This window comes from Zootoca vivipara, chromosome 13 (genome assembly GCF_963506605.1).
Source record: "Zootoca vivipara chromosome 13, rZooViv1.1, whole genome shotgun sequence".
Lineage (NCBI taxonomy): Eukaryota > Metazoa > Chordata > Lepidosauria > Squamata > Lacertidae > Zootoca > Zootoca vivipara.
This window is the reverse complement of record NC_083288.1, coordinates 18,171,186-18,284,209: the sequence shown is the minus strand read 5'-3', so window position 1 is coordinate 18,284,209 and position 113,024 is coordinate 18,171,186. Positions and strand designations below refer to the sequence as shown.

General features: G+C 46.9%; 3 protein-coding genes and 1 long non-coding RNA gene across 7 annotated transcripts; 3 read left to right on the top strand and 1 right to left on the bottom strand.

Annotated features, from left to right (window-relative positions):
- Positions 1 to 28,630: 28,630 nt before the first annotated feature.
- SGCA (sarcoglycan alpha) lies at positions 28,631 to 53,322 on the top strand. Its single transcript, XM_035136280.2, has 10 exons — positions 28,631 to 28,733; positions 30,618 to 30,752; positions 32,984 to 33,135; positions 35,474 to 35,546; positions 38,350 to 38,548; positions 39,925 to 40,087; positions 40,181 to 40,389; positions 42,568 to 42,594; positions 50,635 to 50,838; positions 52,898 to 53,322. Exons 1-9 carry the CDS (start codon positions 28,694 to 28,696, stop codon positions 50,825 to 50,827), a joined length of 1,191 nt encoding a protein of 396 aa, XP_034992171.2. The 5' UTR covers positions 28,631 to 28,693; the 3' UTR covers positions 50,828 to 50,838; positions 52,898 to 53,322.
- Positions 43,762 to 45,113, top strand: LOC118095215 (spermatid-specific linker histone H1-like protein). Its single transcript, XM_035136281.2, has one exon. The coding sequence runs from the start codon at positions 43,946 to 43,948 to the stop codon at positions 44,618 to 44,620; it is 675 nt and encodes a 224-aa protein (XP_034992172.1). The 5' UTR covers positions 43,762 to 43,945; the 3' UTR covers positions 44,621 to 45,113.
- Positions 53,323 to 58,945: 5,623 nt separating the features above from the next.
- COL1A1 (collagen type I alpha 1 chain) lies at positions 58,946 to 105,907 on the bottom strand. 4 transcript variants are annotated; one of them, XM_035136277.2, is made up of 51 exons: positions 105,702 to 105,887; positions 103,153 to 103,338; positions 102,152 to 102,189; positions 102,014 to 102,049; positions 101,306 to 101,398; positions 101,117 to 101,188; positions 99,887 to 99,931; positions 98,767 to 98,820; positions 98,457 to 98,510; positions 97,874 to 97,927; positions 96,885 to 96,938; positions 96,216 to 96,269; positions 96,066 to 96,110; positions 94,577 to 94,630; positions 94,382 to 94,426; positions 94,022 to 94,075; positions 92,571 to 92,669; positions 92,420 to 92,464; positions 92,236 to 92,334; positions 91,096 to 91,149; positions 89,958 to 90,065; positions 88,801 to 88,854; positions 87,127 to 87,225; positions 85,460 to 85,513; positions 85,249 to 85,347; positions 84,376 to 84,429; positions 83,284 to 83,337; positions 83,119 to 83,172; positions 82,583 to 82,636; positions 81,106 to 81,150; positions 80,898 to 80,996; positions 79,562 to 79,669; positions 78,171 to 78,278; positions 76,863 to 76,916; positions 76,636 to 76,689; positions 74,800 to 74,907; positions 74,650 to 74,703; positions 73,782 to 73,835; positions 72,678 to 72,839; positions 71,755 to 71,862; positions 69,563 to 69,670; positions 68,886 to 68,939; positions 68,617 to 68,724; positions 67,607 to 67,660; positions 67,078 to 67,185; positions 65,309 to 65,362; positions 65,045 to 65,152; positions 64,666 to 64,948; positions 63,483 to 63,673; positions 62,063 to 62,305; positions 58,946 to 60,946 (listed from the first exon to the last, which is right to left on the bottom strand). In XM_035136277.2, the coding sequence occupies exons 1-51, from the start codon at positions 105,781 to 105,783 to the stop codon at positions 60,800 to 60,802; spliced, it is 4,359 nt and encodes a 1,452-aa protein (XP_034992168.1). In that variant the 5' UTR covers positions 105,784 to 105,887; the 3' UTR covers positions 58,946 to 60,799. The 4 variants fall into 4 exon arrangements, 2 of the variants coding, with proteins under 2 accessions (XP_034992168.1, XP_034992170.1); XM_035136279.2 differs by having other exon boundaries at positions 67,078 to 67,175; positions 67,624 to 67,660; XR_009558445.1 differs by lacking the exons at positions 58,946 to 60,946; positions 62,063 to 62,305; positions 63,483 to 63,673; positions 64,666 to 64,948 and having other exon boundaries at positions 65,077 to 65,152; positions 76,864 to 76,916; positions 105,702 to 105,907.
- LOC118095216 (uncharacterized) lies at positions 71,858 to 92,329 on the top strand. The gene is made up of 3 exons (XR_004693813.2): positions 71,858 to 72,217; positions 87,011 to 87,269; positions 88,770 to 92,329. It is a non-coding gene; the product is annotated as an uncharacterized LOC118095216 (long non-coding RNA).
- Positions 105,908 to 113,024: the final 7,117 nt, after the last annotated feature.

The following is a 113,024-nucleotide window of genomic DNA, read 5'->3' as shown; positions in this document are numbered from 1 at the left end:
TTTAGGTGGAATCTTCTTTCTTGTAGTTTGAATCCATTGCTCCGTGTCCGCTTCTCTGGAGCAGCAGAAAACAACCTTTCTCCCTCCTCTATATGACATCCTTTTATATATTTGAACATGGCTATGACCCTTCCCTACAGAGCCGTAGCTGGGTGATATTGCACCCCTGGCAGAACCGTCCAGATTGTGCCCCCTAGCCACGGACAAATTAGCTCTTCTTTCCGCCTCTCCTCCACCCATTCAATTCACCCTCTATTTCAAACATTTTCATATGAGGCAATAATCAATATTTTTATTTATAGACATATTTATGGACATATTTTAAGCCCATTTTGCATGCCCCCCCACCTGCACCCCTGGCGGGGCCCCAGTTCGCCACCTCTTAGCTACGGCCCTGCTTCCCTATATGTGATGCTAAAAAGCCTCTGTTTTAATCTGAACTGTGTCCTTTATTAATCACAACGCAGGAGAGAATGGGGAGGGCAGCACTTTTAAATCGAGCACTTGCTCTGTTTATTGTTATTATTATTATTCCGTTTATTAGTCACTTGCCACTTACGGTGCTTCCGAGCGACTTGCACAAATTTAAGAGCATGAAGCAGGCATAGGCAAACTCGGCCCTCCAGATGTTTTGGGACTACAAGTCCCATCACCCCTGACCACCGGCCCTGTTAGCTAGGGATGATGGGAGTTGTAGTCCAAAAACATCTGGAGGGCTGGGTTTGCCTATGCCTGGCATAAAGCATAACAAATCCAAAGGAGCAAGACATCACAATTAAATAATAATAATCCAATGACCCAGTAAAACATGCAATTCATTGACAGCAAAATTATCTGTCAAATGTCTGGGAGGATATGCTAGAGCAGGCATCCCCAAACTGCGGCCCTCCAGATGTTTTGGCCTACAACTCCCATGATCCCTAGCTAACAGGACCAGTGGTCAGGGAAGATGGGAATTGTGGTCCAAAACATCTGGAAGCCAACGTTTGGGGATGCCTGTGCTAGAGGATCCTCACCAGCAGGCCGGATCTATGTTCTGCTTAGAGAAGACCTATTTAAATTAATGGACCTACGTTTGTTAGGTCCATTCATTTCAATGGGTCTCCTCTGAGTATTATTGGATACAACCAATCGGGCATCCTTTCAATTTCATGGCCTTTTCACATATGAAGGAGCAGCAGAGCCAAGTTTCCCACTGAGGGTGGATACATTCCTTAGGCTGCAGTTCACCAACAAGTAAATTTGTAAATGTATGTTGCAACCAGTTCCCCTTTTAGGAACTTCCAAGGGCAGCTGTTCTGCAACCTCTCTTGGCAGCTTCCCCTATGACTCTGCTGATTTTAGTGACCCCCAGCTCCCGACTGTTGAACCTCAGTCAACTTTTCTGTAGTTTATACCCATCAAACAGCCTTTTCCCAACCTGGGTGCCCTCCAAATGCTTTGGGACTACAACTCCCATCAGCCCCTGGGATCAGCACGTACTGGCTGGGGCTGATGGAGGTTGTAGTCCAGGCATCCCCAAACTGCGGCCCTCCAGATGTTTTGGCCTACAACTCCCATGATCCCTAGCTAACAGGACCAATGTCCAGGGATGGTGGGAACTGTAGTCCAAAACATCTGGAGGGCCGAAGTTTGGGGGTGCCTGTTGTAGTCCCAAACAACTGGAAATTTGGGGAAAGCTGTGATCCTTAAGTGAAAGCCAGCCATCTGTGGAAGCAGGCTGCTGTCACAAGCAGAGCAAGTATACTCCATATATTTAAATCAACCTACAGCCCCTGCGAAGACTCCTGGGAACTTTAGTTTAACCCCACAAAACTACAATTCCCAGCACCATTAAGCTATAGTTCCCATGCTTCTTTGGAGGGGTACTTTAAATGCATGGTGTGTAAGCAAACCCCAGTGTACAAGAGCCTGTTTATGAAGAGAGGGGAAGGGTTATTCATGGTTTGCTCCTAAGGATCACAGTGCACCCCAAGCTTGCACCGTTTCCCCACAAGCTGAAGAAAACCGATGCATTTAGCAGCTTCCCTTCAGCTCGTCCAGCAAGCTCTGGGGATCTGGGTCGTGGCTTCTTGTTGGGAAAATATCGATCCCAACAGCACGGGGATTGTTTGGCGTGGCCAAAACAAACAAGCGAGCCCCCAGTCAGCCACAGAAGCGCCCATCACCCCCGAGGCTACGCAGAGATGCGGAGGGCGCAAGGACCCTGCGGGACATGCCTGAGCAAAGCTTCCCTCCCAGGCTACGCGGTTTCCTGCATCTTTTCCCCTTTTTTTGGCATGTGCGCAAAGCAGCCCTCTTTCCCGTTTCCTCTTTTGCAGTCTTATCAGCTGCTGCAGATTCTCCAACGAGAGTGGAGGAGGACGCATCAATTTTCTCCATACACACGAGCTGGAGCCAGTTATTTTGGCTGCCTGCACCTTTAAAGCACAAAGCACATTCATCCAACCCCCCCCCCAAAAGAATTCTGGGCGCTGTAGTTTGCTAAGGGTCGCTGGGAATAGTAACCCCGTGAAGGGTAAACCACAGTTCCCAGAATTCTTTGAGGGAAAGGCTCTGCTTGCTTGGAGATGGGGTTAGGGGTCCTCCTTCTATAGCTCTCCAAGCTCAGAGGGGCCTGAATTCCTCCGTTTCTAGGATGCTTTTGGGAGCGGGGTTTCTCTGCGGCGAAGTGGAAGGCACTCTGCGCGTGCTCAGAGGCGCTTGCTTCTCAATTACTGTTTCATAAGTACCAGGTGCCTTGAGTTTGGGGACGAGAGTGATGTGGAAATTGGAAAGGCGCAGAACCTGTAGGTTTGGTCACTTGCGTAATTTCTCCCTCTCTGCCACATGGCCTCTGGTTACAGCAGTACCTCGGTTTATGAACTTAATCCATTCCAGAAGTCCGTTCTTAAACCGAAACCGTTCTTAAACCGAGGCGTGCTTTCCTTCCCTAATGAGGCCTCCAGCTGCCGGTGTCCTTCCGTTCTTAGACCGAGGTAAAGTTCGCAAACTGGGGCACTCCTGGTTTTGCGGAGTTCGTAAACCGAATTGTTCGTAAAAAGGGCTGTTCTTAAACCGAGGTACCACTGTATATTCCCCTGGTGTGCCTTGCATCCCTTTCCACTGGTTGGCCCCTCTCACCTTCCTACCATTTCCCACTACTGTATGTTTCTCTTCTGACATAAAGGTCTGCTCAAAATTCTGCAAAAAAACAAATGTGAGTGACAATGTGATTGCCATGCAAAATCCCCAGGTGGGCGGAACTCATGTATCGCAAGCCCCTGCTGGACACATTGCACAGGAAATGCGAAAGAGGAAATGGAAACCGCAGATGCTTTCACTGGCACGTCCTCTCTCTGCCGCCACTTCTTGAACACCCAAAGCCACAGCAAACACACATGATGGGGAAATAATCTATGTGACAGAGGGAGAAGCTGCCATTTCTCAAAGCTACAACTGGTGCCTTCCCAATTTCCCACCTCACTCAGGACTAGGAGCATAAGTAGAGCCTAGTGCAGGCATCCCCAAACTTCGGCCCTCCAGATGTTTTGGACTACAATTCCCATCATCCCTGATCACTGGTCCTGTTAGCTAGGGATCATGGGAGTTGTAGGCCAAAAGATCTGGAGGGCCGCAGTTTGGGGGGTGCCTGGCCTAGTGGCTCAGATGTGACCAAGGCAGGCGTGAAATCTGAGGTATATATATATGCAAATTTAGAAACCATCACAACCATTTTAATAGATACGCAAACAAAACATCATGCATACCCTGCCCCAGCAAACACTTCTCCAATGAAAACAGGGACGTCTCACCCCATAATGATAATTGTACTAAAAATACCCCACACATTTTACTGGGTTGCCCCAGCCACTCTGGGCAGCTTCCAACATACAGTGGTACCTCGGGTTACGAACTTAATTCGTTCCGGAGGTCCGTTCTTAACCCGAAACTGTTCTTAACCTGAGGTGCGCTTTTGCTAATGGGGCCTCCCGCTGCCGCCGGCACGCGACGTCTGTTCTCGTCCAGGGGCAAAGTTTGTAACCCGTGGTACTACTTCCGGGTTAGCGGAGTTTGTAACCCGAAGTGTTTGTAACCCGAGGTACCACTGTCTATATAAAAACACAATAAGACATTAAACAACCTTCCCCATACGGGATTGCCTTCAGGTGGCTCGGGAGTCGGATAACTCCATACCTTCCAACATTTCTCCAATGAAAATAGGGATATCCTAAGGCAGTGATGGGCAACCTTTTGAGCTTGGTGTGTCAAAATTCGCCAAAAAACCAAGCATAACTCGGGTGGTGTGTCACTTCGAGGAAAAAACCCATAATTTCATGACATTTATAGTTTAAATAACAAAAATGTATAATTGTAATATATAACTGTATTTAATAAACCAAAAACTAATTATTTAACCAAACCAAAAACCCCTTATTTACCACAAAGTGCCCAGAGTTGTCGAGCTTTTGGGGGGGAGCTGCTGACCAAAGTTTTGGAGGTTTTTTTGGGGGGTGCAAAAGTTGCTTTGCTTTTTTGGGGGGATGCCCTAAAGCTGCTGTGCTTTTTGGGGGGGGGGAAGAGAACAGAAATAAATGACGAATAATACCTTCACTGGAACTAACACGCAGCACCGACATAGTCTGCCAAAGCGCCAAAAAACCCCAGCACAGAACGGGTTAAAAAACGAACGCTGTTACACCCAATCATCGTCTGCTGAAGCGCCAGAAAGAAACAGCACACAAAGGGTTAAAAAATCCAATCTCTAGCTACCAGCAGCAACAACAACAACAAAAAAGGATCCGGGCTTTAACAGCGGAGTTTTAACAGCGGAGACAAGCTGTAGCGCGAGGAGGAGCGGGAGAACGAATGGGGGAGAAAAACAACAACAGCAGCAGTGAGGGCTCTGCATGTCACGTCTGACACGCGTGTCATAGGTTCGCCATCACTGTCCTAAGGAAAAGTGGGACATTCTGGGATCAAATCAGAAACCGGGATGGCTTCTCTAAATCATGGACGTTCCCTGGAAAATAGGGACATTTGGAGGGTCTGTACATCTCTCCCTAGACCATGTGACCTGTCTGCTATCTTCTGGATTCTCCTCTGCAAAGTAGGCCACCCAAACTGTATACGAATGCAAAGGCTTGCTGGATAGAGACCACCCCTTAAAGTTCCGCATCCGTCACCCTGCCTGGAATCCCGTTGCATCCTGCGCACTCACACGCAACGACGTCTCTGGCAGTGCAGCGGTGTGCAGACAGCATCCTGCTGCTGAACGTGGGCGATTCCGTGGCAGCCGTCTGTGTGTTCAACCTCCGCATGGGCTTGTAGGTCATGAGGGGAAATACCTGGGCACAAGGCTCTTAGAATAGCCTTATGTTAGGATTTAGGTGTGCTAATCCAGGCCTGGAATAGAACAGTGCTACATGGAAGGGGACCCGCCCACCTGGTGCTGTTACCTGTAATACACCTGACTCTGCCGCAGAGCTAGCTGGCTCTTTGTAGCCGGGCCTTACGGAAGAAATATTGTCCCATATTGACTTTCCAGGAAGGCACCTGGAAATACAGGTGCTGGAGGTTTAAAATCAAAAATACCTAATTGAGGCTTATGATTACAGGTAGGTAGCCGTGTTGGTCTGGATCGAAGTAAAATAAAAAAATTCCTTCAGTAGCACCTTAAAGACCAACTAAGTTTTTATTTTGGTATGAGCTTTCGTGTGCATGCACACTTCTTCAGATACCTAGGCTTATGATGCGAGGCTTATGATGCGAGACATACTATTTTTGGTCTGAAGTGGTTGTGTATTGTCGGAATCCTTGATATTTACAGGAGTCCGGGTACAATATAATAATAATAATAATAATAATAATAATAATAATAATAATAATAATTTATTTATACCCCGCCCATCTGGCTGGGTTTCCCCAGCCACTCTGGGTGGCTCCCAACAGAATACTAAAAACACGATTAAACATCACACATTTAAAAAAAACTTCCCTAAACAGGATGCTGCAGAAATCCAAAGGGTTGCATCCAGTGCTAATTCTGCTCCAAGCAGTCCCATTGAAGTTAATGGACATGCCTAACTTGCACCCATTAAATTCAGTGGGTCTACTTTGGGTGGGATGAGAAGGGACTGTGAAGCCATCTAGCCCAGGGGTCCCCAAACTAAGGCCCGGGGGCCGGATGCGGCCCAATCGCCTTCTAAATCCTGCCCGCGGACGGTCTGGGAATCAGCATGTTTTTACATGAGTAGAATGTGTCCTTTTATTTAAAATGGATTTCTGGGTTATTTGTAGGGCATAGGAATTCATTCACTTCCCCCCCCAAAAAAAAGATAGTCCGGCCCCCCACAAGGTCTGAGGGACAGTGGACCGGCCCCCTGCTGAAAAAGTTTGCTGACCCCTGATCTAGCCCATTTCTCAGAAAGTGCATCCTGCATGACAGTCAGGGATGGGAGAGGAATTCACTGCCTTGGTTTCCGCCCTTCTCCCACATTTTTTTTATTTTTTATAATACAGTAATAATAATAATATAATAATAATTTATTATTTATACCCTGCCCATCTGGCTGGGCTTCCCCAGTCACTCTGGGCAGCTTTCAACCAAATATTAAAAACACAATACAGCATTAAACATTTTAAAAAAACTTCCCTAAACAGGGCTGCCTTCAGATGTCTTTTAAAAGTTAGATAGTTGTTTATTTCATTGACATTTGATGGGAGGGCATTCCACAGGGCGGGCGCCACTACCGAGAAGACCCCCTGCCTGGTTCCCTGTAACCTTACTTTCCCCAGTGAGGGAACCGCCAAAAGGCCCTCGGTGCTGGACTTCAGTGCCTGGGCTGAACAATGGGGGTGGAGACGCTCCTTCAGGTATACTATATCCCTCTCCTATGAGAACTAATGGCAGGACAACAAAGGTGGATTGTGCTGCCAAGAAGTGTGGTAGAGTCTCCTTCTTTGGAGGTCTTTAAGCAGAGGATTGACTTTGATGGTGTTTCCTGCTTGGCAGGGGGTTGGACTGGATGGCCCTTGTGGTCTCTTCCAACTCTATGATTCTATGATCTCCTACCATCCCCTTGAGCCTGGAAGAATGAACATCTAAATGCAGTAGTCTGAAGACTTCACTGCCCTTTCTACATCTGAACGTTTGCCCTGTCAATGGCAATCTTCTGTGGACACCTAGTCAGATATCTTGTACTGATTTATACATTTAAAATGGGTGCATTTACAATTATTATTTTTTCCCAATTTCCAATGACGTTCTGCCATCTGCAGTTCTCGAGGGCCGATTCCAAAAGATCTGTGGAGATGGTAGTATAGAATCAGTGGCGCATGTCCTCCTGTCCTTTTCCCTTTATAAAGACTTGAGGAACGAGGTCATTACGCCACTACTTCTAATCATCCCAGGGCGCTCAGCCATGGCCATAAGGCATTTCCTTCTATCAGACCTAAATGACCAGACAACAGCTAAGGCTGCTAGCTTCATTGCTGGGGCAATTAGAATAAGGGCCACCAACTGATTGATAATTCAGGATTTTAATTTGTGCTTTTAGCAAATATTTTATTGTACACAGTGTACCGTTTTATTGTTGCTATGGCCTTTGGCTAATGCAAATAAAGTTTGTTGTTGTTGTTGTTGTTGTTGTTGTTGTTGTCCCTTCCTCCTTCCCCTCCTTCTTCACATTTGTCTCCCATTTGTCTTCCTCCAAGGAGCTCAAGGTGGCTTACCTAATTCTCTTGCCTTCCCATTTCATCCTCACAGCCGGTGCTTTTTTTTCTTTAAAAATGTTGCGGGGTGCTCTCATTTTGACTCAAGAAAAATCACAATTTTATAGTTCAAATTGGAAAAATAAATACAGTAAATGGACAAAAGTACAAAGATTCACAAAATGTTTAGGGGTATGTGTATCGCTGCAACCCCCCAGGAAAAAAAGCACTGTTTACAACAGACATCCCCAAACTTCGGCCCTCCAGATGTTTTGGACTACAATTCCCATCATCCCTTGATCACTGGTCCTCTTAGCTAGGGATCATGGGAGTTGTAGGCCAAAACATCTGGAGGACCGCAGTTTGGGGATGCCTGGCTTACAACAACCCGGTAGGGTAGCCTTGTCTGAGGGGCTGGCCCAAGGTGAGTTTGATGGTTGAGCGGGGGATTCGAACCCTGGTCTCCCAGGTCCTAGACTGACACTCTAACCCCCACAGCAGTGTTGCTTTCTATATTGCTTCCCCCTTACTCCAACCCTCTCTTGTCTTTCTTTCTCTTTGTTAGATTCTCTATTAAAAAAGCAACATTATTATTATTATTATTATTATTATTATTATTATTATTATTATTATTATTAAAAAGGAGGAAATACCCTTCAGAGCAGGGCAAGAAGAAAAGCTGGAATCAAAACACTGAGTCAGCAGCTCTGATTCATCTCTCCACCCACCAATGATATGTTGCTGTGAAAAAGAGGAGGGGGGGTGAGGTTTAATGCCAATCTTTTGGCTATTACTGTCTTGTAATAATCGGTTTCCATGCAATTTGATAAAGAGCAGGGGTATTCATCCTGCGTTGTCATAGGCAGTCCCCCCTAAAGTCTCTCCTTGACGTTTTAGCAATTCTTCTTTATATTTTTAAATAGAGTTCAGATGAAATTTGGGGAAATACACACACACACAGAGAGAGAGAGAGAGAGAGAGAGAGAGAGAGAGAGAGAGAGAGAGAGAGAGAGAGAACATCAAAAACTAATATTTGGATTTCAAAATTAAATGCTATAATGTTTTCTTTTATATGTTCGATTTGCATTCATAAGCTGCTTTTCCACACAGAGGCCTTTAAAGTGACTTACAGAAGCTAAAGCCCAATCTGCAGCAAGTGCGGTCTTAAAATATCAAAAATGCAAACTGAGAAACAAAGAGAACTGTAGCAAAATTGTCGCTGAGACGCCAGAACGCTGCAAGAGAATCACTTGAGGCCTAAGGCAAACTAGCAAACTAAGGGCAGGTCTGTTGGTTTTAATGCATTCGAAATGCCACATACACTTGGATAGAAACAAATGTAGTGCAAGCAAATTATCAAGTTTAATAAGATGCCCGAATATAGACTGTGCTTAAAGGCGGGAACATTTCTGAAGATGAGCATCTAAAATGTCCCAAGGCCATGACTACAACTCAGGTGTTTTATTTTGATTGCAGCGGTGAGAAAATGCTTCTGATAATAGTTTACTTTTACATTTTGAAGAGTTTTCTCGTTTCTGCAAGGCATCTGTTTTTGAAAAGAGAAGTTAGCAATTTTGGGAGTGTGTACAAGTAGTTATAGACCCTCCAAGTGGCCTCCTTTTCCAGGGACAGTCCTGGATTCACAGAAGCCATCCCGGTTTCTGATTTGATCCCAGAATGTCCCGCTTTTCCTCAGGACGTCTCTCTTCTCATCGGAGAAATGTTGGAGGGTATGGAATAGGATGCCCCTTTTTCATCAGAGAAATGTTGGAGGGTTTGTAGTTAGCCTTGCCGAGGCTGCAAAATAGCCTTGCCTAGGCTGCAAAATAGCTTGGCAGCAGCACTGGGCGCAAGTTGTAGCCCAACAACATCTGAAATTACAGCTCAACAGGCTTCAGACCCCTGTGCACTAAAGGTACAGAAGCCCTGGCAATTATAGACAACAACAACAACAACAACAACAACAACAACAACAAATTATTATTATTATTATTATTATTATTATTATTATTATTATTAATACCCTGCCCATCTGGCTGAGTTTCCCCAGCCACTCTGGGTGGCTTCCAACAAAATATTAAAATACAATAGTCCATCAAACATTAAAGGTTTCCCTAAACAGGGCTGCCTTCAGATGTCTTCTAAAAGTTGTTTTTCTCTTTGACATCTGGTGGGTGGGCGTTCCACAGGGCGGGTGCCCCACTACCGAGAAGGCCCTCTGCCTGGTAGATATGAGAGAGAGAGAGAGAGAGAGAGAGAGAGAGAGAGAGAGAGAGAGAGAGAGATGGTAGATAGATGATTGATAGATAATAGATGTCTTGGGGTTCCATGGAGGTATGTAAACAAGACTGAGCCCCAAAATCCATTTTCATTGTCTGGGGCGAGTCCTGGAATGTTTCATTGTGGTGTACATGAGCATGTGCAGAGTGCCTGCAGCCCACACACCGCTGGACTTGGAGGTGTGTGGTTTTCAAGTTCTAATAGAATGAGTTCTAAGCAGGCTTGAGCACTGTTTGAGGGGGTGTGAAGGAGGACACACGGTCTCGAAACATATGCAAGCTTTAATGTACCACCGCGGCCCTTGTCGGAAGTCACGCCTTTTAGGTTTGGACAGTTTTAAAAAAATCGGAGTGTGCACATTTCCTCCTAAGACGGCTGTTTTCCCATTAAAAACTTTGCAGGCTGAAATATACTCGGAGTCGAGAGTGAATTTCATGCTCTTTATTCAGCTCATAGTCATCAAGGAGGAGAAGAGAAGACGAATGGCTCTTTTCCCAAAACCATCTGCTTATATACATTATTTACACAATGGGCCTTGCGTGATTGGCTACTTCAGGGCTACACCTGTGGGCCAATTATATTGTGGATTGACTTCTGCCTGCAGCCTGATTGGCTGCTCCTACAGGCCAATCAGGTAGCAGATTCACTTCTGCCAGCCGCCTGATTGGCTGCTCCAGCAGGCCAATCAGGTTGCGGATTCACTTCCACCTGGAGTTGGATTGGGTAGCTCCCGCTGATTCTGAATCCTATTGTTCTAGGATTCAGCTCAGTACATAACACAGGCGGAAATTCCCCTCGTCCGCGCCAAAGGGATAAGCGACACAGCACTATAACGTCGGCCCTCTAGCTCTGCTAGACTAGAGCTCCCATCACTTGTGACACTTGGCCATGCTGGTCGGGGTTGATGAGAGCTGGAGCCCAGCAACACCCAGAGGGCAACAGATCTCCCACCGCTGCTACGTAAAACCGACACCCCGGGCTTCAAAGGGAGCTTCCACAATCCTCATGGTTGGCATTGGCAGCCAATGATAAAGGAGGAACATGCCCTCCCAGCCTCACCCACCATCCAGGTTCTCCGAGGAAGAGTAGAGTACACAGTGTTCCCAATCCGTCGCCCGAACCATCTGCGCCGAGGACAGGCATGGGAAAAAAAAAGAGAAAATCTCCATGGAGTTTTCTGCACATGCTGTGCCAGGCAAAGTAAAGTACAGTAGTGTAATTATTTTAAGAAGCGGAAGAGGCACGGGGTTTCTTCTGGGTTCGTTGTGGCAACAGCCCATAGCTACAATGGGGTCCAAGCACCAGGTCTTTGGCCTGCCCCTTCTGCCCTTCTCCCTTTCTTTTAAAATGTTCTCCCTTTGTATCTCTCTATCTAGTGGCGGCCCACCCAAGAGGCAAGATGAGGCAACCGAATCAGACAACAGGATCCCCAAAGGCAGCAGACCCCGATGTAAATTTTTATCCCCTCGCCCTTGTTCCTGAGGTAGATCTTCACTCACCCCTTCTCCCCTGGCGGGGAGGGAAGAACCCTTTTGCGGCTCGCTTCAGGTGCCAAAATATCTTGGCCCTGCCCTGCCTATATCTATACCGATACCTAGAGAGAAAGATGTGGAAATTTGCAAAGAGGGTCCATTGAAATGTGTCCTGAATTTGTATCTGTACATAAACATTAATCAGCATCCGCGTACGCTAAGCAAATCGTAAGGATCTAGCAATGTGTGTGGGGAGGGAAAGAAAAAATTCTGAAAACTGAAACAATGCCCCCCCCCCCAGGGAAAACGTTGTGGAGAAGTACAGAAGAAGCAGAATATCCCACATTTTAAATTTTGTTGGAGGTAACTTACATAAGAGGATGGATCCCTGCTGCTGCACCAAACTGATGACCTATTCAGTTCCACATCCTGTTTCCCACGGGTGGCTCTGTGGTCTAAACCACTGAGCTTCTTGGGCTTGCCGATTGGAAGGTCGGCGGTTCGAATCCCTGTGGCGGACTGAACTCCTGCTGCTCTTTCCCAGCTCCTGCCAACCTAGCACTTCGAAAGCACGCTAGTGCAAGTAGATAAATAGGTACCAGTGCAGTGGGAAGGTAAACGGCGTTTCCGCGCGCTCTGGTTTCTGTCACTGTTTTCCGTTGCGCCAGAAGCGGTTTGGTGGTGCTGGCCACACGACCCGGAAAGCTGTCTGTGGACAAATGCCGGCTCCCTCGGCCTGAAAGCGAGATGAGCACCGCAACCCCATAGTCGCCTTTGACTGGACTTAACCGTCCAGGGGTCCTTTACCTTTTTTGCCTCTGGGAATCCTACAAGCAGGACAGGAGTGAGGGCAGTTGTTCCTCAACAGCAGGGCATGGTGCCTTTAAGTTTGGAGGCAGAGCACAGCCATCATCTCCAGCAGCCATTTGTTCTCCATCAACGTTGTCTCCCATCCCCTTTCAAAGTCATCTAACCCCACATCTTCAAACAAGCAGGCAGAGGATAGGAGGCTTATTTAAATCTCCAAATTATGATTGAGTTATACGTAATGTGAAAAACATCTTTCGTTTAAGCAACTATAAGGGACCATCAATGAGGGGCGGAATTTAAGAACGACGTGTTTGAGGACGGCAAAGCTTGCCCCCATCCACCCTGGCACCATCTTTAAAAGGAACGTAAGGTAGGGTTGCCATATTTCAAAAAGCAAAAACCAGGAGACCTCGAAATTGTTGAGCTTTCCCCATGATTTTTCTATCGACTTGCCTAAGATCCCAGAACAAAGCGTCGGCTTTCAGAACTTTGCCTATGTCGCATCTGGTGTCTTGAGTTCAACACTGTTCAACGCTGTTAGCTAAAAAGGTTGGCTTTAAATGTTCAAAGGTGCTAAGATGCTAGGAAATCATTCATAGTGTTAAAGGACATCATCAGAGCCCCACTAACAAGTTCAACATCAGAACTAGACATGCACCAATGGAGCAATACTTGCTCCCTCTTAACTCTCAACTGGAAATTCCAAAAGCATGCAAAAGAGAGAAACAAACATTGAAACGGTGTATGTCCCCGCTGTTTCAAACAGTGGGCAAAGCAGAGATGCTCTGATGTCATTGTGCAGATGAAACTTTCAGTTCAGGAGTCTCTGAAGGCTACTGTCTCCAGCTGAGTACTGTACATTAGGAACAGAACGCACATTATTCTGTGGCAATCTCACAGGGTAATAGACCAGACCGGTCTATACTTGTTGCTACCGGTAAAAGCAATAGTGTGTACCAAGCAAAACCCAATTTGGCACCCATTCCCAAATTCGGCATCCAAATGCTACATTCATTTAATGGACTATCTTGTGCAAGTAAAAATATATTTGCTGTGTGGTCTGACGGCAAATGAAGTAACGGTCGGGGCCCCTCAATATTCCTCGATCTGCCAGGCCCCGCCGGGCCTTCCCGCAGCTAGCAGAAGGCTGCAATGACCTGCGGACTTCAGAGACTGTGAAAGCTGATGAGCTTCATGGCTGATTGGGGATCTGAACACTAGCTTCCCATGTCCTAGTCCAGTACATACTCTAACCACCACAGCACCTGTGGCCCCTCTGCAGGAAGGTAAAGGTAAAGGACCCCTGGACGGTTAAGTCCAGTCAAAGGTGACTATGGGGTCGCTTTCAGGCTGAGGGAGCCAGCGTTTGTCCGCAGACAACTTTCCTGATCATGTGGCCAGCCACTTCTGGCACAATGGAACACCGTGACGGCAACCAGAGCACACAGAAACGCCGTTTACCTTCCCACCGCAGCGGTACCTATTTATCTACTTGTGCTGGTATGCTTCCGAAGTGCTAGCTTAGCAGGACTTGGGACTGAAGAATGGGAGCTTACCCCACCGCGCGGATTCGAACCGCCAACCTTCAGATTGGCAAGCCCAAGGGGCTCAGTGGTTTAGACCACAGCACCACCCGCATCCCTCATGGAATCATGGAGTACACATGGGTAAGGCTAAGGCAGGGGTGTTTTCTCCAGATAGACAAAACCCCTTTGTGCGGATTTTCTTGTGAAAAACCCGCCAACTTATTTTCACGTGCCAATGCAAGCCAAAACAAAACAAAGCAAAAAACAAAACAAAGCAAAACTCATGGCAAACCAGGACAGCCTACCCCAAACAAATTTCTGGTTAATCTGTCGCCTCACTTCCCCACTTCCCAGGCTGCTTTCTCTTCCTCTGTAAACCAAGACTAGCCAGGAAGACTCCTGCAAGATTTGGGGGAAGCCATGCATCAGTGAAAAGCAAACAAGAAAGCGAGACTGAACATCCATCAGATGCAAAAAAAATAAAAAATAAAAAGGCAGTGTACTGAGACAGTGAGGGGGGGGGATGTAGAGATGAAAGGGCCAAGATAAACGGCGGCAGCCCACAATTAATTATTCATCAAGTTATTAATAGCCGCGATAGTTCCTTTGCCACGGCGATCCCACCCCCAGGGAGACAGAGAAGCTTCTGTTCAAATAACCGAACCCATCCCCAAATTAAACTCATTCTGCTCCTAACCCAGCAGGGCTGTGGAAGAAGGAGCTCTCTGATAGTGATACAAGTTGTGAGCGTTCTGAGGCGAGAAAAAACGCATGTAGATTATTTGAGCTTTGTTAATTGTAACCCAGGAACAATTGCATCCGCAGCGCCAAGATTAGAACATCCCGAGCTGTGAATTGATTTGGCTCTGAGAGACCCGAACCAAGGCTTGTTTCAGCAACCTCCAGCAAATGCATAAGAAATCAGGTTCCTACTTTGTAGGTCTCCTGTATGGGCTGCTTGGTTAGAGGCTGCTGGACCAGTGAGGTGTGATGGGATGCTGGGAGGGGGAACTACATCTCCTACTGTAAAGGTAAAGGTAAAGGGGACCCCTGACCATTAGGTCCAGTCGTGACCGACTCTGGAGCTGGGCGCTCATCTCGCATTATTGGCCGAGGGAGCCGGCGTATAGCTTCCAGGTCATGTGGCCAGCATGACAAAGCCGCTTCTGGCAAACCAGAGCAGCACATGGAAATGCCGTTTACCTTTCCGCTGTAGCGGTTCCTATTTATCTACTTGCATTTTGACGTGCTTTCGAACTGCTAGGTTGGCAGGAGCTGGGACAGAGCAACGGGAGCTCACCCCGTCGCAGTAATTTGAACCGCTGACCTTCTGATCAGCAAGCCCTAGGCTCAGTGGTTTAACCCACAGCACCACTTGCAATCAAGCCATTATCAGAAACCCTGGTTTGAAATGGTTTCTGCTAACTGTGGTTTGGTGAGATGTTTGAATGGACAAGCCATAGCTACAACTTTCAGAGGTCTCAAGTATGAAGTAAAAAAGTTTGGAGAGCTGGACTGATAGGATTTGAAGGCAGATAGGTACAGGCAACAACCAATTGATGAATGTCCAATTGACACATGACCATGCACGCACACATCAGGGCGACCTGGAAGTGGCCTGAAAAGGGGGCATAACGGGGCATAACCATCACACATGATGACATGGAATGTAACCCCAATTTGGGGGGCGGGGTGCCTGTAGCTTGAAACAACAGTATGCCCTGTATGTTCTGAAGTTCAAATTATCGTGTGGTTTGTAAAGTATAGTTAGTGCAAACCATGGTTTTGGGTGGTGTTGGAACTGAACCAACACCTCTGGTTTTTAGGTGCTATTTTGGTACAGGGACAAAAAACAACAATGTGACCTTTCATTGCCTACAGACAGCCACCCAATCTTAAACAACTCCTCACCCACAATAATACAACCACCAGACTTAACATGGACACTGGTACCAGAGCCTGCAATAAACCCAGATGCCAACTTTGCTGCCACATACACCCAGACAACACCATTACTGGCCCCAACAACATCCAACATACCATCTCAGGACTATTTAATTGCTCATCCTCTAACATTGTGTATGCCATCAAATGCCAACAGTGCCCTTCAGCTCTCTATATTGGACAAACAGGCCAAACCCTACGCCAAAGGATAAATGGACATAAATCTGACATCAGGAACCAGAAGACAGAAAAACCAGTAGGAGAACACTTCAATCTCCCAGGACATTCTATACAAGATCTCAAAGTAGCTGTCTTACTACAAAAGAATTTCAGAAATAGACTGGAAAGAGAAGTTGCTGAATTGCAACTTATCACCAAGCTCAAAACCATGGAGGGACCTGGTTTGAACAGAGATATCGGGTTCTTATCTCATTATACATGATAAGCGATCTTCAGCCATCTCAACCCTTGCTTTTTCATGCAAAACCATTTGCAGTCGTTTGCGGTCATCAACAGCTATCAGTCAGTCAATCACCCATTTCCACCACCCTTCTGAGTGATCCCCCCTCCCCATCCCCACCCCTCCCCACCCCTTCTCTACATAAGTGCCTGGAAACTTCCATTTCACTGTATCTGAAGAAGTGTGCATGCACACGAAAGCTCATACCAAAATAAAAACTTAGTTGGTCTTTAAGGTGCTACTGAAGGAATTTTTTTATCAAATTTTGAGTGATGCAGCCAAGATTGGGCATGGCTTCTGATGGTGGGAGGTGAAGGTTCTTTCCATGCTTGCTCCTATCTGAAATCCTATCGAGCTTTTGATGGAAACTGTCTTGACTTACAAAATGTATCCAGCTTGCAGGATCTGGTGTTCCGCTGGCACAGAATTCTCATTGTCTCAGAGATCACGCAGAGCTGCTTGCAACAATTCAAAGGGCAAAAGAAAGCGTGATTTAGAAACTCTTGCAAAATCTGAGAACAAACACATACTGAGAGCATGCAATCATTCAGGGGGCTTGAATTTAGTCGCATTCATCAAACTTTGGGGTGGGTGCGCAGAGATACTGTAATGGCTACCACGGGGTGGAAGAATGTTAGGAGACAGCCCCCCCCCAAAGAAGGCGGTCAAGCTCCCTTTTAGTCTTCCTCTGCCTGGGAGCTTGTAATGGTGTCTCACAGTTGCAGAATACAGGAGACAGTCCCCCCCCCTCCTCGTTCTTTGCCTTTTTCGCTTGCGGCTGCCAACATTTCATGCCCACTCATCAATGAAAATCTCTGCTTCGCTGCGCACACAGAGTCACCCCCCCCCATACACTGCTGTAATTCTAATACCCATTTTTGAAGCGTGCTACCTAAGCGGTTTCCCCTTTAGGCAATACAGCAAGTGTGCTAAGCAGAGAGAGAGGGGGGGGGAGAGAGATTGGTGTGTTGCCTCTGAAGGCTTCTGCACACACAACCCTTTCCAGACATGGGTGTAGTAAAATTCCTGCTACGCAGATGCGCAAGGGTACTCATATGCATATAAAAACACACAGAGTGTCCATTTAAGTATATGTTTTGCAATTTAAAATACTCCTTTTACATCCTTAAAATATCAATGACTTCCATTCTTCTCTTTCCATGGTTCACTTTACATATCATTAACAACAGCAACAACAACAGCAACAACAACAACAACAACAACTTATTATTTATACACCGCCCATCTGACTGGGCAGCTCCCAACAGAATATTAAAACAGAATAAAACATCAAACATTAAAAACTTCCCTAAACAGGGCTGCCTTCAGATGTCTTCTAAAAGTCAGACAGTTGTTTATTCCCTTGACATCTGATGGGAGGGCGTTCCACAGGATGGGCGCCACCACCAAGAAGGCCTTCTGCCTGGTTCCCTGCAATCTCACTTCTTGCAGTGAGGTTATCCCCCAGAAGGCCCTCGGAGCTGGACCTCAGTCTCTGGGCTGAACGATGGGCGTGGAGACACTCCTTCAGGTATACTGGGCCGAGGCTGTTTAGGGATTTAGAGGTCAGTACCAACAATTTGAGTTGTGCTCGGAAACATACTGGGAGCCAATGTAGGTCTTTCAGGACTGGTGTTATATGGTCTCGGCGGCCACTCCCAGTCACCAGCCTAGCTGCCGCATTCTGGATTAGTTGTAGTTTCCAAGTCACCTTCAAAGGTAGCCCTACGTAGAGCGCATTGCAGTAGTCCAAGCGGGAGATAACCAGAGCATGCACCACTCTGGCGAGACAGTCCACGGGCAGGTAGGGTCTCAGCCTGCGTACCAGATGGAGCTGATAGACAGTTGCCCTGGACACAGAATTGACCTGCGCCTCCATGGACAGCTGTGAGTCCAAAATGACTCCCAGGCTGCACACCTGTTCCTTCAGGGGCACAGTTGCCTGATTCAGGACCAGAGAGTCCTCCACCCCTGCCTGCCCTCTGTCCCCCAAAACAGTACTTCTGTCTTGACAAGATGCTACCTCAATCTGTTAGCCATCCTCCATCCTCCAAACGCCTCCAGGCACTCACACAGGACCTTCATAAATCCCCAACTAAACCATTCAGTATTCCATTATTGCATCCATCAAAACTTATTCACACTGTTGAATATATCTTCATGCTGCCAGCGTTTTCAGCTGTACACAATTATTTCCCATATAGTCAATAAATGTTTTCCAATCTTCTTTAAACTATGTTCTTCTTGTTCTCTTATTCTATATGTGTAGTCTGCAGGTTGTGCATATTCCATCAACTTAAGTTGCCATTCTTCTTTGGTTGGGACCTCGCTCGTTTTCCATGTTGGGGCTAACGAAACATGGGCCTCAGTTGTTGCACACATAAATGCAACTCTTATTTATGTAGAGTGACTATTTTGCTGCATCTTCAAACACATGTCCTGAGATATCTGCCTCCGTTTTCTTTGATGAAAGTAGGGATACCCTATTCAATAATAATAATAATAATAATAATAATAATAATATTTATACCCCACCCATCCGACTTGCAGTTCAAAGTGGCATGGTCCAGGAAGAAGAAGTTCACACCAAAGAAGAATGGATAAGATGGACTATGTGGAATTCACAAAGTTAACAACTAAAATAAGAGAAACTAATGATTGTTTTGTGGAGGAATGGAAGCCCTTCTCAGACTATCAAAAGAAATATTAAAGTATGGTGAATTTGCGAGCAGGATTCCAACCAGGAGCAACAGAAGGAATTAGGGATTCTTGTATTATTGTTATGGTATATGAGAGAGATGTGCAGCAAGGGGAAGAAATAATTCAAAAAACACCATGGAAAATGGGGTCAGAGGTCAACAAAACAAATGAAAAAATTATTATGTGTTGGAATGTACATGTGATTTTATTTTATTTTTTGAAAATTTGATAAAACACAATGGAAAAAACAAAACAAAATGGTACAGCCCAGATATAGCTTCAATTGTGGTTTGCAAGGGCTAAGAGATCAAGTCTGTAGTTTCTTGAATTCCTCCAGGAGAAGCAATTGCCTCTGGAATTCTTCATTTCCTGATTTCTGTTTCTCTAGCTGAAATAGAGAATGGGCATGGGGAGAAGAGGGATGGCAAAAAAAAGCCCTCAAGCACATTCACTTCATAAGATGTAACCTTAAATTAAAAACAAAGATCAATAACAAGCCTTGTCCATGTGCAAACCAGGACAAGCCTCCTCTTTCTCTGGACAATGCTATGCAACCTTCTGCAACTTCATAAACATGAATTTATTATTCTACCCCAAAATCTGGGTTGGGGGGGGATGATGTTCTGTTATATCAGGGGCAGGTGTTTGAGAACACTATGACAGAGGGAAGTGGAGGTGAAAGATCTGGAGACATCCCATGATAAGCAAGAGAGATACAGTTGCATTTTTCAGCTGAATTGGGGGGGGGGAACCACTCAAAGCATCTGTTGTGTTGAGCTATTTCAATCGCATTTGTTTGATTTGCTCATTCCAAACAGCTGAAAGGCTGCACATTTTGATTAATAAACCTTTGATTGCAACTATAGCAGACCAGAGCACTCGAGGTGGGTGCAAAGCAAATTAGGTGAGGGGGGTGGACTAGGGAGAGAGGGTGGCGGGGAAAGGATTTGCAGCATGGGGAAAGTCCCAAGGGCCAGCTGAAGAGATCTGGAGGGCCGCATTCAGGCCAGAGTTTCCACGCCCCTGGTTTAGTAGAACATTAGTAGAAACGATGCCCTAGGAGGAACGGCTTAGGGAGCTGGGTATGTTTCGCCTGGAGAAGAGAAGGTTAAGGGGTGATATGATAGCCATGTTCAAATATATAAAAGGATGTCATATAGAGGAGGGAGAAAGGTTATTTTCTGTTGCTCCAGAGAAGCAGACACGGAGCAATGGATTCAAACTACAAGAAAGAAGATTCCACCTAAACATTAGGAAGAACTTCCTGACAGTAAGAGCTGTTCGGCAGTGGAACTTGCTGCCAAGGAGTGTGGTGGAGTCTCCTTCTTTGGAGGTCTTTAAGCAGAGGCTTGACAGGCATATGTCAAGAATGCTTTGATGGTGTTTCCTGCTTGGCAGGGGGTTGGACTGGATGGCCCTTGTGGTCTCTTCCAACTCTATGATTCTATGATCGTTTGCTCAAAGCCAGCAATTTCAACCGATTTCTGAAACAAATAGGTAACCCAGGCAAATGGCACAGTATTCAATCCGAAAATTTGGCCCAAAAGAACATCATGGCAGCAGCATTTTGTACCAATGGAAGTACCCAGCCTGGTTTTAAAGGCAGGCAGGCACATGTTGTTGTTGCTGTTTTTTAACAATGCTTGGTTCCCACCCATCCCCCATCACGTGAACCAGATGGTCCGTTGAAAAATAGCTTTCCAAATGGAATGGTTCTGGAATAGTTTGTCTTGTGTCAAACTAAGGCTAGCATATAGCACCGACCTGCTCAGTGCACTGTTTTGAGGAGAGATGGCAACCTCCAGAGCTGAACGGTTAGCTATTAATCTGAAGGTGGGGTTTTTTGTGTGGGAGTGGGGAGATCATTCATTCAACTTTTCCCACATTGTCTAAGCAGCATTAAAAGGTAAAGGGACCCCTGACCATTAGGTCCAGTCGTGACCGACTCTGGGGTTGCGCACTCATCTCTCATTATTGGCCGAGGGAGCCAGCATACAGCTTCCAGGTCATGTGGCCAGCATGACAAAGCCGCTTCTGGCGAGCCAGAGCAGCACACGGAAACGCCGTTTACCTTCCCGCTGTTTATCTACTTGCACTTTGACGTGCTTTTGAACTGCTAGGTTGGCAGGAGCTGGGACCGAGCAATGGGAGCTCACCCCGTCATGGGGTTTCGAACCGCCGACCTTCTGATCAGCAAGCCCTAGGCCCTGTGGTTTAACCCACAGCGCCACCTGCGTCCCTTGGTCTAAGCAGCATTACTAGCAACCAAATGGCTTGCCTGTATTTCCCACCCTGTCCCATTTAATCTGGATTTACCCTTTCCACAGCAAACCCAGTAGATTCGACCCAAAAAACCCATTGCCAATTTCCTGCCTGTGATATCTGAGTGACCCGGTTACCATATTAATCCCCTATCAGGAAACACCCTTAGTTAGCCTTGCTTAATACAATGCAAATTTTTAATTTGCAGAGTGCTTTGGCTTGTGTTTTGCACAACGGTAATCTCACTATCTTCCTCCCTGCGTTTAATACAGGCATCACCAAACTTTTTCAGCAGGGGGCCGGCCCACTGTCCCTCAGACCTTGTGGGGGGCCAGATTATATATATATATTTTGGGGGGAATGAACAAATTCCTATGCCCCACAAATAACCCAGAAATGCATTTTAAATAAAAGGACACATTCTACTCATGTAAAAACACACTGATTCCCAGACTGTTGGCGGGCCAGATTTAGAAGGCGATTGGGCCTGATCCGGCCCCTGGGCCTTAGTTTGCCTACAATATTTTCATGCCTCTGCTCTGAGCACTTAATTGGAGGCAGTTTTCAACGTCAGTGCGATTCAAACAATAAAATCACACCACAGTGGTAAACTCAATAGATTATAAAGCAGTTTAAATCATAATGGCTGAGAGGTGGCAGCTACAGATCAGAACATCCCCATCAGTGCCCTTTATTCATTTCAGGTGTGGGGAACCTTTAAACCAGATGTTGCTGGACTCCTTCCATCATCCCTGGCCATTGGGCACTGCTGCCTCAAACGCTTATGCCTAACTGGATTTTTTTTCTCTTCTTGTTCCATTTCTCAAGCTGCAGAAGAGAGAGCAGATGCCTTTAGAACTGCACACAGCCTCACGGGTGAGATCAGCCAGCGGTGATCACTGTCATTCGCCTTAAAGACAAAAAAAAAACAAAAACCCAGCAGATCTGTTCTCTTGCTCACACACAGCAGGACGAAACCAGTACTGCTCTCTTCCTGTAAAGGTCTGCCGGCATCTCTGAACGCAGCCTGCCTGCACTGGGACATGTTGACATTCCTCCTTAAGAGAGGAGAGGAAACTTGCTGACCTAAATATCGACAGCTTGCGGGTAATGGAAGGTGCTTTGGGGACTGGGGGTCAGAGCTGTGGTTTTTGGAGGGAGAGGTGTGAAGCAGTAGGGCAACAAGATGAGTTTTACATGCGCTGTGTGCTCTAATTGGTTCCAGTGCAACCTCTCTCTCTGTGCATACATGGAAATCCATCTCCTCCTCAAGCTCTTTAAAAAAAAACACCACCTGATTCTTAGTCTTTTCCTGCTTTCAGATACTAGGCTAAAAAGAAACCCGGAGCAGCAAGCGCCTGCTCAGATCCCACCAGCGAGATCGGTTCCGTCAAGGCCTGCACTTAAGACTGAATTTCTTTTTTAAAAAACGAAAGAAAGGGCAACAGAGCTGAAGTTGTTCCTGGAGCAAGCCACTTCTCCCATTCTGGAGACTCCGTCCCCTTCCTTCTCAGATGCTGGAGGGCAAATATTGTGGCTACTCCCAGGGCCGTCTTAAGCACCCCTGGCGCCGTGGAGCGGTGGATCCCTCCGGCGCTCCCCCGCCCCATTTCCCAGTGCAGTGGGCGGGCGCAGCTGCGCGTCAAACCGGCAGACCAGCTGGCCAGCAGGCGGGCGCCGTGGTGCCCTGCGCCACCGGGGGTCTACCTAGAGCCGGCCCTGGCTACTCCACAGTGAAGGAAATGCGGTCTGTGCATGCTCAGATGTAGGTGAGTGCAGCGGTGGACCTACATTTTGGAAGATCTGAAGCTTGAACTGTTTTGGGGACCTCTTCACAACCAGCAACGATGTCTGGGATGTGGGTGGCGCTATGGTCTAAACCACTGAGTCTCTTGGGCTTGCTGGTTAGAAGGTCGGCGGTTCGAATCCTCGTGATGGGTTGAGCTCCCATTGCTCTGTCCCAGCTCCTGCCAACCTAGCAGTTTGAAAGCACGCCAGTGCAAGTAGATAAATAGGTACCACTGTGGCGGGAAGGTAAACGCCATTTCCGTGCACCAGGGCAGTCTTGAGCAGGTCGCACACCCTGGCGCTGAGGGGCGGAGATCGCTCCGGCGCCCCCACCCTCGCAGGGTGCAGCATGGCTTCCGTGCGGCTTCGCTGCGCAGCGACCTGCCTACTGCATATTCCTGCATTGCATGGGGCTGGACTAGATGACCCCCAGGGTCCCTTCCAACTCTACAATTCTGCGATTCTAAGGAAGACCCTTGACGATGGGATAGAGCGGCTGGCTCCTTATCACTAAAGAAAGCCGACAAAAGCAGACACAGATTTGCGCAAGAGGATTGCAAAGCCTAATTTACATGCACAGATCCAAATTTAGACGTTATTACTATGATTTAAATAGAAGTTCAGTACATCACACCACAGTGGGGGGGAAGGACTATTGATTGGGTTTCCTGTGCGCCTGTCCATTCCGGTGGGCAACTTCAAGGTCCCCTCCTGGTTCTGCATCTTTAAACCCTACTTGGACGGACAGCCCTTCAAATAGCAGACCCCTTCAAACAGAGCAGTGCCATCGGACAGCCCTTGAAATAAGAGGACTGCAATCTGTTAAGTCGGACATGGGGACACCCCCCCCCCCCGTGTGATGAGGCTCGGTTTGAGCACAGTAGCCGCTGGACCCGACTCACAAAGCCATCAGTTTGCTGCCATGGTGACCCCGCTCGGAAACATGTGAAATGATCAGAAAAGAACAGCATGCACAGGGTGCTTCTGAGGATGCGCACTGAGCTGGCAGCTGCCCCAATCCCCACCCGGCCAGAGGGGTGACCTCTAGAAAGATCCTGGGTCTCAAAACCATCTTTTTTAAAAAAGAAATTGGCCAGGGTGCTTCGGCATCTGAACACCAGGAAGTGTAACTCTCTGCAGCCTCCACCAAGCCGTCACACGGAGACTCAAGACATCAGGAGACAGTTACACGAAATTCATTTTTAGCTGGTTGTCCCTCAGTGTCAGGTGTCCTTGATTGTCGGGGATGGCCTAGATTTGGAACAGATCTTTCCAGCCCCTCCCTCTCGTCGTCATTCCTCTTGCTATGTCCTCAACTTTCCAATGCTTTCCTTTTTCGGCTGAATTTGCTGGCCTGTATGTTCTCTCTCTCTCTCTCTCTCTCTCTCTCTCTCTCTCTCTCTCTCTCTCTCTCTCTCTCTCTCTCTCTCTTACAAATATGAATTTATAACTTTCCAAATGGATATCCATATACAGTGGTGCCTCGCAAGACGAATTTAATTCATTCCGCGAGTTAATTTGTTTTGCAAAAATTTCATCTTGCGAATCGCAGTTTCCCATAGGAATGCATTGAAATTTCTTTTTTTTTTTTTGCCCATAGGTATGCATTAATTAAATTTCAATGCATTCCTATGGGAAACCACGATTTGCAAGACTAATTTTCCGCAAAACGAATTCTTCTTGTGAGTCACCATCCGATCGCAAGACGCATTCGTCTTGCGAAAAATTCATCTTGCAGGGCATTCGTCTTGCGAGGTATGACTGGATAGAGATTACTCTGAATCTCGAGACTCCCCCCCCATCCCCTCTACGGATCCTATTGTCAACATTTACAACTGCATATTATTCCATATTCTATATTTTACGTCAATCCATATTGTCCATAGTATTTGTTACATTACAAGTGGGGTTCAAATCCTGCTAATGTTTTCATCTGCTTACAGTGGTCTCTTAGATAAGTTTTTTAAATTCCCATTCTTTTTAAACATTTTTGTCTTCTTGGTTCCTGAGGTTCCTGGTCAGTTTTGCCATTTTGGAGTAGTCCATCAGTTTGGTTTGCCATTCCTCTCTGGTTGGGACTTTATCTTCTTTCCATCTCTGAGCTAGTAGCATCCGAGCGGCTGTTGTCCTATACATAAAAAGTATTTTCTGCTCCTTTGGGATGTCGGTATGTATAAATCCTAATAAGGAAAGCTTCTGGATTTTTAACAAAGGCTATTGTAAACATTTTTTCATTTAATTATATATCATCTCCCAGAAAGCTTTTATTACCTTACATGACCACCACATATGATAAAAGGTACCTTCTTTTTCTTTACATTTCCAGCAGGTATTTGTACTTGTTCTACCCATTTTTGCTAACTAACTAGGAGTCAAATACCACCGGTACATCATTTCCATATGATTTTCTTTCAGTACATAACACGCTGTGAATTTCAAATCTGTTTTCCATAACCTTTCCCAATCTGCCATCTGCTGGTTTGCTCTCTCAAACAGCTGTGGTACCTCCCCAAATCCTGGACACTTCAAGGTTTGCTAGCCATTTTATCAGGTCTGAGCGTTACCAGGAAAACGGATTTCATTTCAAAGTGTTACGTTAGAGCAAATTTCTCCTAATAAACACATTTTAAATATAGTTTTGGGTGGGTAATGTACATGGTTTGGCAAGCAGTTCTCCTTCAGACAATGAATTTTTAACATTGTTTTCACTCATGCATGGATTTTTGTAACCCTTGTTTGGTTGGCGAACTGCATTGCAAAATTCAGATGAGTGTGAATTTTGAAGGGTGGCTGTGTTTTGGTTCCATAATAATAATAATAATAATAATAATAATATAATAATAATAATAAATTTATACCCCACCCATCTGGCTGGGTTTCCCCAGCCACTCTGGGCGGCTTCCAACAAAATATTAAAATACAATGGTCTGTTAAACATTAAAAGCTTCCCTAAACAGGGCTGCCTTCAGATGTCTTGTAAAAGTCTGGTAGTTGTTTTTCTCTTTGACATCAGATGGGAGGGTGTTCCACAGGGCGGGTGCCACTACCGAAAAGGCCCTCTGTCTGGTTCCCTATAACTTGACTTCTCGCAGTGAGGGAACCGGCAGAAGGACTTTGGCGTTGGACCTCAGTGTCCGGGCAGAACGATGGGGTGGAGACTCTCTTTCAGGTATACTGGACCGAGGCTGTTTAGGGCTTTAAAGGTCAGCACCAACACTTTGAATTGTGCTCGGAAACATACTGGGAGCCAATGTAGATCTTTCAAGACCGGAGTTATGTGGTCTCGGCGGCTGCTCCCAGTCACCGGTCTAGCTGCCGCATTCTGGATTAGTTGTCGTTTCTGGGTCACCTTCAAAGGTAGCCCCACGTAGGGCGCATTGCATAGTCCAAGCAGGAGATAACTAGAGCATGCACCACTCTGGCGAGACAGTCCGCAGGCAGGTAGGGTCTCAGCCTGCATACCAGATGGAGGTGATAGACAGCCGCCCTGGACACAGAATTAACCTGCGCCTCCATGGACAGCTGTGAGTCCAAAATGACTCCCAGGCTGCGCACCTGGTCCTTCAGGGGCACAGTTACCCCATTCAGGGCCAGGGAGTCCCCCACACCTGCCTGCCTCCTGTCCACCAAGAACAGTACTTCTGTCTTATCAGGATTCAACCTCAATCTGTTAGCTGCCATCCGTCAATCTGTTAGCCTCCAACCAAACATTGTTTCATAAAGTGCAAATTTGATCGATTTGGCTTTAAATGAGGACTGAATTGAATTTCTCTTTCATCCATAGTGACAGAAGAGGTCTGTACTCTTAATTCTCACACGGTGAAAAAAATGCTTCTCCTACAAGGATGTCTGTTGCAACCCTATACATTTCTGCTCAGAAGTAAGTCCTGGAGAGTTCAATAGGAATTACTTCTGGATTAAAGTGTACAGGTTAGTACAGGCATCCCCAAACTGCGGCCCTCCAGATGTTTTGGCCTACAACTCCCCTGATCCCTAGCTAACAGGACCAGTGGTCAGGGAAGATGGGAATTGTGGTCCAAAACATCTGGAGGGCCGAAGTTTGGGGGTGTCTGGGTTAGTAGCTTTATACATGCAACAGCAATGGGGAACCTGCGGTCCTGGGGTGTTAAGCTCCAACTCTCATCTGTCCTGCCAACTGGCCAGTGATCAGGGACGTTGGGCATTGAACAACATCTTAAGGCCACAGGTTCCACATACATGATATAAAAGAGGTATACTTTTTAAAAAGCATGTATTATCCATATGCAAGTGTATAGGGATTTAATTGGACATAGATGAAGCACCTAAGATTTCTTGCTTCAGGTGACACCCCTAATCTCTTTCCAAATGTTGTGTGCTGTTTTGGGTTCGGTGTTGACAGGAAGTTTCGCGAACGAATATTTGGGGGAAGCATTACGAAGGTTTGGGGATTAATTTCTAGTTTAAACATCTGGCTTGTTAAATTGTGGATTAATATGATGAGCTTTGTCTTGTATATACGTACATGTGGATTATGCCCCCTACATCTTTTGTTTTGGTTTCTTTCCAGTATTCAAAATAATAGTACATTGTGAAAAATTGTGTGCTTTATTTTTGCGTTTCCACCTTGCCTTTCTACTCTCGAGCTGGGCCTTTGATTGCATGGGGATTCCTTGCCGCCCCTAATAATTTTGCATGTGCTGCCGAGGTTGCATGTGCAATTAGACCTGCCCTTTCCCCACAATAAAGAGTTGTGTGCTCTTAACGACTCAGATAACTGGTCCATTGGTATTGTCAACACGGACCAACAGCAGCTGTCAGGTGTTTCAGGTAGGAGATATTTCCAGCCCTAACTGGAGATGTCGAGAATCAAACCTGGGAATGGCTGCAGAAGGCAGGTGCTCTACCCCTGACATACAGCCCTTCCTTCTAGCCAAGCCCTTCCTTCTACCTATGGGACCGCCTCTCCTGGTATGCCCCGCGGAGGACCTTAAGGTCCACAAACAACAATACTCTGGAGATCCCGAGCCATAAGGTGGCTAGATAGGCCTCTACTAGAGCCAGGGCCTTTTCAGTACTGGCCCCAACTTGGTGGAACGCTCTTTCACAGGAGACCAGGGCCCTGCGGGATTTGTCATCTTTCCACAGGGCCTGCAAGACAGAGCTGTTCCGCCTGGCCTTTGGGTTGGACTTAGTCTGACCCGTGTTTTCCTCCCTCATGGCTTGGATTTATGGACTACTTGAAATGAGGCTGCATTTTAAATTTTAATACTGTATTTTATTCTGTATTTTAATTAATTGTTTTTATGTTTTATTGTGGTTTTGTTGGTGTGAGCCGCCCTGAGCCCGGTTTTTGACTGGGGAGGGCGGGGTATAAATAAAATTTTATTATTATTATTATTATTATTATTATTATTATTATTATGGTGCACCCCTGTCTTGTCTGGATTAACCCTCCATTTGCCAGGCTTCACACAGCCTGTATGATTTGTTCTACCTGGCTGTGTTACATCGTCGTGATATTAACCATGCAGTGACTTCTACAGGGGTGGCTGGTGCAGTCTGTATCCTGCAGTTTTGCTCAGCAATGGGACCATCTCCTCGCCTGCTGTTTTGGCAGTCGTGCAGTGCCCCCTTGAGGCAGTGATAGGGCCTGGTGCTTGCGACTCTGCTGACCCCCATTCTCCTAACCCCCTCTGCCTGACACAAGGCGTGCACACCCTCCCACCGGCTGTGATCTCGCAACCTGCCTCTGTCAATCAAAACTTTCCTCTCGAAAGATGGCAGGACAGCGCCTGATTGGGAGCTGCTTCCTTGCAGGCAAGTTTCTGGATTTTCTATGGGAGCATACAGGAATCTGTTGTGCAGCGGAGGGCGTCTGTGTGTTTATGTGTTATCTTTAGCATCCACTTATAGGAACTGGAATGGGAACGCCATAGGACCTGTTTTAAGACAGGATGAGTAGCCACGGGAAGAGACTATATCAAGGGCTATTTCAAACTTCTTCCTTTTTTTGAAAAAAAAGAGCTCCACTCTGGTCAAGAAAGAAGTAGCCATATGTATGTGTTCCACCCTGGTGTGTGTCTTTTGGTGCAATTTTTAGCAGGACCTGTGTGCCTAAAATTCTTGGGGACCAGGAAGTTTGCCTGCTTTTTCTTGCTCCCTCTCTTTGCAACACCTTCTAATTTTAGTCTCAGGCTGCAGTCCCTTTCGCTCGCCGCTTGGCGCAGAGACAGCCGTTGCCATATTTGTCAGGGAGTCAAATGAAAAGATTCCAAGAGCTCTGGCCAGGTAAAGGAATAATTTTCAGAAAGTTTTAAGTTGATAATAATAAAACAAATTCCAGTAGCAATCCGGTTTTTAGAAATCCAGGACAAGGCCCTGTTTCGGTTTATTCTTCATCAGCTGGAATGACAAAGAGCCTTACATTAAAAATGTGTCTTAGAGTATTATATTACATTCTGTCTTCTTTATATATACAATTATATACGGAAAATTCCAACAGACAGACATTTTGTCATCTTTACATAGGAGATATATAGAAAATTATATATAGGCGTATAACGAACAAAAAATGCTTACCTCTAGTTTCATAGTTTCAAGGTCAAAGCGTACCATTCATGTTTTCCTACTAACTCAATCTGTTTGCAGTATTTAAATAGAAAACTAGATGTAGTCTACTATCTACTTAAAGGAACAGTAATACATTTGCAGATGCTGACTATGGCTGCAACAATTTAAAGTTGCAGTGGCATGATTTAAATATAGGCTGTATAAGAACACAATATTGATGATAAGAATGCTGTAAAGTCAAGACTGTTATTCAACCCCCGCGGATGTAACGTGTTGAAAAGATGTATGAACTTGCATTCTTGTTGAAGGAGAAGTCTGTTGTTGTTCTTCCGGTGAAAGCGGGCTGGAGGTAGTTTCCATGTTACGAAGAATAAAAAATCATCCTCTGTGTGTTTGTGTTAGCTGTAATGTTCAACCAATGGTGCCTCCATGATCTGATTACGAATCCTGGAGTGGTGTTTGCTAGTTTTATGGGTCTGGAACATTTGCCAATGTACATTTTTTGGCATGGACAAATCCATGCATATATGCAATTTTTAGTGTTACAGTTAATGAAGTGTCTTAAAATAAGCTTGAACACAGCAGTGGCAATATCTTTTAAAAATGCTTTCGGTTGCATTTGAAAACAATGCCCTTTGCAGCAGCAGCAGCTGGCGCACCAACGTTAAGTAAGGAGCCAGGAAGGCAAACAAAACAAAACGGAGGAGTAATGCGGCTTCACAATCATGCTAAAGAATGCACGTTAATTGCACATGTGGCGTTTCTCATAACCAAGTTGGTAACTTTAGCAGTATCTACTGGTACGTGTGGGATCTTTCCGTAGTGTAGTGTGTGTCACAGGGTAGTTACATACTTGAGAAAGGACTGAGAAACCATTTGCCTGAGGAAGACGCATTCTGGGCATTATGAGCTCAACCAAGTCACGTTCCAAAGCGGATAATTACAAACTTTGACGACTCTTTCAATAGAGTGTGCAGGCTTCCCAGCGACGCTAAGCTCCGTCTTGGGCTGTGCAAAAATCCTCAGTTTGCTGAAAAGCAAAACACAGTGGAGAACATGGAGAGTTTGTCTTTTGTGTCACATGAATCCGGATTCTGGACCTAATCCTGTGTCTTCTTTGCTCTGTCTTAGGGCTCCTCTTCAGCCGGGGCCTGGCTGTTAGCCTCCCTGTCCTCAATCTCTATGCTGTGGTTGGGGAGATCTTTGTCCACGAGTTTGAAATAGACGGCTTTATGGATGCCTTTCCCTCCTCCATGGACGAAAATGGTAAGGGACCAGGAGCGGTTTCCTTGTTCTTTCTGTTTCAATCCATCCCAGGCACAGTTAAATAGCTAGTGGCCTTTCTACAGATACGGTTTGGTCTACATAATGGCATGTGTCCATGGACCTAGATCTATATATGTTGCTGTGATTAACAAAAAAAAGTATTTTGTTGTTGTTGTTGTTGTTGTTGTTGTTGTTGTTGTTGTTGTTGTTGCAAAATGTTTCAGTTTCTGCCTTCACCAGCTGCTCTGCTTTGTCAATCACAGTAGTATATTATTTCGGCTGAATCCTAAGAGGGATCTGCAGCAAGCTTGTGTGAAGTGCTATTTGATGCCAAGACTAGGTGCATCTCCACCCCCATTGTTCAGCCTGGACACTGAAGTCCAGCTCTGAGAGCCTTCTGGCAGTTCTCTCACTGCAAGAAACAAGATTACAGGGAACCAGGCAGAGGGCCTTCTTGGCATAGCTGCCAAGTCTCTCGTATTCCCCAGGAAATCCCCATTTTTCCAGCTGTTCCTAGCTGAAAAAATGGATTTTTTTGTTTTTCCCCGGTTTATTCTGGCGCGGCGGCCATTTTGGAACTGGGCAGAGCATGCTCAGAAGCGACTTTTGATGCTGCTCTGCCCAGTTCCAAAATGGCTGCAGTGCGACTTCTGGCGCGGCGGCCATTTTGGAACTGGGAAAAGCAGCATCAAAAGTCACTTCTGAGCATGCCCCGCCCAGTTCCAAAATGGCGGCAGCGCTACTTCCGGTCTGCTACTTCCGGCCCGGTCCCTTATTTCTCCGACAGCAACTTGGCAGGTATGCTTCTCGGTAGTGGCACCCGCCCTATGGAATGCCCTCCCCTGTGGACCTTTAGAAGACACCTCAAGGTAGCCCTGTATAAGGAAGCTTTTTAATGTGTAATGTTTTATTATGCTTTTAGTTATGTCAGAAGTTGCCCAGAGTGGCTGAGGCAACCCATTCAGGCGGGCGGGGGTACATTACAGTGGTAACTCGGTTTCTGAGCGTCTCGGAAGCCAAACGTTTCGGCTTCTGAACGCTGAAAACCCGGAAGTAAATGCATCTGTTTTCGAACACGCCTCGGAAGTCGAACGGCTTCCGTTGCGTGTTTTTCAATTTTCTCAATTGAACTTGCAGCCAGCCCTTTGCGCCACGGTTTTCGAACGTTTTGGAAGTCGAACGGTCTTCCAGAACAGATTATGTTTGAGAACCGAGGTACCACAGTACTATTGTTATTATTGCGCAGTCAGGCGGAGTCCCCCCAAAACCCCGGGCAGCCCCAGAGTGGAATAATGACACAAGACCACGTTTGATGGGATTAAAATTGGCCACAACTTTATTAAGAGTTTAGACGTAGGGAGACCTTGGCTCAGGCATTGGGCGTATATCCCTCCCAGCCCCCAGCCGGGGGTGGGGTAATTTTCAGGGTTGTCCAGCATGTATGGGGGTCGGGCTAACTTTGGAGAACATATGTTCAAGCTGATAGCCCGGCCCCTAGATCGCAGCCGCTGGAGGGGGAGGGCAATGACGGCCTATGCGTATGGTCAATGCCCCCCCTGCCCCATTTACAGGAACCCTGTTATCGCCGCCGCAATGGGGGCGGGGGGTCACCGCCCCCACGCCCCGCCCATTTATGTAAATGACTAAAGGATTCCGCCCAAGGCCTGCATCCGCCAAGTTGTGACGAATTGCTACGGGAAAGGCGAAACCTGCCAATGCAGGGAAATTCCTTTCCGGCCCTTCAACAGCAGCCTTGTCGTAGCAGCGCCTGCGTGCGTGTACACCTGTGGAAGGAAATAACCTGTAATACAAGCATTAATTTAGGGAGTGAAGGGTGGGAAAGCTCTGAATCCGTCGGTTGCTTCCCAAGAATGGCTCAACTTCCACTGTGTGCAAGGTAAGGTTACCTGTTCCTACCTGGCCAATCCCCCCGACACGCCTCCCTGAGCTGGATTGGACGGCTAACTGAGTGGGCGGAGAACACCAGTATCCAGCCCCAGGTAGGCAGTGCAGGCTTCCAAACTTCCAGGGCTGCGCGCAACTGCGCAAAATGCGCCTCCCCTTTATGTGGGGAACGGTCATTGTTATTATTATTCCTGCCTCCATAGAGATCAACCCTATACACTGTAGCCTAGGTGTTTCAAGGACCAAGCTTCAGGATAGCATCTCCCTCTCCCAGGGAGGGCAGAAGAAGCACAGCATTAGCTCAATCTGGGTCTGAAATTTTACAGAGCCACCTGAGCCTCCTGTCACTTTCCACACCAATCTTCTGGGTCACCCAGACTTGCCCAGCTGGCTGCGCTACATTCAACGCACCCCCTACCAGACAGGATATCTCTACGGGTCCCCCACAAGCAAAGAACTCGGCAAGCAAACAATTGAGGTGTGTGCATGTTTTATAATTCAGGGGGGTGGTCCCTGACGGACGGACGGACGGGGGGTCCTGGGCAGAAGCCCAGGTCCAGGTTAAGTGTGAAGTCATGCCTACATCCTATATCTAAAGCATATTTATACATAGCTGCCAAGTTTTCCATTTTCTCGCGAGGAAGCCTATTCAGCATAAGGGAAAATCCCTGTAAAAAAGGGATAACTTGGCAGCTATGTATTTATAACACATGGCTCCCCCCCAAAAAAACACCACAACGGGAATGGTAGTTTACCCATCACAGAACTAAAATCCCCAGCACCCTTAACAAGCTACAGTTCCCAAGATTTTTTTTGGGGGGGGAATCCTGACATCAAACACATGCACCACACGCCCTCCCCCGAAACCTGGGGGCAACCTGGGGCCATGGATTCAGCCGCTGCAACTGCATCTCTGCCCCTAGCAGCAGGACACTGATGTTTAAAAAGGTAAAGGGGCCCCTGACCATCAGGTCCAGTCGTGTCCGACTCTGGGGTTGCGATGCTCATCTCGCTCTATAAGCCGAGGGAGCCAGCGTCTGTCCGCAGACAGCTTCTGGGTCATGTGGCCAGCATGACAAAGCTGCTTCTGGCGAACCAGAGCAGCACATGGAAACGCCGTTTACCTTCCCGCCGGAGCGGTCCCTATTTATCTACTTACACTTTTGATGTGCTTTCGAACTGCCAGGTGGACAGGAGCTGGGACCGAGCAACGGGAGCTCACCCCATTGCAGGGATTCAAACCGCCGACCTTCTGATCAGCAAGCCCTATACTCTGTGGTTTAACCCACAGCACCACCTAGCTCATCCCTATTTTCATCTGAGGGTTATTGGAGGATATGGCTAAAACCCATGACTAGAAATCACTGGCAAATGTAAGTGTGGACGAGCCCTTAATTAAATTGATCTGCACTGAAATTCAAACCAAATTAACCCCTGTTCATCCCCCCCCCCCGAGGACACAGACACATTTTGAAGCCACCGTCGAGCCCCTTGTCAGCTTAGGATCCAGGGAGTGGCACTGCTAGGGCCAGATTTAGGTTTGATGAGGCCCTAAGCTACTGAAGGCAATGGCCCTTTATAAGCCCAGCTGTCCTTTGTCAACAGCAAATGGTCACTCTTTTTGTGTGTGTTGAATATATGCTATATGGTAATTTATGGAACTAATAGGTATCTAAAGCCATTTGCACATGTTGTCATGCAACCAGTCCATGCAGAATGGAGGCACCCTATATATAGAAATGAGCAAACCAGTGATATTTTAGGGAGCAGGCGAGGGACATTATTTACATCCTAGGAGCCTACACAACACAAAACACTGTTGCTGTATGTAGGTTTTATTTGATTTGTTTTTTATCTTATATTTTGGAAATGTACATCCAGGTTTTTCCCCCCTTTAATTATTTTGGGGCCCCCAAGAGAGTGGGCCCCTAAGCTAGAGCTTGTTTAGCTTATACGTAAATCTGGCACTGGACACCGCCTGTCTCCCCCCCCTCCTTAGTCTCAACCTTGTCTTGTTGAATTCAGCAGAGAACAGGGACAAAGCAAGTATTCACTGGCTCAGCTTGTCATGGCGTCCATGCCTTCTGCCCTAGCAATCCCAGAGGGCACCAGTCAGGCCCATGCAGGTGGTAAGGGGTAGCTGGCTACATTTGCCCTGGGCCTCGGAGGACTAAGCTGACCAGGGACCTGCTGGACTTACTCTGTCATGCCAAGAATGCCCCGTGCCTCTCAGCCAATGGGGGACTCCCGGCACCAGCCATCGCTACTACCTGTAACCAGGTATCTCCAGTACCAGCTCTGAAAAGCCAGCTCCTCTCAGACACAGGACTGGGGTATGATTGCCTCTGCTTCCAGCTTTTGTGGTATCCATTGGCCCAGAAACTATTTATTTTCTGTTTGTTATCCTTATGGAAACATGCTTTTCCCCCCTTTGAATGCTGAGATACAACAGTGTGTGTGTGTGTGTGTGTGTGTGTGTCATGTTGTTGTTGTTGTTTAGTCATTTAGTTGTGTCCGACTCTTCGTGACCCCATGGACCAGAGCACGCCAGGCACTCCTGTCTTCCACTGCCTCCCGCAGTTTGGTGAAACTCATGTTGGTAGCTTCGATACCCTCCAACATTTCTCCAATGAAAATAGAGACATCCTAAGGAAAAGCGGGACATTCTGGGATCAAATCAGAAGCTGGGATGGTTTCTGTATATCTGGGGACTCTCCCTGGAAAATAGGAACACTGGGAAAGTCCGGTGTGTTTGGGCATGTGTTTTAAAGAACAATCCAATTAACCCCCAATTCTCTTTCTCTTATTTGTGACAGGTGAAGGCATATAACAGGTACACTTATGAGACTGCAAGGCAAACCATGATCATCACCATTGCCCCATCTTCAGGTAATTCCCCCTCTTCCATGAAGCATATGGGGCAAATTCAGCTGTATTTCCTTACAATTGACTTTGGTGGGGATAGTGGATCTTGGCTGTTCTTAAATTTGGTGCAGATCCTCACTGCCTGGACTCCCATGAAAGGCCTTTGTTGGGCTATTGGGGGGAGGTGGGTGAGCAGGTGTTGACCTGAGCCAGCAAAGTTGGAGAAGACTTCCAAAGCCCTCTAGGCCCAATGTATATATATGCATTATTTGGGCTTATTCATCCCATGGCCCTCTCCTGGGCCAATGATGAGGAATCAAATCTAGCTGTGTGTTTATATACAGTCGTACCTCGGTTTACGACCCGCTCGGGTTGCGAACACTTCGGGTTACGAACTCCGTAAACCCGGAAGTGTTTTCGGTGCGTGACGCGCGCATGCGCAGAAGCAGCACGCACGCTTTGCGCATGCGCAGAAGCGGCGCTCGGTTTGCGACCTTTTCGGGTTATGAACCGCGATCCGGAACGGATCGTGTTCGTAACCCGAGGTACTACTGTATATATGTTTTACACTTTAGAATACCCATTTAAACAACCTTAAAATATCAATGACTTTCTTTCTTCTCTTTCCACTGTTCCATTTTGCATATCATAAATCCCTGCATATTTTACATAAACTGTTGAATTTATCTTACAGCTGCCAATGTTTTCAAGTGTACACAATTCCCCCCCCCCATATATTCAATACGCATTTTCCAATCTTCCTTAAATGTATGTTCTTCTTGTTCTTTTATTCTATAAGTTAGATCTGCAAGACGTGCATATTCCATCAGTTTGAGTTGCCATTCTTCTTCAGTTGGGACCTCGTTCGGTTTCCATTTTTGGTCTTAAAAAAAATATGAATATGGGCTGCAGCTGTCGCATACATAAATAACCTTTTTTGACACCTGGGAATTTCTGTCTAAATTATCCCCAACAAAAAGGACTCTGGGTTGTTTTTGTTTGTTTGTTTGTTTGTTTGGGGAAAGTACTTCTAAACACTTTTTTCAATTCATTGTGGATTATTTCCTAATACTCCTTTACCTTTTTACAGGTCCAAGAATCTAGCTGTGTTTTTACCTGCCCACAGCTCAAATGTGAAACACTCATAAGGCAAATGTGGGTGGGGGGTCCCCTCCACCATAGACCTTTTGCCTTAAACATGTATCTGGGCAGATCAACATCATATATTTGAAGCACCTCCATTTAAAGTGCTCTTCCACCGAGCTATGTCCCTTCCCCACTGCATAATCCTAGAATTGTAAAGTTGGAAGTTACCATCATGAGTCCAATGCAGGAATCATTTGCCCTGAGATTTAAAGTCTCATGATCTACCGACTGAGCTATCCAATCTCCCACCTGTGCTGGTTTACTCAGGAATAATAAAGCCTCACCGTTCCGTAGCAGTTTCTCTCTCTAGTAAACGGGTATGTGCCAAATGACGCGTCAGCCTTTGGAGCGATTATGAAAGGACCTCGAAGGGAAACGGCAGGCATCGTAATGCCTTTCTATCAGGCGGCTGCAGTGTGGCTTCAAATAGAATATCATCTCCCTGTCTTGAAAGGATGTAATAGCACTAGGGGGACATGATCAAAGAGCTGGAGCGCTTTTGCCTGCAAGCAAAGGCTAAATTGAAGCTTTTAAGCTTAGTATAAAGGACAGCAAAAGAGCATGATAGAGGTTTATCAGTTTTTGAGCAGTATGGGGAAAGTGGCTTGAGAGAGCCCTCCCTTCATCATTTTATCTGTATGCCGCCTTTCAATAGTTAAAACAATGCTCAAGGCGGCTTACAACATGACAAGATTTACATAATTACCGACATAACAAAAGTCCTAAACAATAAATAAAACACATCAAAAAGTGCACAACCAAAGGGAAAACAATTTCCACATGAATCATACAATCTAAGACTGAAAATTGGGACGCGTCTGGCGCTGTGGGTTAAACCACAGAGCCTAGGGCTTGTCGATCAGAAGGTCGGCGGTTCGAATCCCATTGCTTGGTCCCAGCTCCTGCCACCTAGCAGTTCGAAAGCACCTCAAAGTGCAAGTAGATAAATAAGTACCGCCAGGGCCGGCTCCAGGTAGAGCCCCGGTGGCGTGGTGTGCTAGGGCGCCGGGCCGGTAGGCGGGGTGCTGCACGGTGAAGCCGCACGGAAACCATGCTGCACCCTGCGAAGGCGGGGGCGCCTGAGCGATCTCCGCCCCTCAGCGCCAGGGCGCCCGACCTGCTCGACGTTTTCGTGTGCTGCACTGGTTCGCCAGAAGCAGCTTTGTCATGCTGGCCACATGACCCGGAAGTTGTACGCCGGCTCCCTCGGCCAATAATGCAAGATGAGCGCCGCAACCCCAGAGTCGGTCACGACTGGACCTAATGGTCAGGGGTCCCTTTACCTTTTAAGACTGAAAATACAGCATTAATATCAATCACAATTTAAAATGACATAGATTTAAAAAATAAAAGCAATTAAAAACAAAAACAAAAACGGAGCCCTCTCTGCCCAGCAGTAGCAGCAGCAGCAGTCTTTTATGGAGCTTGTCAGGCCCTGCCCCAAGACAGTTGGAGAGAGGCAGGGCAAGGCCCTTCCACTCCCAGCAGGTCAGTCCTGCAGCACAGTGCTAATCAAGGTTGCAGGTTCGATCTCCGTATGGGGCAGCTAGATGAGGTCAGACAGAGATGGGCTGGGCAGATGGACCAGGACTTTTTTGTGGTGGGAAGTAATGCATACAGTATATCCCCTAACCCCAACCCCAACCCTAACCCTAACCCTAACTCTCAACTCTTTTTGTAGATGGAGAAATGCCATACCAGGCTGACTTCCTTGTGAAGAACTGGGACGTGGAGGAAGTACTGCCGGCAGATATCCAGGATCTTTTCCAGCAAGCTGTGGACAGCATGTGGGAACAAGATGGCCTGACCGTCGTCAATATTACCTCAGCGTTGGACCGTGGAGGCCGCGTACCTTTGCCCATTGAAAACCGGAAGGAAGGGTAAGAGGAGGGGAGTCTCTCGCAGGCTGTAGAAATGGTCCCCAATATTGGAAAGGCTGCCTCCTTTCCTACAGAACCCCCTCAGATGCTGTCAGGGAATGGTCTGAAGCAGTGGGGTGGGGGTGCATTCCCAAGCAGAGCAGCTTCTCTCAGAAGAGGAGCTGAAGGGGGAAGATTCACCCTCCCCCCTTGCCTACAGTTGTCTCAGAAGCTGAGACAGACGCAGACACAGAGAGGTTTAGGCAGGAGTTACCTAGCTGCGAGATAATGGCAAAGGGAACAAAAGGGAGGGGACAGATAGCAGAGACGTCATTAGAAAGCGAGAGGAACCCTCCCTCCCCACGAACTCAGAGATCCGAACGTATTAGAGAACAAAGGTTGCAGAGAGAAGGAAGAACCTCCTGTTGATGCCTATTATGTTGCAGAAGGGGGAAGGGGGAAGAATTAGAGAAGCCAACTGCTCTCCTTGGGGAGGGATGCGGACTTTTGCTTGCAACCTGATGCCTATATAAAATATAAAATAACTATAAAATATAAACTGCTTGTTCATTCTTATCTGTGAAGTTACTGAAGGGGAGGCGAACTCTTCACTCAAGATAGATGTGAAGATCACAGACGGGCCTCACTTGGTTGTTCCACCACCCTCAGAAACTGTAAATTGGGAGGCCAAATAACAGGAAAATGAGTATTTATCTGTTGCAAGGCTCAAGTGTACACGTTTTTCTGGCTTGCTAGCACTGCAGATCGGAAAGCTGCTCATTGAAAGCCTCTTCTGTATTGCCCAATATCAAAGGTGTCAGTCTGGGTCTCAAATCCCACGTGAGATAAGGACTTCACCCTGCATGTGAAGACAGGATCCAGTAGATTGAGTGGACAGGACCAAGAGTGGGTTCAATGGTCAAGAAGGCAGTTTCTCCATGAGTTGTAGAGGGAAGTGAGGGGCAGATGGGGCTCGTCCACCAGGGAAGGTAGCCCATCTAGGAGAAGGAAAACTCTGATCCTAAACTTCTGCTGCCTTGCGGGATATTTCGGGAGAAGAAGAGACTTAGGGAGTAAACCCTACACAAATCCAGAGTGGAGTCCCTAAGACAGTTGGATGGTATCTTTTATACCTCCTTCCGGCAACTCCTGCAGCCCAGCTTTCGCCAAACATATTGCTCTGCTTTACTTTGGCCTCGGCCCAGTATACCTGAAGGAGTGTCTCCACCCCCACTGAGGTCCAGCTCCGAGGGCCTTCTGGATTGGGTCGAGGCCATTTAGGGCTTTAAAAGTCAGCACCAACACTTTGAATTGTGCTCGGAAACGTACTGGGAGCCAACGTAGATCTTTCAGGGCCGGTTTTACATGGTCTCGGCGGCCTTCTCTCCTTCTCGCAGGGTGTTCATCAAGGTGGGCTCCAAGGAGCCGTTCAACGAGTGCTTAACCAAGGTCAAGTCCCCTGCCAACCGCAACCGGTGCAAGCTGCAGCAACAGCCGGCCCTAACCTGTTACGACACCTTCAGCTCTCGGTTCCAGATCGACTGGTGCAACCTCACCTTGGTGAGAGGGGACGCTGGAGAAAGTGGGTGGCGGCATGCGCTAGGCCATCCCAGAGATGCTCACTCCCCCTCCGTCCTTTTTCCCGCTCCTCAGATAGACCTCACCAATATAAACACCACGGAAGCGGTGACCATCTATGGAGACGGAGTGCTAGAGGAAGGCAGCGAATTCAATCCTCCGGATGACTCCCCAGACAGGGAGTTCTTCAGCGACTTCCTGCTCACTTTCCTCCTCCCTTTCCTCCTGGCGCTCCTCCTCGCTCTTCTCCTGGCCTACATCATGTGCTGCCGACGGGAAGGCGTGTAAGTCTGAATCTGTGGGAGGTCACAGCCTCCCGTGGGCATTTCATAATACAGTGGTATCTCCGGTTGCGAACAGGATCCGTCCCGGAGGTCTGAGGTTTCGCAAGCTGGGGATCATTGTTATACGCATGTACGCAGCAGTAGACCTCTTCTGCGCATGCACGCGCGACGGAACACTTCTGGGTTTGCCGCTTTCGCATCCCAAAGTTTACGTTACCGAGCCCGAGGTGCTACTGTAGTTCATTAGTTTTACAAAAAAAAAAAAATCATACACCATAAACACAACATTTTCACACATTTAAAAAAAGAAAAGGGTTCCTTTTAACCTTGAGACCTCCTTCCTTCCCTCCATGGGTTCCAATTCTATATTTTATTCCTGCATACTTTACTGTAATCTATCAATTATATCATCATAGTATCCAAAATCCATGTTACATTATGAGTGTCACTGTATTCCTGCCAATGATTTGAACTGTTTTCAGTGATCTCTCAAATACGGTATGTTAGAAAGTCATTCCAGTCTTTTGAAAATACTTGGTCTTCCTGATTATTAGATTGTCTAATTGTCTAATTGGCAATTATCAATAACACAGCTTTGTGAGACAGAAGGATAGCAGAGAAATCTATCTGCCTATGAACAACTTTAGCTGTGTTGCAGACACTTGCAAAAAATACTCGTCCAGTACGCTCCGTCACAAATGTCCAGCCTCGTTTCTAAAACGTCCAGAAATTTTTCCTTCTGAGTTTAGATAACAGTCCGTAGCAGCGGAAACTTTATCCGGCTCTCCATGCTTTTCCGTGCCTGTGAAATAACTCAGGTCCACTCCCTTGTTCATTAAAACAAAGAGATTTATTGCTTAGGGCAGTTCAGCCCCGGAGAGTTCAACTCCATCCTCGGCTGGAACTGCGACACGAACAGACAGTATAAAAACATATAGTGTCATATATAACAGATACAACAGCAACAGGTACTACTTCCTGTTTACATGGACACGTCACAGAGGACGATTGCTGAGCTATTAACCCTCTCAGCTCACACTGATCTTTCCCGTCAGTCTTGCCATCTCTGCATATTCCATCAGCTTGGTCTGCCACTCTTCTCTGGCCGGTGCTTCTTCTTTCCATCTCTGGGCAAGAAGCATCCTTGCTGCTGTCATGGCATACATAAACAGTCTTTTATTTTATTTTGGCACCTATAAGGCATTTCACGATAGTTCAAAGGGGTGTGGGAGGGGAGGAATTGGGGTTTTATGTACCTTCCCCCGATGGGCTGCATGCACACAGCTGGAGACTATGCCTGCGTGGAAACTTCCCTTTTCAATCCCCTCCTGGTTCTGGGGGATAGTGCTGCAAGAGAGGGTGGGGAAGCACTCAGGCCTTCACTTGCCTGACCTGCCTCTTCCTCCTCTTCTTCTGACCCATCCTGTGGCTCCACCCTCCAGCTCTGAAGCTTCCCCTGCCTCCAAATCTTGCCTCCTGGCCGGTACAGTTCCCCACAAATCACTGACCGCCTCTCCTGAGTCAGATTCCAGCCCCGCTTCTCTCCCACCCCAGGGTACACTGGTCAGTGACTTGCCAGTCCTTGACACTTCTTCTCCCGAGCTCCCAGCAAAGGCCATTTTGCAGCTGAACTTCCTGCTATTAAAGAGGCCAGACGGTGATCCCATGGGAATTCCCTGTGCGTTCTAGAACCCTGCAAAATCATAAAGGGGCGGCAATGGCAAGGCAGTTTAAGGCAGCAGGGATACCATAGGGTAACTTTGGGTCCCCTGATGTCATTGAATGAGAACTGCCATCATGGAATCATAGAATCATAGATTCCTGACTATTTCTGGCCATCGGCCACGCTGGGTTATATATCGGGTTGAGGTCCCCAGTGCAGATTGCAGCCCATGTCAAAAACAGCCCAAGGGCCAAATTAAATTACCCCGAGGGCCAGATGTTCACCAGCCCTACACCATACTTCCATGTGACCGGCAAACATGGTCACAGTCTCCAACAAGGCAAACATGGGTTCAAAATCCGGCAGTGATTTACCAAGGACAGGTCCAGAAAATGTTCAGCTAGAGTATATAGGACTGTTGTTATCTTGGTACAGCCCTGAGTATACTAAATGAAAGGTTATGTGTTGCCAAATTGGACCTAACCCCAGTTTTCTCCCTTTTTTAAAAATTGTAGGCAGAAAAGGGACCAGAAGACCTCAGAGTAAGTAGTTGTGCCTCCATTTGCATGGGAGTGGTTTATGAAAATGTGAAATCATTACTTCCACATCCCCCACACCCAGTGTCTACATTTCAGAAGTTGCTTTCCCCCTTTTCAGCCACACCCTTTTTTGTATTTTCCTTTGTCGTCTTTTAAAAGTGAGGCGATCCGAAGTACACAGCTTATTTGAAAATGTGAATGAAACAAAACCCACACGTCAGCGTTATATATCAGTCATGGGTATTGAATGTACGAGTTTTTTCTTCTTCCGTTGACCAAATCCTTGCAATCATTTTGAAATTTCTACCTTCCGTGCCATGACTACAGGGCTAGGCCCCACCATTAGACAGGCTGCGGTCACTTCCAGACCGTTGATATTTCTGGGTGAGATTCAACCACAGGCTGGCAAATTTTAGCATTTATCTGGAGCTCTTTTGCGACAAACCCACTTCCCCCAAAGTTTGGACTTCATGCGGTTAGGAAAGTGACGGTGAAAACGTGGCGGCAAGTGTGTGATAACATCTGCTTGAAGCAATGTTGCCTAACCCCCCACAAACAAATGAAAATGGATGCTCGGTAAATAGTGGAAGTCACCTGACCTCATTGCAAACTAGTTAGGGTGGATACTCTGTGAATGGGCTACCTGGAAGCGACATGAGGTATGAGTGGGGAGTGGTGTTGGGGGTGGTAGAGCTGTGTGTTCGATGCAGTGGTGTAGCATGGGGTGCAGGGGGTCCGTGGCCCCAGGAGCAAATTTCTGAGGGGACTTCCAAGTTCCAAAGTAAAGTATATCACTCCTTCTGGACTTTAGGTCTCTTATAAAAAAGAGAGAAAATGGATTTTAAGTCTTTTTGTAGGTCAGAGTCAGCTCAAGTTCCCTGCTACTATGATAGCAATCTTGGTAAAGTTTGTTGTTGTTGTTTAGTCGTTTAGTCGTTTAGTCGTGTCCGGCTCTTCTTGCACAGCCTAAATGGCCCTACTGCCCTCAGTCACAGTGGGGGGACATCACAGGTGTCTGAATAAAATAAATATTCTGGTCTGGAACAGGATAGGGATGTCGCTGGGCCATTGGGCATGTCTTGGGGCTTACCATGCATGACTAGAGATATGCCCTTGTTGTTGACGCCGTCACATGGGAGCAGCATCACAGGGGGCTTGTGATCCCACAATGCACCGAGCTGTTTCCATGGCGACCATTTAGTCCAAGTCCCTCCCCTGTAACCTCATAACCTCTGGCAAAGCAGGATGGCTTTGTCATATCTGCCTTGCACAGGATATCACCACCCAACATCTTCCTCAGCTGCGAGGCAGGTAGCGTAGGAATGTACCAACACAAGCCAGGCTTAAGGAGAAAATGAGTGCCTTAGGCGAAACGCAGATTGATTTCTTGGTTAATAATGAGGAGCGCTCAGAGCAGAAGATACCGGCGGACATCTTTGACCCTCCGGCACACCAGGAAGACCAGGACTTAAGGGAGCCTCAGCCGTCATGTTCCGGCGAACACCTGAAGGCTATCTCCAAGTCCAAGACGAAAGGCAGACAGGTCCACAAACCTTCCTTCCCCTGGAAATTCCTCTTTCCGAAGCGGGGCGTCTCCAAGCTCATTTTCCAGGTGGTGGCCTCGGGAGAGAAGCGCCATGGCGTCTCCCTGCAAGCCCTCAAGAAGAGCGTGGCAGCCACTGGATACGACCTCGAGAAGAAGAAGGGCTACTTCAAGAGGGTCTTGAGGGCCTTGGTGGCCAAAGGGGTTTTGCGGAAGCTGACTGGCCGAGGGCTCACGGGCTGCTACGCCATCAGCCGGATGATGACGAAGTTGCTGAGGAGGAGGAGCCAGAAGAGTAGGAGAAGGGGGAAGGGGAAAGGGAAGGGGAAGGGGAAGGCCTTGCCAGATCTCAAGCCAAAGCAAGTACCCAAGAAGAAAAAGAGGAAGAGCAGAAAGAGGAGGAGGAAGAAGAAGAAGACCAAGAGGATGACATCTAAGCCGACTGACTTGCAGAGTCCTATGCTGATGACAGGTTCCCATAGCTGACGCTGTGTGTAAGGAGGAAAAAGAATAAAGTGTCGTATTTGAAGTGCCTTTGTTTTTGTGCCTCTTAATTGAGATGGTTAGCATCTGAGCCAAAGACATGAGAAAGGGCAGCTTCTTCTCAGTCTTTTGAGATGGAGGTCTGATGCAAAGGGGGTGTGTGTTTGTGTGTGTATATATTTCTTCTCCCTAAGGCAGGGAAGCAGACTGTCTCTACAGGTGGTCGGGACTTCCTAACCCAGCAGAAAAAAAAAATTGGGGTAGAAAGTGGCCCAGTTCCTGCAATCTCATACAGCACGAAAAGACGCATGTTCATATGGCATGATGTCATGGGTCAGAAGTGAACATTGCTTGTTCAACCGACCACTAGGGATGGACTGGCAAATCTGTCACTTTCAGTTTCTTGTTGCTTCAGTCATAAATTCAGTTCTCCACATTTCCACATCTGTTTGCTTAATAATAAAATAATAAAATAAAAATAAAATAAAAATAAAATCCTCGTAAAAAAATAATCAGCACAATGGTGCAGATTTCTTTCAATATATGCATTTATATGCATTTTTTGTCTAATATACACATTTTAAAAAGTTATTTTTATTAGTTTTCCAAATTATAACAAATCAAACCAAATTACTTTAATACAAATTCTTTTTTTTTTAAAAAAAAAAATCAGGTTTCCCACCACTTTTGCGAACCTATGTCCATTTCCTCCGGTAGGCACATTTCCCCCCCAAAGCTGCAAGCCCTAATATAATGGCCGCTTACTGTCTTTCACGTGAGTGGGGGTTGCGGCCTGACACAATGCCTCCTCTCTCACCCAGATGCACAGTGCTATTTTAGAACATTACCCCGTCCCCTCCGGCTGCCGTGGAGGCTCACAGGAATCGGTTACGGAAGTCCGTTCAACTTCCAAAACGTCCGGGAACCAAGGTGCGGCTTCCGATTGGCTGTAAGAAGCTCTGCAGCCAGTCTGAAGCTGCAGAAGCCGCATCGGGCGTTCGGATTCCAAAGAGCATTCGCAGACCAGAACACTCACTTCCTGGTTTGCGGCGTTCGGGAGCCGAAACGTTCAAGTCACAAGGCGTTTGACTTCCGAGGTACGGCTGTACACTGGTGACTCCCAGCTCCTCGGATGAGGTAGGTGGCTCTGCCCAGGGGGGTACTAAGGATCAAAACTGGGGGGGGGCAAGCCATGGTTGTTCAGGGGTGGGGCCAAGGCACGGGAGGGGAGGGGCCACAAAGTGGGAACATGGGCGGGGCTACGGAGCCCAGGTGAAACTGACTCCGGAAGAAGTTTCATCCTGGGCGCTGCCCCGGGGGAGAGTGCGCATGTGCGACCAGGGGCGTCGCAATAGGGGGTGGGGGCCCCGGGAACCACTTTGTGGGGGGCGGGGTGGCACCCCCTTGCCACTTCCACCAACGGCTGCCCCGCCTAAGGAGGAGGAGGGAGGGAGGGAGGGCTGGCCGAGCAGCCGAGCAGCCGAGCAGCTGCACGCTCGAGTTGCCTCCGCTTCCCACAGACCCAGCGGGGGCGCGAGCTGAGGTCCACCCTCCTTTCCCCTCCATCCCTCCCCGGGGGCAAGGCCTGGCTCTGCGGCTTAGAGGCCCTCCGCCTTCTCCACCTCCTGCTGCGAAGCCCCCTCCTCTTTCCACGGCTCCTGTTGCCGCTGCAGCCCAAGCAGAAGCGGTGGTGGCGTCTGCTGCGCGCTCCCAGGGCGCGCCAACCCGGGAGCTGCTGAGGCGCTGCGTCGCCGTGGGCTATTGTTGCAGCCGCCAGGAATGGCCCATGCGCAGCCCTTGGAGTCGGGGCCAGCGGGGTTGGGCACACCATCGGGCGCGGCCGCCGGGGCTGGGCTGGTTAGGGACGTGGCTCCCGCGCTGCCCTCACGCTGGAGCTCGAGGAGGGGAGAAAAAAATGGAGAGGAGGAGGAAGCCGCTTCCCTGTCTCCATTGCTCCTCCTTTCCCTTCGCGCGGGTCCCTTCCTCCCAGCGGCGTCGCTAGCCTTAATGCACGCGACGGACGCCCCACCCCCCGGCAGGGTGCCTTCTGATTTGCCACCCCGGGCAGACAGAAGGCTAGCAATGCCGCTGCGCCTTGCTGAGCCGCTTCAGGCTCTTCTTGCGGGACCCCGACGTGCCTCCAGCTCAGCTGCAGCCACCGTGAAGCAGGACGATTTAAAAAAAAAATTTTTTTTGCTTCTGGGGGGGCAGCTGCCCCCCCTGCCCCATGCTGGGTACGCCCATGGCACTGCCCTTAGGGATGCTTGAGGAATCCAAACTCTGCAAATTCCTACACGAAATGGTCTGATCCCACACCTTTCGGATTGATGCACAGATAAGTACTTTGCTAACCGCCAGATGCAGTGCGGTTACTGGCAATTAAAAATGTTGCCAACGTACCCAACTCATTTCAAGAGCAAAAGCACATTTAAATTATGCATTACTATAATCTATTAAAGTACATCTTAAATACACATTTTGATTTTTTGAGGAATGGGAAAAATCATAGACACCGGTGAATTTTAAATACAGGGGTTGCTTTATTCGTCATAAGGATGCGGAAGTCACTCTGGAGGACACAGCAAGCACCCTTCACACTTTGACCTGATTCTGGGCAGCTGGGAGGGAGAGAGCCCTGCTTCTCTTTGCGCCTCTGGCGGACTCTGCCTTCCCTTGCTTCTTGCCGTTGTTCCTGCCACTCCTGGACATGGCTTGGCTGCCTCTTTTCTTGGCAGCATCCTTTGCCTTCCGGCCTCTCATCTTTGGCTGGCACTTCTTCACGATGTTGGGGTTGACCTTGAAGAAGCCTGTGGCTCCTTTCCCTTTCACTTGCCAGAGTTGCCCTTTGGACACCATGTTGTTGATGGACCTCATGAAGTAGTGCTTCTTCTCCTCCATGTCATAGCCCATGTCGGTCACGGTCTTCTGGAGAGATTGCAGGGAAAGCCCAGTCTTTCTTCGGCAGGTGGCCACGGCTGTAAATATCAGCAAGGAGAGGTGGGTGGTCGGCGGCTTGGGCACAGCGGCTCTCGTTGAATTGCGGTCAGAAGCAGTCTTTGGCCCAGGATTTCTTCTGCCTCTCTGCAAGGAAGGATCCAGGAGAGAAGGCTCCTCAGAGGAACCCGAGGATTGCAAGTTTGGCGAAACCTCAGATTCTTCAGTGTCTTCTGGAGTTGAGTCTCCGTTGGTTGAGCCTGTTTCAGATGCATCAACCGAAGGAACGTCCGCAAATTCATTTGACTCCATCATATTGCTCAGAAAGTGCCTTCTGTTTCACCCCCTTCTCCTTGTTCTTTCTGGGTGGATAGTTCTGGCGGTTCGTTTCTATCTGGGAGGGATATGTGTCCCTCTCCCTTCTCAGATTTAAAGAAAGTCAACGGGGGTGTTGCTTTTGTCTTTATCTCTTGGTCTATATTGTCCACACGCGTCTACCACGTCTGTCATTTAACGTAAACGGGTTTGGAGATTTTGTGGCTCCGAATATCTTGTCACATTCACAACTCGACTCGCCCGCGCGCTCACCCAATCCTTGCTGCGATACTTGGGGGGTTCCTGAATAAACAGTTATCTCTTTTCAACCTCTCTCAACAGTACTTTTGAGTTTGCTTGCCTTGGGAGGGTAGAGGATTTCAAGTTGATGGTGCTCAGCTGCAAGGCAAATCAATCCTGTCCATCTCCCAGGCACATTTTGAGTATTTAGGTCCAGCTAGTTGCCATGGGAACAAAGCTGAGTGCTCTGTGATGTCAGCTTAGTGCTCTGTGATGCCACAAAGAAACTGCCTGAAGTTTTGCATCACATGCCTGCCTCTCCCTCTTAATGGTTTGCTGTTTTCTTTTTAAAAATACACATGAACACATTGAAGTATTTGTTAACTCAACAAATTAGACTACTACTAGTAGTAGTAGTGGGACGCGGGTGGTGCTGTGGGTTAAACCACAGAGCCTAGGGCTTGCCGATCAGAAGGTCAGCGGTTCGAATCCCTGAGATGGGGTGAGCTCCCGTTGCTCGGTCTCAGCTCCTGCCAACCTAGCAGTTTGAAAGCACATCAAAGTGCAAGTAGATAAATAGGTACCGCTACAGCGGGAAGGTAAACAGCGTTTCCGTGCGCTGCTCTGGTTCACGCTGGCTCCCTCGGCCAATAATGCGAGATGAGCGCCACAACCCCAGAGTCGGTCACGACTGGACCTAATGGTCAGGGGCCCCTTTACCTTTACTTACTGCTGCTACTACTACTACTACTACTACTACTAATAATAATAATAATAATAATAATTGTACCCCAGCCACTTTGAGCAGCTTCCAACATATACAAAAACACAATAAAACATCAAACATTAACAACTTCCCAATACAGGGCTGCCTTCAGATGCCTTCTAAAGGTTGTATCTTATCTCCTTGACATCTGATGGGAGGGCATTCCGCAGGGCGGGCGCCACTACTGCCCTCTGCCTGGTTCCCTATAATCTCACTTCTTGCAATGAGGGAGCCGCCAGAAGGCCCTCAGAGCTGGACCTCAGTGTCCACATGTCAGCTGAGTGATGGAGAGAATATGTAGCATAGAAAAGGGCCCAGGTTCAGTCTCCAGGTAAGCAAGGGCCACGATAACACTCCCACCTTGGCTGTTGGAGGGGTGCTGCTAGTTAAAGTTGGATACATTTCATGCATCATGGTAAAGCCAGGTCAACTGGTCCTTGTGCCCCGTGATGATGATGATGATTACCACATTTATATCCACGGCCGGCCCAAGACATTTTGTCGCCTGAGGCGGACCACAAAATGGCGCCTCCCTCCCTGCCAGGGAAGAAGGGTTGAGGGAAGATCTATATCAGGAAAAAGAGGGGACTAAATATCTACATTGGGATTTGCAGACCCTATGGATCCAGCCACCTGAGGCGGTCACCTCACCTTGCCTCATGGGTGCGTTGGCCCTGTTTATATCTCACTTCTCCTTCTCAGTCATGTACAGTGGTATCTTGGTTCTCAAACGCCTTGGTACTCAAGCAACTTGGAACCCAAACACTGCAAACCTGGAAGTAAGTGTTCTGGTTTGCGAACTTTTTTCGGAAGCTGAACGTGCTTCCGTTTTGAAGGTTACGCTTCCGATTTGAGTGCCACACTTCCGTTTTGAGTGTTACGCTGAGGTCTGTCTGTTTTTGCTATTTATTGTGCATTTTTCTTGTTTTTGCAGCTCTGTTTTGTTTTGTTTTTGTGACTGTGTGGAACCCTGTTCAGCTACTGATTGATTGATTGTGTGACTGCAGTACATTGTTTATTGCTTTCGTTTTATGGATCGATGGTGTCAGAGGGTCGGCGTGGCTACTCTAGAGTAACTCCGCTTGAGTCCAGTTTGTCTTTAAAGATTTTTATTGTGCAAAGTATTTACAGTGCAGAGACAACTGAAAACATGACATCTCAGTCCGAACCAGAATCTGGCAATGGCGTATGTCTGTTCCTACGCCAGCAAAGTAGTCGGGGCACCCCAAAACGCCTCCCCCTTGACCTGTGTCGCGGTGCTCTCCTTAACTCTTGCGCCAGAAGGAGCGATGCCCTCTCAGCCTCCTCCTGTTCAAGGCAGTGGAAGGGCTCTCTCCTCCCCTGAGCTTTCCTATCGTTCCACACGCTGGCTGCTCTCTCCCTCCGAGTCTCTCCCCTTCTCCCTGGCTGCTTCAGACCCACTGCTGCTCCCTGTGCTTGGCGAGGTGGATGTTAGGATGATGGGGGCTGGCTCCCTACAGGGAGTCACCCTTACATCTGGTCTTGTTAGATAGTAAAAATTCATGTTGAATTGCTGTTTTAGGGGTTGTTTTAAAAATCGTCTGGAATAGATTAATCCATTTTGCATCATTTTCTACGGGAAAGTGTGCCTTGGTTTTGGAATGCTTTGGTTTTGGATTGGACTTCTGGAATGGATTAAGTTTGAGAACCAAGGCACCATTGTACATGGTTCCCTCCACCCCTCCCCATTTTATCCCCACATCAACCCTGTGGGGATAATACCATTTCTTTTCTTCCTCAGCATTCAAATGGTGCATCACCACACAATCCATGACAACACCGAGGAGCTGAGGGAGATGGCCGGCTCCCGAGATGTTCCCCGGCCCCTCTCCACCATGCCCATGTTCAACGTCCGCACGGGCGAGAGGACCAATCCCATGAGAAGCGCCCACTTTGACAGTGCCCAGGTGCCTCTCATCCTGGCTCAGCAGTGATCGTTTGTCAGGTGAGTTCCTCCACACCCACTGCAGAGCCATAGAGCTGAATGGGGCCTTGAATGCCTGGGAACAGGCATGTCCGGTAGGGTTATAACTTTGTTTTACAACCTCATGCTCCCATAGCTTAGTTAGACAAACTATGGATGAAAAACAAAGGAATGAACTGAAAAACAAAGGAATCATTTGAAAAAAGATTTCACTCCAGAATCAATAAATTGATTTTTGCATATGTAACTATATGGTGTGGGAAGGTGGCGCTGTGGGTTAAACCACAGAGCCTAGAGCTTGCCGATCAGAAGGTCGGCGGTTCGAATCCCTGCGACGGGTGAGCTCCCGTTGCTTGGTCCCAGCTCCTGCCAACCTAGCAGTTTGAAAGCACGTCAAAGTGTAAGTAGATAAATAGGTACCGCTACAGCGGGAAGGTAAACGGCGTATCTGTGTGCTGCTCTGGTTCGCCAGAAGCGGCTTTGTCATGCTGGCCACATGCCCTGGAAGCTGTACGCCGGCTCCCTCAGCCAATAATGTGAGATGAGCGCCGCAACCCCAGAGTCAGTCACAACTGGACCTAATGGTCAGGGGTCCCTTTACCCTTTAACTATATGGTACAGTGGTACCTTGGTTGTCGAACGGCTTGGCTCCCGAACAAATCAGCTCCCGAACGCCGCAAACTCAGAAGTGAGTGTTTTGGTTTGTGAACATTTATCGGGAGCCGGATGTCCGACGCTGCGCCTTGGTTTTCAAACAGTTCTGGGAATCGAACGGATTCCCGGAATGGATTAAGTTAGACAACCAAGCTACCACTGAAGTGTATTCTGTAATTTGCACAGCATGTCATGTATTATAATACAGGAAAAACAGAGATTGCAAAGTTTATAATTTATAAAAGTTTATAAATTATAATACTTGTGTAATGTTTTGTACATTGAACATCATTGCAAAGTTTATCATACTTTGTACATTGTACATCATTTCTTACTCCTTAGAAAAAAACTGAGCTTGCAGTTTGCCTTTGTTTCTGCCTCAAGCACCATAAAATTCCTGCATCACTTTTGATTGCGCGTTCTCAACACTGATGACTTCTTGGTATCTGGAGTACGGATGGCTTCCAGTGATTCTCCAATACAGTTTTAGGAAGTTCCAGACAGCTGTAAAAGTTCTAAACAGTCCCATAAAGCTTTAAAAATTCCTAATGCTTAATGAGTAGCAATGTTACATATATGGTGATACCAGTGTTTCATTTCGGGGTGACCTTTTCCCCCACAACTGAGAAGAATTAGTCCCTTTTCAGTGTTTCTAAGCAAAAGTTCATCCCTTTATGATACAGTGGAACCTCGGTTTATGGACACCTCTGTTTACAAATTTTTGGTTTACGAACGCCGCGGACCCATCTGGAACGGATTAATTCACTTTCCAGTATTTTCAATGGGAAAGTTCACTTCAGTTTATGAACGCTTCAGTTTATGAACAGACTTCCGGAACCAATTACACCCATGCTTCGGGTTAAGTACGCTTCAGGTTGAGTACTCCGCGGACCCGTCTGGAACGGATTAATCCACTTTCCATTACTTTCAATGGGAAAGTTCGCTTCAGTTTATGAACGCTTCAGTTTAAGTACTCCGTGGACCCGTCTGGAATGGATTAATCCACTTTCCATTACTTTCAATGGGAAAGTTCGCTTCAGTTTATGAACGCTTCAGTTTAAGTACCCCACGGACCGTCTGGAACAGATTAATCCACTTTCCATTACTTTCAATGGGAAAGTTCGCTTCAGTTTATGAACGCTTCAGTTCATGAACAGACTTCCAGAACCAATTGTGTTCATAAACCGAGGTACCACTGTACAGGAAAGTCAAAAAGTTATAAGCCTAGTGCTCAGCCAAGACAGGATTTAACCCTGTTCTTTTTGCAGGGGAGGGGAACCTTTGTCTTTCTTTCTTTTTTGCAAGTACAAAGATACAGAAACCTTCTGGTGGATGAGTGACTCCTCTTGTAGTCTCCGTTCCCCCTTCTCAATAATGGAAGCCAAAGAAATGCATGTGCTATTAACCCCCCCTTTCCCTCCAACAGGTCAAATCCGGCAAGGCTGTGGAGAATGTCCCCACCAAAGACTTCTCTCAATATTGAGGCAACTTCTCTCGAAACTCGGGATAATGGATTTTGCTTTCCTGCTTGTTTCCTCTTTGATCATGGTGGGAATTGGGATAATGGTGGGAATTCGGTAACTCTATGGATATGTTTGTAGGGTTAAGCTTACATTTTGACTCCCGGGGCAATGTTGTTTTTGTCTTTTTGCTACATATCCAAGTGCTGGGTGGGTAGTTCAGAGCTGTTGATGCATCGGAGGTACATAACCTTGGTCACAGAACTACATTGCCCAGAGTTCTGTGGGTAACGTCACGACAGTACCTCTTTGAACCCACCAAGTGACTGAGATCAAAGAGTCCTTTGGTTGCCATTTTGCACCTTGTAGTGATAAAAGGTTGAACACCCTTCTTTGTATTGTTTTTATTTTATTTTATTTTATTTTATTTACCTTCTCCCCAATTAAGAGCCTTCAAAAGGTTGTATTCCTTGGTTCACTGTTCTCTGGATTTTGCCATGCAGTTCTCCAGCCAGAAAATGCACATACACAGAAATGTATGATTATTGAAGCGGACACCTCAAACTGCATTACATTAGGGGAAATTGCTTGCAAAAAAAGTGCATAAAATTGCATTGGCGTGTGTGTATGCACTAAGATGATGATTAATTTTCACGATGACTTTTTTTAAAAAAACACACACACACACAAACGAATAAAAACTAATGTGGCAGGGTGGAGAATTGAGTTTAGGACTGGAAAAATGGAAAACAGAGAGAATCTGAAATGGACATATTCACCCAATCCTACTGCCTGCTCTGTAGAAAGAAAACCTCAATACCTTTGACTGCCACATGCTCACAGACACTCCGACCTATAGATTCAAACGTTCTGCATCCCTGGTTGACACAGTTATGTCGCAGCTGGACACCAGAAACTGTCAAACAGAACACCATGGAAGCAGTACAGGTCGTCCAACCCCCCTGGTTTTTAAATCCTAAAACAACAACTCAGGAAAAAATTACCCTCTCTGTATTGGAAGAGGTGAGATCTGTATATGTCAGCTTTCACAATTCACAGAACGCTTCATGAGGCTGCACCCAATATTTTTTTTTACAGCTTTGTACTTTAAATATGACACTCTCGGTAAAAGACAAATACTTCTCCCCCCCCTCTCTCTCTCTCTCTCTCTCTCTCACACACACACACACACACACACACACTATACCTACCTTTGCACTACCACCAAACTAAATAATAACCTTTCATTGTTAACATGCAGTGTGATGCCACAACAAGTGAACTCTGAACAGTGATTAAGGCAATATTTTTAAAAAGTCTAATTGGTGCTTTTAAGTCCTTAGTTCTGGGAGGAGTCGAGAGTCATCTGGAGAACAACAAATTTAATGCCATGGCAGTTGATTGGAGCAGAATGTCCCAGGATTATTCTCCTCCTTCTCCTCCATCATCTCCCATAAGAATTGACTCTCTTTTTAGCCTGCATCCAGGAAAAAAAACAAACTTTCTTCTTTCCTTTTCTGGTTCACTGGCTAACCAAGAACCATATCATGAAAGCACACAATCCACAAAAAGCAACATGCTCCTATCCTCGTCTCCATTCCATTCAGTTGCAGTCCACAATATGGTATACAGCTTTTCTGTCTAGCTGTCGTCTGCTCAGAGCAAATGGGTTTTTTGCAGATCTTCAGCATGCTTCAAGCTCTACCTGGGGAAAGAAACAGATTCTAAGCTTGATCTCCCAGATATATGTGTGGTTGTGGTAGCTGCTGATTGGCCACTTTCTGTGACATCACCAGAGGAGCATTCCCTGCCTCTAAATCTGTGGAGCAGCCATGTGAAAAGTATGATTTAATAAGGCAAATATGAATTCACATACTGTGCATCTCATATACCTTGAACCTTGATTCTGAAGCTAGGAGCAGAAATGGATAAATGCATGAGCAAGGCGGTCCTTTTTGCAGCAATGCCTCGCCATTTCACGATTGTTTTTCAGTTTGTAAAATCCATTTTCTGTTGAACGGAGCACAGATTTTTCTCCTCTAGTTGCTGCACAGCAAACATTGCCTGAGTTCTGAAGGAGCAAATAAAGTTCAGAGTGTGCTACAAATATATCTCACCTCCTGGTCCAAGTTGAATCCAGGAAATACGGCACAGAAACTTCATTGTAGATGAATAGTTGAGCATTATGCGGATTCTGTTGTAGTTCTTGCTGTCCTGAGAGTGCATCATTGCTAAGCAGGCATTTCAGATCAGCCTTAATATTGATGATGGGTGCATTTCTGGGCAGTTGGTGTTACGGGGCTAGTCTACATGTAGTTAGGGTCATCTTGAACAGACCTTCCGAGTGTCCCTATTTTCCAGGGATGTCCCTGATTTAGAGAAGCCACCCCGGTTTCTAGTTTGATCCTGGAATGTCCCACTTTTCCTTAGGATGCCCCTATTTTCATTGGAGAAATGTTGGAGGGTATGGTGTTATCCGACCCCCGAGCCATCTGAAGGCAATCCTGTATAGGGCTTTTTAAAAAAAACCAAAACCAGTTTAGTGTTTTATCTTGTTTCTATATATGTTGGAAGCTGCCCAGAGTGGCTGGGGCAACCCAGTAAGACATGTTGGGTATAAATACAGTAGTAAAATTATCATTATGGAATGGGACGTCCCTATTTTCACCAGAGAAATGTTGGGGGGTATGCTTGAATTTTGGGCAGAAGTCAGGATTCGTTTTTAGCCAGAAGGGAGACAAATGTGTGTTGGAAATAGGGTGGAGAATGATGGAAAAGTGTGTGTGTGTGTGTGTGTGTGTGTGTGTGTGTGTGTGTGCTTGATGATCATCTTCCAAAGCAACTACTCTATTCCGAACTTAAAAATGGAAAGCGTAATGCTGGTGGTCAACAAAAGAGGTTTAAAGATTGTCTCAAGGCAAATCTTTAAAAATGTAGTATAAACACTGACAACTGGGAAACACTGGCCTGCGAGCATATATATATGCGGGTGGCGCTGTGGGTTAAACCACAGAGCCTAGGGCTTGCCAATCAAAAGGTCGGCGGTTCGAATCCCCGCAACGAGGTGAGCTCCCATTGTTCGATCCCAGCTCCTGCCAACCTAGCAGTTCGAAAGCACATCAAAGTGCAAGTAGATAAATAGGGAAGGTAAACGGCGTTTATGTGCGCTGCTCTGGTTCGCCAGAAGCGGCTTTGTCATGCTGGCCACATGACCTGGAAGCTGTACGCCGGCTCCCTCGGCCAATAACGCGAGATGAGCGCCGCAACCCCAGAGTCGGTCACGACTGGACCTAATGGTTAGGGGTCCCTTTACCTTTACATTCTGTATGGATTGGTTGCCTGGCAACATGTGCAAACAGCTTTAGATACCTATTAGGTCCATAAATTACCATATAGCATATATTCAACACAAAAAACAGCGACAATTTGTTGTTGACAAAGGACAGCTGGACATATTAAAGGGCCCCATTACCTTCAGTAGCTCAGGGCCTTATCAAACCTACTGCCCCGCGATGGGCAAATGGTCTGACCCTGTATAAGACTCAGCAACATCAAGGCAGAAACTGCCGAGACTGGTTTTCGCCCCACTCCATTTGGGCCTTGGGGTTTCCCAGACAGATGTCGGTTGTTTTGAAAAGGCTCCATCCATCCTTTGTGTTTTCAAAAGCTTCTTATTCATGAGCAGCCATCCGAGCGACTGTGCTTTTTCCGCCTTCACAACCAGGCCTCTTTGGAAGGGGGCAAAATATCCACCGTGCGCATGTTTGCGCATGGTGCCTGTGTTTCCCCCTTTGACAAAGCACCCTTTGATGCAAAGAGCCCCTCTTCTCGCTAGCTCCTGAATGAGGACCATTGAACGCCGTCCAGCTTTCCTGGCATGTGGGGAGAAGACGCCAGCTCTTGCGTTTGGTGAGGGAGGGAGGAGGGTTCTCTCCCCCCTCACACAACCTTCTCCCTCTCCTGTTTAGAGTGTCAGGTAAGCAAAAGGATTGGAAAGCTCAGTCCGGATTGCAAAGATCTCAGAAATGCTGAGTATATGAGAGAGAGCTGGGAGGGTGTTGGGGAGGTGGGCTGCAAGTGGTGCAAATCTGACACTGGAAAAGGAGACCAGAGGCAAGGATGGTTCCTGGACAATGGATAAGAGGAAGAAGGAACCCAAGAAAGACAGGCTGGTGGATGTTGAGGTGAAGCAATGAGGCTGTGGAGCTGAGAGAAACGAACCTGCGGACCTTCTTCCTTCTGGCTTTGAGCATCTGCACACAGGACCCCACAGCTTCACATGTGCCTCCACAGCTCAGCCTTGAAATCTCTTTCCAGTGCCGTGGATAAGTGCTTCTGAGCATGCACAGAGTGCCTTTTATTCCCCCCCACCCCAGCATCTCTCCCACACAGTTTGGATCGTTGCACGAGGCTTCAAGGGTAAGATGGCATTGGCCGCTAGGCAAACTCACGCCCTGGCGTTTCACTCTCATAAGTCACACTTTGCAAGAATGTATTGCAGGAGAGGAAGGTGACCATTGTGGTGTCGGGGCACCTTTTTTTAAAAAAAAAATATATGGAACTGATATTTTGTTTGTGGGAGGGGAGATGGGCTTTTGGTTTCTGGAATTTGTTCAGCTTCCTTTAAAAGAAAGGTGTTTTCCGGCTCATAGAGAAGAGGGTGGAAAAAAATATTTGAGGGGAGAAATGTGGATGTGAAAAAGAAATTTTCAAGATGGAATATTCTCAGAGAGGCTTTTTTTTGCTTTATAATAATTTGTCGGGATTTAAGCCTCCTGCCTCAAGGAGTACTGTCTTCCTCAGAGTTTTGCTAAGTCGGCAGTTTTTATATGTTTCTTTGTCCCGAAATCATTGCCACTCTCATGCAGCAGAATGGTTGGGGCGGTGGGTTGGCTGTTTGCTTGTTTCTTCAAACTCTCCGGGGGTTTTGAGATTGTGGTGGTGGTGGTGGGGGTTTAAAAGATAAATTTCACAGTGGCTGGAAACCAGCAGGATGAATCCCTGTGGGGGCAAATGTCTGAGGTGAAATATCTGGAGACGGGGAGGGGGGGAAATCAAATCAAAATGAATCCGTCGAACTAAGGATGAGGTCAGAACAGGTGTTTTTGCCGGGAGGAGCATGACCCACGTGACAAGACGCATTTTTCTTCGCAGGGAGCTAAAACAACGAGGGCTTTACCTGCTTAAGTTCGTTTACTCTGTCTCTCTCCGTTAAAACATATGGGAGCCAGGCGGTTAGAAGTTGTCGAGCCTTACAGTAATAGCAGCATTGGGTGGGACAGGGGACATATTGACCAGTTCTAGAAGAAGTTGTGGGGTGGGAGGAAATAACCAGGCATACAAGAAGAGAGCAAGGATGAGACAGGACCATGCGAAAGGGAGAAGTTGTCAGAAGAACTAAGCGAAGGAACAAAACTCGCGACTCCTTTCCCTCAGGCTACAGCGTGCCCACACTGCGAATGTCAATTGGCGGGGCTGTCAGGACTCCCAGTCAGAAATGCAGATACATGTTTCTTCCCAAAGCAAGGTTCCTTTGGCCTTCAAGATCTTGCCGGGCTACAAGTCCCACCATTTCTGACCAGGGGCCGATGGGACTTGGAAGTCCAGGAACATATGGAGGGCCTAAGCTCTGCTTCCCTGTCTCTGACAGAAAATTATCTCAACGCCCTCACACAACTGTTTCCCCCTTGGTTCCTTGGAGGAAAGCCATGACAGTTAACATCAGGGCATTTTTTTTTAATCTAGCCGGAACTCGCCGGAACTCAGTTCTGGCACCCTTCAGATGGGCGCCATTATAAGACAACAAGGGAAGTGTTCGTGGTGAGTTCCGGCACCTCTTTTTCTAGAAAACAAACAAACAAACAAACCCAGCACCGGTTAGTAATGATAATTTCCCAAAGCGGCTTATGTTTGAAATGTTAGGCACACCAGTAAAAGTCCAGGAAGCCTTTGCCCCATTCTCCCAACCGACGCCCTGGCCTTTGCGTGACAGAAAAAGTCCGAAGAACAACGGGTGTGATCGATCATTTCACATGCTTTATTTCAGCAGTCAAAATAATTAAAAACATCTCAAATTATTATACATATACAAAATAGGTACAGAATCTTCGGCCGCTCACACTCCCTACAACATCTGCCTCTTGTGAGAAAGAGAGGAATTATGGGTGTTTTTTTTTGCTCAAGTCGGAAACCCAACGAAAAACAGAAAGTAGAGGAGCGGGGGGAAAGAAAAAGAGAGATGAGGGGTGATGTTGGCGGAGCTGAGGAGAAAGAGGTGGATAAGAAAGGGAAGAATGAATCAGCAGCGAGGGAGGGCGATGAGCGGACAAGGGAGGCTTGGCAAAAGTGTTTGCTTGTGGGATAGGATGAAAGATGGGAGAGAGAGAGAGAGAGAGAGAGAGAGATGGTTATGGAGGAGAAGAACTGGGGGAATGTCGGAGAAAATAGAAGCCAAAAGAGAATCCACCTGCTTTACAAGAGAAAGACAGAAACTGCTGAGACCTTGATCCCTTGTAGCAATGTTTGATTTATTTTTTCCTCATCCTCGATTTTTAAAAAATTATTATTTTTGCTTGTCAAAAAAGAAATAGCACCTTTTGAAAAAAAATTCACAAGTATCTCTGGGCAGCAAGGCATCCAGTTTGCTTTCCCCCTCCAATAATCTCATTTCTATAGCACCAAATGGCCCCCTTTTCAGCAAAGCTGTGCTCGGGGCGAGGTTTTTCTAGGTTTCGTCACTTCAAAAAGTAAAAAATAAAAAGTTCATGGGACCTGAAAATTATTAACATAGCAGACTAAAAAAAAGTGATATATGAAAGACACAGTTAGCACCTTTATCTAAACCTGAAACTCTGCCCAGTTTCTTTGCCCCCCCCTCCATGCAAGCTGATGCTATTATTTTTAAAAAATCCCAAAACTACCCCAAAGAACTTGAAAATGACAATGGTGAGGTAGCCGTCCATACAACAATAATATACATTTAACATTACATTTTCTCTGCTTCCTGGTATTATTGGCCATTTTTTTCCCTTCAGTTGTTCACCGACAAAATAATTAAAGCTCTTAAACCTGTCTCCCCCCCTCTACCTGACCTCTCTGAGAGGGACAGGCACTATCACCTGCTCTTTTTCTTCAAACAGGTTTCTATTTCGAAAAACCACTCAGCGCCACACCTTTTTTATGATAACTTCGCCAAATTTATCCTTGTTGCCGACTGAACAAAACGGAAAAAAACGTACATTTAAAATGACTGAAAGAATAATCTTTTCAGTGGCATTGCTCCGAGTAAAAAAGAAAAAAGAAAGAGGAAAGATAAATCTCTTTCTATCAGGTACCGGCAGAGAAAGATGGTCTATAGGTAGATTTTGGGATTTATTTATTTTTTACAGTTCTGGGTTCAGAGGAGGGGAGGTTCTTTTTGATGGGGTTGTGATGGGCAAAAAAAACACACACCAGATTTTCATACAGATGTATTTCAGGTGTTGCTTGGTTTCAACTGATTTTGTCATTTTGTATGGTTTTTATATATGTTTTTTTTTTGGAATGTACAAATATAGGTCCCACAATATTACTTGATATTTTTATTTTTTAAAAAAAGAAGAAGATAAAATCAAACCATTCTGTCTTTGGGGATTTTAATAATAATAATAAAGTCAAGCAAGTGGATGCACTTCCTTAATTATTTTTGAAAAGTCATTTATTTTTATTTTTTTGGTTTAATGCTTTTTTTGTTGATTTTTTTAACGGAAACAAAAATAGTTTTAGAGATGATGGAGAGAAAAAGACACAAATTCAAGTCCATGTGAAATTTCCTTCTTTTTTGGCTGTTTTTTATTTTATTTTTTAAACTGTCAGGTTTCCTTTTGGGTTTACAAGAAGCAGACTGGTCCAATATCAAAGCCGAATTCCTGGTCTCTGCCACCAATGTCCATGGGAGCCACATCAATGATGGGCAACCGGGATGTTTTTGTTGTCTTGTATTCGATGACTGTCTTGTCCCAACTGCCAGTGTGACGCTGCAGAGGGAGGAAAAAAAAAAATCAGAATTTTGTTTTTGGCTCCATAGACTTTTGAAGCTTCCAAGTACAGAGGAATGACACCCCTCTCCCCACATCTGATCTGAACTTTCTCCCTGGTCAACTGTGCTCCTCAAAGCTGGCTCCTGCCTTCCCCGCCCTGTTTGCCCATCCCATTGTGCCACTGGAACACATAATTACTCTGGCATTTAGAACTTCAGGGATTCAGGGCACTGTGAGAGAAGAGGCAGAACCAAAATAGAAGCTGGAGGATCTGTTATAGTCTATCTTCCGCATGACCAGAATTCAGGTCCTTAAGTCCAGAGGAAGCCACCATACATAGCCGGGGGGGGGGGGGGAATGTCACACCATCTGATCTTGCGCTATGACTGTCTTCTGATGGATTTAAGCTACTCTGGACTCAGCCATCCATTTGGACGCTCTCTTGCCTTGAAGGCCTTTTGGGTCAAAAATCAGGATGTGCCTTGAAACGGAAACACCTAAAACGTCCAAGATTCTGTCCCCGATCCAGATAGCAAGTAGAGACCACTATACTAAGCGAGATACACCTTTGCAGCTTCTGAGGATTTTTTATGGCAGCAGTACGGAGACTGCGGCCCTCCAGATATTATTGGACTGTAACCCCCATCACTCCTGAGCACTGGTCATGCTAGCTGGTGGGAACTGAAGTCCACCAAACTTCTGGAGGGCCACAGCTCCTCCATCCTGAGATCTTTCAGAGGGTTCTGCTGCTGAATAGGGATATTCCATCCCTCATCTGCTATGCTTCAGCACTGAAAAGCACCCAGTGATTGTGTTTCCAAACACAGATAGAATTCACAGCACTGAGACATCAACCTGCAGTCCTGACTTCCTTTGCCAGACCTGTCTGCCACCTTTTTTCCCTGCCTCTGGCCATTCTTACATATGACATTCTTTTTATATGGACTGTCTCCCAGTTCCAAAGCATGGTTTTAGCAGGGGGAAAGGGGAATACCCCTCCCAGATACGAGTAAAACACTGCAGCTTATGCACAAGGTCTCCAGTTTGAGATATATATATAATCTATTGTACCCCCCACCCCACAGTGCTACATCTAAAGACCCAATGACTCACCGTGCAACCATCCTTGGGGACTCCATAGACGAACCGGCTGTTGCCCTCTGCTCTGATCTCGATCTCGTTGGAGCCTTGGAGGAGCAGAGCGTTCTGCAGGTTGCCGGTCTCTGCGTTCATGTAAGCCACGCTGTTCTTGCAGTGGTAGGTAATGTTCTGGGAAGCTTCAGTGGACATCAGCCGCAAGAAGGTCAGTTGAATGGCAACGTCAGATGGGTCAGATCCCTCACCACCATATTCGAACTGCCATGGGAGACAGAGGGGTGGAGAGAGCAAGGAACTGGTTAGCACTCGTGTCATGTCCTCTAGGAACCCTACCCCCTGCTATATCTAGGAATCTAACCAGCTCCTTGGCTTTCTGTTCATGTTCAGAGGGCCAAGGAAGGAAGTAATCCAATAATGGGCAAAGCCAGATAAGCTGATTGCTGCCCTCTTCAAGGAGCCAACTTGGGAACCAATGAGATGCAGAGAGAGAGAGAGAGAGAGAGAGAGAGAGAGAGAGAGAGAGAGAGAGAGAGAGAGAGAGAGAGAGAGAGATGGGCTAACAGTTATACCTTCTCCTTGACAGACTGCTTTTCCAAGTTGCACCATCTACAGCTTCTTTGAGCTAGACTACTCCAGCATGCTAAGTCACCTTTCAAGGGACCTTTGAGCCTAGCTGAACCTCTGGAATAGATCACTTGAAAACTGGCCTATGCTTGCTTTTAACCAATGATCTTCCCCTCTCCCTTTTGCTTCCAAGTACCATAGAGTTGGAAGTGATTTCATGAGCCATCAAAGCCCAACTTCCTGCAAGCACCAGGAATTGTACTTTGAGGCTCCTTGGTCAACATAAATTCCCTCTTCCTATCCATTTTCATCTGTTGTGTTCAACATCCTTGGACAAAGGTTAGGAGTGACATCAAGCCATCATCCAAGTGCTTCTTCTGCCTTTTGAATCAAGCCCATTCCAATGAAGCCCAGTGATGCCCAGGCCTCCCTAGGAGGCCAATTCAAAGGTTCTTCCACCATTTACAGCTAAAGGCCCTTTCTCAATAGGCAACTTAATCTTTCTGGTTACAATCTGAGCAGATTCCATGGCAGACACGGAAAGTAGACATGGATTTCTCAGCCTCATTGAGGCCGCTCCTACTTGTGCATTAAGGTGATTATCAATTCTCAGTCTTTTCATCCCCTTGCTAAACGGTCCCAAAGCTTCCATTTCAACAACCAAACAGTCACCAGATTCTTCTGCCTGCAACATTCTTTCCACACATGGAATTCACGTGGAGTTCATAGCCATTCTAGTTCAGCAGGTGACTTGGAGGAAACCTGACCCTGAAATAACTCTCTCCGGTCCCAGCTCAGAATACGGGATTGGCAGTCCCAGCTAAGCCACTTGCTGGTTAACTGTCGCTGCCTCACCGATTCCTGGTCTCACCTGGAAGCCATCGGACATGCTTTCGCCGAACCAGACATGCTTCTTCTCCTTGGGGTTCTTGCTGATGTACCAGTTCTTCTGGGCGACGGTGGGCTGAGAAGATTGGACACAAGTCTCTCCAGTCTCCATGTTACAGTAGACCTTGATGGCATCCAGGTTGCAGCCTTGGTTGGGGTCAATCCAGTACTCGCCTGATGAGGAATGGGGTTGATGGAGAATGGATTGCAGGAGCAAGAACAAACAACAAAACCCCATCAATTTGCGCCCACCTGATCTAAAAGGGGACTGGCCAACCATTTGCCCCTCTTGCTTCTTCCTATCTCACAGATCCCCTCCCCACCCCATGCAATGAGTTCTCAGACTTGCCCAAGTGGGTCAGGAAAATAGGTGCCTAAGCCTTACTCCATATAAGACGAGGAGGCAAACAGCTAAAAGCAAAAGAATAGAAAAGAGAACTACCTATGTGTGGCTGAGATGGACTTTAGAGAGCCAGGGAACAGGGGGAGGTGGCTGTGTATGATAAAAAAATAGATGGCTGCCCCATCACTTTCCAGCATTAATTATCTACACAAGTAATGACATTCTGGTTCCTAAGCATATATTTATTTTTTTGTAGAAGGGAGAGGGGCCAGAGAAGAGCCTGGGCTGGACCTAGAAGCATTACAGCAACTTAGAAGGCCCACTTCACCTTTTAGGACCTAAGATTATTATTATTAATAATAATAATAATAATAATAATAATACCGTAATAATAATATTTTATTTATACCCTGCCCTCCCCAGTCAAGACCGGGCTCAGGGCAGCAAGTCACATTCTGCAGATAGAAGCTTCTTGGGAGAATTAATCGTTCTGCTTGACTCAAGCATGTTATTTAGGGAAATAACACCCAAATCACTGCCCAGTCAGAATCCGGTGGAAAATCCATTCCTGGCCCCAGACCTGCGAAAACAACTATGCTTGGCTGTGCAAACAATCCCCAGGTGAAAGAGAAAGGTCAACAGTGGCAGAGAAGAGAGAGGAAGTGAGAAGATTGATATACAAGGAAGAAAAGAGCAGGGCAGAGCCATTCTGCCAACGGAAGTGGTCCAGAAGAAGAAAGGAGAATTTGTGGCATTTAAGAGATGCCCCACTTCAGCACCTCAGAATCGTGTGTGTGTGCCCCCACCCCCACCCCGTACTTACCACTCTTCCAGTCTCCGTGGCACATCTTCAGGTCGCGGCAAGTGCGGGCTGGGTTCTTACGGGTTCCGTCAGGGCTGCGGATGTTCTCGATCTGCATGGACAGGCTCTTGAGAGTAGTGTCCACTTCCAGGTCACGGTCGCGCATCACGTTGGCATCGTCAGCTCTGTAGTAGCGGCCACCGTCGTGAGCTTTCTCCTGAGGAGGCTGGGGCAGGAAGCTGAAGTCAAAGCCTCCGCTGGGTGGGCCTGGAGGACCGGGTGGCCCAGGTGGTCCGGGAGGACCCTGGAGAAGGAAAAAGAAGAAGAGTTGGAGGCAAAGATCTCATCCACCCCTTATGCTGTTAACTATGAGCTTTGTACAGTGAGAAGGGATACGTACAGCAGGACCAACATCACCAGTGCGACCGCGGGGACCAGGTGGGCCAATGGGACCGGGAAGACCGTTCAGACCGTCTTTGCCAGCGGCACCGGAAGAGCCAGGGGGACCCTGTCAGGAAGGCAGAGCAAAAATGTAGCACGAGTGAAGCTTTTGTTGTTAGCATGAATGCAGCAGCATTCAACAACAGGTGCATAGAAGGACTGAAGTCTAGCAATAAGAGCTAATTGCTAAAATGCTGCACTTCACAGCCCAATCCATACTTACTCTTGGACCAGCAGGACCAGAAGCGCCAGAGGGACCTTGTTCACCAGGAGAGCCCTGCACAAAAAGAAGAAATTGTCAGTTTTGATGATCATCCGGGGCAAAACCAGGTTTACTTAAATGGGAGAGAAATGCAGTCCTATTCAGTAACAGAGAGGAAGCATCAATCTAGCTTCTGTCCATGTCAATCTCACATGTGTTCCTTCATAAATCTACTCTTCCAAGTGGCAACGGGAACCAATAGGTTCACTCAGTACAAAATGAAATGAAATGATATCTATGCTGCCATACAGACATTGCTGGGATTTGAAAAGGCGGCGCTTTGTCCTGGATCTTAGGCAAGTCAATAGAAAAATCACTTTGGGGAGGGGGTCCTGGTTTTTACTTTTTGAAATATGGCAACCCTATAATTTTTTTTAAAGGGGTTTCACTCAGTAGAGTGGAAAGTGGGTATATCTCAAATGGAAGCCTTTCAGCAATTAGATTTCTAGCTCTTGGGTGGAAAGAAGGATAGGCAATATTTTTGTGGCATATTTTTTCATACAGAAGTGCCTTGTCACAACTACTGGGTAGCATACTGTATTCACATTTGGGATCAGGAAGAAATGTGTATCAAATGCAGATTGCTTTGGGGTGTGTGGAGATCTAGAAATATCTTCTCCAATCTTGCCACTGTGTAATTAAGTGGGCTGCGTTAACGAGGGACCCGAAGGAAGCCATGGCAATAGAAGGCCTCCATCTTTAAAGTTCTTATTTCTTTGCCGCTAAGGTAGGCCCAAGCCTGCCCTGGCCATTGCTCAGTGACAACAACTATACACCGAGTGACAGCTGAGGCCCACTGCTGCTTTCGGCCACATGGCAGGCTCAAAGCCTTTCTGGACTGAGGAATGCGTGGAACAAATGGAGATGTGCATGAACTCAGGCAAACACTTATTTGCAAAATGCGTGTTATGAAAAAAACAACAACTGACGAGCTGTAAGGTGGGGGAGGGGGATACATATGGGTAGCTGAAGAAATTTAGGAACGAAATTGTTGCTCATTAGCCTGCCCTCTGTCTCTAGAAGTTGGAAAAAATGGAATTGCAAGTTTTAATTAAGTAAGCTGGTGCAATTGGAGATCTGGGTGGAATTGTAAACGGAAGCCGCTTTATGGGCGAGGGCTTTGGGGACCCTTCAAGGACCTGCTGCTGTACAGGCCAAATAGATGTCAAAGCTCCGCCTTTTCTTTTCTCCGCCCCCGACTAGATGTTTCATCAAAAAGGTATCCAAAGATGGAATTTCCTTGCAGAAAGCGAAGGTAGCTTTTGCTCATTAAATGATTAGACTGAGATCCGCCTGTCTCTGAATAGTGGTTAGTCAGAGGCCTCTGGGGAGTTCGGAAAACAGGGTGGGGAAGGGGGTAGATTTCCTCTGGATGCAGAGGCTCAAATTAAGATATCGTGGCTATTGAAAGAGAGGTCTGTCCTTCATTCTTTTTTTCAGACCGCCATGGAAATGAGATAGAAAAGCTCTAGCTCTCTAGATCAGAGGTGCAAGGCTCTCATCTGTGTGAGGGCATTTCTGTCCTTCATGAGGACTAAAGCCTTAAAGCAGACCCTCCCGGTGTGTCCCTTATTTTCCAGGGATACCCCTGACTTAAGAGAAGCCATCCTGGTTTCTGATTTGATCCCGCTTTCCCTATTTCCATTGGAGAAATGTCGGAGGGTACGGAGCTCTGTGACGCTTGGAGCTTCTCTACATCAAAAATGGCAAAGAGCCTTTCTGGTACTTACAGGTGGGCCAGGGGGCCCCTGGAGACCAGAGAATCCTCTGTGACCCTTCATTCCTCTGTCACCTTGTTCGCCAGTCTCACCCTTGTCACCACGAGCACCTTGTGGGCCCTAGAAATGAAAAAGGAAGTTTTGATTTATTTTAACTTTTATTGGCTTATTGGGCTTTCACAAAGGAAAAAGGAAGGAAATGCCTATCGACAAGCCACTCTGCATAACCGGGGATATGAACTTCGGGTGTGTAGGGTTTCTAGTTGTATTTCAACCATATAAGGCAAAGGGAGCAGAGATTATGCAGACAGTTAAGTGTCTAAATATATCCATTCAGAATATTATATATTCTACCAGTATAATATAGCTCAGCTGGTAGAGCACGAGACTCTGAATCTCAGGGGGTCATGGGTTCGAGCCCCATGCCGGGCAAAAGATTCCTGCATTGCAGGTGGTTGGACTAGATGACCCTTGCGGCCCCTTCCAATTCTATGATTCTATGAAAAGAAAGAGAGAGAGAGATTTAAAAGCCCAAACTTACTGCAGGACCACGAGCACCAGCAGGGCCAGCGGGGCCAGCAGGGCCAGCGGGACCCTAGAGGGAAGGAGAAAAGGGTACATATCATCGCTTTTAAAATTCAACATGTAATTGAGCATGCAACTTCTTTCTTTAGGAGCCCAGTCCTTGGAAGGGAGGGCAATCACAGCAGGAAGAGCTCTAGTCTGTCTGTAGAGTCTATCCATCTATCTGTCTATTTCTTTGTTGGATCGTTAGTTATAAAGTGTTTTCACTATAGCAGCCAGCCTGATGTTTAGGATGTTTAGGTGGGAATATATATGGCCACCAGATGGCTGCATCCACCTTGCTAAAACTAAGCAGGTTTAGGTCTGCTCAGGATTCGCACGGGGGACCACCTGGGAACCCCCACGCAGACTGCCTCGAGTTCCAAAGAGGGAAAGGGCAGGATATAAGCACGCCAATGAATAAATCTGGGAGTTTTCTATTCCTGCATTTGGTAGCAAGGTCCTGGGATGTTCCATAGGATTTGAGTGGAAGATACTGCTCCCTGGGTTCTACCATCCCCTGCTTGGAGAGTGGAATCGGAACACATTAAGATCACAAATGAGTGACCTCATTAATCCTCTGGCAGAGTTGCAATAAGGATGGGGAAAGCGCAATGGAAGAGGTTCCCCCACGGCGCTCTCATATGGCTCGAGTAATTATTTCAAACTAACAAATGCGGAGCCATAGGTGGATGCCAATCCAAGTTAATTAAAGCAGCGTGAAAGAGTGCCCCTTTAGCGAATGTGAGCACAGGACCAGAAGAGGCATGCGTTCCACGTTAATTAAGTACGAAGGCACGCTCCTGAAATATGTCAGATTCTGAAGCTGGGTGTGTGTAGGGTATGCCCACCTCATCTGCAAAAGGATACCCATCTTGCCTGCATCTTTACTGATCGTGAAAACGGAAAGTTGTGAATGACTGACATTATTTCAGATCCACTGAATGCATTTTGCATTGTAGCAGAAGGAAAGGAAGCGCCACTTACAGTCTCACCGCGGTCGCCATTCTTGCCAGCAGGGCCAACTGGGCCAGGAGCACCGGGGGCGCCGGGAGCGCCAGGGGCACCAGCTGGGCCGGTCTCACCACGATCACCCTGTTGGGGAAAGGGGAAGGCAAGAAGAGGCGATCAAAGCTCAGAATCGGTGTGCGCTTGTGAAATCAAGTCTTTCACTTTGCAAAGTTATCGGACCCGCGTCTTGCGACGCCGGCCCGTTCCGGACACCTGCTGTAGACACGCATGCATGTTCAACTCACCTTGGGACCAGCAGCACCATCGCGACCGGGAGCACCTTCTGCACCAGGAGAACCCTGTCAGCCAAGAAGAAAGATGGTGAGACTGAGATCGTGGCGGCGTTGAAGCTATAGAACTCTCTAGCTTACCAATGGGGGAATCTAGAACCGAGTTAAAACTATTCAGCTCTGTAACTGAACTGTATTATTCAATGCACATTTATTAGTAAGGATTTACAGACACATGAAGTTGCCATGAACTGAGGAGGACTACTGGTCTATCTAGCAGTATTGTCTATCCTCTGTAAGGACAAAAAAACCCAGGCACCGTATCTCCAAGGTCTCAGGCAGCAGCCTGTTTGGATACCCTTTTAACAGGAGATGCTAAGGAACACACCTGGGATCTTCTGCAAGAAAAGCATAACCCTGATCATGGTCCCTCATGAAGCCACACTGCTCGGAGCATTGGTCTACGTATTTAGCCCAATATTATTGCCTTACTTTCCAAAGCTCCAGATAGAGGTCCTTATCGAAGCTGATTTTAGCTGGGGATGCCAAGGCATTCTGCACCTGCATTTTACCACTGTCTGCACAGTTTGGCTTGGACCACATTTCTGATCAATGGTAAGAGACTGGGGTTTGACAGAGAAAGGTGAGCAAGTTTAGGAGTCCGGTATGCCTGTGGAAATTGGGAGACTTGCCTCACGTCCAGATTCACCAGGGGGTCCGGCCAAGCCAGGTGGTCCCATTGGGCCAGGAGGACCGCGTTCACCAGAAGCACCAGATGGGCCTTGTTTGCCAGGCTCGCCCTGTGGAGATCAGTCCCAGTTAAAACAAAAAGAATCCAGTTGTTGAGATGCAGAAGAGGGGGGGGGGAAGACAGCAGGAGAGGAATCGCATTCACACATTGTGCTTGACCATGGTTAACTAGAGTTAAAAAGAGCGAAAGCAGGAGCCTAGTCTAGGCAGAGTTTGAATTCCTTTCCCTGGGACCTCTGAAAGCACTAAAGTAGAGCTTTCAATGCAACATGGGTTATGGGATGGAGCCAGGGAAGGCTATCTTTTCCATAGGGTTCTATATCACTTGATACATCACTCTGCATTTCAGAACTAGGAAAGCATCTGTTGTATAAAGCATGGGCTAGTCTCAGATATAGATTTCTATGGAGTTTTGTTTTGTAAGGCTGACATCACTTTTCTAGATACTGTAGGACCCAGAGCACTGTTCTGTTTATGGAAGCTCGCTCACTTCCTGGTACTGTATTGAGAATCCAGGAAGTTTTGTCAAACCAGAATTGCATTTTACAAATTAAATCTGTTTCAGCTTTGAAAACTGAGATTTATAAAAACACTTGGCCAAACCAAAGATCCTTGTCTTCCTGATCAATGCTTAAGGCAACAATATTAAGTTATAATTGACCAAATTCAATATTTCAACTCCCCACCCCCGCCCCCTATCTTGGACCCTTAATCCAGCTACATCTTTAGTGGTCTACTAGGCTGTGAGACAAATCCTCATTAAGAGGGGACAGAGTCAGGATTTGAAAACAAGTTTGAGCTAGAAGAACTTGCTTGAGAACTTTCCCCCCCAGAATTCCTTTCATTTCCAGTACATGCAGCTGTGGTTTTATCTGTTCCGGGGAAGCTGTGGATGGTTCTTTTAAAACAGAATTTCAAAAATTTGTGAGCTGCTTCTAAGAAACAGTTGTACTCCTCAAAAAACAAACAGGCAAAAAACACCTGCCCTTAAAACAGAGAAAATCTGTCAAATGTGTTTCAAAGGGCTAGAAAGATGCTCAGATTAAAAACCTGAACAGATGAATGTTACTACATCTTTCAGGACGTCCTGTCTCGGGGCGACATTCAATGTAATCAACAGGATTCCCTAGAAATGTTTCTTACTTTTGACAATTCACAGAACTTGTGGTTGAATGATAAGTCTTTTTGATGGGGTAGGGAAGATTTGGAACCGAATTCCAGGGTTTAGCCTTCACTTTGCAGCAATTTGGCCAGGGGCTGTGCAAGTATTTCTGAGCAAGCTAAAACAATAAACAGTGCTTTGTCTTAGCTCATCCAGACTTCCTTTTGAGCTATGTTTCTAGGCCATGTTTCAAATCTTTGTTAGAGCATTTTGTTGTTGTCTTTGCGCTTTCCCTGCAAAAACCCACTCTGAACTGCTGAACTGGAGCAAACGGCAATCTGCAGAAAACCTGAATTGCTATTTGTTCCGATTCAGCTTTAAAGAGCAGGTTTTCCTGGGGAAAGTGGTGGGGGGAAAAACAACAACTCTTGGATACAGAGCTTTAAAGTGCAAGACTTGTGCTTAAGAAAGCCTGGGGCAAAAGTTAAGTGTGGGTGAGCCCATAGATGCAATATGGAAAACATGTTGCTCCGTTTCTACAGGATAATGGTATTGACTTTTTATTTATTTTTTATTCTCGCACTGTCTCCGAGGAGGGGCTTAAAGGGACAGGAGCAGCTGGGCATGACACGCAGGAAAAGTCACTGGTTGCTTGCTGCAACTGCTGGGACAGACCATTGGTCTGAAGGAGGACCTGTTCAGCTAGCTAGATTCTTGCACCTTAGGAGCTGATGCAATTGAGTGCTTTGCCAATTGATAACTAAACTTCTAATTGCGTGTCCTCCTTGCGGACGCTGGGTATGTTTGGGTCATATGTCCCAGTTAGGCTCGGTGTGTGTGTGTGTGTCTATTTTGCTTATATGTATCCTTGCATTTTCAGCCTTCTATGTGGCTGAGTCCCCTTAAGAAACATTCCCCCTCAAATAAAAATTTCCTCATTGTTCCCCAGCCCGCAAGCACCAGCCCCTCAAAGCTCAGAAGGAAACTGAACCCAGACTTTCTGCGCAGAGTTTGTCAGAGAAGAGCACTCACGGATGGTCCGGGAAGACCAGGGAAACCTCTCTCGCCTCTTTGTCCAGGAAGACCAACAACACCGCGCTGTCCAGCGATACCTTGTGGGCCAGGAGTACCAGGTGCACCCTGCAGGAGGAAAACAGACATGAGCATGAGGTGTTGACAGAGAGGTGTTCCTGGCTGGAAAGACGCATTTCGTTTTCGCCAGCATTAAGCTGCGCTGCGGAAGGGTTGGAGGTGAGCTGGGCCTCAGCAGCACTTCAGCAGCAAGCAATGAAGTGGAAGGACGTGTGGATGCAGAATTGGCCTCCACAGTCACTTACGGACTCACTGTTAAAACCGCGTTTATGGAAGACAATCTTACTTGGCTACAAGTGATCGCCAAAGAAGAAAGAAGACCCCAGGCAGGCTGGGAAATAAGAACATGGTGGGCTTGCTTGAAGGAGAAGAGCTGTTGAATGTCCTGACTCCACTTTACGTTGTGAGTAATGCCCAGGGGGCTTTCTACCCATACCTTGCCTAAAGGAACCCACACCTTGTTGTATCTTGGCTGGCTAGGGGATTTCTCTCCAGGCTCACCTTTAAGCAAAGTGTGATCCCGCGTGGCAAGGGCTACCTTTTCTACTGAAACACATCCCACATTTTAAAAAACCCAAACACTTGGCAAGTAACAATCTGAACTAATGGATCTGGTCTATAAAGTAGGAAGCCATTCTGTGGCATTCTGATGCTCACTAAAACATGGCCGCTGACGAGATGCAGCCATAAAGATTTGCACAAGCAGTAGGAAATTCCAAAGCCAATTTAAGGCAGGGAAATTGTTAACATGGCAGCTGGGCGGCTTACAGGGAGCCAGGTGCTGTGCCAGGGAGATAACCCCATGGAGGAGGCGCCCAAGTTTGGCTCGAGGAATGAAAGGTAAAGATGTGGCATTTACTTACAGCAGGTCCATCGGAACCAGGAGAGCCCTTCTCACCGGGAGGTCCGGGTGGGCCAGCAGGTCCAGCTTCACCAGGGCGGCCGGCAGGTCCAGTCTCACCACGGGGTCCTTTGGCACCTTCCTTTCCACCAGGGCCTGGGGGGCCGGGAAGGCCGATGTTACCCTTTGGGGGGAAAGAGAGAGGGCAAGCAAATCAGTCACAGGCTGTTTGTTGAGTTGGGGAACAGTGTCGCCAATGGAAGCATCTTTGAGGAAGGACCCCCCCACCCCACCCCAGTGCGGTTCTAGTGGGTCGCTGAGAATGAGAAGGAGTTTTTGCGTTGGGTTGTATGTTCCTAGAGACAGCCAAAAGCTTGGGCCACCGCATTTCGAAACAGGTGCAGCTCCAAGTAGAGCCAGCTGAAACGAAAAGCCTGCCCAAGCTTATGTGACAGCGTCATTTAAATGTCGTGGTTTGCTCCAGCAAATCCTGGGAACTGCAGTTTCGGCGAGGATGCTGAGAACTTAATGCTAAAAGATCCTTGGCCTTTCCTCCCCAGCCACAATTCCATGAAGAAGGAAAGGCCGTTAAGTTAGCGGTATGAACATATCTAGAGATGCTTGTGTGCTGTAATAATCCGTAAGGCCCAACAATTTCTGCTGTGTCTGAAAGCTGTTTTATTATTATTATTATTATTGTGGGGGGATGGGGCTAAAATTTTGGGGAAAAAACCCCTGGGTATCCAGTTTGCAAACTTGGGCGTATAAAAATTAATGTGGATGTACAAAGACTACTTGAAGGGGGCTGTACTGGATCACTCTTGTGGTCCCTTCCAACTTCTATAAGGAATACTTCTGGTTCGGACTAAAACCATTGTATATATTTAGATATGAATTGATTCAGCTCTATTCTCAGTCTGTATCTTTTCTACCTTATGGCCCTCTTTTGCCATCCTCTCTGCCGCCGAGAGAGTCAACATATATCTTTGTAGGCCCTATGTAGATCCTATAATGTAGGCTCTAAGGGACTTCTTACTGAGCATCCTCACCCATCACCAGCCACCTGGGGGTTGTGTAACAGCTTTCTAAATGCCGGCATGTGCGTGTTTTGTGGGAGGGTACTTACAGATGGGCCAGGGGGTCCGACTCTTCCAGCAGCTCCGGGGAATCCAGTAGCACCCTATGAAAGGAAGGGAAGAGAAGGTTCCTTTTCAATAACTCCTCCCCTACCATACGTGTGATTCTAACACAGATTCCCCACTCAGTAGGATCCTGCAACAGATTTTGTCTTAATTTTTTTCAGTTCGACAACCTCTTTGCAATGCCAAAGCTCCTTGCCACAGAAAGATAATGAAATCTCAGCTCTTCTAGCATCTTGCCACTACTGTTTCTGGGTATGCAGGAAAAGGGTGTGGATTTTATTTTATTTTATTATTCGTTTCTACCAGCTAGAGATCCTCATACACCATGCAACTAAACCAGTTTGGATTACGTGATCAAGGTTAATTGCATTGCAATCAGCTTGTGCTTAATTTCAGCTAATTGCCTGGCAATCAGCTCGTGCTTAATTTCAGCTAGAACCTGCAAGCTCTGGAATGTGATTCCCACCCCCTGTTGTGTATTAGATGGGTTTAGGCTAGCTAGTGAGAGCCTCTGAACATACACAGAGACTTTTCCTCACCACGGCATAGCTGGTCTGCTGTGAATACCGATTAACTATTATAGATCAGGTGCTAAAGAGGTCTTGCCCACCTCACATAGACTGTGATCTATCTTTCTGGGCAGAAGTTGCATGCTCCTTTCTGTGGTTCATTTCTGCAGCCCACTACTGCAGCCGAGAGCTGCATTCGTTTTCAAACCCACGGTCTGCTTTATATGTCCCGGGGTGGTGAACTGGGAGCAATTTCCTTAGGGTGTGAAAGCTCGGAGTTTCGGAGATGAATGCATTTTTGACTCGCACCCAGCTTAATAATGCAGAAGAAGAAGGTACTCACAGGGGGTCCTGCACTTCCACGAGCACCTTTGGGTCCAGGAGCACCAACAGCACCCTGCAACAGGCGGGAGGAAGACAGTGTTAAGCCAAAGGCTGATGGAAGGTGATGGGTTCACAAAAGAGATTGGGGTGCAACAAGAGGGACACTTACAGCGGGTCCGGGAGGTCCAGTGGCACCAGCAGGTCCGGGGGGACCAGCATCGCCTTTAGCACCAGCATCACCTTGTTCACCTTTAGCACCAGGTTGTCCATCAGCACCCTGTGGAGGTAAGAGCAGAGCAGGTGGTGGTGTGTTACAGAAGGATGGAAAAGGAAAGACGTATCCACTTAAGATGGAAGACATTAATGTATCTTTCTCTGCATCGCCCAAGTACATCTGACTAAATGATCCAGGGGTCCCCAAACTAAGGCCTGGGGGCCGGATGCGGCCCAATTGCCTTCTAAATCCGGCCCGCGGATGGTCCGGGAATTAGTATGTTTTTACATGAGTAGAATGTGTCCTTTTATTTAAAATGCACCTCTGGGTTATTTGTGGGGCATAGGAATTCGTTCATATTTTTTTCCAAAATATAGTCCAGCCCCCCACAAGGTCTGAGGGACAGTGGACCGGCCACCTGCTGAAAAAGTTTGCTGACCCCTGAAATGATCTCATCGTGCCAGAGGAGGTTGGACCACATTACCAACCTACCAGGTGTGAATCAAACAGGAAGAGGCAGCATGAGAAGCAAGGTTTGCTCAACCTGGAGCGGGGAGGGTGCAAATGGAGAGGAGGGCTCTCGATCAGGTTTGGGAGATTCAGTTCCCAGTCTCTCTCAGTTACATAGTGGAGTCAACCCGGTTGCAGTTCAGCTTGGGACATGGGGAAATCCAAGTTCAAATGGCCACTCCTCAGCTTTGGGTTCAAGCATCACCTATCTCTCAGTTTAATCAACCTCAGGGGATTTGTTGGGAGGACAAACAGGACGAGCACTTGCAAAGCAATTGGCAGATCCATATGTCATCAAGAAACAGCATGGAAGCCAAATCAACTTGTGATTCACTGTCTTGACTGAGCCGGTTCTTTAGTGGCTCTACACTCAAGTTCACCCAGTTCTGGAAAATATTCCTAAAATGGATTCAAGTAGGACATGGAGGATTGCTGTCTGGGCTCCTATTTTAATCGTACCCCACCTTGTTCTCCAATGAAAGTAGCAATGAAAGTTAAGTGGCCTTATGCCACTGAAAAAGGCACTGTTGGGTTCAATTTGCCACCCCAACAGTGCACTAATAAATGCTTGCTTGTTTGCTGTAGTTAGGAGGAAGGTAAGGAAGAACTGAATTGTTCTTCCAAGCCTTATGAGGAACGGTTGAAGGAATTGTGTATGTTTAGCCTGGGAAAGGAGGAGACTGAGAGAAGGCATGATAGCCATCTTCAAATATCTCAAGGGCTGTCACGTGGAAAATGGAGGAAGCTTGCTTTCTCCTGCTCTGGAGGGTAGGACTTGAATCAATGGCTTCAAGTTACAAGAAAGGAGATTCCGACTAAACATCAGGAAAAACCTGACAGTAAGAGCTGTTCGACAGTGGAAAGATCTCTTTCAGAGGTGGTGGACTCTCCTTCCTTGGAGGTTCATAAGCAGAGGTTGGATGGCCATCTGTCATGGATGCTTTAGCTGAGATTCCTCCATTGCAGGGAGTTGGACTAGATGAACCTTGGGGTCCTTTCCAACTCTACAGTTCTATGATTCTATGAATACACCCCAAATTGGGACTATTTTCTTTACTTTATGAGCGCTGCTAACTGAGCAATTGCAATGCCTGGAATGTATAACGTTCTCCTACCAGAGATCACTTGATAACAATCTACAGGTGCTTTTCGTCGCCAACTTTGCCTGTCAACTGTTGTCGCTTGTTTGCCACAATGTGTGCCAAATGGAAGGATTGTCCGCCCTGCACCTGACACCCAACATGCAACGAACCAACAGTTTGATGAGAACCGAACACTCACAGGGGGGCCAGCAAATCCAGCGGGTCCGGCAGGGCCAGGCTCACCACGATCTCCCTGGGAAGGAAAAAGGGACAAATGCATTTGGTCAGTGGTGATGATAGGAAGGGTCAAAGAATGGCAGAAGGTGATAAGAATGAGATCCCTGCATTGCAGGGGGGTAGATGACCCTTGGGGTACCTTCCAATTCTACCATTCTATGTTTCTAGGATGGAAAAGAAAGGACTTACGGGGGCACCACGAGCACCGGTGGGACCAGCAGGACCAGAAGGACCAGCTTCACCCTGGTTGAGGAAGAAAAGAAAGGAAATAGAGATGAAGTTATGCTCCAGGGAACCATGAGGAAGCACAAAAGGCGCTGTAACACAAGTAGGAAAAAAGCACCAAAACAAACACAAAACAAAAAACCAGGATGCAATAGCTCAGTCAGCCGAGCATGAGACTCTTAATCGTTGGATGAAAGATTCCTGCATTGCAGAAGGTTGGACACAAGATGACCCTTGCGGTCCCTCTTCCAATTCTACAAATCTGTGATTCTATGATCCAAGCTTGGATTGTATGTGGCTGGAGAGGGGAGATGGGAAGGCTGATCATGTCCATATCTTTCAGCCTAGCCTATTCGTAGGACCTGAAAGCACACCTGAATGGTATACATGATATAGCAGACTGAGCTGGGGAAATCCTTTAACTGTGTAGTCAGGGTGGCCTGTGAGACAATGTGGCCTGCAGATGATCACCTGTCGGCCCATTGCTCTCATCCATGCAATTCTGCAGGCAAAAAGAAGCCCTTCATCCCCATGTGTTCTTTCCACAGCCAACAACTTTCATCCAGTGTCCTTCCCACAGGCAGGATGCTTTTGTGGAGGTTGTAGCCTCAGCCTCAGCCAGCGATGGGTGTCCAGGTGGCATGAAGTGAATAAGGTGAGAAGGAAGGGGCTAAGCTCTTCTCCCCAGTGCTCCACTCCAGATTGACCTATCACTGAATCTAGTTGCTGGCCGCTGCTTTAATTTCAAACTAGCCCCTGTCCAATCAGCTCTGGTCCATGTGGACATGAGCTATTCCACTAGCCTCTTGCTCTCTGCCCAAGCCTAGCCCAGCTGACCCTCACAGAGACTGAGGGCTTCAGATGAAGCCAATCATCGTGGGCTAAAATGCCACGATCAGGATCCAACAAGGGCACACCATCCTGAGATTCTCAGAATTCCTTGGGAAAGGGGGCTGTCCCCATGGCTGCCCTATTCTGGCTGTCAGCATGCAGGGCGGGGACACTGAGCTGACTAGAAAGGGCCAAGTTGGATCTCTGCATCCTTATGCCATCAGAACACCTGGTCAGGAAAGAGTTTCCAACTGACCCTGTCTCTCCACTGCATGCTTTGCAAAAGAAGTGGTGTCAAAGCCCAAGTTGGAAGGGGCCAAATAGCTCCCAGCGCATTCACAAATCCGTTAAAACGTCAGAAAATGCACCTAGACACCTGACAACTGGAGATCACTAGACCTTTTTCTGGAAAGGAGGTACAAAAGTCCGTGGAGCACTTGCCTTGTCACCAGGAGCACCAGAAGGTCCAGGTGGGCCAATGGGTCCAGTCAATCCTCTAGCTCCATCCTTGCCAGGAGCACCATCAGCACCTTTGGGACCAGTGTCACCCTAGGAGGAAGGAGAAACAGAGCAAACCATGAAGCACCGAAAGGAACAGGCAGGTGCAAGAACTAGGAGGAAGAACTCTCTGTTGACGAAACCATGTGTCTCATATCCGAAGGTCTTGAAAGAGATCCGGCCATCTAGCAGAATCTGCATGAGGATGTCGAGCCGAGTTTGGCGCGAGGGAATTTATCTCAAGGAAACTGGTGGAAGAAGGACTAGGTGCTGGATAGCACCCCAAGATCTGCCCTTCATTCCAAACTCTTAGGCCAACCCTGAAGGCAAAAGCCGCAAGCCAGAGGTGGGGAAACTGTGCCCCTTCAGATGTTGAATTTCTATTCATCCCCAGCCAGCGTGGATGATGGTCAGGGATGCTGGCAGCTATAGTCCAGCAACATCTGGAGGACTGCATCAACCACCCTCTTGCTTTGGCCATACAGAAGGGAAGAGTCGTCTGCCCACTGGGTATTTTAAGGAGGGGAGTTTCTAAATACCAGAGAGCAGAATTTAATGTCATCTTCCTGTTCCTTATTTCCCACATTACGATTCTGCCAGCAGCCTACTTCAAATAGAGGAAGGTCTGGGGTCACATCACAGGCCTTGCATGGAGCAGGCCCTAGGTTAGATTTCTGGCCTTTTATTCATTAAAAAAAAGAAAAGAAAAGATCCCATGTGCTGGGAGTGGGAAATGTCTCAGCCAGATATGGTGGAACTGAAAGAGACAGAGTACTGAGTTTGATGGACCACTTCTCTGAGTCAGCGTAAGGCAACTTCAGATGCTACTTCCCACCCAATTGAGATGGTGTGTTACAAAGCCAGTCAATAGCCCATTGCGTTTTCCTATCACTCTCTTTATCACTTAAAAGTCCTGTGTTGGGGGGAAGTGGGTGTGTTGCCACACAACACCAAGCACACTTCAATTGCACAGCCTGAGTTTGTTGGCGTGCAGGTAAATCCCACCTGAAAAACAGCAACAGTTTTGCAAGTGACCTCCTGTTTTTATTAAGCCTTCCATCCACTGGCCCCCCTATGACCCTCATATGAACCTGTGGGCATGAGGATCTGTGTCAAAATTATCTCTGCACAGTTGCAGTAATGGTGGTTTGTCGTGAAAGTGGGCTGGAGAGAGATACGAGAAGAAGTTGGGAAAGCCTCCTAAGCGGAGGGTTATATTTGGAAGCGTCAGGGGGCTGTTGCCATTGTTGTTTGCTTGTTCGCCTTCTTTATAGGTCGGTTAAGTTAGTGAGCTGCCATTTGGATGGCATTGTTTCCAAGGACCAGATACTTACTCTCTCTCCCTTGGCACCAGGCAGTCCAGCAGCACCACGTTCGCCAGGCATACCCTGAAGGCCAGCAGGACCTTGGTTTCCGGGGGAACCAGGAGCACCAGCATCACCCTAGAGGAGCAGAGCCAAACAAACAAACAAACAACACATATCAGAAACAGAGCTAAGATACCAGGCCCAGCATAGATGGCAGCACCCAATCCCTTCTGAATTCTGTCTGTCTGCCTCATACACATTTGCAAAACAACATTTATTTATTTTTCACATTTTCAGTCTGTATCCTAGGGAAGAAGATCCTTGTTGCACCCAGGAAGGCAGTGGTTCGGAGGGATTGGGTAGATGATACTAAGGAACTAAGGATAAAGGCAAAGGGACCCCTGACCATTAGGTCCAGTCATGACCGACTCTGGGGTTGCGCGCTCATCTCGCGTTATTGGCCGAGGGAGCCGGCGTACAGCTTCCAGGTCATGTGGCCAGCATGACAAAGCCACTTCTGGCGAACCAGAGCAGCACACGGAAACGCCGTTTACCTTCCCGCTGTAGCGGTTCCTATTTATCTACTTGCATTTTGACGTGCTTTCAAACTGCTAGGTTGGCAGGAGCTGGGACCAAGCAACGGGAGCTCACCCCGTCACAGGGCTTCGAACCGCTGACCTTCTGATCAGCAAGCCCTAGGCTCAGTGGTTTAACCCACAGCGCCACCTGGGTCCCTGTAGGAACTAAGGATACTAGGGTGCAAAAGTTGCCTCGCTTGGAGTGAAATGTGTCTCTAGGTGCTGAAGGGAGAAAGAAGGTCCCAGGGCTTGTCCCATGTGGCCTGGAATGTAATAAGATAGCAGAATGGAAGCTGTGTCCTGCTTCATGGTAGATGGTTGGTTGGATTCCAAAACTTAGCCCAGCCCTGATGAAATGAAACAGCTCAGCTGTGGGCCTCTACTCCTGATTTGCCCAATAGCCTTATAACCTCTCTTTCTCTGTGTATGGAGATGCACTATTATCAAGTTGCATAAGCTCATAAAAGGATCCTGAATACTACAGGTGCTCCCACTCTGTCTTAAGCTGGTGAGCACCGTACATCACCAGGGTTGAGAAGAACAGGAGGTGTGAGGGGATGCCTCAGAAACCATAGATTGTTTTCTCCACCTCTTGGTTTATAGATGTCTTGTTGCCTATGTGGCTCAAAATCTGACCCTGATCATTTGAAAACAAGTATCCAAGACCGATTTTTATATTTGTCATGCAAGATATTTTCAAAGGAAGAAAAAGGACATGAATAACCATTAGCAATGGAATACATCCCATCATTTATAAGGGGCCCGCCCCTATCAGGAACCCTTACCTTAGCACCATCGTTACCAGGAGCACCATTAGAACCACGGGCGCCCTGAGGACCTGGGGGGCCTTGGACACCACGTTCACCGGGGAAACCTCTCTCGCCCTAGAGGGAGGAAAGAGATCTGGTTAGAACGCCAGCATCACAGTAAACAGCAGTGGACCAGTGAAAATACATATGGAAGACCAGTATGGAGAAGAAGATCTTCACTTACTCTTGCACCAGAGGGACCAGGAGGACCAACATCACCAGGGACACCCTGTCAGAAGAAGAAAACCCATTGGTTAATGAATCTTTGACATCCAGGTGTCATAGGTAATCCAAGATGGGGCCGGTGGATGGTCCTGCTGTGCAGCAATGGGGATGGATTTTGCTGCTTCACGGCTGAGGACTTTGTGGACTTATGGTCCCTTTGAGTTATGGAATTCTAGAAGGAACAGCTCAAGTCTGAAGTGGCAGGATTTGCACAGTGTGGGCAAGGGCCTCTAGCATATAAAAGCATGGAGGAAACTGGACAGCACAATGGGAAGTATCTAGCTATTATTGCCTGCTAGGAGATGCTTCAGGAGGTATGCATTGTAAACCTCCCTTGACGGCTTCTCCAAAAGCGCACGTTGGAAACATGTGGACAGGATCTGAAGACAGACTCTTTTAAAATGCCAACGTCAGCTGCAGAATATTAGCCTGAATATTAGCCTGGATTTGATACGCACAGGTATCAAAAAGCCCTTTGTGTTTTGAATCATCAAGTTGTGTCCAATCCAATGGCTTACTGAAAGAGTCCACTAGGCCTAAACTAAGGACTTCACTCACTTCAGCATCTCTTCACCTCGCTGAGACAATGTCTCCTTCAGCAACAAGAAGCATCAAGTATCTACAGTGCTTTGAATGCCTGAAATCCCAGTTTTAACAATCAACCCTATCTCTAGTAGGAGAAGGACATGGGGGAGATACAGATCTGTTGCCTACAATATGGGAGGTTTCTATGGCCATTGGGCCATGCAAAAGGAAAATATTTCCTTCCCGCCCTCCCTATATACTTCTTTGCAGGTGCTCTGAATTTTTATTGTTGGCCAATCAACTGGAAGTCCATTGGCATTGCATAGGAAGCATGAGAGAAGCGTCATATGAAAAGCAGGCATGGCACGGACTCTGCTATGATTGCACAGCTTCCAATTCATTCAATGCAAAGGGTGCATGTGGTTCTCAGAAAGTTACTGGATAGATTCAGCACAAGCACTGTACTTTGTTGTTGTTGCAAGGACTGGATGAAGCCTTTCTAAAGAAAGCCACCCGAGCTAAGGGATTCTAAGCTTGCCATGGCATGGTCCTGAAAGGAAGGAGCAAACTTTGCCTGCTGAAATTCCCTCCAGCTATTCAAAGGGGGAGAAACCTCACCCTGCTGTGTGTGTGCATGTAGATTGTGAATAACCAAGCAGAAGAAGCTAAGTGGGGAGAAGCTTGACAACCCAGTTCTCCTCAAGGTATCCTTAAGTCTTTCTATAGTATGGTGTAAGTATTGCATTATGTCTGGAGGTATTCAGGAAGGCAGATGCAAATGCCATATCTATACAGTATGTGGAGCGAGGCTTACTGGGGAGCCAGCATGCTCAGATCAGACCCTAAACTACCTATCTCCAAACCCAATAGTCTCTTCTTCACATTTCTCTAGGCACAGCCTCATTTCCTACCTGTTCACCAGGCTTTCCAGATTCACCAGGGGCACCTGCAGGACCGGGAAGACCCTGTAAGAGAAAACCAGAGATGGAGAAAGAGTTAGATTAGGAGCTGAAATCTTGCTTTTCAAAGAGGTTAGCTATATCTATGCTATAATTTGATCACCCACAATTTTTCTTTTTTGTGCAAAAGCACAGGCATTGATGGCTGTTGTCATGGTTTCTGCATAGTTAAATTTCCCAGCTTTCCTTTTTTCTTCTTCAAACCCTTGATTTGAAGAACATATTTGCATGTTGTCCCCGTCAAACTATTATACTGTACTGTTGCCTCCCACTCCTTCCAGAAAATTTGCAAAGAAATCTGAAAACCTGAAGCAAAGGAGCAGGTTTAAGCATGCAAAATGCAGAAATGCACTATGTTTGCATCGTTTATTGCTATCCCTGAAGTTTCTTCCCCATCCCGCCGGCTTCCAAATTTGGAGTTTTGCTGTGGCAGAAAATACACATGCAGTTCTGTATGTGCCTCTTTTCATGGAAAGCCTTTTTTTTACCTGGAATCCAGGAGCTCCACCGGGACCTTGTTCGCCTCTTTCTCCAGCAGGGCCCTGGGATGGGAAGCAAAGGGAAGTTCAAAGGTTGGTAGGCTTCAAAGAGTGGCTTCCTACAATAGCCATCAATGGTACGGAAAGTGGGATCACGGAAGAATTCATACTTACACTTGGGCCAGGGGGTCCTTGGGCACCAGTTTCACCATCTTTACCAGGAGCACCCTGCAGCGGAGAAGAGGATCAAAAAGGCAGAGATGAGAGGATCTGGATGGACTCTTTGGAGAACAGTCTACATTGAAAGCATTTTTCTACTCCTGTGTCCAGATCTTCTGAATTCATTGCATTGACTTCCTTGTCACTCTGTACCACTGTCAAACTCGCAGCCTCTACATCTGTGTGCTTCTTTGTGTGATTCTCCACACAAATGCATCTCATTTGTGATTTGTCCTTAGTAAAGCCTTCCCAGAACTTTGCCTTGCCTGCTCCTCCACTGCTCTCTGACTGGCTTGTGGGAGAAAGGCCCAGGACAAATTGACCAGTCCCCAACCTCTCCCTCTGCTCTCAGCCTTCTCTGTTACATAGATTGAAAGCTAGGGTTCTGATCACTTCTATGTTCTATTGTCAAGTACGGGAGTTCCCCTCTCCCTTCCGGTGAGCCACCGATAAGAATTAACGAGCATTTGGTAGATTTATAGTCCTTTTATTACAGCATTCTGCTACCAGCACAAACAGGCAACCCTCCACAAGGTTATCAGTTGCCTACTCTGACTCCTCCCCACTTTCCGCAGCAAGACGTGTGCCAACGGGAAGTCCCCGTGCCCCCCGCATCTCCTTTGTTCTCTGACACGCTCAGGCCTCTGAGTTTGGGGTGAGGTTCCCCACCACTCTCAATTGATGTATTACCCAGCTGCTCCCTCCCTTCTGGTTGCTTAGCTACTATCTCATAGCTCTCTGAAATGTGCAGCTTCTGTGTCTGCCTGTCTCTCTGCTTCTGGAAACTCTGGAAGCAGGGAGGGCAAATATTTTCCCTCCTCTTCTGTTAGGAACTGATCTTCCTGCAATTGCATTCCCCAATCTTCTGATCCAGACCAGCCCCTGACATCTATATAGTGTCTTGGGGTCAAATCCATTTCCTTGCTGCAACGGGGCTTGCTATAGCGAACAAGTACCAGAGATTTCTTGCTTTCGTCTAAAAATCCCTGTGCGGATGCAAAGCCGTATCTGAACCTGGTTGCAGAGGGCATTAAGCGAAATACTTACAACAGCACCGGTAGGTCCAGGGGCACCTCTCTCTCCAGGTTTTCCGGGCTCACCCTAGAAGAAGAGGGCGGCAAAGGGGGTCATTTCAGAGACGGGATTGACAACTTTGTGAGCAGTGAGCAAGAAGATATTCGTAGCAGTGGGACTTCATTGCACTCTTCGGGTCTTACTAGAACGAGTCAAATCCAGAGTATGTGTATGCTGTGTTCAAAATTTGGACCACAAATGGATAAAACCAGTCATGGGGAAACCACAGCACCTGCACGTTGCTGCATTTGTGGGGATGATTTTTGGCTGAAGGGTAGCTTTGTGTTGCAAAACACTGATGAACAAGGAGCCATAACCTGTCTTGTGTGCCTACTGCTCAGACTGGATCTCTGGACTGCAACTGTTTCACCACATACCCAAAGCAGAGTCACTGCAACAATCTGCTTAATTCTATGGTCCAATACAAGAACTGAAGATTCAGTTCTGGAAAGGGGGCCATCTAAAGAATAGGGTGCATGAAACCATGCTGTGATGTCCCATGGTTCAGATGCAGAACCACAACGAAGAACAGAAATGACCAACAATTTTGGTCTTTATAATTTTGGTCTTTGTTGTTGTTGTTTTGTCCCTCTAGTTGCTCAAAGGGCAGCTAGAAGGAGCTTGCAGTTGCAGGCATTGCCAGCCATAATTTCACGAAGACTTGAAGGCAGCCATTTCAGGAAGTCCTGAAATGAAGTCCTGCCATTTTCATGGCAATGCAGCAAGCTAAACTTTGAGCGAAGACTGGGCACTGCGAGGAGAAAGCTGGATTTTGCCATCCTCGAATTTTCTTTTCTTTTTCATCCCAGGGAGCTTGAGATTCAGGAAGAGTAAGCAGTTACTTACAGCAGCGCCTTTAGGTCCAGGGAATCCCATGACTCCAGCTTGACCTCTTGCACCTGGTGGACCTGCAGGTCCAGGGCGACCATCTTGACCAGCAGGGCCCTATTAGGAGACGAAAAAGCCCATAAGTTTTTTGTGCTTTTTTTTTAAAAAAAGAACACTTCGTTTCTGAGCTAAGGAAAGAAATGAAGGATGCCATCCTGTTGCTACTCACAGTGGGTCCAGTCTTGCCATCGGGGCCAGGGCTTCCAGGGCTACCAGTCAGACCCTACAGGTGGGAGGGAAAAGGAAGGAGACTTAGGAAACATCCTTTGGTCAATAACAAAGAGGGTTTGTGAACCAGAAAGGGTAAGGTAGGATTGCTCTGCCCTTGCCACCCAATTCAGCACAGCAACAATCACTCATAAATGCTGTACAACCCCTGTTTTGAAAACATCCGTTTCTCATAGGAACCCCTTATTGCGCATCTCTTTTGTGAACGATTCCCAGTTCTCCTAAATGCTTCTTTACAGCTTTCGCACTCAGAGCCCCTTCTGGAAGTGTTCTCCCTCACCCTTCCTTTAAATAGTCTCCAGCTGTACAGAATATCTGAGTAGCTAATAAATCCAATAAGTGTCCCTTGCAGCTGGTGGTTTTTTTCGCCGGGGGGGGGGGAGACTTTTGTTTCCAAGAAAATTCTAGGGATTGCTGGTTTCTGTTAAATCAGTTCCAGTTCGAGTCCTGCTTTGCAGTCGTCCTTCTGGTTTTGTTTTATTTCAGATTAATTGGTGCTTTTTTAAATAAATAAATAAATCCGATTTTAATTTTGTTGTAATTTGCCCTGAGCTCATGGAAGAAAGTGGCAGATCGATGCATTAGATAGATGGGCGTAATGATCCCCTTTGCATCTTGAAAAGGGGCCTAGAAAGCAGGGTTTAAATCACTAAACAAAGAAGGATTTGAGAGCTTGTGTGACCCAGTAAGAAGGGTTTTTCAGCTTGGCTAATAAGCCCCCGAGTTAAATTTACAATGCTGTATTTAATTTTCTAGTGCCCTTGGGCAAGTCACTTCTTTCTAGAGTTGCACTGAATGTTTGCCTCTGAATATGTTCTTGGCAAAAACGGGGTGTTCAGGGAGGCTGAATTTCCCCCTAAAAACTCCATGCTTTTACTTTGATGGTGCTGTTTGCAGCCATTGCTTCCCCACATTGCTGCTATTTCTTCTCCTTCCAGAAATGACCCTCACCAATGAAGGATCACATAGGGAGCTACAGGGCGCCACGATACCATCCATTACCCTCATTCTAACTGGGTGAATTCTTACCCTTATCCCATCATGGCCCTTTCGTTAAAACAAAAAACAGCCCAAAGAGGACACTAAAACCTGTCGCCAAAAGTCTTCCTGCTTTCAATTCACTTATGTATTTCTCAGCCTCATTTTCCCATCTGCAAAATGGGACCGTTGCAGACTTGCCTTGCAGGGGTGGTCTTTCAAATTTTAGCAGCAATGCCACAATTTGGTGCCCCCTGGCTCTCGCCTCCCGTTCTGCTCAATTCACTATGTCATATTTGCGACACCCCCCGGCTCAGCGCCCAGTGCGGCAGAACCGGTCGTGCTGCCCGAAATCTGCCTCTGCTCCTTGCCAAGTTGTTAGGATGGATGTGACAGGGAGTGCAAAGTCCTTTGCATACTTCAAAGTCCTATGTTATTTTCTAGGTGCAATTACTATAACAACAAGGGAAGCTTGTGATTTCCTAACACAGTTTGTTTCTAAATTCCGCTCTAGGGCATGGAAGCTTCTGGCAGAATGCACCTCATTCCCCACTGCCCAGGGGCCTAACAGGAAAGCGTATGGGCCAGATCGCATTTGCAAATCTGCCAGATCTCTTGCAATTCACTCACCTTGGCTCCAGGGAGACCAGGCTCACCGGGGCGTCCAGCTTCGCCAGTATTTCCTTTGGGGCCAGCAGGGCCGGGAGAGCCACGCTCGCCAGGTGGGCCCTGGAAGAGGAAAAGCGGTCAAGTTATCCCATTAAGCACTGCAGGTAAATGCCGACATTGTTTCATCTTCTTCTGGTTCAGAAAGCTGTTGTGTGATATCAGAGCTCAATCTAAGATTCACAGAATTGTAGCCCTCGAGGGCCATCTAGTCCAAGCCCTTTGCAATGAGAGAATCTGAACACACGGTTCCTCCTCCAGTTTGAAACCATACTGGACCCTGCTTAGCTTTGCAAGCATGCTGGCAGTTTTATTGCTGCACTAGGAGGACAGCAAGGGAAGGAGACCAACACCAGGCTGCCTGATTCTGTGTGGGTGGCTTAATCTTCATGGGCAGAAAAAATAAGATATGAGCCATTTTTTAAAAAAAGCCCCAAACCCGACAATATGAGCAATAACTACTAGGGCTCTGGTTCTTCTTTAGCCAGATGAGCATATGTGAGTGGTTTGAGGTTATCCTGGAGAATTCCAGAGCATGAGAACGGGGTAAAGTGTGATATATAATAATGAAATGTTGCTGGGGTGGGAAGGGCAAAGGATGGGGCGGCGGGGAGGACTAAAGCTGGCTTCCAGATAAGATCTGGTGCCTTTAAAAAAAGAATAGAAAAAAGCTCAAGACTGCAGGAGTGGGAAGACATGAAAGTAACTGGTGTTGTTAAGCAAGAGCTGAGAGCAATGACCATTCATCCGGGGGCTTGAGGATGAGGCTTCAGTGTCTTCAAAAGGGATGCCATGTGATGCTCTCAGATGATTAGGCAAACCCTGCTGGCCCCTATAAATTTCCTCGAGACTACCCAGCTCCTTCGGGGAGTTTTGGAGGGAGGTAGAAAGCAGATTCACTTAGTGCGAAGGAGCTCCTTGGATTTCTATATTTGCTGGACAATTAGACTTCCATCTTAGAGATCTGGGCGCATGCCTGCCGCGAACTTATTCAGCAGGAGCTTGGCCAAGTTCCCACTCGGCATCCACCTCTTAAAATGGGAGTAGTATGGGCACAGAGGTTTATTCGAGCTGGAAGCTTTGATTTTTTTTTTTTAAAAAAGAAAATTGCTATTTTCGATTTTGTTACTTTCACTAGCCCTACTATCAACATTGGCAGGGCAGGAAATAAATGAAGGAAATTGAGAAATAGCCATGTTGTGATAGCATTAGAACATGTGCAGATTGGCATTTCTCAACGTTGTGAAAATCTGTTCAGGCTATCTGAGATTAAGGGGAGTTTCAAGGATGAAGAAGGCTTTCTTTCCATCACCCACTTACCTCTTTTAAACTATTCCTAATGTAGGTAATGGCCAGCAAAAATAAAATCATATTCAGTAGCATTTAATATTTCTCCAGGCTCCTTTCTACTAAGAGAACATCCCACCTCTCCCTGCTTTAACTGTCTCTGCCTTGACCCACATTCCCAGAGCCTTATCTGAGGCTTCCCACCTTTCAAGCCAATCATTATTTCCTAACTTCAGCCCATTGGAGTGATGCCAGTGGATGGAGAGGGGTCAAGTATGACACCACCACCCCATTCTTTTTATACCTTTTGTTCTGTACAGAAGAAAGCGACAACGTGAGACTACAACCTACCTTGGGACCAGCCATGCCATCAGATCCAGGGAAACCACGGCTTCCGGGAGCACCCTGCGAACGGTAAGGAGGAGAACAGGTTAATGCCATATACACAGCACTGGGCTCTTCCATCAAAGAGGACAGGAAAAATAAACACCGATTGGCCAGGAGGACCCAAAATACAAATCCCACAAGACAGAATCACATGCAGACCAAAGAAAGTAAATTCAGATTCTGGATAATCTCGAGAATATCAGAATCCTAGTTTAGGGCCCAGGCTGAAGACAGGACCCCACACCTGCCAGCCTCACATGCTCAAAGCAGCACACACAACCCACAAATAGAGATCAGGCACTGAAAAGGTGTGCAAAGAGTTGCAGGTAACTCAAGAGCGAAAGTACCAGATGGCATATTATAAGAGGGAGCAAAGAAACAAAAGTAAACAAGAAGACAAGGGAAACTGTCTAGGGGAGAAGGAAGTTTGGATTTGATCAAATGTTTGATGTTCGAAACACAGCTGATGACCTGGCTATATTGCAGTGGTCTTTTGACCTCAAAGGTCTCAGTTTTTTGTTTTTTATTTCTCTGTATGAAATCAATTCTCGTGGGACTACCCTGGGATTTCAACTCGAGAACAGAAAAGAATGACAGTGTTTCTTTTTCTAAATTCTAAATCCATGGATGATTCTTAAGGGAGTGATCTGTTAAGTGAAAAGGACAGCCATGTTCTGCCCACTTCCGGTGCCTAGACAGTGCGTCCTCGTGGGTTTAAAACACTCCACGAGCAGAGACCACATTGTACCAATTGGGCTCACATCTTAGACACCTTAAGAGGCAGCTCCTAATAAATGGCAAAGGTATCTGCAGATTCAGTTTTCTTTGAAGTGTTGCAGCGCACTCTATTTTTGCAACAACTTTTCCCTGCAGAATAGCTCTCCTCTGACTCACAGAGGCTTCTCGAGGCTTCCTTTCCAGACTGCTTTGGTTTCATTTGTAACTTGACCTAGCAATTCCTAACTAATCTAATAATGTACCGTGAGTATGTTAGACGAATACATGGCCCGCGCACAAATTAGTCTGGCGGCTAAGAGAGTGTGATCTTGCTGCCCACAGTTAAGGAGAGACTAGTTTTGGTTCGGGAGGGCAGTGATATGGAGAACCAAGTTGGTACATACACGTTCACCAGCAGGTCCAGGCAAGCCAGCAGGTCCAGGCTCACCACGAGATCCTCTCTTGCCTTCCTCACCAGGTGGACCAGGGGGGCCTTGGAGACCAGCGGGGCCCTGGAAGATAAAATGAAGGAGAGGCAGGTGTTAACAAAAGCGAAAATGAAACAAGAAAGCGTGTTGCGGTGGGGGCTAACAGGACACCCACCCTTCTGTTGGGTGGGATTGCCTAGATGATCAGGGCTGCGATTCTAGTAGTGGGGAAGATTTGGATGTTGCAATTTGGGGGACAGCCCACTGGCCTTATATTCCTGCTCGCAGCATTGGGCTTTCTCTTTGCTGCGAGCTTCGGATCACCCGCCCACCCTCCTCTTTATTTAGGCTGTTGTGTTTGATCTTGCTGTGCCTGTCATGGGGTCGTCTGCTGTTGAGTAGGAATTTTCCCATTTGGCTGATTGGCTGGTGCCACTTGGTTTTTTCCTACTGCGTAGCAATTCGTCACAACTTGTAAGGCATTGGTTCATAAATTGGTTGGTGGAGGGATCACGATTGGTAGTCCCGGTCCCTCCTATGTTGTTGGTTGGTGGAGGGGCCAGAATTGGTTGTTGGTTGTGCAGGCCCCTCCAATGCTGCTGCTACACGGGTGAATTCCGTTAAAGGAATCCAGGGGCCTGACATGCTTTAGTCCGTACCCCAGCAGGCTTCCCCAAACTGCGGCGCTCCAGATGTTTTGGCCTACAACTCCCATGATCCCTAGCTCACAGGACCAGTGGCCAGGGATGATGGAAATTGTAGTCCAAAACATCTGAAGTTTGGGGGTGCCTGGGCTAGGGCCATGCAAGAGCCCCTGGGAACATTTGGCGGAGAGGCAAAGGGCCAGCCTTCCGGCTCCATTCTCTCCCCAAAATGCTTTCCCCGCACTGACTTAGTTCTGTCTTAGAGACAGATGTATGATGTATATATGGAACCAATGCCTAAGCAACCACTCAAATTTTTGTATTTAAATAGAGTTGTGGCCAAAACTATGCCCAAAACCTTAAACTTAATTTCTGTGTGCTGTGTGAGTTATTGGGGGGTGTCCTGGGGACCTCGACAGGCAATAGATGCACCACTTTAGAAATACATCCCAGGTGAGAGGGATACTTACGGGTTCACCTTTAGAACCAGTATCTCCTTTGTTTCCGGGAGCGCCAGGTTCACCCTAAACGTATTAGGAAGAGACAGAAAACAACATGATCACAAATCTCATTCAGCACAAGGAAGACAACAATGAATCCTTTATTTTTATTATTTTACAAGAGAACAAGGGGATGTGGCTTCTCTGAGATGGCTTTCGACATGCATCTGTTATCAAGACTTGGAACTGCAGAGTTGGAAGGGACCCTGCGGATCCTCTAGTCCAAACCCCTGCAATTTAGTTGCCCCGTACAGGGATTGAACCTGCAGCCTTGGAGTTATCAGCACCATGATGCAACTGGCTGAGCTATCCAGGCTGACAATCCACAGAGGAAGAGATTTGATATGATGCTGATGCATGTGATTTGTGGGCTTGGGCCCTGAATGGAAGGGACAGTTTATAGTAGGCATGGCCAAACCTGGCCCTCCAGATGGTTTGGGACTACAATTCCCATCATCCCTGACCACTGGTCCTGTAAGCTAGGGATGGTGGGAGTTGTAGTCCCAAAACATCTGGTGGGCCAGGTCTGGCCATGCCTGGTTTATAGGAAGCAGAGCCAAGGAAAAGGAACTTGAGAATGTAATCGTGAACATGCAACTCGATGTAAACTTCCATCATATGAGAGTTAACAATAGGGTTTGGTTGAAGGAGCGTCCTGCTAAATAATCTTGGATACTGCTACCCTTAAAAAAGAGATTTGCATACCACTGCCTACCATTTTGATACCTTTATCCCACCTGCTACACAAATCTAGCTGCTCTGGAATACTGTCCTTTTCAGAATTTTAAAACCCTGTGTATTATACGATGCTAAAGCAGGGGAGCTGGTATTACTGGTAGTATTAGAGGTCATGGGTTGAAAAAGACCAAGAAACAGTGCTTTAGCTATTAAACAAGCACAGTTGGAGAGGGTATGCAGAGAGTGGCATTTTCTGAATTAATTATGTTATGGCAGGCTCCTCCTTGCTTTCTCCCAGTTAGGCTAAAGAAGTCTGGGTTTCCTGGATAACCCACCCAGACGCCTCTATTTCCAATTTCTTCAAAGATCTCTGAAGGCAGGCACAACTTAAATGACGAGCCAAAAGGTGAGGAGCGATCAGGTGAGACTTACGCTGTTACCCTTGGGACCAGGAGCGCCGCTGGGACCCTGAGGTCCAGCTGGGCCACGAGGACCGGGGAAGCCGGGAGCGCCAGAAGTTCCGGGAGCACCCTAGGAGGAAAAAGCAACACTGGTGAAGCAACTGGGAAAGGAAGGCATTGAAGAAGACGAGAAAAAGAAATGGGAAGGTACTTACAGTTGCACCTTTGGCACCAGGTTGACCATCAGAACCAGGGTTGCCCTAAAGCAGAGGAGAAGGAGGAGAGAAGAGTCATTAGGGTGACGCTCCTTAGAAAGTCCCGAAGCACATTCTGCAAAAGCAAAAATCGGCCAGTAGTACAGCTTACAGAAGGACCAGCAGCGCCGGCGGGACCAGCGGGACCAGGTTCACCACGAGCACCTTGTGGGCCTTCACTACCACGAGCACCTTGGGGACCAGTTTCACCCTGTGCAATAAGAGAAAGAAGAACAAAGGAACATAAGCACTCTTCCACAGGTATGGTGGCAGTGTCTCCCTGTCAAACTACACCACCCCACACCCAGCCCTTCTGAGGCTTCACAGTTTTGTCTCGTTGGATCAGTACTACAAAGCCTCAGGCCTTCCTTTGCTACCCTGTCCCTCAGAAATCAAGAGGTTTGAGGCCTGCCACCTGAAGCACACTACTTGGTCCTTTTGAAGCAGGCTGTTGCTACAGCTTCCTTGGGGTCTACCGCTAAGGCCTGTGGCCCAGTTCTTACGCTGCAGGAACTTGGCAGTCACTAGTCCTTTACAGAGTTCCATCTCGCTGCTCTGGAAACACCTGAACCCCATAGGCCACGCTGGAGGTTTAGCAATGCGGTGGCTTCCTTCCCAGACCAACATTGCCTGTTGTGTGTGAGAGAGACGTTGGAACGGGAAGCAACATTGCGGGCACCTCTCAAGTAGCCTCTAAGCTTCAGACAGGATGAAGCTTTCTGGGCAGGATGAAAAGCTGCCACTCATGGAATTTAAGAACTGGGCCCGTGTAGATGTGTCACCCTCCATTCTTGAAATGAAGAGCTATAAGGGATTCTCGGCCTTCTAGGCATAGCTGCCAAGTTTTCCCTTTTCTCGCGAGGAAGCCTATTCAGCATAAGGGAAAATCCCTTAAAAAAAGGGATAACTTGGCAGCTATGCTTCTAGGCAGAATTCAGAGATTCAGAGGAAGGAGGGCCTTCCAAACCATGATGAGGGCCATGGCTTTCAGAAATAGCCTGTAATCTTTTCCACAGAAGACTAAGGTGCTTGTAGCTGGTTTGGTAAGAAATAGTTCATCTAGAGCGGGTGCTACAGAGCTTTTCATCTAAGAAGGGGAAAGGAAAGACTGATAATAAAGGAAATAATGATAATAAAAAAATATTATCATTATTAACAATAGACTGAGGAATCAATAAGACAAGTGGGACCTGCAACAAAATGTTGCCGTCTCTGTCCACAATTCCAGATACTCCATTCTACTTCACCACCTGCCCAGATTTTTGTTCTTCACACCCCAACAGTCTGTTAGCATTCTGTGCCGAGTCATCATCGGGTTGGTATTCTTTTTTGGCGGGGGGTAGCCTCACCTATAAGCATTTTCCTCTAAATATTTTTGTACACCTGCAAACACTGGGATTCTCCTTAGCCTCCTGATACCTCCCTCTTATGCACTGATGGTGCAATGTTGGCTTGCCTGAGGACTGGCACCTGAGATATTGATAGAGTCTAAACCCAACGATTTTTGATGCTCCTGATACAAAACAATTGCTTCTGAGAATCAGTGCCGTCAGGTGTCTTTACCTTAGGGCCAACAGCACCAGGGAAGCCAGGGGGGCCAGCTGGACCAGTGGGGCCCTGCAAGAAAGAAAGAAAGAAATGGCAATTATAGCATTTCCCCCAAATAAGCAGCCTCTTAACATTGGCCGCCCCAGCGATGGCCAGAGGTTTGGTCTGTGATTTAAAATGTCAGGGAAAGGGAAACAAGAGTCAAGGCCTCCCATCCCATGGCTGGTTAATTACAGAGTGTGTTGTCCTGCAAATCCCCATTTAGGGTACAGAGTTTGGCAACAGCCAGTGTTTGTCTGGCAGGACAATCCATCTCCACAGGAAAATAATAACCACTTGAGCAGAGAAGAAACTGCAGGTTGCAGGAATACTTACTGGGGGGCCAGCAGCACCAGGGGAACCATCATTACCACGAGCGCCCTGTGGTGAACAAGAGGGGGAGAAAGGCGTTTCAGTTACTGCCACCTCTCCAGGCCACACCAGACCTGGAGGATGCTACACCAAGGATGCCTTGGTACCAGTTGCATCCAGCCCCACAAGATATCCCGCAAGACAAAACAATGTACTTACAGCAGGGCCAGAAGGTCCAGGGCGGCCTCTCTCACCAGGAAGACCACGTGGGCCCTAGTCAGAAGGAGAAACAAGTTTAGTTTAGGTGAAGGTAGCTTTGATCTATGCCCCGTTACCATCCACCCAACCTTTAATAAGCTTATTCTGTTCTTTGGCATCTAACATTTCTCTCCCAAAGTGCAATGCCTCTGCTGGTGTTAAAGGGGTTCCTTTGTTCCCCAGGGAGCCATAAAGTGAGAACGAAGGCTTTGTATAGGCCAGCATGCCTTGCTTCTTCTTGTCTTTGCTTCATACCTCTCAAGTGCCCTCAACTTAAAACGGTTTTTTAATCTACCCCCTCCTTTCTTGATGCAATTCCCCCCGACTCATTGCTCTCCTGGATCTGGCTGCAACTATACACAAAAGGATGATAAATGCCACTGTGGAATTCATTAAACCAAGCGAAAGAGCCTTTGCTCTGTAGCTTTCGCCACCTGGATGCTACAAACACCCGTGACATCTGCCCTGCTGTCTGAAATCTCACACAATTATAGTTCTCTGTAAAGTAGAGGTGAGGAACTCGCAGCCCTCCATACTTTGCTGAGCAACACTTCCCACCCTTCCTGAAGAAATGGCCATGCTGACAGGTCTTTAAGCAGAGGCTTGACAGCCATATGTCAAGAATGCTTTGATGGTGTTTCCTGCTTGGCAGGGGGTTGGACTGGATGGCCCTTGTGGTCTCTTCCAACTCTATGATTCTATAATTTTATGATGGGAGCTAGAATCCAACCACATCAGGAGGGCCTCGGTTTTCCCAACCCTGCTATGAAACAATGCTTCATCTCTCTGGATATTTCTACTTGTGTTCTTTTATGTACAAAACACTCCTGTCCCTCATGTAGGTTGCTACTGCCATACACTTAAGGATGGAGTCAGATGGAACTGTTGCGTTGTCCTTCGGGGTTATACTGCATGTTAACCATTGCATGGAACTAGTTCACCTGAAGGGTTTTCATGAACAGTATATGAAAGGAAGTATACTGAACTTGGACGCCCTTCAGACAAATTATTTCCGCTTGATTCTCCACAAGCATGCTAGGAATCAAATGCGTCCTCAGAACACAAAGGATGTAAGGTGTGATCACAGTACACAGAAACCAAACAGAGATACCTTATATTAAATCGGACCATTGGTCTATCTAGCTCAACATTGTCTATGAGATTGCAAGAGGCTCCTGAGGATCACAGGCAGAGGTTTTCCCCATCATCTGTCCCTTGCTCCTTTTAATGGGCTAGGGATTGATCCTGGGACATTCAGGGACACAAAGCATGCACTCTACCAATGAGCAAGTCCTCTTACTCCCCCCCCTTTGGTGATTAGGAGTTTTCCTTTCACCATCATCCTTTCACCTGAACAAATCCATTTCTGCTGATACCCAGCCTATGCTTGTAAGATTTGGAAAGATGGTCTACCCATCAAAGCAAAGGGCAGAAGAAGGATGATACTCACGACTTGTCCAGGAGCACCATTCTCACCAGGGCTACCAGGCTCACCCTGAAAGAGGAAACAGAGCAGATGTCAACACCCTGTTTCTGAAACGGGAGGGGATAGAATTAGGTATCAACGGAAGGGAGCACATACTTAAAAGTGGACACTCACCTTGGGGCCAGCTGGACCAGCATCGCCTTTAGCACCATCAAGACCGCTGAAACCCTAAAGTAGTGGGATGAAGGAATGGATGGAAAAGAAGAAAAAGGAACATTAAAATCCAAGTAGTTGAGTATAAAAAAGGCAATGGGGTGCCTTAATTCTACATTTGGAAGGTTAGCAACCCCTCATTTTACTGTTCAACTGAAAAGACTACAGGTTCCACATTGGCAACCATGCATAAGCTGAGGAGGCCTGGGTGGAAGACCACCTTGGAACCAAGGATATGAATATACAAGATAATAATATAATGGTTGACTAGAAACACCTGAGTGGACATTTTTAAGGGTTCATTTCACGCTCTTCTCAGCTTGGACCTTGGCTGCCTCCTAAGATAAATAGTTCAAGGTGGGGCTTCACCCCAAGGTTCATGTGACCATGTGGCTATTGTCACCTTCATGGCAGGCATTATCTAGTGAAGGTGCCATTATCTAGTGAAGGTGCCATTATCTAGTGAAGATGCCATGTTGGCAATGGCAGGTGCTGTTTGTATTGTGATGGCTGCAAACCTTGAAAGCTCCAGAGGGGATGCATACCTATTCATAAGTAAATAATCTAGCCAGGGGACATTTTGAATTGCAAGATCCCCGAATTTTCTTTGAGCTATTGGAGCACACTTACTCTGTGTCCCTTCATGCCTGGAAGACCAGCTGTTCCGGGAAGACCACGGGCACCCTGAAGCAAGAGAAGAATAAAGGATTTAGGCGTCAGAGAAGAAGAAGAAAATGTGGCTCACCTTGCTCGCCTTCTCTAGGCAAGTGGGTGGGACCCTCTTCACACCAATGGCTGGTTTATGATTGGGACATACCTAATGTGCTTTCCATCAATAGCAACAACACTGTAGGACTCAGTTTGAAAGGATTAAGAAATGCCATTAAGGCAGATGGCGGCATCTTTACTGCTAGTTTTGTACTATATCCTTACATCTCCTTGAACATCCTAGTTCTCCATACAGCTGGGACCAACCCACCAAGAGCTCAAAATTTCCAATCTGGGAAGGAGTCTGTCAGAGATCACCTAGTCTCGTTGGCAGAGTGGATGTGTTCAAATGTGGGCTTCAAAATCTCACCAGCCATCTTGAGGCCTTAGGTGCATAAACTGTTTCACAGTCAAACCTAACCACCTTGCCAAATTGCCGGGAGGGTGAACTGAAGTAGGGATGCATTGCAATATGTCCTTAAGCATTTGGGGGGTGGAGTGGGTTGAGGTGGGAATAGGTTGTACGTCACCCTTCGCCAACCCAGTGTCCTACAGGTGCTACCGGACTCCAAATCCCATCAGCCCCAGGCACCATCATGGCCAGTCGTGAGGGGTGACAAGAGTTGTAGTCCAAAACATCTGGAGTTTGGAGAAGGCTGTAGGATGGGTTTATAAATGAACCATCCCCCTGTACCAAAGCAGGAATCAAAATACTTAAGCTGCTGCTTGCTAATATGATCGTCGAACCTGCTCTTTCGGGCCGCCAGTGTAAGACGTTGCATCGCTTTCCCTAAACAACAGGTTGCAATATCAAGGCTACCTGATCCACCTCCCGGGATGCCAGGATGAGGAGCAGCTCTTCCTAAAAAGACAGGTGCTTGACAGCCGCCCCATGATGAGAGACATCTTACCTGTGGACCTTGAGCACCACGCTCGCCAGGACGGCCAGGTTTTCCAGCTTCACCCTTGGAGAAAGAAGAGGAGACAGGGCTCTAAGCCAACGCTCGAGAAACAGCGCACTACTCGAGGATGAAATACCATTGATTGGGGAACTGTGTTTGTAAAAGGGACTGTGACTTTGCATTAAGATTTGCAACCAAATGGCCCTGTAACGTCAACAGGTGTTCCTTAAGGGCTGGTGCTTCTGCTCAGCAGAAAGGGAGAAGCAAGGGAAAGTGGTAAGGGGCAAGAATGGATTAGGCCCAGCACTGACAAACTTTGGGGGGTCTCCCATCAAGTGCTGGTTTGGAGTTCAAGTCGCTGATTGCAGATAAGGCGCTTTCTTTTTTACACTGTGAGTTTTTTTTTATAGACCTGACTTGCTTTACTTGGAGGCAATGCGAGGCAGGTGAATAAGTCACCCGATTCAAGTCTGTAAGTTGAGAGTAACCTCAACACTGAAGTCAGTGGTTTGTGTGGCTATTTGGGCACACCCCGTCTTTGGATAATTGGAAAGAATCCCCCCCACTCCAAAAAAAGGCATAAGTCACTCACATCATCTCCATTCTTTCCGGGTGGGCCAGCTGGACCACGGGGACCCATTGGACCCTAGAGTTTGAGAAAAAAATAGATGCATTAAAATCCGAGTCAAGTCCTCCCTGCTCCTATTTATAACCCGGTTGGATTTTTCAAAAGTGGGCCAAAGAACTCCCAGTACGGAAACCTGTCTACTGCGTTCGACGTTCAAAAGCTCCCCCAAGTGGTGGAAAAAGAGAACTCCAAGGAACAGACTCCAAGGAGGCCGTTCAGCTTCGCTATAATAATGCATGCAAGAGATACGAAAAATAGTTCAGATGGTACTCACAGCAGCACCAGGCTCTCCGGGTTCACCAGGGGGACCTTGGAAACCTTGGGGACCCTGGAAGATAAATCAAAGCATCTATGTGAGATGGAAGGCCACGAGCTACTGCACCCCTATTTGTTTTGGACAGACCATGATGGACCACCTGAGTTTTGTCAGCCCCGAGTGCCCCTTTCCTTTCATCTCCACCTTCATGACTTCTGCTCGCGCTGCTCTCCTGGCCTGAAGCAACTTCCTCTTCCCTATGAACCTGCACCCCTCTTGCCCGGCTACAAAGCATCTCTTCTTGAACCATCTTTGTCCTATTCTGGCCTACATCCCACTTTGCCCAACATAGATGCATAAAGGTCAATGACCCAAAGCTCACCAGTGCTGGGAGCTCAACAAAGAAATAGAAACAAGTGTCATTGTGCATGGGCAGAGTGTTCTACAGAATAACTAAATTCTTCATGTATCTTGGATTGGAGTTCAGGACACGTACATTTCCAGCACCTCTCTCTCTCTCTCTCATTCTAAGAGGCAAGGGATACATTACTTTGGTTCCTTTGCCTGACTTCATTGCACACTGTTGGTCTACACACTTTAAGAAGTAACCACCTCGCACATCAGTGTGGAAATGGTTATGTCTTCCATGTCCCCTGCTCTCATCTCTACAGAGTTTCTGTGAATGCCCATGAACATCCAGGCCTGTGGAGTAGTCCTCTCTAGAGAGGACCTTATTTCTTCCATGCAAAGAGGAAAGAAACCTTCTGCCAAAGCAATCTCCTATTCTGTGTCAAGGATAAGTGAATTCTGCGACTCCAGAATTTATACAAATGAAGATTTGCATATAGCCTGCATCATCATCATCATCATCATCATCATCATCATCATTTTCTTGAAAGAGACAAAGATGGCCCAAAATCCTTGCTCTCCAGGGCACTAGAAACCCCACTCATTCCTCCAACCACTGCTCATAGGGCCAAAGGAAAGAACTGGGAATTTCTTGATGGTGAACATTGCCTCAAGTACTGAGGTCCATGCATTTACAATGCACCTCTCTCATCTAAAATCCCAAATGCACAACCCCTTTCTAAAAAGTAATGGGAATTTCTTATTAAGATGGAAGCAAAGCAGTACTTACAGGAGCGCCAGGAGGACCAGGAAGACCGCGGGGACCAGCTGGACCCTACAAACCAAAGTGAGAAGAATCAGTCATGTTCCCCATATTAAATGAAATTGGAGCCATCTTGTCTTGACTCTTGTGGATATCCATTCTCGTACTGCCTTGCTCTAACCATACATTCTTGACCTTTTCTCTGAACTAGGCCTCACTTTGACCTCCACCCACTTTTATGTCATTTCCTAAATTGCTTTTCCTCCATCTCTCTTTAAACAACCATTTCGTCTCTCTTGGTCTAGTGTTCCACATTGATGTTGGTGTATGTCTGTTTTTGTAGTTGCTATATTAGTGGTCAACATGTTTGGATACCTCCCAGCTGAGTGGTGTTGGGCTGCCACCAGATTTAGCCTAAAGTGAAACGTAACACAAAATGGGAGGTTCTTACACAGGAAAAACTTCTGAGAAGTTATGAGAGGCACTCACAAGATTCCTGCAAGACTAATGAAATTTCTTGGTGGGGATTTGCACACCCTTAAGTCCCCTGCTCCTTTTTCAAGACAGATTAACCGGTGTATTTTTAAAGAAAGCAAGTACTAACCCACACTGCTCAGCCATAAACTCCATCCACTGTTCCCCCTAAAATGAGTTTTCACGACTAACTTGCTCCACGGGTTGCGCTGGGAGCTGCGTCCAACCAACTTAGTCTGGATCTAACATTATATAACTAGATGAATCTCAACTCTATGGTGAACACTTAGGACCATAAAAAAATTATCATCGTCATGGAACCCACATTCCATGTCCCTTTTCCTCATGGAAAGAAGCAATGCTATCCCTTAGTTACTCAGCTTTATTAGTGAGATGCCTGCCCAATCAAAAAGAATAAAGTAGAAGAGAAGACTCCCTGGAAAAGACCCTGATGTTGGGAAAGATGGAGGGCACAAGGAGAAGGGGTCGACAGAGGATGAGATGGTTGGACAGTGTTCTCAAAGCCACCAACATGAGTCTGACCAAACTGTGAGAGGCAGTGGAAGACAGGAGTGCCTGGCGTGCTCTGGTCCATGGGGTCACGAAGAGACGGACACGGCTAAACAACTAAACAACAACAACCACCTCCCTATTTGTGGCCTCACCATTCTGTCCTGAGATTAAGGAACCAAGAAGGCTGGAACAGACTCCTTCATTCTACAGTTTTCTCATTTTTCTCCTTCCACACGAAGCTCAAATCCCCCCGAGACTGTCAACACTTACCATTGGGCCAGGAAGAGAAAGGCCACCACCGGATTTTTCATCATAACCGTATCCCATCTGAGGAGCGAAGTTCTGTAAGGGGAGAGGAGGAGGAGGAAGAGAAAAGAGAGAACGTGTTGCTGGGGTTCTTAAAAATGCATCCTCCGTGAATTGTTGGGGGGGGGAGTGATGCAGGCAAACACAACTTACTCCGCCAAGGCCTGGGGGGCCTGGGAGGCCTGGAGGTCCAGGGGGTCCGGGTTGGCCATCTCTGCCATCTCTGCCTGGGGGACCAGGAAGCCCCTGAAAACAAAGAAAGTGGGAAGTCGCAGGTTAGCACTGTGGCAGTATATGGTGCTGAATGCACAAAAATGTATACGTTCCTACAAAAGAGACACAAAACTTTCAGATTCCTGAGTATGCTAAAGCTATCCAATATTAGAAGGCAATATTAGAAGACCAAAACTGGTTTGGAAATTCCTCACACGCCAGCAACATTTGAAGGGGAACCTTCTATTCTCCCACTCCCAAAATATGAACCACTGTGATGCTGTAGTAAATAATGCCAAAATGGCCAAGTCTTTTTGCAACAACTTTGGGATGTTTAGTTAAAAGCTGATGTGAGCTAAAGAAATTCAAATGTTGTTAAAAAGAAGAAGCAAAGGGAGATTTGAATCTCCTTTCTGTAGGTTTTTTTTTGGGGGGGTGTTCTTTTAAACAATCGAAGTAGGCAGAATTTCTTTTGCGTATAGGAATGGAAATTTCAAAATGCGACCAAAGAAGTGTCCCAAATATTTTACGGCTGTCCTAGTCACACACAGCCACTTGCCACCAATTCTTCTGCCATGCTTGCATATTAATTTTACTACATTTCCCCTTTGAACTATTATCAGCCAAAGCTTCGTTATAGATACCTACCCTGTCTCCTTTAGGGCCTCGTTCCCCCTGAGGACCCTGCCAATTAGGAAGATAATAGTGATTAGCTGGTTATCAAACAGAAAAGAAAACTGATGCATCCAAATAAATGGAAGTTAGGGTTACCAAAAGATAATTTACCTCTGCTCCAGTGGCTTCTGGGAAAGGTTCGCTGGTGTCTTCAATACAAAAGGAAAAGGAATATTAAGAACCATCACCCAGAATTTGTGATCATCATCTGGTACCATTGCAATCCCTCCCTTACACCCACAATGCCTTCTGGTCTATCAGAACATCCTTCCCTTAATAAACATTGAATGAAGACCAGGCTTCTTTTCTTGTTGATAAATCTAGGTACATTTAGAGGTTGATAGAAATTGGCAACTCCTATCATTGGCCTAATCAGAATATGTAATGGGCCAATCTGAAGGACCATCCGAATTCACAACATCCAGACTACTTGGGCAATCCTATTTGAAGCGTTGACTTTTCAAAGAAAGGAAATGAAGCCCAATTTCCTCCCGCAATGCACCAATATAGCATCAACTAAAGTTAAGATCCCTGAAAGGTCCTCTCCCAACTCTTCACTCTCTTATCTGGCTCTGCAGAATTTTCTTTGCCAAATTTCTGCAATCTCTCAAGGAAGGAACGGAAATATATGAAACCAGTGGTTTGTTATTGTCGTTTACGATGAAAACAAAACCTCAGGCAACTGAACCAGGAGACAGACGGGTTGATGGATGGATGGATGAGCAGTTAGATAGCACATAGAGGGATGGAAACAATTAAATAGGTGATGGGGCTATAGGTGGATGGATAAATGGATGGGTGATTAGATGGCTGTAGATTGGTAAAAAGAGAAGAGAGGGGAGAAGAGGAGCTAGGTATGTAAACGAATGGATTTTGGTGTACATTAGTAGAAGGTGGATGTTTCGTTTGGGTAGATGGGTGAATGAGTAAAATTAGAATAGATATAATGAGCAAATATTTTTGCAGGCAGGCAGTTTCTCCAGGAGATTGATTGGAGTATGCTTAAATGGAATGGTGGCGGGGGGACTGAGTGACCGTGGAGGGATGGAACTGTAGGCAATACTGATGGCATAAGTGGATGGAAGAAGAGTAGGTAAAGTCAGTATCCATACCAGGGCAAACAGGGCAGCATTCTCCAAAGCGGATCTCGGGATTTGGGCAGTCAGTTGTGTCGTCACAGATCACCTCGTCGCAAAGGATTTTGCCGCTGTCGCACACGCAGATCTGGCAGGGCATTGGTTTCCAAACATCTCGGTCACTGTACGTTACTCCGTCCTGTATGCAGCTTCCAGATGGAACTAAAGAAGGAGGTGAAACAAGAAATGAGGTGGGCGGGGGAAGAAGGGAAGGGTCCTTTGGGAGCCAGCAGTGTTGGCAGGATGGCTAAACCTAGGAACCAAGGTGCAAACATGTGAACCTCTGACAACGGATCGATCTGGAGGAGCGCATACATTTCTTTAAAAAAATAAAATTGTTTCCGATGGCTGGCTTCCCTTCCCTGCTCCTCCTGCTCTCCACTTAACGCTCTAAGGAAACCCTCATCTGCTTTTCATCAAGCAAACTCTATGACACAGGAAACGAGCCAGCCTCACAATAACTCTTTCCAGTTGCTTTGGAATTTAAACAAAACTTCTGGCCGCTTGTTGCATCCAACTTGGTAACCTCAATGTTCTGAGCTGAAGCCAAGCCAAACACAGAAAGGAGAAAGAAATCCGCAGCCTTCTAAGAAGCAAAGGAGATAAAGAGGAGAGAGAGAGAGAGAGAGAGAGACTGAGGAATTTGGACTGGAGGAGGACCCGCATAGGGGAAGAAATTGCATCCCACTGATGGCGTGCGGCCTTGGGAAATCAGCTCCACTGCAAACAATTTTGGTAGGATGAGGAGTCAGCAGGTGTGGATCATGATAGGGCAGGCTCACGAGGCCTCCCACCTTGGCTGAAATCCGAAGCCAGCTTGTTCAGAAACAAGGAGTTTGGTAGCACCGTGGATGTTAACTGTGGAGCATACCTAAGCTAAGGATGGTACCAAGAGATATGACCAAGGACGAATGCTGGAGAAGAAGTAAGAATTTGTTTTTCTAGCACATCTTGATTTTGTTTTTTAAATGAGGGACCGTGCATTTTTATAAACTATTTCCTCCTTTTAAAATTAAGCACTGGACCGTTGAGTTTTCTGCAAAAATAAAAAAAATCAACAGATACTGGACAGGGAGGGAGAAAGAAAACCCGCTATTCTGGGGAAAAGTAAAGGGGGGAGGAGAGATAAAAGAGTCAAGGAGCTTTGGGAACATGAAACTCATGTTGGATAATGCCCTCCTGGGATGCTGCAGGAAAACTTCCCATCCACCACTAGATGGCAGCAAAACTTCCATAATTGGAGTGAAGAATATACAACACACAAAAAAAATGTTGCTTGCTTGATGGTAAATTGATTTCCCTCCGGTGAGGAGTTGTTTACCAATCCTATTCAGTTGTCGACCTCGGAAATACAGTCCCTTTGATCATTGCTGACCCATTTTAAGGCCACTCCCCACAACCCCACCCCTGGACGAGTCTATAGAAGAATGCCAAGGAGAAGCGAGTCCCTTGATGGCCAGTAGATGTCGCCATTGGACTTGGTCAACGAGCAAAAGTGATTCCCTCCAATCCTTTACCATCCAAAAGGCTTTGTCTATGAAGTGATGTCTAGACTCCTGCGCTTTATAAGTTGCTGAAACATTTTCCTTATGAATCACCCTGAAACTTCTCTCTCTCCCCCCCCCCCTTAATATTTTCCTGATGGCTTTTGCAGACTTCTTCGACAAGGCAGGGAAAACAGCTTTGTCCTCTCCTCCTCTCCTCCCTCTCAACCGCTTGGCTTTCCAAGAACGCACAATGAGTTTTCCATCATTTGCCATGCTCCCCTTTCCTGCCCCCCCTCCAGTGACAACCCTCTCGCAGTTCCCGCCCCGCTTTCCTGAACTTGGCAAGCCAGTGCAGAGATTCTAATTGATCCAACTTGTTATCTGGCCCCAAGGGACATGTTAAGAGAAAAGAGGGAGGGAGAGGGGGGGAGAGACCAAAGGAAACACGCCCAAGGCTATGCACAGCTGGCTAAGTTTGCTTTTAGAAGAGTGGCTTGTTTTCTCCATAGAGCACTTTCAGGAGAAATCTGCGGGGTGCGAGAGATACCTTCTTTTTCAGTCCCTTAAGCCTTCCTCCCCACATTGCCTGCATGCCAACTCCTGGAGGCTTGGAAAGGTCACAAACATGTGTTGACCTTTCTCAACTTTTTTTAAAAAATTCTTTTTAAAGGAACCTTTAAAACGAACCTTTCTTCGCCTGGTCTTATAGCTACATCTCTCAAGCCACCGCAACACGCTGCGAGTATTACAACCACACAGGGGAAGCACAGATTGCAAAATCACAACTCGGCTGCCACCGCCCCTCTCCCCGACTTCGGCGAACCGCTCGTTAGAAACGGTTCGGTGCTTACTGTCTTTTGCACTTCTGGGGTTCTGGGTGGCGCAAGGGGGGGTGGAAATAGTTTTGCATTCAACAGAAAGAGATGGGGGAAAGAAAATATAGGGGCAAGTACCCCCCCCAATCCATAGGACTACAATAAAAAAGCTGTCATTTAGCATGTATACACTGTGCGAGAGAACACCAGATGAAGTACTTACAGTCTTCTTCGCCTTGACCTTTGGTGAGTAGAACAGTTGCTGCTATCAAAAGCAGTAACCGGGAATCCACAAAGCTGAACATGTCTAAATATTAGACATGAAGACTCTTTGTATCCTTGGTTCTGCTTTAGTGTCCAGTCATACAGGGATGGTCTGGTTTATGTAGTTCCACTCCAGACCCCAGCAGAAACTTCCTACTGACTCTGTCAAGTTTTTAGCCTCCCTTTTTATACGGTCCAGTGTCCCAGAGGTGGATCCCTTCTTCGCTTGCTTCTGAGTGCTGAGGGGGGGATCTTGGGCCAGCCCCTCAGCCAATCAGAGGAGCCCAGCCTGCCCCCAAGGCGCACACAGACACGCAGGCACACACACACACACACACACACGCACCCACTCCCAAAAAGTGGAGGAGCGAAGCCAAGCCCCTTTCTAACCAATCACAAAAAGAATGGACCCCGCCAGCCTCTCTTCCAGAAAACCAGTGGATCTTCTGGGTTGTCAGTACGTTCTGCAGGAAGAGGGAGGAATGTAATGGGGTATGAATTGAAGGGTGCTTATGCATGTGTGTGTATGCGGACTGGGGGAGTTAAAAGAAAAGTGGGAGCAGACTGGTTTGAAGAATAAGAGTTACAGGAGTATTAGGAAGAAAAAAAGCTGAATATTAGGAGGCATGCAAGATCAGGTAGTAGTGAGATGGAACTTGCAGGTTTGTGCATGACTTAGCAGCGCACCTGTGAAGGTGAGGCACCAGAGGGAGATATAGAGCAAAGGGTGTATTTCTTTGTCCTTGTTTTTTTTTCTCCTCCAAGTACAGAAAAAGCAAAACTTTGAGGATCCTGCAAACTTCCTCTGAATGCGATCTGATCCTTGCTACGTTGCTGCTTGCTTTAATGTTATATCCATCCTTTCTCTCGCTGCCCTGTCCTCTTTCTCGCTATCCTTTCAAAAATAATTGCCGCTTAATTTCATATACACACCTTTAAAGTGTATATAGTAGCTTGGAGAGCGTCCTATTTAAAAAAGAGAGAGAGAGAAGGGAGCTTGAAATGATCCATAAAGGGCGAAAAGAAAAGAAGCAAATAGGCAAAATCGCAGGGGAAAGGAATATCTCTGCATCTCCGCAACTCCCTCTGGGTTCAGAGGATCTGCACAGAATTTCCTGACCGTCGAACCTTCCCCTGTTCCTTTTCTACACCATATGCATATGGGGACTCTATAGGTGAATCACAGTACACCTGAGATTCTGTGCTAGGAAACATTTGCTTATGACTGCTTGAAAAGAGGAAAGTTCTGGAGTTGGTCTTGTTTACAACCCCAACGCAAAACATATCTTGCTTGGAAATTCCATAGAAAAACCGGTGGGATTTAACTTGCATGCAGTGCAAAAACTAATGGAGCGATGGGTTACGATCACAGGTAGTTCAGGGTTGAGGTCGGGTGTCTCAAAGTATCAGGGTTTTGGCTTTCCATTTTTGACCACCCTCCCCGTGGAAAGGGGAAAAAAGGAAGGCTACCTGTGCATGAGTGTCACTGTGTAAGATGGCTTACCCACACAACTTCACCATGAAGTTGTTATAGTAAGAGTGCCACGCTTTTTAACATTTGAAAAATAGAAAAAGTGCCGGCACTGAGTACCCCCAGGAAAAAATTCACTGGGCTTACCTATATTCATGGCTGCCTGTCTTTTAGGATGTGTAACAGAGCAGGGCAGTTTTCACATGTGCATATAGCAGGATGAAACACATTGTTAAAACCATACAAAGTTGTTGTTTTTCCCATTGTACACAATGTTACCCGTGTTCCAAACTGGTCCTTTATTTATACTGGTGTGAAAGAGAGAGAGAGAGAGAGAGAGAGAGAGAGAGAGAGAGAGAGAGAGAGAGAGAGAGAGAGAGAGAGAGAAAATCACAATATTTCTCTTTCTATCCCAATCTGGAACCTCAGCAAGACTTCCCTAAGAGTATCCCAAACCTTTGATCAATAAAAATGACTCCCTCAAACTTTCCACCACTTATTTCACAAAAGGTTTGAATGATCAAACCCATCAGATCCCAGTTGCAAAGATGCTTTGCTGTTGTGACTCAAATAAAAGCATTTCAGGAAGCTCAGGGAAAAATCCAAAGGCAGATTTACTCCTTCTCCCTGATGGACCTCAAGGGCATTTTTCTTTTTCTTAAAAAAATAATAATGGCAAACTTCCATGACTGTTCGAAAGCGTGAAGAGCCACGTTGGTCGGAAAAAGAAGCAGGCATCGTGACAACAGCACACAAGATACCGTGGAGTTTTTAGAAGCTGTAATTACCGCTGCATATAAACGTGTGCGTATGCATGCATTTATGTTTTAACAGGCCAACCTCTCAACTTCTGGGTTTTGAAATAAGGACCAAGAAGATTCCAAAGGGAAGGCATCCCAAGGCAAACACCGGACACCATGAGAAAGAGAGCAAACTTTTCCCGGAGGAATAAAAAATGCAGAGAGAAATGTCATTGTGTGACTTTGTCCTTGGAAGAATGGAGAGGCAGCGGGATTTGGGTTCTGTGCTTCTTTGCGGTTTTAAGATTTTAAATGCATCTATTCCATAAAACAGGAACATTCTGGAATGAGTTAACGCGCGCCTAATGATCACGATGGCAGCAGAATGGATCTTAGCAGCAGAGACAGACAAATCTCTCCAATTTCTGCTCATTTCCCCAATCTTAAATTTGGTTCGCCCTATTTCTGCCCCAGTTCATGAATTTTTCATTCAAAATTTCGCTGCAAAGTTTCGCGACAAATCATGAAAAAATTGTTAGAGCTTTAGTGCACCTTCCCCCTAATGAATACACATTTGCAAGCAGTTCCACCATGTATAACGCAACAGTTGTACGTCACTTTGACCAGTATTTGCATTTATATGCGCATGCTCTCCGAACATATGCATTTTCGGAGATGTATTTTGACTGCATTGCAAAATTCAGTGGAGAGCAGATTTTGGAAGGATTTGGCGTATTGTTTTGGGAAGTGTGAATCGGGTGGGCTCACAAGGCAAACCGCATGCCCCCCACACACACATCAAGCAAATCCCGTAGAAACATGGCATACAGCAGAAATGCAGGGATCAAATCAACCTTTGAAGTTGGAATCAAAGACTATGGCAAGGAGAGGGGCTTGCTCTGAATCACACTGGGTTCCTGCAGAGCCTGGGAGACCCCAGAGGGCAGCCTCTGCCATTTCCTCCTTAGGGACAGGAGGAGACCACCAGCGCTTCCTATTTGCCAAGGGTCTACTTGTAGATGTGGCACTGGGCAGGGAGGGGGGACTGCCAAGGAGAAGGCAGAAGCATGGGTCAATGCATTCCTTGGAGGCTGGATCAACTAACTGTGTGGATCCTTCCACTCTGGCCCTCATGAATGGGCCAGCCTGGTCAGGATCCCTTGAACCAACTGTAAACAAGGATGGACCAACAGATTAGAATATATTTTAGAGATTGTCAAGTGCAGTGTCTGTGGGATGTGATCCACGAGAAGCAGTCAAGTACAACATCCCTTGAAATGCTAGAGAAGACAAGCGAGGGAATGTTTGGTCCAGCCAGTCAAAACTGCCTGATCCTCCTGGCTGGAGCATCCTTCCTTTTCCACGTGATGGAAGGTGAGTGTGGCCTTACCTGTCCAGGTAACAAAAGGACAAGTCACACAGCACACTTCCTCTTTTTTGGACTTCCTTCTTCGTTTGACCAGCTTTCAGCCAGAACTGCTCTGCTAGCTCTCACTGAGATTATTCCCCCATATGGGGCAGGGCCACATGTACATATTTGTAACTAGGTCTGCCTTCAGGAATCCAACTGTGAACTGATGTGTGTAAAATTCTTTTATTGACTTTGAATAAGGTTGCGGCGTCTTTATTCTTTTAAGAGGGATTCAAGGGAGCTTACCAGGAACGTACAATTCAATCTGAGAGAGACTGAATTGTATAATAGTGAGAGGCCCACATGAGCCTGCAACCAGCTATCTGCTGTGCATGTAAGAAAGGGGAATGTTACTCTGCTACATGAAGGAACTTGCTAGTGCAAGTTAGGAAGGATATTAATAAACAATATATCCTCTCCTGCCACCCTGAATATTTCCACAGTGGCTCCCAAATTTGACTCCCTTACCCAAGACCAGGTGAAAATTGCTGAGGGTCTTGGCGGACAACTTAATGTTTCCCCTCCACACCTGTGCCTTGCTTGTGCTCTCTCCTTAAGGACCCCCCCCTCTTTCCTGCAGCTTCCTTCTTTCCCATGCATAGACACACACGCCCCCCCCTCCTTTCAAGAATCTCATCAGCTTCTTTACCCTGCTTGGGACCTTCCCCCATCGAGCAGTCAGCCATGGCTTTGTTCCTACAAGGAAGGCAGAGCCTCCTACTTCTGTAACTTCCATGGAGCACTAGAATGAAACTCATAGACCACTGGTGGTCCAAGGACCACACTTTAGAAACCTCCCATCATTGACCTTCAACCGGTGGAATTACCACCTGGTTTCAGGTAGATCCACACCAGCAGTACTGCTGCCATTCCCTGTTCTCCTTTTAAAAATGATTTTCTTTGCTGCTGCTTGTTAAGGAAAGAGGCTGGATGCAAAGGAGGAGGGAAGACACGCACATTGTCTGCGCAAGGGGATAATACGGGTACCATTGCGCATCCACGACTGCATAATGAAAAAAGCATCAGAAAACTGGGGAGAGGAGAGTTAGGGCGGTGAATGGAAAGTGATTCTCATGCCATAGTTTGCGATTAAAGGAGGACCACAACTCTGGAAAAGGCCACAAATCTAAATAACGCTCCTAGACGATGGCTTCAGCCGCGCAGGTAGTGAGTGTGGGGCCCTGCAGATATTGTTAGACTACTACTCCCATCATCCCTGACTATTGGCCATGCCGGCCAGGGCTAATGGGAACTGTAGCCCAGCCACTTCTAACTACTACTGCATTGAATGAGGGAGATGGAGCGCGCATGTGGACTTAAATGCCCTTGATGGTTGCAACTCATGTGACCTACTTCCAGGCAGTGAAACTGGATGCAGTAGCATGAGGGCAATGAATAATAATAATAATAATAATAATAATAATAATAATAACAACATATTTATTTATACCCTGCCCATCTGGCTAGGTTTCTCCAGCCACTCTGGGGAAATGAAGAGTCGTAGCGCCGTGTGGATCCGATGATCTCCCTGGGTCAAAAAGGAGATTTACAGGCTGCCACAGTTGACAGCGTTGGCATCGCATGTGTGTGGAAAGATCCATCCCCATTTCCACCACCTCTTGAGACACTGGCAAATGCCCAGCCCAGCCTTGCCACCCTCTGCAGGCGGGCCTCGAATAACAACGAATAACAACGATGCAAAAAATCGATCGCTTTGTATTCCTCACCCCTTTGCTCTGCGGAAAACTCTTCTCTTCCAGATTGCACTAAAAATGAAATAATTTTTTTAAAAAACATTTCTGCGTTTCCACTTTCAGATCCACGTATATTCTTCTCGACTCAAAGGGGACACGTCAGAAGCGGAGCCGTGAAACTTTCTGCGCAGGCGTCCTGGCTCTGCGTGTGTTTAATAGGCTGCAATTAAATGCACACAGAGGTTCCACCAAAGCAACGAAAGAAACCTCCCTCCACCCCCTTCAGCAACGCAGATGCAAAAAAATTCCACGGGCTTTGATTGACTGTTGCAATGCACACATTGCGGGAGACACCTCCTTTCCTCCTCCTCCTCCTCCCTTCTATCCTTACTTTTTGGATGCTTAAAAAAGCTGGATGCTTTCCAGAACGAAGATGTGTCTTTAATTTTAATTTTTTTTGCAGCATGACCAAAAAGAAAAGAATCCCATCGTGTGTGTAAAGAGAGAATGAGAAGGATTGGGGGGGGGATGAGGCTGGGCTAAGAAGGGGGAGAGACGCCACCTCATCACTTGGAGTTCGCAGTTTAGGCTCAGGAATGCGATGGGTTTGCCTGGGGTTGGGGTGGGGGGTGGAGAGAAGAGAATGCACTGGGAGAGAAAGAGGGAAAAAGGAAAAGGAATAGCCATCCTCTCATTTAGGAAGGGAGAGACACAGACAGACAGAAAGCGCAATGCAGTGGCTGCTGCTTGCCTTTGTGGCCGGGGTCTCCCCATGAAGAAATCTTCAGATGTCTTCTCAATGGCTTCTTAACAACTGACCCCCATCTATGTACCTCCAATGCAAAACCTCCTGGGAGCCTACAGGTTTCAATTAGCATTTCATGGGGGGAAACCAGGCTTTTGTACTTTTTAAAATGCTACTTTGGAACAGCTCACCACAGGTGGCACTGGGACATGGAGCACAGGGTCCAGGCTATGCCAGTTGCATTTCCATCGAAATGCATGTGCACAGCAGCCATGGCGATAGGCTGAAAAACCAAACAACCCAGGAATGGAGCATTCTGAACAGGAGCAGCCCCACGTTGCCCAGATTCGCTGCAGGTCCCACTTTTAAGGCTTAAGGCTGGCTGATGGAGTGTCAAGATGGCTGCTTAGATTCCAGCCATAGCAGCCAACTCCTAGGGGCCGAGGTCCCTTCGCCCCCCTCCCAATAAAATATTTGAGAGGGTCAAGAACCCCTCAAAGTTGCCAGGCAAAGTTGCCCAATATTTTACAGTCATACCTCGGTTTAAGTATTTTCAGTTTAAGTACTCCTCAGACCCGTCTGGAACGGATTAATCCACTTTCCATTACTTTCAATGGGAAAGTTCACTTCAGGTTAAGTACGCTTCAGGTTAAGTATGGACTTCCGGAACCAATTACACTCATACCTCGGGTTAAGTACGCTTCAGGTCTGGAACCTATTAATCCACTTTCCATTACCTCGGTTTATGAACACAATTGGTTCCAGAAGTCTGTTCATAAACTGAAGCGTTCATAAACTGAAGCGAACTTTCCCATTGAAAGTAATGGAAAGTGAATTAATCCATTCCAGATGGGTCCGCAGCGTTCGTAAACCAAAAATTCGTAAACCGAGGTGTTCATAAACCGAGGTTCCACTGTACTTTCAATGGGAAAGTTCGCTTCAGGTTTAGTACGCTTCAGTTTATGTAATCCACGGACCGTCTGGAACAGATTAATCGACTTTCCATTACTTTCAATGGGAAAGTTCGCTTCAGGTTAAGTACGCTTCAAGTTAAGTATAGACTTCCGGAACCAATTGTGTTTGTAAACCGAGGTACTACTGTATTCAAGTTGGCACCCCTGATTCCAGCTAAAAAGCTGCAATATAGTGCACACTTTGCTCAATGCACGTTAAATAGTAGAAAACCAGAGCAGCTATTTCCCAGGTGATGGAATCACGGTT

What these genes read in the sequence shown, in the direction of transcription:
- SGCA (XM_035136280.2), top strand. Translation starts at nt 28,694, where the DNA reads ATGGCAGGACAGCGCCTGATTGGGAGCTGCTTCCTTGCAG. An exon ending in TGGGAGCTGCTTCCTTGCAG is followed by an intron (nt 28,734 to 30,617) that starts GCAAGTTTCTGG and finishes GCTCTGTCTTAG; the next exon opens with GGCTCCTCTTCAGCCGGGGC. An exon ending in CTCCTCCATGGACGAAAATG is followed by an intron (nt 30,753 to 32,983) that starts GTAAGGGACCAG and finishes GAAATTTTACAG; the next exon opens with AGCCACCTGAGCCTCCTGTC.
- LOC118095215 (XM_035136281.2), top strand. Translation starts at nt 43,946, where the DNA reads ATGAGTGCCTTAGGCGAAACGCAGATTGATTTCTTGGTTAATAATGAG.
- COL1A1 (XM_035136277.2), bottom strand. Translation starts at nt 105,783, where the DNA reads ATGTTCAGCTTTGTGGATTCCCGGTTACTGCTTTTGATAGCAGCAACT. An exon ending in CTGGTGCTGTTGGCCCTAAG is followed by an intron (nt 92,670 to 94,021) that starts GTAAAGACACCT and finishes CTTATTGCACAG; the next exon opens with GGTGAAACTGGTCCCCAAGG. An exon ending in CTGGTGCTCGTGGTCCTGCA is followed by an intron (nt 67,186 to 67,606) that starts GTAAGTTTGGGC and finishes TTTCATTTCTAG; the next exon opens with GGCCCACAAGGTGCTCGTGG.